At 35.6% G+C, this 142,281-nt stretch overlaps 3 protein-coding genes across 4 annotated transcripts; 1 reads left to right on the forward strand and 2 right to left on the reverse strand.

Annotated features, from left to right (window-relative positions):
* Nucleotides 1–58,088: 58,088 nt before the first annotated feature.
* Nucleotides 58,089–61,209, forward strand: LOC115964184 (eukaryotic translation initiation factor 6-2). Its single transcript, XM_031083539.1, has 8 exons — nt 58,089–58,270; nt 58,634–58,751; nt 58,838–58,934; nt 59,015–59,100; nt 59,222–59,266; nt 60,211–60,341; nt 60,476–60,586; nt 60,681–61,209. The coding sequence occupies exons 2-8, from the start codon at nt 58,742–58,744 to the stop codon at nt 60,936–60,938; spliced, it is 738 nt and encodes a 245-aa protein (XP_030939399.1). The 5' UTR covers nt 58,089–58,270; nt 58,634–58,741; the 3' UTR covers nt 60,939–61,209.
* A 2,656-nt stretch (nt 61,210–63,865) lies between these two features.
* LOC115963642 (T-complex protein 1 subunit gamma) lies at nt 63,866–73,752 on the reverse strand. The gene is made up of 11 exons (XM_031082733.1): nt 73,530–73,752; nt 73,386–73,447; nt 73,073–73,283; nt 72,853–72,921; nt 72,666–72,737; nt 68,686–68,759; nt 67,366–68,028; nt 67,167–67,292; nt 66,893–66,997; nt 66,727–66,801; nt 63,866–64,286 (listed from the first exon to the last, which is right to left on the reverse strand). Exons 1-11 carry the CDS (start codon nt 73,552–73,554, stop codon nt 64,098–64,100), a joined length of 1,671 nt encoding a protein of 556 aa, XP_030938593.1. The 5' UTR covers nt 73,555–73,752; the 3' UTR covers nt 63,866–64,097.
* Nucleotides 73,753–97,913: 24,161 nt separating this feature from the next.
* LOC115963310 lies at nt 97,914–121,274 on the reverse strand. Of its 2 annotated transcripts, none has more exons than XM_031082265.1 (20): nt 120,582–121,274; nt 120,216–120,487; nt 119,892–119,988; nt 119,730–119,807; nt 119,566–119,625; nt 119,354–119,458; nt 118,961–119,071; nt 117,291–117,332; nt 115,902–116,015; nt 115,631–115,818; nt 111,814–112,103; nt 111,608–111,729; nt 111,387–111,429; nt 111,201–111,292; nt 110,828–110,876; nt 107,768–107,838; nt 107,503–107,622; nt 103,584–103,684; nt 100,126–100,171; nt 97,914–98,338 (listed from the first exon to the last, which is right to left on the reverse strand). In XM_031082265.1, exons 1-20 carry the CDS (start codon nt 120,804–120,806, stop codon nt 98,288–98,290), a joined length of 2,277 nt encoding a protein of 758 aa, XP_030938125.1. In that variant the 5' UTR covers nt 120,807–121,274; the 3' UTR covers nt 97,914–98,287. The 2 variants fall into 2 exon arrangements, with proteins under 2 accessions (XP_030938125.1, XP_030938124.1); XM_031082264.1 differs by having other exon boundaries at nt 120,216–120,490; nt 120,582–121,273.
* Between the last annotated feature and the right edge of the window lie 21,007 nt (nt 121,275–142,281).

Genomic DNA, 142,281 nt, shown 5'->3' on the forward strand with positions numbered 1-142,281 from the left:
GCGCCGAACCTTTTTCTTTTCTAGCTTACCGGATTCCGCTACTAGACCATAGCATCCGCCATCCTTGGCATCTTCCAATACTTCCTAAAGCTCCAAAAACACTCAACACTCTAAATGGGTGTGGGTAGTATTTGGATAGAAATCTCCTCTCAATAGGTATGACAATGAGAGAGGGAATGAGAAGAGACTACAAAGATTTCTCTATAAGAATGAGTAGCTCTCTCTAATTGGGTGGGTGTTTTTAAGAAACCTCTCTTAGGGTTTTTCTTTCTGAATAGCCACGCTATTTTGTGGGAATGAGGGGTATTTATACTGGTGTAATAATGGAATGTGAAGAGTCAGTTTTTCCCAAAACAGGGTTGGTTGGCGACTTGACCTCGCGACTTGACTGAGTCGTGAGTTCAAGCCGCGAGCTAGCTGAATGGCCAGTCTGGATTTTGTCCTGTAGTGCTCCAGCTGGCATGACTGTTCAGCTCCCTTGCATGCTCTGCGCGTGTGTAACTTTTGGCGGCTTGCAAGCCGCGAGCTTCCCGCGAAATCTAGCCGCGAGTCCCTGCTTCACTGCACAGTCTTGAGCATTTCTTCACACACTCTCACACACTACCCTTACATGATTCCCACCTAAATACAGGGTTTTTAAGTGCTGTATTACAAGCAAATATTTCACGGAATAAAGCCAACACATGGTTGATTAAATTCAACCTTACAAAATCAGTCCTATTTGAATCACCTTGTAATCCACCAAGAAATGATTTAGTCCACATCCAACATCCAAACACCCTCTAGTGTTCAGTTTTTGTGACTTTACTGTTTTTTTGAGATTGTCAAATCATAATATTCTTGTGATAACAATTGAATAAATTGTCATTTATTGAGTAATTTGTTCTTTGGTATCTTGATTTCTAAATAAATTTTTTTCTATCAAAGTGTGAGCTCACTTAAGTATGTATGAATTTTTTGATTAATGTTGTTGACATGAAATGTTCAGTGGCTTATATTCAAGAGGATTTATCCCTATTGAATGCTAAAAGACTTGTAACTGAATTGACACATCTCCATGTACAAAGTGCTTGGAGGTCTAGGAGGGAAAGTGTTCGAGTTACGGGGTTAGCAGCATGTCGTATTTATTTCTCAAAAAAAAAAAAAAATCACTATTGAATGAAATTTGTCAACATTCATTCCTGATTAATGTTGCGAGTTATTATGTAATTTGCTTTTGGTATCTAAATTGCTCAAAATGATTGCTGTATATACATGTGATACATTAAAATGGTTGAAAACTATAATTTGCATAGTACAACTCTATTACATATGATACATCCGAAAATGATACATTAAAAGCCCCCATCTCAATTTGCACCGAACAACTCTAAAGCTACCTTTTATTTATTTATTTATTTTATTTATCCCCATTCAATCATCTCAGGCCAAAATTGGGAATTAACCATGTTTTCCAAACAATATAATTAGTAGGTACTGTTACAAAACTATATTTTTTACTAACATCTCGAGTTTAAAAGACTCAATTTAGGGCCTCTAAATCGAGTCTCGAATACTCGATTTTCATGGTCTGATCACGTCTAATGTGGCGTTTTTTCACGTGGCGTCCACCTAGAAATCGAGTCTCTAAGACTCGATTTATAAGCCCTTTACAAATCAAGTATAATGTTTTAAGCACACCCTTTACACCTTCTCATCAGAGAAGAAAGAGAGAGAAAAACTCACTAAGCAAAACACATAAGAGAGGTTAAACCAAAAATTTTGAAAAAAAACAAAGTTATAGAGAACTAATCCACCAAGAAAACCCATTCTACTCAACTTTTTCAACCCACGGCTAGCCATGAGCACCAACGGCCACCCACGCCCCACGACCACACACGGCCTATGCCGAGCTGAAGCCACCCACGCTGGTCTAAAGCCATCTACGCCAACTTGAAACCCACCCACCCATGGTACCACGCCGATCTGAAGCCACCTACTTTGATCTCGATCTTTGATTGACTACAACCCATGTTTTTGTTTCTGGGTCTCTCTCTCTCTCTCTCTCTCTCTCTCTCTCTCTCTCTCTCTCTCTCTCTCTCTCTCTCATGAAAAGGTGTAAATGGTGTGCTTAAAACATTATACTTGTTTTGTAAAGGGCTTATAAATTGACTCTTAGAGACTCGATTTCCAGATGGACGCCACGTGGAAAAAATGCCACATCAGACGTGATCAGACCATGAAAACCGAGTCTTTGAGAATTGATTTATAGCCCAAAATTAAGTCTTTAAGACTCGAGATGTTAGTAAAATATTTTCTTTTGAAACCGTGCTTACTAACTATATAGTTAGGAAAATGGGCTTAATTCCCAATTTTGGCCATCATCTCATAGTAATACTTAAGCGTATTGATAAAACAAAAGGGTAAATGTTTTGCACCCAAGCTAATCTATACAATTTTGCACACGCACCCCAAACCAGCAAAGTTCTTTGTGCAAAATTGTGCTAAGAGTGTGTGTAATAAACACCACTCAACTCTAAAGAACATTCATAAAATAGATGGATTTTGCTTTCCATAACTGCATTGTAGAACAAGTAGTTCAAGTCCCCAGGCAACATGTCCCCCCATTGTTGCATCTTGTCATGAGTTGCCAACCTATTATTAAACACCAACTAGCTTATGAATGCATGCTTAGGTCTAATCGTAGGGATGTCAATTTTTATCCATATCAATGAACCCACCCATTACCTAGCTAATTTGGATAAGTCTTAACCCAACCCATTTGAATATTTGGGTTAAATGGATAAAAACCCATTAGGTTATTTAATTATATGAGTCTAAATGGATAAACCTACTAATACCCACTAAAACCCATCTAAAATTTAAATAAACAACATAAAATCTAAATTTCTAGAAAATAACTGAAATACCCCCCAAACTTAAAAAATGACCAAAATACCCCATGAAACCTAAAAATGACCAAAATACTCCCGAAACTTTAAAATTACCAAAATACCCCTGAAATTTAAAAAATGACCAAAATACTTTTGAAAGCTAAAAATGACCAAAATACCCCCCTTAATCTAAAAAATGACTGAAATACCCTTGAAACCTATAAAATAACCAAAATATCCCTAAAACCTTAAAATTACCAAAATACCCCCTAAACCTAAAAAATGACCAAAATACTCCTGAAACATATAAAATGACCAAAATACCCCCTAAATCTAAAAGATGATTAAAATATCTCTGAAACTTATAAAATGACCAAAATACCCCCGAAATCTAAAATTACCAAAATACCCTCATAACCTTAAAAATGACTGAAATACCCCTGAAATCTAAAATTTACCAAAATACTCCCTAAACCTAAAAATGATAGAAATACCTTCCTAATTAAAAAATTACCAAAGTACTCCTGAAACCTAAAAAATTGTCATAAGTACCCCTAAAACCTAAAAAATGACTCAAAATCTAAAAAATGATTGAAACACCTTCAAAACCTAAAAATTACCAAAACACTTTTGAAACCTAGAAATTTACTAAAATAACCTGAAAATGTAAAAATGACTGAAATACCCCTAAAACCTAAAAGATGATAAAAATGCCTTCGTAACCTAAAAAATGATTGAAATACCCTTAGAATCTGAAAAATGACCAAAATAACCCTAAAACCTAAAAAATTACCAAAATTCCCTTGAAACCTATAAAATGACCAAAATACTCCTAAAACCTTTAATTTGTCGAAAATATCCTCGAAAGATCCAAAATACCCTAAACCTCTATTTTGGTAATTTTAGATGTTTCGGGTGTATTTTGGTCACTTTTTTAGGTTTTGGGGGTATTTCGATTATTTTTTAGGTTTTGGAGGTATTTCAGTCATTTTTTAAGGTTTCAAAGGTATTTCGGTCAATTTTTAGACATAGGGGGTATTTTGGTAATTTTAGGTTTCGGGGTATGTCGGTCATTTTTTTTAGGTTTCGGGGGTATTTTGGTCATATTTATAGGTTTTGGGAGTATTTTGGTCATTTTTTTAGGTTTCAGGGGTATTTCAATTATTTTTTAGGTTTCAGAGTATTTTGGTAATTTTTTAGGTTTATGGGGTATTTTGGTCATTTTTTAGATTTTGAGGTATTTCGGTCATTTTTTAGGTTACGGGGTAATTTGATAATTTTATAGGTTTCGAGGGTATTTAGTCATTTTCTAGGTTTCAAAGGTATTTTAGTAATTTTTTAGGTTTCGAGGGTATTTTGGTAATTTTAAGGTTTCGGGGTATTTCAGTCATTTTTTAGGTTTAGGTGTATTTTGGTCATTTTTAGGTTTTGGTGATATTTTGGTAATTTTTTAGGTTTCAAAAATATTTTGGACATGGTTTTGGGAGGGTATTTTTGCTTATTTTAGAGATTTTGGAGGTATTTTGGTCATTTTAGTGGTTTTTGAGCATATTTGATAATTTTAGAAATCTCATTGGTATTTTGGTCATTTTAGAGGTTTTATAGATATTTTGCTCATTTTAGATATTTTGAAAATATTTTGGTCATTTTAGTGGGTTTTGAGCATATTTGGTAATTTTAGAGATATCGGGGGTATTTTGGTCATTTTTTAGGTTTTATGGGTTTTGGGGGGTATTTTGTTCATTTTAGAGATTTTGGAGACATTTTGGTCATTTTAGTGGGTTTTGAGCATATTTGGTAATTTTAGAGATATCGGTCGTATTTTGGTCATTTTAGAGGTTTCATGGGTATTTTGCTCATTTTAGAGATTTTGGGGATAATTTTAGATGTCCAAGGGTATATTGGTAATTTTGGAAGTGTTGGGGGGTATTTGGGTCATTTTAGGTATTTAAGGGTACTTTGGTAATTTTGGAGGCCAAGAGGATATTCAAGTAGTTTTAGAGGTATTTGGGTCATATTGAGTTAAATGGGTGGGTTACTAATTAAATGAGTTGAGTTGGTAATGGATAATTAATTTATATATAAATGGGTTATAAATGGATAATTACACACCCAACCTATTTATGATTCAACCCGCCCATTTGCCACCCCTAGGTATGAGTAATTGAAACCAGGTCAATTTTTACTATAGAGCGAGTTGTCAACTTGGGAATGTCACTCTCAAAGGCCAAGGTCCCATTGTCTAAACCCACTAACCCCAAACTGGAATCCTAATGAGTATACTATAAGATGTAGGCTCTACTATGTATTAATATACTATAAGATCCAGGTTATGATGAAAAGAGAGTAAATACCATACCAATGCTCGTAGTCCTTAAACTAAAAGGAAATCATTGCCTAATTACAAACCAAGTTCCTCCATCCACCAACATGGTCACTATAAGAAAAATGAGGCCCAACACCTGTCTTGCCTTATCCGGCTAATCATGGCCATAGAAGCATGGGGCAATGATCTTTAGACAAGAGAGCTTGGGAGAGTGAAGACTGAAGAGAGGGAGAACAAAAGCATATGGAAAAAATAGAGAGAGAGATAGTCCAAATGGGACTCTGCTTTAGATGTATGTCCCTTATGAGACATCCACCTGTTTATATTTTTGGATAAACTACATATTTGGTCCCTAACCTTTACATCATATATCAATTTGATCTCTAACATTTTAATTGTATCAATTTAATCTCTAACCTTTCGATGTTGTGACAACTTGCTCCCTGTTGTTAAGTGTTAGATGAAAATTGTTGATATATCTAACCTATCAAATAAACTATTATTTTCTTGCCACATAGGCGGACACCTGAATGCCAAGTCATATTATAATCTTTATTTAAAAAAAAAAAAAAAAACTGTGGGACAGATTCAGTAAGTCACGTGCATGAGTGTCTATTTGGGATCAAAATCCCTCAATCTATATTCTCCAGATCAGACCTCAAAGTCTCAAACTGCCAGAACTCCATTAAAGTTCTCTTCATACAACTCATTAGCGTTGACTTCAAGCTCTCTCAGAGTGTACCATCTTCCCTATCCCAAGTGTGAAACTTCGGGTCCCACTCCCACCATACACCATCGTTTCAGTCTCCACACTCAACACCACCACACGCAGTGGTCTAGTTTCCCAATCTTTATTTGGATCTTGGCTGGTGGAGTTGGGTGGGTCACGAATTCTTGGAATTTTTTTGGAGATTAGTGTAGTTGTCATGGTGGTGGGGTCTATGGTGGAAGTAACGGATTTGATGTGTTTGTGGTGGTGGCGGCGATAGGTGATGCATAGAGAGAGCATGAAGAGAGCTAAGTGAATCAATTGAGATTCTTATGACTACCAATTGTTTTAGGCCGAAGATTGAGGTCGATTTTGAGAGTTGTGTGTCCACAAATGCCGTGTTGTATTCTGACATTTTCTTTGTTCTGTTTTGTTTTTGCTTGTGTGTGTTTTTATGTATGTATGAATGAATCTGAAGAGAAGAGAAGCAGAGAATGGTATGTTATGGAAGTGATATTAGCGAACCCATGAAATTAAAGCCTTGTGAGCAAATCCAATGACCCATTTAAGCCGATACAGAGATTTAGGATCTTTTATCCCAAATAGTCACTTCACATAATCACGCTATTGAATCTATTGGGATGCCTTCTAATATATTATCTGGATAATAATGGCCAAAAGTTACTCACTTTCACTTATCTGTTTGTTTTATTTTTTATTTTTGAATAATTTTAAGATTATGCTGACATGTTTAGTCCAACTGGTAGTTGATGTGATAATATATATATATTTTTTAAAATTATTTAGGCCATTAAACATGTTAGACTTTTCCATCCAAAAGATAACAATATAGACAAAATTGATACAGCGTTAAAAGGTTAGGAATCAAATTGATACAATTAAAAGGTTAATAACTAAATTGAAATATAATATAAAGGATAAGGACTGTTGATGGCCATTTCGGAAGCCCAAGTAGAAGGGAGAAGCCTAACAGCACAGACAGAAAGGAGTTGGCAAACGGATGGAAAACCCATTAAGTTCAAGCGGCAGAAATAATGGATCACAGGTCCATGAGACAAACAAATGGGTTTTGAAAAGGTAAATGAGCTTAAAGGAGCCCGAAAGAGAGAAAAAGCAAATCATGGGCAGTATATGATGTGGAAAAGTGAAAATGGGCCGCGGCAGGCCCAAAGTAATGAAAACAGAGAAAGTAAGGGGTTAATGGCAAGCCCATGAACCCCAAGGATGATGAATAACGTAATTGGGCCGGGAAAGCCCAAAAAATTCAGTTAAAGCCCATGGTGATGCAAAGTTAGGAAAAGAGCCGAGGAAGCCCAAGGAAAGCAAACGGACCCGGGACGCCCAAGGTAAAACAAATGGGATACGGGAGCCTACTAATAATGTAATACAAGAACCAATGATCTTGCTGGGCCATTAGGGAAAGAATAAATGGCAGGCCCAAAGAGGTCTAGCTAGATTGAAACAAAACAAACTTCATAGCAGGAATGATAGAGTGATATGGCAGGAGATAGTAGCAAGAAGAAGGGTGGGCTGAGGAAAAAAGCAAAGCCCACCATCAAGCAAGGCCCAACCTTAAATAGTGCAAATCATAAAGGAAAGGGAAATCAGAAAATGGTCAAGAACGGACGACAGACTGTACAGACCAACCACGACAGACGCATAAGCAGCAGGCAGATTTTGGACATACATGAAAGAGAGGCACGCGCAAGGCCCAGACATCACCAGCCTGTACCCAGTCAATACTGGACAAGGTGAGGTCATGGGTTAGAGGTAAAAGGGTATGATTTGGTGGTGGGGAGAGGAGAAAACCTATTTTGTGGTTCCTGCTAGGGCTTTTTTGGGGGAAGTGTCCTACTGGGATAACACACCACCCAAACGGACAAAACTGAGCTGGAACCACTAGGTGCATGCCATGAGGGATAGGGAGAGAGAGGGTACTCACCCCATAGCAGGAAATGGTGCCACGGCAAACAAACAAACAAAATAACCTTCTTTTGTCTGGCAATGGGGAGTGGCTCGTAGTCAGATCAGTGGTGGTCGGTAGGTATACCCAGACCAGACAAAGGTGGTTAAGGGCTAAAATAGTAAAATCCGGTCATGGTAGGCACTATAAAGAGACCCTTGTCGTGTACAGGAAAGGGGACGAAACAACACAACAACAATAGTAAGTACTACGGTATTTTGAAAACTTGAAAACCAAGAAATAGAAAACAAGGATTAAGAAAAAAGGGAATATTAGAAAGGAAGGAGAGAAAAAGATAGAGAGTAAGAACGTCAGGCACACACCAATAGGTTCATTTCCCTCTCTCCCTCTCAAAATCCTGCCCTCTTTTGAAAACGAAAGATGTCCTTGGGTGCCAACCACTCAGGTCCACTTCCCTCAAAGTGATTAATTTCTACGGCAAGATCTCCCTGAGATTATTCATTTTGAGAAGAGGTATTCTTCCTTTCTAGTTTCGGTCTTGCAGATTAGACTCAATCTAATTTATTTACTCTCTCAACAAGTTCACATACCATCCATTTGTTCCCTTCCACTCTTCTTATAAAACGATTGTTGTTAAAACCGTGGTTATCTTTTTTTTTCTTTTCTTTTAAATGAGGTTTATTTGTTCACCTTAATAAAGATCTCAAAGTATTTGATTTTATTATTATTACCGTATCTGTCTGCTGGAACTCACTTGAAACAGTTCTACCTGTTGTAAGCGTGTTCCTGGCAGACAAGGCATAGTTTGTACACAAGCTGGACCAAGTTAAGTTCCAATTGGACCAGTCTCAACTCCCATACTTAGAACACTTAGGTTCCATACCACAGGAGGTAGCCCAGCCCACTTTAATAAAAAAAGCCCATTACAAGGACGAAATATATAGTTTATCCTATATTTTATATAAGTTGGTGTACAATTTATTTATTTTGCACTTTTTTTAAAACTTCACATCCTTTGCTTTTTCAAAGTATGCTTTAGTCCAGTTTAAAAGAGATAATAATAAAAAATCAAATGGTGCCAAACACACATTTGTGGGCATTAAAAAAGGGGTTTTAACATCACCAACCACATATTGTGGGCCTACAACAAAAAACAATAGGGAAAATACTTCTCCAGTTCTCCCTTTTTTCTATTATTTTTATGAATTAGTTTTATTTATTTATTATTTATTTTATTTTATTTTTATATAGAAAAATGTTAACGGATGCCTAAAGAGTAAGGACATTGATTTATAATATATTTTTAAATATTTTATAGGAAAGAAAAAGTAATTAATTTTTTAATAACTTTTTATATTTTCTATAAAAGTAGTGTCAAAACTTTTCTTAAATAATTTATAACAATTTTTCTAAGCGCATCCATTAACATGACTCATTTTTTATTATTCGGAAGTGCATTTTTTTGGAACAGCTATTAATAGGTTATTCATTTCTATAGTTGAATGTGAAAGACATTTTAAAACCAATTCTCTATCTATTATCTAAATTATACTCTCTTCATTAAAAAAAAAACAAAAAATTTCAAATAAATAAATACTTACTTTTCGGAAGCTTAAAAAAAATTGAAAATTTCGATTACTATTATTTATTAAAATTTACGTATTACAATGTTTTAATCTCTAGAGCAAGTAAAGATTAATAATTACACCAAAAAGAATATTTTGTTTAGGGATCCTTCCAATATTTGGCACAATTTTTTTTTTTTTTTTAATAAATAACAACTAATAACATTACCATACAATTAATTACAACCTCCACTCGTGAAACTTTATGCTCCCTCACTATTGCAGGTCTTATAGTCTTCTGGGTTAGTGACTTTACCCTAGGAGTTTTTAATTTTGTACTTCTTCCTCAAAACAACATTTGTAAACACAAAATCTCAAGTTTAAAAATCAAATAATTAAAAATGTTTGACAAATGTAAATTTGTGTATTTATTGAACACTAAATTTCCTTTATTTTGGTTTTAAAATGGATTGAACGATCTTCATAATAAATCTCTAGCTTTGAGCTTATTAGAGATTTGTTGTTCTTCGAGTTCCTCATACATACTTTGAGTTGGAAAGCTTTTAAGTGGACGTTTGTTAGGGTTTTAAAGGCTTGTTTGGTAGAGCTTTGATGATTTGGGTTTTTTTTTTTTTAATTTTTTTTTTTTATGTGTATGGAAGCTTTTTAAACTTGATTCCAATAAAAATTTGAATCTTGGAAGAAGGTTTCGAATGTTCTTTGAGTGTTGTTGAGATAGAATTTCTGCAAGATTTTGACTTTTAGAAAATGAATTTGGGTGTCCTTTATTTATAGTGATTTCTTAGGATGAGTCACACTTTAAATTAATCTCCTTAAGGATAAGTGGTGGATTTTGATTGTCTCAAAATTATAGAGTTCCACTAGGATTTGGTTTTTTGATAATTATCTCTATTTTTATTTATTTTACTAAAGATAATTATCAATTAATTTGATAAGAAAATTTATCTCTATTTTTTTGGACCCCATTGATTCATGGCAAATTTTTTTTCCAATATAATGTCAATTTAGATAATACATGCTACCACTTAATTTATTTTATTTAATTAATTTAATAACATATAAATTTATCTCTACATGCATGTTGTCAAATTTTTGTATACACCATTTTTCTATTGGGTCAAGACCACCATAAATTTTTCCAAGATGCACAGTCCGTAATTTAGGCCCACATGTATGCCGGGTTATATGTAGTACTTTTTTTTTTAGATGGATGTATGTTATGTTTATACCAAAACATAAAAAAATTTAAAGACTCCTGTGCCAGTAATAGTAGACATTGGATCAGTTTCAACAATAATAAAGGATTTGTTTAGCAAAAAAAAAAAACAATAATAAAGGATTTGTTTTCCTAGCTCTGGCTGATTTAGTTCTCAATGGAGTTGAACTCTTCCTCTGACCAGCTCTATAAAAGGACAGCCACACCAGCCGCATAAAATAGAACCATGATCTCGCTGGCGTATAGCATGTGTGTTGATATGAACATAGGCTTTTCCTACGTACGTAGAAAACGAATTGCAAGCAGTGTTTATTCTTCAATCTCTGTCAGTAGTGTGGAGTCACCACTTATATTTTATACAAAAAAATAAGAAAAAATAAATACAAATTACATGTTCAAAATACTTCGAATGTCATTGATTGAATAAAAAAAAATACAATTTTGGTAAATTAACCTTCCAAGGTTTTGGGTTCTAGTTACAATCTATGCAAAAGAATACAAAAATTTGGTCCTAGTTACAATCTACCAAAATTAAAAGACAAAACACTAATCTACCTATCCAAAAATCTTAAGCTCGGGGGCTAGGTTACAGAATGGGAAGGGGTTAGACACCCATTCCGCCCAGAGAGAGTCTGGTCTTCTATATTCTAGTGATCAATATACCCTTTTTTTAAATGATGTTGAATGATATGTCATAATGCACATAACAAACACTTACAAAAATTAACTTAAATAAATTTGCCTTATGGATGTGTCCTCTTTTTTAAAAAAATTTAGATCTGAGTTGGAAATTAAAAAGAAAAAGAAAAAAAAGACTTGGTTTATAAAAAAAATCAGATATGTTTTACAAGGGTAAAAAGCAAGATTTTATCAAGAAAAATCAGATGTGTTTTGTGTAAAGTTAAAAAAAAATCAGATTTGTATTTTGTAAAAATAAAAAAAATGATTTTGCTAAAAAGAATCAGATCTATTTTTGTAAAGTTTAATAAAAAAAAGTAATTTTATCAAGAAAAATCAAATATTTTTTTTATATAAAAAAAATGAGATTTTGAAAAGAGCCAAGTGTGATTTGTGTAAAGTTAAAAAAATCATTTTATTTGTAAAAAAATCAAATCTATTGTTGGAAAAAAAAAAAAAAAGACTTTTGAAAGAGGATTCACATTCATGAGACATATTTATTATGCATGGATCACATATTAAAAAACTTTAACCTAACTTTCAATACCTTCTTTTGAATTTCAAAATCTACAATTTTATAACAAAGAAAACTTTTAAAAAAAAAAAAAAAAAATCAGATATGTATTTAATGAAAATACAGATCATTTTTGTATTTAGAAAAAATCAGATTTGTATTTAATGAAAATATAGACCAGTTTTGGGTTTTGAAAAAAAAAAAAATCTGATTTGTATTTAATGAAAATACAGATCAGTTTTGAATATTCATAAAAGAGTTTTGATAGTCATTGCAAGTTTTGAAGTCAAAAAGAAAGAATTGAAATACACAATAATCTATAGTATCTAAGCATGACAATTATGTATTAAGAACAAGACATCATAAAACATACTAAACGTATTCATGCATCAAACAAAAACTTACTAATTAATGGAAGAAGAAAAGAAAGAAAGAAAAAAAAAAAAACAGAATCCCTCTTGCGTGAGCGTGCTCTTCTAATGAAATAATATTTTAGAAATCAAAAATGTTTTTTCACCTCTTTGAAGTCTAAAATACTTTACTTACAAAAAAGAAGTTCCTAATGCAAAAGCCTCCAGAACATCTTTAACGTAAGGGGAATAGAAAAGTCAGAAAAGAAGAGCCCCTAATTCTGATTTTTTTTCCTCTACTTATAGAGGTTGGGATGCTTAAAAAATAAGCTGAATGAGATCAAATATGAATTGTAATGCACCTTAACCCTAAAAATCCAAAAAAGATAGGCTTTATCTCAATCAGGGAGTCTTCGAGCTGGGCTGAGCATTTGGGCCATTTTGAGTTTTGGTCCAATTTGGACTACTTTGTTGAGGATTTTTTAGACTTGAATTGCACCTAGACGTGTACCTCTAAATTGCGTAGTGAACTGAGGCACAGAGGTATTGATGCCGTGTATGTTGGAGTAGAACTCCTGCATAAACACGATAGGACAACGCATGGTTTTTTCACATAGAGATTCCCATCCCTGAGTCCGAATGATAACAGGTAGCGTAGTGTCGGAGAAATCCGACAGAATGGCCTGGCATTTCGAATGAACATCACAATCCTGGAAGTTCTCAACGAAGTCCGTGAAGAGACGAAGAGGATGACCCGGAACCATGAAGAGGGTTCCAAGCCATAATAGATTTTCTCTATTTGGGTGCCATAGAGAGGTTCTATTCAAGAGAGAGAGAGAGAGAGAGAGAGAGAGAGAGAGAGAGAGAGAGAGAGAGAGAGAGAGAGAGAGAGAGAGGACAGAACAAAAACACACTCTCAGACCATAAAAAGAGAAAAAGAGAAGTATGTATGCATGAACATGTGACATGAAAATTTAAGAGTATTATGGGTAAAACCCAATCCAAACCTAACAACACACACATCAATAATTAGGCAAACATCTAACAAATGCATGAAACATTGTTATAATGCTAATGGAATGCAATGCATGATCATATAGCAACAACATCATAACACCTAGAAAATCAAAAACCCCAAAAATTGAAAAACCCCAAAACCTAGGTCTAAATGCATGAAAAGAAAGAGGATTAGAACACTTACCAAGTGCTTGGAGAAAGATCTAGGCCAAAAATCACTTGGGTGTGAAGATTTGAGTGAGAGTGAAGAGTTTGGGTAGAGAGAGAGATTTCTATCTAGAAAGAGAGTGAAAAAAGAAATCTAAATCGCGCCTTGCCTTTAAATAAAAATCGTAGCTTGATGGATTGAAGTTTCTATTCGAGGATCTGTTGAGCTTTAAATCTCAACAGAAGTGAAACTATTGAGGTGCTATCGAGGATCTGTCAACGGCAAAAAGAAGGTCTCGATGTATTGAGAATCTATCGACCAGACAAAGAACAAAGAAAATTGGCTTGATGGATCGAAGAAGCTATTGAGCTTCTATCGAGATGAAACCTAGAAATCTTATTAGATTGAGAAACTGTTGAAATTCTATCGAGAAGTGACCCAAAAATCTCGATGGATAGAAGATTTGTGAAGATTCTATTGAGAAGGCAGAGAGCATAGGAAAAATTCCTTGATGGATCAAAGATCTGTCGAGGTTTCTATCGAGACTAAAGAAAGAAAGCTTGATAGAAATGGAAACTATTGAGGATTTGTCGAGAAGCTATCGAGCTTGAAGAAAAGAAGTTTTTCAAGGAAAGGAAAAAAAAAAAAAAAAAGGCAACAAGCAAGCAACTCAATCAAAAAAATCACTCAACATATTAAGCTCTCAAAACATCTCTCAGCATAAATGCAAAGCGTTCATATATCCAAAACACACACACACATTAAACAAGTCTAACCAATTTTATATTTTGAAAAACAAGTTAAGACAAATTAGTGAACATTTATCAATACATGTATTTCTTGTGATGGCCGAATCACATTGTACCTGCATATATATCAACAGTAGAAAAAAATTTTGCACGTTGTGTGTGAAACACAGCAAGAGTGCATAAATGTCTCATACTATGAAGATTTGAGACATGAGAAGATCAAATACATTCACACATAATCATAACTATTTGATGGGGACTATCACCTTTGAGGTTTATCCTATAACTCTCACATCTCCTAGAAACACTTTTGCAACTATTTTAGAAGCATTTTGTTTCTTTTTGCTTTTATTTTTTTTTCTTTATATATTTTTCTTTTAAGCATAGCATGCATGGGCATATAAGGGAAAGAAGAAATACCCATTTATGTAAGCTAAAACATCCCAATTTTGCTGTGCCTAAACACACAGATGTTGTTCATGATTGGCGGGTTTTAGTGGTGAGATGGTTATTTATGCCTTTTTATTAGGATTTTCTAGTCCTTTCCGTCAAAAAAAGTGATATGAGCATGAGATATAAGAGATCATCTTAATCGTACTCATCACAAACATGAGCCACAAAGTTCACTTGCTTAGTTTTGCATTGAGATGCTCATTTAAGTTACAAGAGATACAAAGTTAAGAAACTTTGTTTCAAGGGCCATCCAAGGTACACAAGTACCAATATACGCAACACACACTGTTTTTGTATTTTTCTAATTTTTCAATTTTATTTTTATTTTTACGAAAAACAAATAAAGCAAAACTGAAAACAACCAAAACAAAAACATGAAAGAAAACACACAAAGCATAAAACTAGACTGACTCAAAAGCTTAAAAACAAACAAACAGACATGCAAGAACAAAAGAGAGAGGAAGTGACTTCATCACTTAGAGCCTTTTTTCTTCCACACTTTGTAATTAAAGGAAGGACCTTTCTTTTTTGCGAACCTTTGATCCTGAGGTGAGGGGGAAGAATTGAATCTATTAAGGTTCGAAAGGAACATAATGGCCTTAAGAAGATCTCCCAGAGAAGGAAGAGAGGATGGAAACTAGCAATTTGGACAAGTGTGCCCTGAAGCTCCGCAGTGATGACAAAAATGTAGCTTCTTTTGTTGAGACTTTTCATTATTGTCTTTCTTAGTCCTAGGGTTCCTAGTCTCTTTCTTTTCAACCTTAGGGAGTGCTCCTAGAATAGATTTGCCCTTGTCTATGTTCTTACTAGCTATTTCAATTTTAGTGTCAACATTCTAAGAAATATCATTATTAGCAGGTGAGACAAACACAGTTTTACTAGAAGAGGCAATATTAGGAGATATATAGAATTCATACCCCAATCTAGTCTTGTCAGAAGCAAATTTCTTAAAGCTCAGTGTCTTATCTAGCTTTGCACTGGAAGTCCTCTCCAGTTGGGCTCTGACTTGGAATAGCACTGCTTCAAGCTTCTTTGTCCTTTCAACAAGGAATTTGTTCTTGAACCACAAATCTCCAATGGTCTAATTTGCTTCATCAAACTTTGTGGAGAGCTCTTCTCGATCAAGTTTCACATCGCTTAGCTTCTTAGTGGCCAGACTATATAGTTTCTCATGCTTTTCCGAGGCTGTATGGATGTCATCCTGCTCATCCATATTTTCAAATTTTGACTCCACCAAGTCTTCTTTATCATCAATAACTTCCATAATCCCTTCAGGAGGATCGACTGTAGCAGTAAAGGCATTTAGAATTCCCTCATCATTACTGTCATTAGACTCAGTTTCAGTTTTAGTGTCACTCAAGGTTGCAACAAGTGCCTTACTTTTTCTAGTAGCCTTGAGATATGTTGGGTATTCCTGTTTCATATGCCTAAAACCATGATAGCCAAAACACTTAGGACTAGAGGTAACGGTGTATTGACCACCATTTTTAGAGCCTTTCTTCCCATTTGTTTTGACCCTTGGACTGAGACGTATTTCCTTGCCATCAGTCATTATCTAATCCCTTCACATTGGCATTCTTGATGAACTTCTTGAATTGCATAGTGATGTAGGATTTCCTCTTTGAATCCTCATCTTTAGAGGATTCATCCTTCTCATTACTTTTGGCCTTCAATGCTACATTCTTTCCTTTGCTTGCTTTCCCGAGTCTTGTCAACCCTAGTTCATAGGTCTACAAGTTTCCAATCAACTCTGTCAAAGGAATAGAATCAATATCCTTTGATTCTTCAATGGCAGTGATCTTGGCATGGAATCTTTCAGGCAGAGACCTTAGCACCTTTTCTTATGACCATGGGTTCAAGAATAGTTTGCCTAAAATTAAAGGTTGAGTTGACTATGTCCTTGAGTTTGGCATAGAACTCATCGAATGACTCATTCTACTCCCTCTTGATCTCCTTAAAGCTTGTAGTAAGCCTTTGAGGCTTAGAATCTTTAACGGCCTTAGTTCCTTCATAGGTCGTCTGGAGAATAGTTCATGCTTCCTTTGCAGTTTTAGTCGAGGATGTTTTCTTAAACTCCTCATTTGTGACCACACTAAAAATGACATTCAATGCTCTGTTGTTAAAGTTTGCCACTTTGATCTTTACATCATCCTAATTAGCCGGCACTTTCTTTGGCTTAATCCAGCCAATCTCCATAGCTTGCCACACTTTCTCATCTAAAGACTGCAAGAAAGCTCTCATATGTACTTTCCAGTATGCATAGTTAGTGCCATTAAATAAAGGTGGAATAATTAGAGACTATCCTTTATCCATGACAACAAGGGTCAATGGATCTCACAACAATGATTAAAACCTAATTAGAGTGTGCCTGCTCTGATACCACTTGATAGAGCAAAAATGTATTGACCCCTTGCAAATTAATTAATTACCCAAGTTAATTCATTAGGTTCAATTACATGCAATGGCATGGTAGCACAAAAAAATCCCCAACTAAACTAAATGCAGCAGAAATTAAATTTGACATGATGATTTGTTTACGAATAGGGAAAACTACTAAGGCAAAAACCTCATCGGGTGATTTTAAGGTCACCACTCCAAAGAATCCACTAATCAATAATTAAGCGATTACAAATAAAAGGAATCTTACCAACTACCCTTGGCCTATCCCAAATTACCAACTTACAGTTGAATCTTCACTCCAATACTTAATTGGACTTGATCTTGTAGTGGCACTCTTTCTGTTTAATGCACGAATCCCAGTACGTGACTAACCAATGATGCACGAATCTCAGTACATGACTAACTCCAGCAACTTGAAGAAGGTTGTTAGCTACAAAGTTCTTCACCTCATGCACAATGAAGATCAAGAAGCTTCTTTGTTACAAAACCCTTTGGCGTAAAAACGCAGTAGCTTCTCTTAAAGAGAATAAGGCACTAGGTCACTCAATCCATGTGTGATGACCTTTAAATAAGCCTTATATATGTCTAGGGTTGTGAGAAAAGAAACCCAACACATACACATTAGCTTGGGCCAAAAATCAGATCTGGAAATTCTGATTCTGTAAGTCTCGACAGAAACAGCTTGTGTTGAGCTTCTGTTAAGTTTCAACATTAAATCTCGATAGAAAGGATTCTATCAAGACTTCTATTGACCTTTTGTGAAAAACTCTTTCTTCACTTGTTTCTTGGTCAGATCTTCATGGCTTTAACACTTGACTTGAACTCTTGTTTCTTAAAGTACTAAACCAATCTTAGATCTACCCTATTACAAGTAAAGTGCATTTTGTCAAAGGATTAGCCAATTACATAAAATATGTCCTTAACATCCATAATTTCTTTGTTATCTGATTTATTCACTTTATTTCCATGGAAGCAAGCCTATTTTTGACACTAAACAACAACCAATCACAAAATTATCTAATTAATTTTGATTGTCTAACCAATCAAAATTAATTTAAATTAATCATGTGTGATTGGCTCCACCCAAATAAAATGCATGCAGACCGTAAAAACTTGATTATGTAATATCTTTCAATCTGACGGTCCGATTTGGAAATCGAGCATACTGTCGCTATCGTTAGAATCTTAAAATCATTTTTATGATATGTAATGAATGAATTAATGCATGTAATGCAACTCTAAATTTTTGGGTATATGAATGGTCACTCTAGTCATCTTCCAAGATTAAATTATGGGTGCAAAATCGAGTGTCTACAGAATGTTCCTCATTAATAGAGCTTGCAAAGTGAATGTCAATGTAAAATAAAGACACTGATTTTAGTAGCCATGATTTAATAGAGGTTGACTTTTCAAAGATTACCTAGCCCTAGAACCTAAAACCTTGGAACATAGAACTAGTGTTTTGCTGTTTTTAAAAAATGAAAATTGTGGATATTTGACCTACTTGACAACTAATAAACTTAAGGTGAATCTTGAAATCTGAGGTGACTAAGAGGCCTCTCTATCTCAGTCTAAATCTAGGGTGGATTGAGAGGCTTCTCTATCTCAATCCTGAATTGTGGCGACCAAGGGGCTTCTCTACCTTGATCTGAATGAAATGTTACCAAGGGGCTTCTCTACCTTGGAACTTGGGCGATTGAGAGGTTTCTCTATCTCAATCTTGAATTGCGGCGACCTAGGGGCTTCTCTGCCTCAATCTGAATGGAAGGTAACCAAGGGGTTTCCCTACCTTGGAACCTGGGGTGACTGAGAGGCTTCTTTATCTCAATCTTGAATTGCGACGACCAAGGGGCTTCTCTACCTTGGTCTAAATGGAAGGTAACCAAGGGGCTTCTCTACCTTGGAACCGGGGGCGATTGAAAGGCTTCTCTATCTCAATCTTGAGTTGCGGTGACCAAGGGGTTTCTCTACCTCGATCTGAATGGAAGGTAACCAAAGGGCTTCTCTACCTTGGAACCTAGGGCTATTGAGAGGCTTCTCTATCTCAGTCTTGAATTGCGGCGACCAAGGGGCTTCTCTACCTTGGAACCGAGGGCGATTGAAAGGCTTCTCTATCTCAATCTTGAGTTGCGGCGACCAAGGGGCTTCTTTACCTCGATCTGAATGGAAGGTAACCAAAGGGCTTCTCTACCTTGGAACCTAGGGCTATTGAGAGGCTTCTCTACCTCGATCTAAATGGAAGGTAACCAAGGGGCTTCTATACCTCAAAACCTGGGACAATTGAAAGGCATCTCTATCTCAATCTAAAACTGCGGCAACCAAAGGGCTTCTCTACCTCGATATGAATGGAGTTTTGCCTTGTCATTTTGTTCTTGTTGGAATTTTGAACATTGTATGACTTGGTTGGAAATTCTTGCGTGATCATGTTGTACTCTTGGCTTTGGGGCATTTTTCAATTGCTGAGTTATTTGTGAACTGGTAAATCTGTGCTTCAGGTTGGGGATGATCTTGTGGAAGAAATTATGTGGATGATTGGAGGTTTGTAGCTTGTGGCATGCACTCAATCTTCTCAATTTGTTCTCAATGAAATGAACTGGGTAAAAGATGATGCTTCCTTCGTGTTTCTGTTTGAACTTTCATGATAATGAATTTAACACTTGTCTTTGTTGATTTTTCAGAACAATCAAATTGCAATGGCTGATGCCAACAAAAGATCCTTGGAGGCGAGGATAAAAAATCTTGAACTTCAAAACCGGCAACAAGAATCTCAATTTTATGCAAGTTAGGAAGGAGACACTGAGGGTGGCTCCTCTAGCGGTGGGTCTAAGAGATCTTCCCATAGGTGGACCCAAAGTCCGAATGATGCTTGATCTGTATTTTAATTTTCCTGTAAAGACAAGAAAGTACTCCTTAGAAAATTTGTATTAATTTTGGCTAAAGCCTTTTACCTTTGTATTATTTATAATCTTATTGAAACTTTAGATGAGACAAGTTTAGAATTCACCTGAGGAAGTCTTGTAGTAAACAACTTAAACTTATCTATCAATCTTGATGGGATTTGCACTTACTTGAATGAAGCTTGGCCGAATGCCCCTAGTTTAGAAATGGAAGCATGATTTTGGAAATCTTGATTGATTGATTTTTTTTTTGAAAAGATGATGATAATGATCTTCTTCTTTTTTCTTTTTCTTTTATGAAAATGAATGAGGCATGGTTGAATGCCCCTAGTCTGAAAACTTGTGCATGATGACCTTTTATTTTTGAAAAGAATAAAATGGGGTAAGGCATAGCCGAATGCCCCTAGTTTAAGAGATAAATGCATGACTTTGGAAAATCTTGACTTGATTAATTTTCTTTTCCCTCTTTTTTAAAAAAAAAATTTAGTTATGCAGGTGATTTTTATTTTTTGAAAAAAAATGGACAAAGCATGTCTAAATGCCCCAGTTTAACACTCCATGCAAATTTATGAAAACTTTATTACACAATCAATTTTTTTTTAGTGACAAAGAGAGTCAAAAGGGACTCGAGAAGTGCCTGAAAACACAAAATAGGATAATTGGGCCTTGGTTAAGTTAGGTGCCAATCAGCACTCTTGGAGTGCCGACTAGCACTTTAAGGTGCCGACTAGCAAACCCAATTTTAGGGCGATTCCTCACACTTTTCCAATGCGTTTTTTGTGTTTTTGAGTTTTTTGAAAAATAGTTTCTCTATTTGAGACCATGAAACACTTTCCTAGTCAACTACAAACTCTTGAAACCCATTTAAACCTGGTTAAGGATTGAGGTTGATTATTTTAGCATCTAACCTATAAACAAATCTCTGCATCAAAGTCATCAAGAAACAATAATCACATTCAAGAGTTATCTATGGCTAACAATCAAAATTTTCCTCGTTCAACCATTCATACTATCAATAGATGGGTTTGTAGCTTTGATTTTAGTACCAAGACCAATTTTGCAGCCTACAAGCTAGAGGAGATCAAGGCTTTAAGGAATGTTAAGATCAAGTGGGATTTCCTCTGTGTTGCCGTGAAGTATAGGGATACTGAAGACCATGTGCTCCGGTTTAAAACTGCTGAACTTCGTCCCACAATTGAAGAATTTTCAGCTATTCTAGGTTATGACCTTGACAAAAAATTCGTAGCAGTTTCTTGTGATCCCAGACATAAGGAAACTTTATCTGGTGCTCTAGGGCTTCCTAATTCAGTTACCAGTAGCATGATCGAAGGCCACATGGTGAATCTTCATGCAGTTGTTTCAAGGCTGATTAACAAATGTACTCATAAAGTGATTGACAACATACAGAAAAATTTTGGCTTAGCTCTTTACTTTGTGGGAGAATTTTTGCTTTGCTTTGGAAGGCCTGGTTTTATGAATGCTCGAGCCATGGGCATTGTAAGTCAAGTTAAGGATGGTGATAATCTTGCTTCTCTGATCATGGTAGAAACCCTTTTAGGATTGGATTCTGTATTTCTTGGTGGAGAGTCTTAAAACTTTCTTGGGAGTCCCTTGACTTTGCAGATATGGTTGATGGAAAGACTGGGCATGATTGCCATGCCTACTATTGCTGATTATGGTCCTGGCAATTTCCTCAGTAGGATTGTCCTCAAAACCAACTGTCAAACTGAAAGTGACTGGGTGAAATTTCTAAACAACAAGTCCAATGTCTCAATTCGATGGAATTGTTATTGGTGGAAGTGCCCACCTCCTTTGTTGCGGTCTCTAGGATCAGATCACATATTCATAGTTGGATTAAGGAGGGCAATTTTCTATAAGGCGGATAGACTCTTGAGGCAGTTTCAATATGAGCAAGGAATGCCTGGTGGAAAAGGAAGAAAACCTTTCATTCCTGTGGACACAAATCCTACTTCTATAAGGAACATGTTGTTAGGCTTGGAGATGGCTGATTGAGTGGATCAATCTTTTGTTAAGGTTCACTTTCACAGGATGACCGCAGAATACTCTGACTAGTTGGTGAATAAGATTGCAGACAAGCAGGTTGACATGGATGCTATGAGAAAACAATTTCTTAGAGACAACTGAGAAAGACATGAGGCTAACAACTATGAGTTTAAAAGGAGGGACAATGATGACAAAGTACCTAGCACAGATGGAACATGTTTGGCTTTGAATATGTTTATTTTAAAAGTTGATGTGAAACTCTTAGGTTTCAGAATATTTAGGATCTCTAGGTGTAGGGTTCTGGGTTCTGTTTAGGGTTTAGGTTTTTAGGGTTTGATTTTTTTTTTTTTTATGGTTTGATTTAGGGTTTGGGTTTTGAATTCTATGTAATGGCATGGTTTAATGGAATGGTTTGATTTTGAAAGAAATTTTTTTTTTAATGGGTAAATGGTGGGTTTGGGGAAGTTGTGACAGGACCAATATTTGGTTGCCTACGTATCTCCTTGGCAGAAGGATCAAGTCATCACGTAGTTCATTTTTTATTTGCCTTAACTTTTGCCTAGGCTGCCCTTTCAGGTTTTCAACCTAGCAAGCTCTCTCACTCTTTTTTTTTTTACTCTCCTTTTGTGTAGATTGCTTTTCGGGTTTTCAACCTACCCTTTTTTTTCTTTTTCTTTTTTACTAAACCTAGGAAGGGAAATAACATAATTTACAACCACTTCAGATGTGGTGTTTTCTGGCTACCACCTCAAACATGGTATTTCTTCAATTGATCCATATTGGTTGGTTTAGTAAAAGGGTTTGCATCTAAGTCTATCAAACTTACTGCTCCCCTAAAGTATATCTACTTGATAATATAGGGACTTGCCCAATTTTGCTTGAAATTCCCGTTTATTTCTTGAATTGGGGCTCAGATTTCTTTCAGCACCAAATCCCCCAACTTCAAATCTCTAGCTCTTACTTTCTTGTCAAAAGTTTTCCTAAGCCTCCTTTGATAACCTTGAATGTGATACAAGGCCTTGAGTCTCTTCTCATCCATCTTGAATAATTGGTCATATCTACTTTGCAACCAATCTACTTCGGGGATTTCACTCTCCAGTACTGTTCTCAATGAATGAACACACATTTCAATGGGAAGGACTGCTTCCATCCCTTACACTAATGAATAATGAGTGGCTCCAATGGAAGTTCGAATCGATGTCTTAAACCCCTAAAGTGCATAGGGTAATTGTAGGTGCCAATCCTTATAGTTTTTCATGCTCTTCTTTAGAATTCACCCTATATTTTTGTTTGCAGCCTTAACTGTGTCATTGGTCTATGGATGGTAGGGTGAGGATTTGTGGTGTTGAATATTGAACTGTCAAAGTAGCTTCTCTGTTTCTCCTTTGAAATGCAGCCTGTTATCAGAGATAATTTCAAGTGGTACCCCATATCTGCAAATGATATTGGTCTGAATAAATTGAGCAACTTTCTTTGAGTTCAAAACCTTGTAAGAGGCAACTTCTACCCATTTGGGGAAATAATCAATAGCAACAAGTATAAATTCATGGTCATTGGATGCTGTTGGGTGAATCTTCCCAATAATATCTATCCCCCATATAGAGAACAGCCAAGGTGAAGTCATGGTATGTAATGGCATAGGTAGCATGTGCTTCATATCTCCGTGGACTTGGCATTGATGGCGTTTTCGAACATGAACGGCGCAGTCTGCTTCCATAGTAGTCTAGTAATAACCTTGTGTCATTATTTTTTGTGACAGCATATGTGCATTCATATGTGGTCCATAACTTGACTCATGAACCTCTTCAATTATTTGCTGTGCTTCCTTGGCAGTCACACAAAGGAGATGAATTTCGTCATATGATCTGATGTAAAGCCTCTCACCACAAATAATATAATTAGTGGACAACCTTCTGATGGTCAATTGGTCATTCTTGTTTGCAAACTTTGGGTATGTCCAATCCTTGAGGTATTGTAGAATGCCTGAATATCATTCACCTTCTCCATTTTTTTCCTTGTCTTCTTCTATTGACATACAATATGGTTCTTCTTTTTGTTCCACCACTATTGGTTGAGCTTCATCCTCCCTAGGTCCATCCATCATGGATGCCATTATTGATAAAGCATCTGCAATCTGGTTCTGTAATCTTGGCACATATTGGTATTGGATCATATTGAATTTTGAGGCCCATTTTTAAGACATTCATGATAAGGCATTAGCCTTCCTTAATCTTCCATCTATTCTAAATCTAATAAATTATCAAGGCTAAATCACCACATACTTTCAACTACTTCACTCCAAGGCCTAGGGCCGCTTGTAACCCCATAATGCAAGCTTCATATTCAGTGGCATTACTAGTGGCAGGAAAGTTGAGCCTATCAGAGAATGGGATGTGTGTCCCTTTTGGAGAAACTAAGAGAACTCCAATACCACTTCCATTTTGATTAGTTGCTCCATCAAAATACATCTTCCATGATTCTACTTCGATCCCCATAATATCCTCATCTGGAAAATCTCCTTAGATCTCTTCACCTTCTTCCAGTGAACAGTGGGCTAAGTGATCAACAATTGCTCTCCCCTTCACAAATTTCTAAGTCACATATTTAATATCAAATTTTGGCAAAAGCATAACCCATTTAGCCATCTTCCCATCTTGCATAGGTTTCTCCATCAAATATTTTAAAAGGCCCATTCTTGCAATCAACAAGACCTTGAAAGCAAGCATGTAATGTCTGAGTTTGTGGGTTGCCCATACAAGTGCTACACATGTCTTCTCAAGTGGTGAATACTTCTCTTCATAAGCCAACATCTTCTTGCTAATGTAGTAGATCACATTCTCCTTCCTAGACTCCTCTAGGTATTGAGCAAGCAAAGCCCCCATTGTTGTATCCGTAGTTATGAGATACAATAATAATGGCTTTCCAGGTACCGATGGAACCAATATTGGTGACTTTATAGATAATTCTTAATCTTCTCAAAAGCTTCTTGACATTGTTTGTTCCATACTGTGGGAACTTCCTTCTTAAGCAGTCGGAAAGTGGCTCACATGTCACGGTGAATTGGGTTATGAATCTGCTAATGTATTGTATCCTGCCTAGAAACCCTCGGATCTCCTTCTTAGTCTCGGGAGGCTTCATCTCTACAATTGCCTTGATTTTGTCAGGATCAACTTCAATTCCTCTCTAACTTACCATAAACCCCAACAACTTTCTGGATGTTATACCAAATGTGCACTTCTTTGGATTCAACCACAACTTATAGAATTGGATTCTTTCAAAGAATTTCCGTAAAACTGGTATATGACCTTCACGGTCTTTAGACTTCACTATTATGTCATCAACATAAACTTCTACTTCTTTGTGGATTAAATCATGTAACAGAGTAGTGGTTGCATGTCGGTAAGTAGCACCAACATTCTTAAGGCCAAATGGCATAACCTTATAGCAATACATCCCCCATGGAGTAATGAATGAGGTTTTCTCCATATCTTTCGAAGCCATCTTTATCTTATTATATCCTGAAAAACCATCCATAAATGATAACAAGGCATGTTCTGTTATGTTATCAACTAGGATGTCAATGTGAGGCAAGGGAAAATCATCTTTTGGGCTATCCTTATTCAGATCTCGGAAGTCTACACACATTCTCACTTTCCCATCCTTCTTTAGCATCGGAACCACATTAGCTAACCATTCTGGATAACTGACCACCCTTAGGAATCCTGCATTGTACTATTTCTAGACTTCTTCTTTGATCTTGAGAGTCCACTTCAGCTTCATCCTTCTCATCTTCTACTTGACCGATCTGTTGGAATGTAGTGTTGCATTATATTTGTGTCAATCCCAAGCATTTCTTTGTATGACCATGCAAATACCTCTTTGAATTCTATCAGCAGTGCCACTAATGCATCTTTCTTAGAGGAGGTTAAGGTATTGCCCACTTGTATCATCTTAGGCTCATCATCGATTCCCAAGTTAACAGGTTGGGTTTCTTTTTTTATAGGGAAAAGATTTCTCAACATAGACTCTATAGGAATATGATCACAAATAGACTCAACAGGAACAATAATACTAGCAGAAACAGACTTAATAGGGATAGAAACAATGTTTTTGGCAGGGGTGATCAGCTCGACGGTTTGGATCTTCTTGGCAGGAGTGATTGGCTCAATAGTCTTGATTTTCTTCATAGAGTCTTCCATGGGGTGGGCGGCTCCCTCCCATGCCCAATTCTTCAACTCGGTTGTGGCTTCAACAATGGCAGGCGGCCCTCAATGAGCTCCTTCTTCCCCTAGCATCAGTACCATGAGATCTTCATCCATATAATCTGTGCCTTCAGTATCAATCTACATATCTGTGGGCTTGTCAGTCACATAAGCATCTAAATGCTCTATACTGTCCACCCACTCACCAAGCAAATCTTGCTTTCCTTTGTTGTTTGCAAAGACATATTGGGGGAGATATTTTAACTCATTCCCTTCCATCTTCTCATCTCCACCTTTAAGGTTCTCTAGTGTTAAGTTTCTGAAACTGCGAATCATCAACTTTCTGTCTAGAATGGCTAATCTAGCATCTATGTCATCTTCTTCCTCAATGTATGGGTTCAGTGAGCCAAGTTCTGAATTATGAAATGACCCTAACTCAGGAATCTCTCTACCATTCTTGTCATATTGAGGGCCTGACCTTGAACTAACATCAGTAATGCAGCTCCAATCCAAGGGACGCCCATAGGGGTAATCATTGTAGTCTATATTGTCGGCCCCTACCACCTCCTCTACAGCTTCCAGCACATTTTCTAACTTATATTCTTCAATTTCAATGCCATTCTCCATGTCTATAGGTTTAGCTTTAGCATCATCCTCTATATCTTCGTCATAGTAGTCTACATCATCATCAGAGCGATCTTCATAGAAAAGTCCTACATCTTCATCTTCATCTTCTCTATCACTAGGGGGTTCACCCCAATTATTGCCACTGTATTGGCTATCGTAGTCTCCACTATTGTTACTTTCACTGTCACAATTGCTATCATCCTCACCATCTCCATTGTCATTACTGCTGCTATCACTAATATTATCACTCTCATTGTTACTACCTTCATCACTATCACTAGGGGCTTCTCCCCCTTCCTCATCTTCATCACTTATTCTTGCTTCATATAAGCTCTTCAATTCATGTTGGCAAGCCTCCCAATACTCTTCTTCTTCTATATTGCAAATGGCACCTCCTAGAAGTGTAGTCATTGCATCAGGGTCCATGTAATTAGCCAATCAATAGGGACCCAATTTATGTCTTCCTTCTTTGGTTTTGGAAGCCTGTTGTTGCAATCAAATAATAGCTCAAATCCGGGCACCATTGTTCTTGACTCAGGATCAAATCTTGGTTCAGGGAATCCCCAATAGTGTTGACTATCTCCAGCTTTGTCAAACTTTCCGTTCAATGTGGAAGGATAGGGTTTTAGGGGTTCTGGGGGACAAGGAAGCCCTTTGGCTTTAGCCTTGGCAGGGGCCATTCTTCTCACTTCCATCTATAACAAATCATCATCAGTGGACTTATAACTTAGCCCAAAAGGTGGTATGGCAGTGAGAATTATTAGGATTTGAGTAGTTGCCTTTTTCACAGTCTTCCTTAAGTTCATCCTTGGAAGGTCATTCATTTTTCTCATCATTACCACCACATTATTGTTGCTGTAGGGAGCAAAGTCCATGGGGATCTTCTCTACTTCTTCTTCTCTTCATCCAAAATCAAGCTTCTCGATTTCAAAGTCATCTAATGTCAATGGCTCCTTCTCAAAATCAATACCAAAAATGGGTTTTGGTATGGTCAAAGTATCACCATATATGGTAACTATGGTTCCTTCATACGAAAACTGAACCTTTTGGTATAAGGATGAAGGTATGACCATGGTGTCATGGATCCATCGTCGCCTAAGGAGCATATTGAAGCACGAATCTATGTTCAGGACTTGAAATTCCACATTCTTGATCATTGGCCCTATAATGAGCACAAATGTTATGGTTCCTAAGACCTCTCTTTTACTATTGTCATACGCCCTCACATGCTGATCAGTCAACATGAAATCTTCAATACTTAGGCCCAAGCAACTTGCAATCTTTGAAGGATACACATTTAAGGCACTTCCATCATCAATTAGAACCATTGGAATCCTTTTGCCTTTGGCATCTACAGTAATGTGCAATGGGTCATTGTGGTGCTTCCCTTTCTTTGTCAAATCTTTGTTAGAGTAGGAAATTGTGAGTTCCCCATTTATGGACCCAATCATAGCATTCAAATCTTGAGAAGTAGTGGTTGTAGGGACTTGGATTTGATTGAGAATGTCAACTAGATTCTGGTGGTGTTTGTATGAGCCCATGAGTAAACCTTATAAAGATATATTGGCTTGTGTCTTCTGTAGTTGCTTGAGGACCTCGTCCTCTTCAGTGGGTGTTTGTTAGGTAGATTTATTCAAGGCTTCTATCAGGTTGTCTGTCTCCAAATGTGAGGGTTTGAAGTGTCTCCCCCCCTTTATGATGTAGGCAATTTTTGTTCGGTCATTTGGATCGGTATCTTAGGATTTGAAGTGTCTCCCCCATATATGGATGTCAAGTAATTTGATTGCGGTTCAAAGTGTCTCCCCCTGTATGTAGGTATTAGGTTGTTTGATTGGGGTTCACCCCCCATATATAGGTGTTTGGTAACTTGCTTGGGGTTTGAAGTGTCTCCCCCCATTTGTAGATGTTGGGTAATTTAGGGTTTTTGTAACATTTTCACTTCATATATCATACCCTACAGTGTACATCATACCCATCAATGCTTCCCATGTCATCATAAAGCATTCAGGTAAGTCATAAATCAACTCAAACAGGTCCTTTTCAAGGGATTATTAGTGATGCTAGGCCTTGTAAGCAGTGCAATCACCTTATTGTCTATTAAGTCTTGAATTGCATGACGAATGCCAAAACACTTGTCAGTGTCATGGCCAGGGCTTTGGTGGTAGGCACATCTCTTACTCACATCAAATCTTGCAGGCAATGGGTTTGGGATTGGCCTTGGGTCTAAGGGTTTTAGTATCCCCTTTGCTTTTAGTTTTTCAAACACTTGGATCACGGGCATATATAACTCATGAAATTCCCTCCTAGGCCTTGGAGGCGGCCCTTGTGATATTTGCATGGGGGCAATGGGAGCAATAAGTTGGTAAGGATCGTTTTTGTATATATTAGAAACTTCTGCAGTTTTAGCACTAGATCTTAAATTCTTTTTAAACTTTGGTGGGTCCTCATTCTTTATAGTGCCATTATTTATTGCATCCTTAATTTGGCTTCTAGCAGCAATCAATGCTTTAAAATTAGGAAAATACTGAGCAAACAAATACTTATGGTATACAGGTAATAAGTTTTTTACAACCATGGTTAATTGTTCTTCTTCACTTGGCCTATTCATCATCAGTGTAGCTTTAGACCTCCACTTGGTAATAAAGGTAGAGAAAGCTTCTTTTGTCTCTTGCTTTGTGGTCTCCAAATCTCTCCTTATCACATCCACCTCTATGTTGTACACGTATTGATTGTGAAACTCGCGGTAGATGTCCTCCCAACTCCTTGCTCTAGTATCATCTAGGTTGAGGAACCACCTAAAAGCGACCCTACTCAGGGTGTTTTGAAACATTTGAGCAAGTAATTCTTCAGTTGCTCTTAAGGGCTGCATGGCCCTCATATACATCTTCAAATGGGACTTTGTGCAGCCAGTCCCGTCGAACTTGTCCAAGGTTGGCATCTTGAACTTGGGAGGCAATCTCACATCGGGGAAAAGTGAGAGTGATTGGTAGTCCATGAGGTCTTCCATCTTGCGAGCTCTCTTGATCATCTCTTCCACCTTGTTTATCCTTTCGTTGATCTTCTTCTCACCCTCCATGGTTGGGAAATTATGGTCAGTCTTGTTCTCCTCTTGGCCACCCTTCAGGTTCTGAAACTGTTGTACGATAAGGTTCATGTCTTCTCTTAACTGAATTTGGCTTGCTACCATGGTGTTTAGTAGCTCTTGAGTGTTCATGGGTTCTTTAGTGTTCGGATGTTCTCCCTCTTCCGCCATAGTGATGGAGTCTTCAGACTTCTTGTGGCTTGGACTATCTAGTATGTCAAACAAGGGACTGTGATATTGCAGCAGTGAAGTGTCTTCTATGCTCACGGGCTTTAGTATGTGATGGACTTGGAACTGGAACTACTAGCTTGAATGTTGGTCTTGGGTTCTTTTTGGAGTCTTCCCTCCGATCTTGACCAAATTCTCCCCTAAGAAAAGGTTTGGTTGGGTCAATCTACATCAATCAACTAAACAAACACATGCAACAATGCAATGCAATTTTAACATGGACGGGCCTAAGGATAGGTTTTAAGTCATTACATTGTAGGGTGGGTTTGTTGTTTCATTGTTTCCCATAACTAGGACGTTACACCTCCTAACTTGTAATGTAATAAACATTAGGTTGGTCCAAACAGCATGATTTATCCTTTATAGTCAACAAGAAATGATCTAGTAACTTTGGGCTATGAGTTGGTGAGTTCGCCATTGGGTACCCAAATCTAATGAAGACGAATGATCCATAAAAACTAACACCATATGTTGAGATGGGTGCATACATATTTGTTGTTTTGATGGCACACACTATGACAGTTAGGGAAAGCTCTTAACAATCAACATGGCAACACAAACAAAAAAATATCACACAAACATCTCAAAACATAATGCAAACAAACAAACAACAACATCATCCAAAAGACAAGGGTATATAGTTGGTCACTTAAAGTCTAACACGAAGCTTAGACCTCGACATCCCCAGTGGAGTTGCATTGTAAGAGGCCAGGGAAAATTTAGGGCCTCTCAAAAAGAGATTTGGGTGCTTGTAAGGGCACCTCTCTTTTAGGTAGTGGCGTGGAGTCACCACTTATTTTTTATACAAAAAAATGAGAAAAATAATTACAAATTACATCTTCAAAATACTTCAAATGTCATTAATTGATAAAGAAAAATACAATTTTGGTAAATTAACATTACAAGGCTTTGGGTCGTAGTTACAATCTATGCAAAAGAATACAATGTTTTGGTCCTAGTTACAATCTACCAAAATTAAAAGACAAAACACTAATCTACCTATCTAAAAATTTTAAGCTCGGGGGACTAGTTTACGAAATGGGAAGGTGTTAGGCACCTATTCCGCGTAGATAGATCTGGTCTTCTATACTCTAATGACCAATATATCCTTTTTTTGAATGATATGTTATAATGCACATGACAAACACATGACAAAAATTAACTTAAATAAATTTGCCTTATGGATGTGTCCTCTTTTTAAAGAAAATTCAGATATGTCTTGGAAATTTATAAAAATAAAAAAAGACTTGATTTGTAAAAAAAAAATCAAATCTGTATTTGTGTAAAGGGTTAAAAGCAAGATTTTATCAAGAAAAATCAGATATGTTTTGTGTAAAGTTAAAAAAATTTGGTTTGTTAAAAAAAAAAAAAATCAAATTTGTTTTTAGTAAACATTAAAAAAAATGATTTTGCTAAAAAGAATTAGATCTATTTTTGTAAAGTTAAAATAAATAAATAAAAGTAATTTTATCAAGAAAAATTAGATCTTTTTATATATATATATAAAAAAAATGAGATTTTGAAAAGAATCAAGTCTGATTTGTGTAAAGTTTAAAAAAAAAAAAAAAGATTTTATTTGTAAAAAATCAGATTTGTTGTTGGACACAAATAAAAAAATATTTTCGAAAGAAGATCCACATTCATAAGACAAATTTATTACACATGCATCACATATTAAAAAACTTTAACCTAACTTTCAATACCTTCTTTTGAATTTCAAAATCTGCAATTTTATAACAAAGGAAACTTTTCAGAAAAAAAAATTAGATATGTATTTAATGAAAATACAGATCAGTTTTGTATTTAGAAAAAAACTAGATCTGTATTAATGAAAATACAAATCAGTTTTAGGTTTTGAAAAAAAATCAAATATGTATTTAACGAAAATACAGATCAGTTTTGGGTTTTGAAAAAAAATTGAATCTATATTTAATGAAAATACAGATCAGTTTTGAATCTTCATAAAAGAGTTTTGATAGTCATTGCAAATTTTGAAGTCAAAAAGAAAGAATTGAAATAAACAATCATCTACAGTATCTAAGCATGGCAATTATATATTAAGAACAAGACATCATAAAACATACTAAACATATTCATGCATCAAACAAAAACTTACTAATTAATGGAAGAAGAAGAAAAAAAAAAAAAAAGAGAGAATACCTCTTGCATGAACGTGCTCTTCTAATTAAAGAATATTTTAGAAATCAAAGAAGTTTGTTCACCTCTTTGAAGTCTAAAATACTTTACTTACAAAAAACAAGTTCCTAAAGCAAAAGCCTCTAGAACGTCTTTAATGTAAGGGGAATAGAAAAGTCAGAAAAGAAGAGCCCCTAACTCTAATTTTTTTCCTCTATTTATAGAGGTTAGGATGCTTAAAAAATAAGCTGAATGAGATTAGATACGAATTGGAATGCGTCCTTATCTCTAAAAATCTGTAAAAGTTAGGCTTTATCTCAATTGGTGATTTTTTGGGCTGGGCCTAGCATTTGGGCCAGTTGGCACTTGCCATGTGCCGATCGACACTCCAAGAGTGCCAAATGACCCTCTTGGGTGCCAGGCCTGCGTTTGAGTTTGGTCCAATTTGGACTCCTTTTTTGAGGATTATTGAGCCAGGAATTGCACCTAGTTGCGTTTTTTTATTTGTATTCTAAAAATTAATCCATTTTCCTTGATATTTAGGTCTTTAAATTGATAATTATCTTTTAGATAAATATTCCAAAAAGACTTGATTATCTACAATTTCTTTGTTATCTGATTTATTCACTTTATTCCCATGCAAGCAAGCCTATTTTTGACACTAACCAACAACCAATTACAAAATTATCTAATTAATTTTAATTGTCTAACCAATTAGAATTAATTTAAATTAATCATGCGTGATCGGCTCCACCCAAATAAAATGCATGCAAACCATGAAAACTTGATTATGTGATATCTTTCGATCTGACAGTCCGATTTGGAAATTGGACACACCGTCACGGTCGTTAGAATCTCAAGATCATTTTTATAATATGCAATGAATGAATTAATTCATGTAATGCAACTCTAATTTTCGGGTATATGAATGGTTACTCTAGTCATCTTCCAAGATTAAATTATGGGTGCAAAATCAAAGTGTCTACACCTGCGCCTGGACAGAGTCACTATGAAGGCATTGTACTCTTCCTCTTCAACTTCCTCTTCAGCCTTTACTTGAAGTTCTTCAGAGTCTTCCTCTTCCTCTTCATTCTAGTCCCAATGATGAACCTCCTCTAGAATGAAAACTTGGGGAGGAAGGGGGAATATCATAAATGGGAGAGAAGTGAGTACAAGACTTGGTGGTGGTGGGAGAATGTTAATGCTTGGGGAGCCCGAGTCATCCCCAGAGGAACTCGAGTTGTGTTTAGGGGAGTTAGAAGCAACGAAAGAGAAGTTGGACATTTTTGTTGATAGAAGCTTCCTCTAAGAAAAGATACGAAGATACAAAAGGAATGAAGAATAAAGAGAGCGTCTTTGCCTTTTAAACCACTAACTCAAGTGAAGTGAAGAGACATGACATTTATTAGGAGTAATGTCCGTCTGCCAAATTGCGAGAAACAAAGAGACGCCAAAACGGCTAAAAGCACCGTCGTAGGCCACGTGTTCATGTTCAAATGTCACAAGTTATAATTACTTAGGCATTGAGGTTTGAAACGATGTGACTATCAAAGGCCTTAGCCATTAAACGCCATTGACAGTCAGTAGGAATGTACAGTACACCAGCCATAGCACGGGAGAGTGTCGATGTGGCTAGATCTAGACCTTACAGGTGGAGTGGCTGTGAGCAAGGTAGAGGAAACATTAGCCACAAGATATTACCCTTGCCCCATGCCAACGACGTGACCACCTTGGGAAAGGAGCAAGATATGCATCTTACGTGGGTACTCAAGCACTCTCAAAAGGGAGATAATGACCTCCTAAGGTCAGGTACTATGGAAACACCCCTTATTGGCTGAGTGTATGTTGGACCACTTTGGAGACACGTGTATCATCCTCAGCACCTCAAATTCTCTCTCCTTGCTCAAGAATTGTTCCCCATACAGTGGCAAGGTCACCTACCCATGCCACAGTCCTGATATTGGCGTTCTCTCTCTTCCAGTCACCAAGTAGTACCTTAGCTGTAATAAGGTCCAAAATAAGGAAATGATGACTTGACACTTGTCTTTGTACTCAACTGTATTCCTCAGACTATAAGAGGATCATGCTGCTGGACTATTAGGGTAAGAACCTAAATAGATCTTTTGAGAAAATAGTAGAAAGTTGATAAGGAAGTAAGGTAAAAACAAGGTTTCTCTTTTGAGGAATAACACCATTAATGTACAAAAGATACCTTTATTCCCCACATAATACAAAGCTGAACAGAGCAAGAGTGATTCTCTCTTGCTCAAATTGTGGTTTTTCATCTCTTAAGAGGGTTTTCCACATACATCGATTGCCTACAATACATTCTCGTAAACACTTTCTTTTTCTCTAGATATTTGAATGTCAAAGCTTGCATTTTTGTCACTTATGAGCTCTTTCATCAAGATGTACTGTTAGATAACTTATTTACTCTCCCATATAAGTCCAAATCTAACTTGCACCTATAGGGTATTTTCATCATTTTATAGGTTTGAGAGTGTTTTGGTCATTTTTTAGGTTTAGGGGATATTTTGGTCATTTTTAGGTTTCGGGGGTATTTTGGTCATTTTTAAGTTTTGGGGTTATTTGTGGTCATTTTAGAGGTTTTGAGTTTATTTGGGTCATTTTAAAGGTTTAGGGGTATTTTCGTCATTTTCTAGGTTTGAGGGTATATTGGTCATTTTTTAGGTTTCAAGGGTATATTGGTCATTTTTTAGGTTTAGGGGGTATTTTTGTCATTTTATAGTTTTAGGGGGTATTTTGGTCATTTTTTAGATTTCAAGAGTATTTTGGTTATTTTTAGGTTTCGGGGTTATTTTGGTCAATTTTTAGGCTTTGAGGTTATTTTGGTTATTTTTTAGGTTTCGGGGGTATTTCGGTCATTTTTTAAGTTTAGGGGGTATTTTGGTTAATTTTTAGGATTCGAGGGTATTTTGGTCATTTTTTATGTTTCGGAAGTATTTTGGTCATTTTTTAGGTTTCAAGAGTATTTCGGGCATTTTTTTAGGTTTAAGGAGTATTTTGGTAATTTTTATATTTCAAGAGTATTTTGATAAGTTTTTAGGTTTCGAAGATAACTTGTTAGTTTTTAGGTTTCGGGGGTATTTTGGTCATTTTAGGTTTTAGGAGTATTTCGATCAATTTTTAAGTTTTGCGGGTATTTTGGTCAATTTTACATTTCGAGGGTATTTTGGTCATTTTTTAGATTTTAGGGGTATTTTGGTCAATTTTTAGGTTTTGGGGGTATTTCAATCAATTTTTAGGTTTTAGGGGTATTTTGGTTAATTTTTATGTTTCAGTAATTTTTTATGTTTCGGGGGTATGTTGGTCATTTTTAGTGGTTTTTTAGCATATTTGGTATTTTTTAGGCTTAGGGGGTATCTTGGTAAATTTAAAGGATTTTATGAGTACTTTGGTCTTTTTCAAGTTTTAGTGGCATTTTGGTAATTTTGATTATTGGGCAATTGAGTGGGTTGGGATTTATCCATAATAATTGGGTTGAGTTCAGTTTGAGTTAGAAGTAATTAGTTAAATAGGTAATAAATGGGTTTTATATATCCAACCTAATTATGATCACCTCAAACCCAACCATTTGACACCCTACGAGAAGATGACTTAATAATAATAATAACTAGTCGCTAACCCGTGCGATGCACGGGATAGTTGGTTAAATAACAATTACAAATAATCATAGAAAGTGCACAAAATATGTTCTTTGATTATAAATGTAGGGTGTTTCACATAACACATAAAGATCACACCTTGGTTTCTCTATGTCAATGAAAAAATTATTGACAACATTCCAATAGCTCATACACAAATTTGGGCATAATATGAAGTCACGTAATGCTCAATTGCAAATCAATTTATAGTCTACCACCAATATAAATCATATAAAAAAATTTATTGATAACATGAATATTTAAATGTGTAAATAATCTCATGACAGCATTAGCAAGACCATGCATTTGCTGCCAGGGAATAATATGCCACATAAACACATGGGGCACTATGCTACTATCTCTTATAAGAAGCAACTCATAAGCACAATATTGAAAACTTTGAAAAGAAATAGCTGACAAATAGTATAAGAATCTCTGCTTATCTAATCTTTATGGCCCTCAATTTTGATTATGCTGCCTTCTTGGAAACTGTTGAGGAGATCATTTGTAGCAACCTATATTTGTGTCAGATGCATCTAATTTCCTTTAGATACATCTTAAGTACATGCAAATAATAGTAGTAGTTTGAAAGAGTGTCTATTTGAAAGGAATCAAACAAAATGCCTATATATTTCAGTTTCAACTATCTTTATAAACAATTAAAAGCAAATTTCATAAACTCTTTGTATACATCTTAAGTAAGACATACAATCAATTTCAAAAACACCAAATGTTGGGTTGAAAGTAATACACAATTATTTGAAGCAGTGCTATTAGGCTTAGCCAAGCCACTCTCTATGGAAAAAATTTAAAATACAGTAAGGTTCAATATTTGAAGCAATTGCTTGAAATCATTTAAGTACATGCCATCAATGAAGTTGCTTGAAATCATTTTAAGTACATACCATCAATGAAGCTACAACATTAACATTGTTCATAACATTATTTTGTTATTTGTAGCACAAGTTCTTGGTTCGTGATAAGCAATGTGGGCATGTAAGATATACATTGGTGCATGGAAATCTACAAAATCACCTACACAAAAACTAAAAAGGAGAGAGTTAAATCAATGATTGTGTAATAATCATAGTGCAGTTCAGATAGAGATGAATTCTAAATGCAGATTTAGTCTCCTCCTTTTTTGGGTTTATAAAATTTACAAAATCATAGATGCATTGCAAACAAACACCAACTGATTTGATCAATCTATGATCAAATTAGAATGGAGTATATACATTCATATTATGCTATTCTTTTTTATTTATTAAACAAATTAACAACTTTCCTAATACCTGAACAACATGAACTTTAAAAAAGGAAAGAAGTGAGAGACCAACCACAACAAATTAATATCTTTCCTGATATTTAGTTTTTTAAAAGTTGGCAATATCCTGTAAAGGTTTGCATTTTGAATTTCTCAACTCCAAATTCCTTGTTCATGACCTTTATTTTATTATTATTATTATTATTTTTTTGTATATAATACAAAAATCACACTCATTACTTAAAATTAGGACTCAGATTCATTAACTTATAATTAGAAGATTTTTAATGTACCTATCAAAATGAATACTCATGACAGTCTCAATTTTCAATCAATCTTGTATTCCCAAAATAAGGCTACATTGAACAAAGCAGAAATCTAACAAAGAGGCAAATGAATTGCAATCTACACTTCAATTTTCTTCAATTGGACAAAGACATAGGAAATGAAAAGATGGAAAAAAATGACATCAACAAAGACAGATGTAAGCAAGAATCTACCTAAAAAACCCTATCTCTATAACTGAAATTTCGCAACCAACATTAGGAAAGAAAATTGGAATCACATATATTACAGCACTTGCAACTCATGTTGATATAAGAGTCTTAGGATGCTCAGAACATCCTATGACAAAACTTAAAATTGAATGAAAAAGATGGCATAAAGAAATTGAAACAAATCCTCTACCAATGACAAAACCATAACCTAAATAAAGAAAACTTTAAAATCTCACAAAAGTATACCAAACGGGGAAAAATATTCTAACCAAAAAACAATAATTGACCAAACAGATCCCCAGAAATTGGAAAAATAAATTGGGAAATCAAGGTACCTTTAACCCTGATTCAACTATTATTTTTGGCATAAGACCCAATGTCTGGTACAAAAAAACATGGTATACTGAAATTGGAGAAAAAGACGAAAAAAGAAAAGAAAATAAGAAATCAGAAATTAATTAGGAAGATGGAATCTTAACAACAGTGAACAATATAGAAGTATTAAGGCATAAACAATGTAAGAATGGAACCTTTGTTGTTGCAGGGAACCTTCCACTTTGTTTTTCATGTAGATTTTCGTTTTGCGGTCCACTTTCCTATTTGAGGCTCTTAAGTTATACAACTTGGAGACACCCAAACCACCAGTTTTTTTCCCCTTCTTTTTATTGGCAAGTTAAACATGGAACCAAAAGTATTGTTAATTTGTTACCAACACAAAGTTAGCAAAGCCAACATAACCATGATTAAAAAGTTGAAAGGCATATCAGATTTGGCTAATTTAACAAATCAAAGCTCACCAAACTCTATCCATGATTAACCATTAAAGAAGTAACTACTAAGTTCTTTTGATCCATAACAGATTTATGGTTAATTTAACATAATAAAGCACATCAAACTCTCACATGCACACATATGAGTCAAAAACCCAAAACCCAGCTCAGTAATATAATCAGTTGTGTCACTATAAACAATAACATAAAAACCTTCATTTGGGTACCTTTGAATTATTCTAGAAAGACAAATATAACTAAAAATTTCAGAAGTAAAGCAATTAAAAATAAACACGACATTAGATTTGCAAAGGCTCTAATTACCACCTAAGCATTTCAAAAACATTGAGCAAGTCCAATTGATACCTTCAGCAAAATCATTAAGCAAGTCCAATTGCTTCCACATCAACCTTAAAATCCTTTAGCAAAACTACACCAATTAAGCTTTCTCTGCCATTACCCTCACAACACAAAGCAACAAAAAAATTGATACCTATTCCCTTAACTTCCAAATTATGCACTTTGCAATTATTAGGATTTGCAGACAATTTCTAAACTCCATAGATTCAGCCCTTCGCTGGGCATGGCAGCAATGGCAAAGCCAAGGTTAATGAAGGAGGAAATTGGAGAAGAAGCTGGGGTGTTCAACCAAACAAAGAATCTAATAAAACCCCTCAAAAAATCTATTTGGCTCCAAACTTATCAATCTAAAAGAGAAAACACTCCCAAACAAAACCCTAAATCATATTTAACAGGAAAACTTATAAAACAAAATTAGAAAACGTACTGGTAATAGTGTCTTAGAAATCACAGAGTGGGCCTAATTTCTGAGCTTTTCTCTAACAATGCAAAAAATTGCAGACCATAAACTCAAACTCAATAGGCAAACGGAAAAACACAGAAGAATTAACCCCAAAATTTTTAATTTTACATAGAAAATAAAATTGAAGTATGCCTTAACTTGATATACAAATGGGTATGTTCAAAGTTGACGCTTTGGTTGATTTTGGAACTTGATAAACGGAGAGGTTGAGAAAAGGGTGGTGTAGGATCTGAAAATTTAAAGCAACGCAAATCAAGATTAATAACAAAATCAAAAACCAAACCTGACATACCATATCGTCCCCCCAACGGCCAAATGATTCTGGTGAAAACCCATTAAGAGAAATAACTGCAGCCTCTCTCCAACGGAATTGTTTTAGTCTTTGAAACTTGATTTGGGTTTTGGGGAAGGAGAAGGGTAGAGAGATAGAGAAAGGGTATGGGTCTTGCAGTGTTTGTTAGGCTGAGTTTGCGTTTGAAGGAGAAACAGAGACAGAGAGAGAAGGGTATGGCATTTGCGTTTGTATTGAGTATTGTTTAAAAGTTGAAGATTATCGGGTTTGTTTTGGGAAGAAATAGATATTGGGTTAGACACAATTACTGTGTTTAGGATTTTATTTATTTTTATAAATAATGCTGAAGTGAAAAATTGTGAGAGTTTCAAAAGTTTCGGTTTTATATATATATATATATATATAGCCTCTTTAGAAGAATCTGTTGCCCCACAACCCCTATTTCCCATATGATTAGGAGCTGTTCGGTCATGATGACGATAACACCCCAGATCTTCAAGAAGATTAAGCTTATTTGTCTGGCCTGCACAAAGGCCAAATGCTACACCGTTTACTTACTGATGAAATTCCACTATTATTTTTCACTTTTGATGATAATGTTCTAAAAAGATGATTCTCCATGTTTCACGTGACTTTTAGTCACACCAACTTTTACTTTTCACTGTTAACTTTTACTGTTCACAAGTATTGTTTACTCTGATTTTGCCTATTTAAGGGGGGTTGCCCCTTGGAGTTTTTCAACTATGCGTCCCCTTCCCCCTTTATGGTATCAGAGCCACTCTTTTCTGGCTAGTGATAGTGTTGTTGTGTCTTTGTTTCTTGTCCGTGTCTACCCAAACGCTTGATATTCCGTTGTTGTGTTCCCTTCTTACCGTCGTTGACACCACCCTAATCGTAAAGTGAATTCCTAGAACCTAACTGTAAGGCCCATTTGAGCCAATAGAGGGCGTGTAGGGCATGAGAGGTATAAGGTTGGTTAGGGTATGTGTTACGAAATGCAACGATTGTGAGAAAAACATGATAACTAAGTGTTGAACCTAGGATAGTATGGATAGGTTGTGGAGATCCAACTCCTCTATCAACTCCAGGACTAGTTGTCCTCCTGATATTGTAAATGAAGAAGATCACACTATTGATGATAATAAGTTGATCCCTGATTTTCGTAATTGGAATATTCCTAAAGTTGATACTAAAACTGTTTATAAAACAAGTTTTGTTGAAAGTACTTTTCATTTTGCTTACAAAGCCAGAATTGTTGAACAAATTTTCACTATTTCAAAAGTTCATGAAAAATGGTATTTGTTCACTAAAAGGAATATTAATGACTTCCTTGTTGCTAAAAAATTCAGTTATTTGCATATTGGTATTGTTCAAGTTGATATTAAACCACTTGCTTGAAAGGATATTAATGCTTCTGTTCTCATGTGTTTACGAGATACTAGATTTAAGATTTTTAAAGATAGCATTCTTGATATGATTACTGCTTCTATGTATGATAGTCCTGTTTATTTCAATTGTTATCCTGATCTTACTCTTGCTTTGGATGATCCTAATATTGTTAAAGCTTTGACATTGAATATTGCTTCGTCTGGTTATCACATGGAAGAAGGAAGTAAGCCTTTTGCTTTGATTTATCGCATTTATTATAGACTAATGGGTACTCAAATGAATCCTTGTGCTAAGATTCCTAGAGAACCTTCTGGTAAAACCATGTTAATTCAATGTTCAACTCCTGATGCTAAAATTCAAGTTCCAAAAATGATTCAATGGCAAGATGTTAAACTTCCTAATGATTGGTTGTTGGAACAAGAAACCCCTCCTGCTAAACTTGTTTTTGATGAACTTGATCTTACTCATATTCAACAATATCTTGATGGTACTGTTAAAATAAGTTTTCAAAATAATCCACCTTTGCGAATCAATGAAGGAAGGCATTCCTTTGCTGGATCTAAAAATATTTCAAAAAGAGATCAAGAAATCAATGATTTTTTGAAAAAGAATTTGGAAAAATCCTCTGATTTAAAGCTAAAAGGTATTTCAAGTGATAAATCTCAAAGTAGCTCTGTTTACTATTCTACTAAACCTGAAACTTCCTCTCTATTTAGTAGAACTGCTAATGAAGATGAGGAAGACTCTGTTTCTGTTACTCCATCTGACTTTGATTCTCCCCCTATTGAAAATCCTCCTGTTTACCAAAACCAATTAAGAGTTTTGACTATTTTGGATGAATGCTTTGAAGTTGATTTGGTTTTTTTGTATGATGAATTTATGCTTGCAAAAAACAGAACCAAAAGAAAATATTTCCAAAATAATTTTGCTCAATCTAAAAAAGACCATGTTAAAAGAAAATGGTTGGAAAAGATGAATCAATTGAAAAAACATATTTTGTTTTTTGATTTTCTTGAAAACCATTATGTTTCAAAAAATGAGGTTTCAAACCAACATTTAAATGTGATAAAGAAATCAAATTTGTTAAAATTGATAAAACCATTATTAGGTCTAGTCATCCTCCTCTTGACTCAATTTTGATAACTACCAAGAAAGATGAAGTGACAAAAGAGGAAGTGAAAGCCTCTCCTGTCAAAATAGCTAATGATCAAACTCCTATTGTTAGTCTTATTGAACAAAATAATTTTACTAATCAATCTTTGCATATTATTGGTCAACAGCTTGACCGTATTGAAGAAAAAATTGTTGAAAAACCTGTTTCTGAAAAACCTGTTTCTGTTAAAACTAAGAAACCTTTGATTGATTTACCCAGTCAAAGAGAAAAAGTTATGTTTAAAACTTCTCAGTCCAAGACTCTTGAAATTGTTGAAAAAATGCTTTCTGATTTAAAAGTTAAAACTGAGGGTACTTCTACAAGTACTTTAGCTGCTCGAACTATTTCCAAAAAAGAAATTGTTTCTGAAGAAAATACAGATTTTGATACTGTTTCTCCAAAAAGAATCTTTGATGATGATTTCCCAGAAATTAAAAGATTTGTTGGAAACTCCAAACCCATGTCTTTTACTAAAAACTGGTATCCAAAACCTACTCCTCTTGATATGCAGTTTGAAAAGAGATCTTTTCAAACGTAGTTTTCTGTCTCTGTTGATAAGCTTTATGAATGGAATATTGATGGCTTGTCTGAACATGAAATCATTAATAAAATGAGTCACATGTCTATGGTTGGTATTGCTTATCAAAATAACCATGATCTTGATCAACCTGAAATTGTTTATTTGCTTGTTATTGGTTTTTCTGGTATTCTTCATGGATGGTGGGATTCGTATATCACTGAAGAATCCAGAGAGTCTATTAAACATGCTATTAAAAAGAATGATGAAGGTTTGCCTATTTTGATGAAAGTATTGCCATGTTATTCCTGATGGTGTCAATACCATGATCTATACTATTCTCAAACATTTTGTTGGTACTCCATCTAATATTTCATCTCGTGTTTCTGATTATTTGAATAATTTGAGTTGTCCAACTATGTCTGATTACAGATGGTATCAAGATGTTTTTACTTCCAGAATGATGCTCCGAAAAGATTGTCATAAGCCTTATTAGAAAGAAAAGTTTATTGACGGTCTACCTCCTATCTTTGCTCATAAGGTAAAACAAGAATTAATGGGTAAAAATGATTCTATTGATTATGATAATTTAACCTATGGTGATATTTTCAATACTATTAAAAAACTTGGTATCAATATGTGTAATGATGAAAAATTGCTAAAACACCAATTAAAGAATAAAAGAAAAGCTAAATATGAAATGAGAAATTTCTGTGAACAATATAGTTTGCCTCCTGTTGCTCATTCGAGGCAAAAAAGTAAAAAACATGATAAAAGCCATAAAAAATACAGAAATAACTTTGTTAAACCTAATGATTTTTATGCTAAGAAGAAAAATATTTCTAAAAAATATGTTAAACAAAGATCAGGTAAAGGTAAATGTTTTAATTGTAGTAAATCTGGACACTTCGGTAAAGACTGTAAAGAAAAACCTAGTAAGTTAAAAAACAAATTTAACATGCTAAATATTGATGATAAAGAGAACAAGAAGAGTTATTCAGAATCCTTGAATCGAACAACTCGTCTGATTCTTTGGAAGATGATTTTTCTTCTTCATCTGATTCTTACTATCAATTTGTTGATGATTCTTCTGATTCTCCTAATATTAAAATTGGTTGTAGAGATTCTTGTTGCAATGTTATTAAAACTATTAATGCTCTCACTAAGAGTGAAGAAGATGAAAAATTAATAATTCAACTAATAAATCAAATTCAAAACCTTGAACTGCAAAAAGAATATTTGGATAGGTTTAAGAAAAATTTGATAAGAGATGAAACTAGTAAAAAATCAAAATCTACTATAAGCTTTGAAGAAACTTTAGAAAGATTTAATAAAAAGAAATCTAAAGAACTAACTGTTAATGATCTCCAACATGAAATTAATATTGTTAAACAAGAGATAAATGAATTAAAACATGAATTTAAAAGCATGAAAAGTGATAAAAATAATCTCAAACAAGAATTGATAATGTTAAAAATTGATAAAGATCTTAATAAATCCGATAATGAACAAGATAAACAAAATGAGCACAACGATGGAGATGAATCCAGTCAACAGGCTCTTCTTTCTGATAAAGGTATTCTTGTTACTTTCACTGATCCTCAACTTGCTTTTGTTAATAAAATGCTTCCTCCAAAATGGTTTACAAAAGTTAAAATTGTTGTTTCTCTTGATTATCATTTCACTATTATTGCTATGATTGATTCTGGTGCAGACATGAACTGTATCCAAGAAGGATTAATTCCTTCAAAATATTTTGAAAAATCTATTGAAAGATTGGTTTCTACTAATGGTTCTCAAATGAAAATTAAGTATAAATTGAATAATGCTCATGTGTGCCATAATAATGTTTGTTTCAAGATTCCTTCTGTTCTTGTCAAAAATATGACTGATAAAGTGATTCTTGGTCTGCCATTTATTAATGCTTTGTATCCCTTTCTTGTTGAACATGATGGAATTACTACTGATCCATTTGGACAGAAAGTAAAATTCAAATTTGCTTCAAAGTTTGAAATTGATATTGATAATCTGTCTTATAAGAAAGATTCTCTCATGAATGAACTTATTCAAGAACTAGTGATGAGTTCTTACCAATATTTCACTGATGATTTTAAAGGTAATTTTCATAGCACCAAAATGTTAAATACTATCCATTATCCTAACATGATCAATGATTCTTTGCAGGAATCAGACAATGATGCGTGGATAAATACCACTAATAAGTGGGATAATAATAATATTCATATTTATACCACTAGTAAGTGGATTATTATGGAAAAGAAAAATAAGGGAAAAGCTCCTACACAGGACTATTCTCAAGACAAAAGAATCCCAGTGGGACCTTTTGCAATGCATGAATGCATATCTTCTGGGATAAAACCTAGCGGATCAACATCCCTTCAAGGATATGTTCCAGCTGAAATGACATATTCCAGTGGTGATATGATAATTCCTTTACAGGAAGTCTTATCTAGATCCTTACAATTTCATAATGGAGTCTATAGTGAATTACCAGATTCCATAAAATATATTCTTGATAATCTCTATGCTGCTTTTACCAGAAACAATCGTTCCTTGTTTGAAAAAACCCTCCAAGCTCTCGAAATCCACCTTATTAATCTTACTGCTCAGAATGAAGCTTATATAAGCTATGCTAACCTTATTTCAGAAAAAATCCTTACTCTAGAAGATGACCTTATTTCAAACCTTGTTCCAGGAAATATTCTTATTTCAGAAAATGAGACTTTTAGAAGCCATCTTGCTGACCATCCAAATATTCCAATTGATTCTTACATTAGTCAACTCTTTGGCAAAAAGGATATCCATTCAAAGGATAAAATGACTATAATGGGAACTGACTATGCTAGATTGAGTCTTAAGACCCAATCTATGATAAGAAGTGCTTTTGCCAACTTGCCATCAGATATACAATCTCGTATTCTGAGAAGCAAGGCTATGTTTAGGTCTTTCGACCTATGGTTCAAATGTTTTAAGAAGCTTGTCATAGCCACTATTCCTAATCCTGATGAATTGGATGAAGGTGATAATGTCTTTATTCAGCTTGATTGGGAAGAACACTTTGGGAGTACTCTCAGAGTATATGAAAAGAAATACCCATTTCCTGGCCTCTTGATAAATTATGATGATGGTGCAATTGTTGCTAATGATTCAGATGATGATGATGATAGGGACCCTAACTGGTTTTCACAAATGTTTGAATATGGCTTTATCAGATCTATAAAATTAACAAGCCATTATCAAGCCACCCAACTCCCACAAATTATTCAGGATGCTATTAAAGAATTTAACAGTCCTTTTGCTTTCATCAGGTGTTGGAGTACATTGCCAAAATGGGAAAGAGATAACTAGATGAACGTCCAGCCTTCAAAGCATCTCATTCTCATTAATGGTCACACTCACCAAGGACCATGGTTTGAAGGAAATTCTCAATTATCTTTTGATAATCCTTTTGCTCTTGCAGAATGTTGGAGAAATTATTTTAATAACCAGATTATTAATGTTGCTCATAATTTATGGAAAAATTATCATTTCATGGGAAGCACAGATAGGATTTCTGTCTTTGGTCCCAGACCATATTCTGATGCCATTGCTCATTTGCGAATTGCTGATCATTGTAATCCAAGGAGTCTTCTCATCCTGAGGAAAACTCCAACGTTTGAGCAAATTTTATATTGTGGATTCTGTAACCAGAATGCTATTTACCATGAGCATGAATGTGATTCTCCACAAGATCCTTTAGATCCTTTTGATGGTTATCCATCCGATGCTCCCTCTACTGATTAATGAGTATATTCCTGAGGTCACTACTGTTACAAGACTGGTGCTACTTTATTTTTCTGGCTTGCACAAAAGCCAAAATAGTTTATTGTCCTTCACAAATATGTTGCGGAAAATCCGGAACTGATTCATGATACTCCAGATTCTGCGGAAGATTTTGATTCCCCTATTTGTCCAGTCTGCACAACAGCCAAAATTATTACAATATTCAAAATGCGTTTAAAAAGCCACAAGTCATGATGATATATGAAGAGATGAGATGTTATGAGGAGATGCATCTGACAAAGGCTTCAATAAAGCCAACAAAAGATGTCATATTAAAGTCTTTTAAAAAAGAAAAGAGAATATACGTACATGGCTTGCATGATATTCCTTTTGCCATGCTTCTCCTGACAATGTTTGGACCAAGAAAAAGACAAAAAGTTCAGAATTTTTTAACTCAAAAAGTGGAAAAAAACACTATTCACTTTTACTGTTCACAGATTATTATTCACGAATTATTGTTCACAAATTACTGTTCACTAACACTGTTCACTTTAACTGTTCACTCCAAAATTTTGCCTATTTAAGGGGGGTTGTCCCTTAAATTTTGGAGTTTTTCAAGTCAAGTTTAGTTCAGATTTCTCTTCCCTTAGAACTAGCCTTCTTAGAGAGAGAACTCACCTTACTTCCACTACTACTACCTTGTTCACCCTTGTTCACTTCAAGCTTTGTAACTGTTGAGATCTTGTATTCACTACTACTGTAAGTGTTTATCCTACTTTCAATAACAAATATTTTCAGTTTTATGTTCATTACTCTACTTGTTGCTACCGCCACCTTGGACAGATTACCGCCATACCGGACGATTCTAAATTACTTTCATTTACTTTGAATTATTTTTATATATACTTGGCTGGTTCTACCGCCTTATAATTGTTCTTACTTTCAAGTTATTTATTGTTCTTACTTTCAAGTTATTTATTTTCAAGTTACTTACATTATTTTCACTACAATATTACTGTGCTTCCGTCTCTTCCCATCAACTGTGCATCCCCTTCCCCCTTTATGGTATCAGAGCCACTCTTTTCTAGCAGGTGGTAGTGTTGTTGTGTCTTTGTTTCTTGTCCATCTCTACCCAAACGCTTGATATTCCGTTGTTGTGATCCCTTCTTACCGTCGTTGGCGCCACCCTAGTCATAAAGTGAATTCCTAGAACCTAACTGTAAGGCCCGTTTGAGCCAAGAGAGAGCGTGTAGGGCATGAGAGGTATAAGGTCGGTTACGGTATGTGTTACGAAATGCAACGGTTGTGAAAAAAACATGATAACTAAGTGTTGAACCTAGGATAGTATGGATAGGTTGTGGAGATCCAACTCCTCTATAAGCTCCAGGACTAGTTGTCCTCCTGATATTGTAAATGAAGAAGATCACACTATTGATGATAATGAGTTGATCCCTGATTTTCGTAATTGGAATATTCCTAAAATTGATACTAAAACTGTTTATAAAACAAGTTTTGTTGAAAGTACTTTTCATTTTGCTTACAAAGCCAGAACTATTGAACAAATTTTCTCTATTTCTAAAGTTCATGAAAAATGTTGTTTGTTCACTAAAAGGAATATTAATGACTTCCTTGCTGCTAAAAAATTTAGTTATTTGCGTATTGGTATGGTTCAAGTTGCTATTAAACCACTTACCCAAAAGGGTATTAATGCTTATATTCTCATGTGTTTAAGAGATGCTAGATTTAAGATTTTTAAAGATAGCATTCTTGGTATGATTACTGCTTCTATGTATGATGGTCCTATTTATTTCAACTGTTATCCTAATCTTACCCTTGCTTTGGATGATCCTAATATTGTTAAAACTTTGACATTGAATATTACTTCATCTGGTTATCACATGGAAGAAGGTAGTAAGCCTTTTTCTTTGATTTATCGCATTTATTATAGACTAATGGGTACTCAAATGAACCCATGTGCTAAGATTCCTAGAGAACCTTTTGGTAAAACCATGTTAATTCAATGTTCAACTCCTGATGTTAAAATTCAAGTTCCAAAAATGATTCAATGGCAAGATGTTAAACTTCCTAATGATTGGTTGCTGGAACAAGAAACCCCTCTTACTAAACCTATTTTTGATGAACTTGATCTCACCCATATTCAACAATATCTTGATGGTACTGTTAAAATAATTTTTCAAAATAATCCACCTTTGAGGATCAACGAAGGATGACATTCCTTTACTGGATCTGAAAGTATTTCAAAAAGAGATCAAGAGATCAATGATTTTTTGAAAAAGAATTTGGAAAAATCCTCTGATTTTTTGAAAAAGAATCTAGAAAAAACCTCTGATTTAAAGCTAAAAGGAGTTTCCAGTAGTAATTCACAAGTTAGCACTCCTTTCTATTCTACCAAAGCTGAATCTTCCTCTCCTTATTACAATGTTGCTGTTAATGATGAAGAAGACTTTGTTTCTGTTACTCCATCTGACTTTGATTCTCCCCCTATTGAAAATCCTCCTGTTTACCAAAATCAATTACGAGTTTTGACTATTTTGGATGAACACTTTGAAGTTGATTTGGTTTCTTTGTATGATGAATTTATGCTTGCAAAAAACAGAACCAAAAGGAAATATTTCCAAAATAATTTTGCTCAATCTGAAAAAGACTGTGTTAAAAGAAAATGGTTGGAAAAGATGAATCAATTGAAAAAACATATTTTGTTTCTTGATTTTCTTGAAAACCATTATGTTTCAAAAGATGAGGTTTCAAACCAACATTTAAATGTGATAAAGAAATCAAATTTTGTTAAAATTGATAAAACCATTATTAGGTCTAGTCATCCTCCTCTTGACTCAATTTTGATAACTACCAAGAAAGATGAAGTGACAAAAGAGGAAGTGAAGGTCTCTCCTTTCAAAATTGCAGATGATCAAACTCCTATTGATAGTCTTATTGAACAAAACAATTTTACTAATCAATCTTTGCATATTATTGGTCAACAGCTTGACCGTATTGAAGAAAAAATTGTTGAAAAACCTGTTTCTGAAAAATCTGTTTCTGTTAAAACTGAGAAACCTTTGATTGATTTACCCAGTCAAAGAGAAAAAGTTAAAACTGAGGGTACTTCTACAAGTACTTTAGCTGCTCGAACTATTTCCAAAAAAGAGATTGTTTCTGAAGAAAATACAGATTCTGATACTGTTTCTTCTGTTTCTGCAAAAAGAATCTTTGATGATGATTTCCCAGAAATTAAAAGATTTGTTGGAAACTCCAAACCCATGTCTTTTACTAAAAACTGGTATTCAAAACCCACTCCTCCTGATATGTAGTTTGAAGAGAAATCTTTTCAAACACAGTTTTTTGTTTCAGCTGATAAGTTTTATGAATGGAATATTGATGGTTTGTCTGAATAAGAAATCATCAATAAAATGAGTCATATGTCTATGGTTGGTATTGCTTATCAAAATAACCATGATCTTGATCAACCTGAAATTGTTAATCTACTTGTTACTGGTTTTTCTGGTACTCTTCGTGGATGGTGGGATTCGTATATCACTGAAGAATCCAGAGAGTCTATTAAACATGCTATTAAAAAGAATGATGAAGGTTTGCCTATTTTGATGAAAGTATTAGTCGTGGTATTCCTGATGGTGTCAATACTTTGATCTATACTATTCTCAAACATTTTGTTGGTACTCCATCAAATATTTCATCTCGTGTTTCTGATTATTTGAATAATTTGAGTTGTCCAACTATGTCTGATTACAGATAGTATCAAGATGTTTTTACTTCCAGAGTGATGCTCTGGAAAGATTGTCATAAGCCTTATTGGAAGGAAAAGTTTATTGACGGTATGCCTCCTATCTTTGCTCATAAGGTAAAACAAGAATTAATGGGTAAAAATGATTCTATTGATTATGATAATTTAACCTATGATGATATTTTCAATACTATTAAAAAACTTGGTATCAATATGTGTAATGATGAAAAATTGTTAAAACACCAAGTAAAGGATAAAAGAAAAGCTAAATATGAAATGGGAAATTTTTGTGACCAATATGGTTTGCCTCCTATTGCTCCTCCTAGGCAAAAAAGTAAAAAGCATGATAAAAACCATAAAAAATATAAAAAGTACATAAATAAATTTGTTAAACCTAATGACTTTTATGCTAAGAAGAAAAATGTTTCTAAAAAATATGTTAAACAAAGGTCAGGTAAAGGTAGATGTTTTAATTGTGGTAAATCTGGACACTTTAGTAAAGACTGTAAAGAAAAACCTGGTAATTTAAAAAACAAATTTAATATGCTATATATTGATGATTCTTCTGACTCTCCTAATATTAAAATTGGTAGTAGAGGTTCTTGTTGCAATGTTATTAAAACTAATGTTCTCACCGAGAGTAAAGAGGATAAAACTTTGGAAAAATTTAATAAAAAGAAATCTAAAGAACTAACTGTTAATGATTTACAACATGAAATTAATATTGTTAAACAAGAGATAAACGAATTAAAACATGATTTTAAAGATATTAAAAGTGATAACAGTAATCTTAAACAAGGACATGAGCATAAAGATGGAGATTAATCCAGTCAACAAACTCTTCTTTCTGATAAAGGTATTCCTGATGCTTTCACTAATTCTCAACTTGCTCTTGTTAATAAAATAATTCCTCCAAAATGGTTTACAAAAGTTAAAATTGTTGTTTCTCTTGATTATCATTTCACTGTTATTGCTATGATAGATTCAGGTGCGGATATGAACTGTATCCAGGAAGGACTGATTCCTTCAAAATACTTTGAAAAATCTACTAAAAGATTGGTTTCTGCTAATGGTTCTCAGATGAAAATTAAGTATGAATTGAATAATGCTCATGTATGCGATGCTAATGTCTGTTTCAAGATTCCTTCTATTCTTGTTAAAAATATGACTGATAAAGTGATTCTTGGTTTGCCTTTTATAAATGCTTTATATCCTTTTCTTGTTGAACATGATGGAATTACCACTAATCCTTTTGGACAAAAAGTAAAGTTCAAATTTGCTTCAAAGTTTGATATTGATACTAATACTGCTTCAAACATGATTCATGCTAAAATTTAACATCTTAAATTCCTTCAGCAAGAGGTTAGATACAAGAAAATTGCTAAACAAATTTCTGATAAATTGTTGCAATCCAAAATTGATAATTTTCAGAAAATGTTGATTGATGATGTTTGCTCCGATGTTCCTAATGCTTTCTGGCATAGGAAGAAACATATTGTTGATTTGCCATATGTTAAAGATTTTGATGAGAAAAATATTCCCACTAAAGCTCGTCCTATCCAAATGAATGTTGAAACTGTTGAATTTTGCAAAAAAGAAATCCATGATTTGTTGCAGAAAAAATTGATTAGGAATAGCAAGTCCCCCTGGTCTTGTTCAGCTTTTTATGTCCAAAAAAATGCTAAGATTGAAAGAGGAACCCCAAGATTAGTCATTAACTACAAACCCTTGAATAAGGTTTTAGAATGGATTCGGTATCCTATTCCCAATAAGAATGACCTTGTCCATAGGCTAAGTGAAGCTATTGTGTTCTCCAAGTTTGACATGAAATCTGGGTTCTGGCAAATCTAGATTAGTGAGAATGATAGGTACAAAACTGCTTTTACCACTCCTTTTGGACATTATGAGTGGAATGTTATGTCATTTGGCCTTAAAAATGCCCCATACGAGTTTCAAAATATCATGAATGATATTTTGATGATGTTCTTGTTTACTCTAGCTCTATTGATGAGCACTGGAAACATTTGAATTCGTTTCTAGATACTATTAAAAGAAATGGTCTTGTTGTCTCAGCCAAGAAGGTTAAACTATTTCAAACCAAAGTTCATTTTCTTGGCTATGATATCTCTAAAGGACAGATTCGTCCTATAGATAGGGCCATCCAATTTGCTGATAAGTTTCCTGACGTTATCATTGACAAAACACAACTCCAAAGATTTCTTGGATCATTAAACTATGTTGCGGATTTTTACAAAGATATGAGGAAACAATGCAAACCTTTGTTTGATCGGTTAAAAAGTAATCCTCCTCCTTGGTCTGATGTTCATACTTCTATTGTTAGACAAATCAAATCTCATGTTAAGACATTGCCTTGTCTTGGTATTCCTACTATTGGTGCTTTCAAAATTGTTGAAACCGATGCCTCTGACGTTGGTTATGGTGGTATTCTAAAACAAAGAGTTTCTCCTGAGTCACCTGAACAAATTGTTCGTTTCTATTCTGGTATTTGGAATAATGCATAGTTAAATTATAGTACTATTAAAAAGGAAATTTTATCTATAGTACTATGTATTTCAAAATTTCAAAGTGATTTGTTAAACCAAAAGTTTTTGTTACGTATTGATTGCAAAAGTGCTAAATATGTTATTGAAAAAGATGTTGAAAATATTACTTCAAAACATATTTTTGCTAGATGGCAAGCTATTTTAAGCATTTTTGATTTTGATATTAAATATATTAAAGGATCTCAAAATTCTATCTCTGATTTCCTTACCCGTGAATTTCTGTAGTGTCACAATGGCAAGTAGAAGACCGAAAGATAATCATCCTGCTGAAACCTCCAAACAAATTGTTAAAAAAGAACTTGCTTCTCCCCTTGACATTACTAACCGTTTCACCACCTTAGGAATCATCCCTAGGCCCAATTACTCCACTGTTCTTGCTTCATCCTATGACCCTTATGCCATAACCCCTATTAACCAGCCTATTAAAACTGTTTTTCCAAAAAATTCCCCTCAATACATCAAAAAACAATATTTCCAACACTTGTTTTATATTGAACCCAACAGAGTCTCTATTTTTGATCCTCTCAGACTTGCTAAAAGTTATTTCCCTCCGATGTTTCATTAGATTCCAGAGCACAGAGAAAAGAATTTAAATTATTATTCTGATCTTCTGCGTCATGAAAAATATATTATTATTAACATTGTTTCTGATAAAGATGATACTTTCAAAATTATTTATCACAGTGTTTACTTGGTCAATTTTATTTCTGAAGAAAAATGGGGCTCTTCTCTTACTTCTATCAAAACAATGCCAAGTTCCCCCATTCCCTATTCATATTATGATTATATCACTGCTTGGTCAAGATTCATGCTACACCAGAATGAAAACATGTCTCATTCCTGGTTTGTTAACTTTGACAGAAATTTCACTGGTTATTTGCCTTTTTGGTTCAACTGTTGGTGGACCCAATTTGGTCCTATTACTGAAATATTTCCTGCACCATTGCTTGATGCTTTCGAATATTTCAAGAAATGTTACAGATGTGGTGCTTATGGAGCCAAATTTCCTGCTTTGCTTCATTTTGTTAAAAAATATAAAATACCTTGGATATTCAAATGGCAATATGAGAAAGACGGTGATGTTCTCTCTAGGCATTGGTATGTAAAATGGTGGGGCAACTCACACCCAACGTATTATTGCCATTATTTCCAGAGAATCTTCATCTGCTGTTGCTTTGCCCATTGCAAAGGATCATTCCCCTGTTCAAACCCCTGCTCCTGCGATGCTCCCTTTTTTTTTTTCCAGCAAGAATGTTAAGCCTCTAGCAAAAAATAAGAGCTCCCCTATTGACAATTTGAGAAAAAATCCTGATGCTCTTCTAGCTTTACTCAAATGGGCAGAAGAAGTTGTTGCTAATCAAGAAGAATCCAAAGCCTCTTCAGAAGAATCTATTGCCCACAACCCCTATTTCCCATATGATCAGGAGCTGTTCGGTCATGATGAGGATAACACCCCAGATTTTCAAGAAGATTAAGCTTATTTGTCTGGCCTGCACAAAGGCCAAATGCTACACTGTTTACTTACTGATGAAATTCCACTATTATTTTCCACTTTTGATGATAATGTTCTGAAAAGATGATTATCCATGTTTCACGTGACTTTTAGTCACACCAGCTTTTACTTTTCACTGTTAACTTTTACTCTTCACAAGTACTGTTTACTCCGATTTTGCCTATTTAAGGGGGGCTGTCCCTTGGAGTTTTTAAAGTCAAGTTTTAGTTCAGAATTCTCTCTTTAGAACTGCTTCTCTTAGGAAACCTTCTTAGAAAGGGAATTCCTTATTTCTACTACTACTACCTTATTCATCCTTGTTCACTACAAACTTTGTAATCCTACAAACCTTGTAACTAGGACTAGTTCAAGCTTTGTAACTGTTAACCTGTAACTGTTGAGATCTTGTATTCACTACTACTGTAAGTGTTTATCCTACTTTCAATAATAAGTATTTTCAGTTTTATGTTCATTATTCTACTTGTTGCTACCGCCACCTTGGACGGATTACCGCTATACCGGACGGTTCTAAATTGCTTTTATTTACTTTGAACTATTGTTTTCATTTACTTTGAATTATTTTGATATATATTACTTGGCTGGTTCTACCACCTTATTATTGTTCTTATTTTCAAGTTATTTATTTTCAAGTTACGTACATTATTTTCTTTACAATATTACTGTGCTTTTGCCTCTTCCCATCAACTGTGCGTCTTTTGGATTAAAGTGACTCAATTATTTTTATTCCTGAGCTTTATAAACTTTAGTTTTGGGCTGGACCTTAAAATGGGCCCGTAAACTAGGTGTGACTCAATTATTCCCACTTTTAACACAGCACGCAGCCACGCACAAACAATATCTTCTATATTATTATTATTATTTTTGAAAGTATCTTCTATATTATTATTAGAAAGAAAATAAAACAAAAACATTTGCTAAGGTCTGAAAGTGAAAAGCAAGATAGATATTTTAAGCTAATCCGTCTGATTGAAAACCCTAAAACACAAAACAGAGAAAAAAAAGAGAGAGCAGCCACGACATGATACCGATACACAAAAACAGAAAAGGTGGTACGGACTCTTTTCAAACACAAAATTTTCATAAGTGCTCTCTCTCATGCTTTTAGTTCAAGTCAGGGGCGGCCCTAGACATTTTGAGGCCTAAGGCGAAAACTAAAAAAAGTATGTGTATGTGCATGTATGTTTATGAGTGTGTATGTATATGTGTATGTTTATGTGTGTGTATGTGTATATTTATATTTATGTATATGTGCATGTGTGTTTATGTTTATGTTTATGTTTATGTTTATGTATGTGTATGCATGTGTATGTGTGTATGTGTATGTGTATGTGTATGTGTATGTTTATGTGTATGTGCATGTGTGTTTATGAGTGTGTATGTATATGTGTATGTTTATGTGTGTGTATGTGTATATTTATATTTATGTATATGTGCATGTGTGTTTATGTTTATGTTTATGTATGTGTATGCATGTGTATGTGTGTATGTGTATATGTATGTGTATGTTTATGTGTATGTGCATGTGTGTTTATGTTTATGTTCATTTATGTTTATGCAAGTTTATGTATGTGTATATGTTTATGTATGAACACAAACACAAACATTTAAAAACAAACAAATATAAACACATATACATAAACACGTATAAACAAAAACAAACAAACATAAACACACACACATAAACATAAACATACATAGACATAAACACATATACAGACTGAGAAAAATTAAACCCTCATATAGACTGGAAAAAATTGCAATCTAACACCAATCCTCAAACAATTTCATTAGTTACTTTGCTGTGCTAAATCGAGCCTTTATGTATGTTTATGTTTATATTTAAGTTTATGTGTGTGTATGTTTACGTTTACGTGAGTTTATACGTGTTTATGTGGATGTGTGTTTATGTTTATATTTATGTATATGTATATTTATGTGTATGTGTATGTATGTTTATGTGTATTTGTATGTGTATGTGTATATTTATGTATGTGTGTGTATGTGTATGTGTATGTATGTTTATGTGTGTATGTATGTTTATGTGTATTTGTATGTGTATGTGTATATTTATGTATGTGTGTGTATGTGTATGTGTATGTGTATGTTTATGTATGTGTGTGTATGTGTACTTATGTATGTATATGTGTATGTGTGTTTATGTATTTGTATGTGTATGTGTTTATGCGTGCTTATATTTATGTATGTTTATGTGTATGTGTATGTGTAGGTCTTTTTGTGTTTTTCAGATTCAGGTACAATACCCTGATGCAATTGTAATTAATGGCTGAGATTAAAAGTTGAAAAAATAATTTTCAATCTCAACCATTAAATAAAATATATTAAAGGAGAATTAAAAAGTTTTTTAAAAAAAGAGTAAAAAATGTAAAAAAAATACCTACAACAATGCACTTGATCTCAGTCCGTCTTTTTTCTCTCACCATTTTTTTTTTTTTTTACGCAGTGCTTTGTTTTTCTTCCTTTTATTTCTCTTTATACGTTGCCTAGACTAACAGGAGAGGAGCGAGCGAAAACCACGTCAAGAAAGGAAATCGAAGATTGTGCTACCGAACCAAAGACTATGAAAATCTCTTCCTCTTAACTCAGACGATCATCTTAGATGAAATTGTGGCTCACGAGACTTTACCAGATTATGGTGTGTGATTTTTGGTTATTTATTTATTTATTTGAGATTATGAAGCAAATAGTTTTTATATTTTGTTTATCCTTTCTATTTTCTGAAAACACTTTTCTAAAAAATACCCTTTTTTTTTGCTTTACTTTGAGTCTATCATTCGTGCTTGTGGTATGTGTTTTATTAATTTGGATCAAAAATTAGTCCAACAAGATGATTCTTCTTCTAAAATATAATAACAAAACTAATATATGTTTTTTTAACGGTGGGTTCACTTTCAGTGTTTTCATTTTGTGATTTTGGTTATTTTTTGGGTTTTATGCTTTGATTTCGGTGGGTGTGATTTGATTTGTGATTTGGTGGGCTTCTGGTTTTTGTTGTGATTGATTTTGGCTGGGTTTCGGCAATGGTGCGTGGTTGGAGGTGATGAGCTTGAAAAACTCCGGCTATGGAGGTTTAGAAGGATAGCTTGGTGGTCAGTCATGGAGCACGGTGTAACATGGGTTAAGGCAAAGAGAGGATGAGAGGGAAACAGGGGCGACCCTAAACATTTTGGGGCCTAAAATGAGAACTAAAAATGAGGCATTTTTTATACTTATATATTAATTAAATTAATGTTTATTTAATATTTTTATATTATATTTTTCATCATTATTTTCATTTTCTTCTAAATTATTTTGAAGTTCATTATCAAGATTTGTTGTATTGCAAAATTGAATATCATTTTCTTCTAAATTATTTTGGTGAATTTCTTGCTCATTTGTGATATTTTCATCTAAATTTTGTGTTATATTTTATTTATTACCAATAACAAACTTATCCATTGATCCTTTTTTAGACTCAATTAATTTTTCTTCTTTTTTTCTTTTTTGAAGTTTTTCATATCCAAATGCATATTTTCTAGTAGACATTTCTAATTAAACAATATATTTATAAATACTAAAATAAAAAAAATAACTTTCAAGTATAGAGCAAATAAGAAATAAAACCTGATTTATATAAAAAATATTGTTGTAGTTTCACTGAACAATAACAAGTTTTTAGCAATCTCAAAATGCATAAATTTTAAAAAAAAAAAAAATTAAGCACAAACATAACAAAAATTTAAGCAAAACCATAACACTGACACAAGACTTATTAATAAGACCCACAAAAAAAAAACAAAACAAAACAAACCCTATCTATAACCAAAAAAATAAAAACTTGAAGGCCCAAACTTAACGCCCAGTCCAGGGAGGGTCCAGGCAGCCACCGATAAGTGATAAACAAAGTTACAAAACCAGCCAGGGAGGGCCCAAATAAACAAAGTTATCTTAAGTTCTTAACAAATAAAATGGCCCAAATATTTATAATTTTATACCTGATTCCTGAACCTCAGAACCTGATACGGTGAGGTGGGCAGTTGAGACTTGAGAGAGGCGGAGAGCAGAGAATCAGAGAGAGGCTGAGGCGGTCCAGCTGGAGACTGGAGACTAGAGAGAGGCGGAGAGCACAGACTAGAGAGAAAGGTAAAATTTTTAGGGTTATGAGTGGATTTATTTGTTTTGATTTGTGATTGTTTTGTGGTTAATCTCTTAGACCGGATTTGTAGTTTATCTGGTCAATGATTTTGTTTAGAACCAATGTTTAATAGGATTTACCAAAATTTTTGTTTTTTTGGTTAAAAGGATGTGCCAGATTATTTTTGTAATTCATTTGAAACTAAATCCTCTACTACCCGGTTGGTTCTTTTCTAAAATTTTGGGACTTGGGGGCCTTAGGCAATTGCCTAACTCGCCTAAGGGAAGGGCCGGCCCTGGTTCAAGTTCTAGTTTATTTATTTATTTATTTATTTTTTTAATTGATTTTATCTTTGCTTTGCGTTGTTGCAGTAGTAGGTCTTGGAGTTGAAAAGCTACATATTTTGTGAACAACAACAACAACAACAAAAGTTAGTGTTTTTATTTATTATTTTTGGGCTTTCCCTCAAACAATCAATCATGGCCAACAGTAAGTCTTTCTGTTTATTTATATTTATATTTACATTATTATATGATTCATGAGATAGAGAATGAATTTGAATTACATACATACAGGAATTCAATTTGAGAACTCATGTGATGTGGGTGTATTTTCAAAGCTCACCAATGCTTACTGTTTGGTTGCCATTGGCGGTTCTGAAAGCTTCTACAGGTTATTTATCCCTTTTTATTTATTTAATTTAAATAATAATGCATTTAGAATTAGTGCAAATAAAGCTGATCTCTTTGCAGCGCATTTGAGGCTGAGTTAGCCGATGTTATCCCTGTTGTTAAGACCTCCATTGCTGGCACTCGCATTATCGGACGCCTTTGTGCTGGTACTATTGATATTCTTCATGCTTTTATAGAAACATAGATTGCTTTTGCATTTCATAACTTCTTTCAACCAAAATCTGATGTGATATCTCTCCTTGCTTTCGTTTTTATTGTGCTGTGCAGGCAACAAAAATGGGCTTCTATTGCCTCACAACACCACCGACCAGGGTTACTCTTTTATTCCTGGACTCAAATAAAATGCATTTACTATATGTTAATCACTTTACCTTGCATTTCTCTTTCTTTTTATTATGACAATAAATTCTTAATATGCATTAACTGTACATTCATTGGTCTCTAAGAGCATTCACCTTGACAACTTAAGTTGCATCATAGTCATAATAAATTCATCTCAACTAAAATATTTAGTTCTTATGAAATGCCAAGTATTTTTTTTCCTGGACTATTTGTTGTTTTTAATTTATTTCATGGTTTGCTTATTCTTTTACTGCATTTGGATTTGGCTGAAAGATATGTTATAGGAGTCTTTGAATTTGTTCACTGGTGATATTAATCAATGAGGTGATGAAGTGGTATTGGCATGAATTTTGAGTGAAAATATACAATGATGGACCTTAGTGTGGTTTATCTTTGGTTTCTGCTTGAACCATGAACGGGAATGTTTCACATGCTATAAAACACTTGTGGATTCTAAACTGAGTTACATAGAACCTTTTATTCTTTTATATTCATACTTAATGGGAAATTGACTTGCAACTCATTATACATTAGCAATGGTGACACATGTTAATTCTCTAATTTTTACACATTGATGGTCTTCAAGAAGCTCATGCGTATCTTTCAGCACTATTTTTTCATTCTGTAATGAGATCTTGGATTTGGCATGCTTTGCAGCAATTAAAACCTTCACTTTTATACTAAAAAATGTCTCAATCTTACTTGGGGCAGCCAAATGAAATCCATTTTTCTGTTCATCAATGGCAAAGCCTTCTCAAATTTGATTCTCTTCTTGGGATGGTCATGAATGAAGTTTTAATTATTGCAAATCTAAATGGATTTTGCTTATTGAATGCTAATTAATCTTGCATGCTTAATTGTATTCTACTTAAAATTGCCACTGTCTTATTGTTATTGTTTGGTGGCTATTACAGAACTTCAGCACTTGAGAAACAGTCTTCCGGATCAAGTAGTTGTTCAACGCATAGATGAAAGACTTTCTGCTCTGGGGAATTGTATAGCATGCAATGATCATGTTGCTCTTACTCACACTGATCTTGATAAGGTATTGTTGTCTTATCCGCAGAACTAAGATTTCTTTTAAGCTTTCTAGCAGCCCAATCTGAAGAAGTGACTGGTTTCTTTTAGTTGATAAAACCTTTTAGGATACTCATGTTGAACTGTTTTATTCTTGACCAGGAAACTGAGGAGATGATAGCAGATGTTCTTGGAGTCGAAGTTTTTAGGCAGACAATTGCTGGTAATATCCTTGTGGGTAGTTATTGTGCCTTCTCAAACAAAGGTGCTCTGGTAAGAAAATGATTCTCCTTGGAATGGTGTTTATTGAGGCATCTACTGAGGCATGTTTTGCATACTTACTGGGTCTTTGCTGAATACTATGCAGGTTCATCCCCATACATCCGTTGAAGACATGAATGAACTTGCAACACTTCTTCAGGTTCCTGTGTCTGCTGGGACTGTGAACCGTGGTAGTGAGGTGATAGGTGCTGGCTTGACAGTGAATGATTGGACAGCATTTTGTGGTTCAGATACCACAGCAACAGAACTCAATGTTATTGAAACTGCATTCCAATTGAAGCCAGCCCAGCCTAGTGCCATTGTGGATGAGATGAGGAAATCATTGATCGACAGCTATGTCTGAGTCTTGCATCTCACTCAGCCTCCAGCCAAGGATTGATTACAATATAGTTGTATGAAGTTGAAACACTTTTGTTTATTTTGACTTATTTCCTTTTGTCAGTTATTTATTTTTGACTCTGCCAATGTTATGATGTTTCGATCAAGAAGCATTAATTTGGAAGTCTAGCAGTTTTGTTGTTTTTGACATTGGAATTCTGGTAGTGGTTATAACGATATGAATTGAGTCCATTAAGTGTCTGTTTGAGAATAACTTATCTAGTTTTTTGCCGAAAGTGTATTAAAGTATATTTGTACCTTGAAAAATTTTGAAAAAGTGAGAAAAAAGGAGAAAAAGTAAGGTTTTAAAAAATTGTAGGCTCATTGCTAGCCATTAGTGTGAATGTAGGCTTATTATTGTTCGTTCTCCCCTGGGTGGTCAACAAAGAGTGGCTTTAGGGAAACATGCAACTCAGCAGTGAGTGAAGAGCTGTGTCCAGGTCCTGAAATTTCAGTATGGACCCTTCTTTAGTTGTGTTACGTACCACAGTGTGCGCTAGTTGCTCAAGGAAAAGATTGGAAACAGAACAACAAATTTGCTAGGAGTAGATTAGAATTTCCATGACTGATTAAAAGAAAAGCAAAAACAAAGTTTCCACCAAATTATACTATGCATAGTGGAGGGCCAATTAGTTGATATTTTTATATTCACGAAAATATAATTGGTTCAAAAAGTCAAAAAAAAAAAAAAAAAATCTTATGAAATTGTTTTTTTTTTTTTTTAAGTTTTTCTTTTAACTACAGCACTTGTACTCATTTTAAGAAAAACAGAATCATTGACAACATAATTTTTTAAGGAGATTTTCTTGTTTTATAACAAATTTTAGTACTGTTCTTTGCTCGTAGTTTTTCCACCACAAGAACAGTCGAAATAATTATGAACTTTTCCAATAAAAGGGTGCTTGACCAGTATCTAGCCCTCAGTTATAAGCCTTTCCTGCTCCAATATTTTGAAGGGTGTCTCGACTCTTATCTAACCTATGAACCACGTTTAAGGAGCCTAAATATGCAATACTCAATAAGCTTGATGGTTAGTTCAACGAACAAATTAAGGGAAGCCTGCCTAAACATACCGCACTGAAACAATGTTGGAAAGCCTGTCACATATGGAGAATCAGGTCTCAAGCCACAGATACGATGCATGGTAATTTTACAATCCATCTCTCTAGCTTAAATTCCGTAGTAATTGCAAGTTTTAAATCATCATAAAAGATTTAGAGTGCATTTAGCATACTGTTTGGCATACTGAAACTGGAACTACGTTTGGTTTAATTTTGTGGGTCCCTTTTCCCTGTTCTTGGACCCACGGCTGAAATTTGACAAAACGGTGCATTTAGCAACGGTAAGTCTTTGAATCTGCTTTCTCTTCAGCCGATTCTCCATTCTTCTTTCTCATCAATGCCCCCAACTTCTTCCTCAAGCTCTTAAATTTTGCATCTACCACCAATTGCCCCAATTGATGCGAAGCATCTGATGCACAAAAATTCTCTGGAAACCCCCTTTAATCAAACAAAAAGTGATACAAAAACTCTCTCGAAACACAGAACTCACTATCATTTTCTTGGTTACGAGAGAAAATCCACCACAAAGTTGATCCGCCGCTGTGAGGAAGAGATGCCGATGTCAGACCACTATGAGTTGTATTTAAATTTTTTGTCATCCTCTGATGTGTCAATGTGTTTTCCATTTTTATTGGATGTGGCTGAATTTTGCATGAACAAAATTTCAATGAAATTGTGTGGATTTGTTTGTGGGTTTTGTATTTTTTGTCTCTTATCCATGGGTTCCTCTATATTTCATTTTATTTTGTGTGTGTCTTGGAAGAATAGATGGAAAATTTTGAGGAATATGTCATCCTATGATATATGCATTCAAGAACGCATTATTATCGCTACAATAGTTTTTCATAATTTTATTAGAGCACATGAAAACAATGACCTTGGACAAAGGCTTCTTATGGCACATGTAATCTCTTTTTTTGATGAACCTGAGATGAAAGTGATTCGGAACAATATCATAGCATCGATATGTGGGATGCCTCCATCCTAAGACTTCCTTTGTTACTAATGTTATAATTATCATTCATATTATGGTATTTTTTTTGTCAAAATCTAAAAACTTGTGGTTATAATTACCATTAACATTATGGTATTTTTTTTGGGTAACCATAATTGATGGCTTTGATAAAATATGTATCTTAATTATGATACAAAAACTTGATGGTAAATTAAAATCTAAGACAAAAAATAATAAATAAATAAATAGTTGTTGTTGTGGTGGTAGTGGTTAAATATTTGGCTTTCATATTTGGAAGTTGCTTTGCATATTCAAGCATTAAAATAGGGTTTAAATTAAACACAAAATAAAATAAAATAAAAAATTCTATAGTACTTTCAGCCAAAAAAAATCATCCAACTTTTGGATTATTTTGCTACATACTTTCAGCAAAAAATTTTCAATTTTAACAAAATAAGCGAATCTCAAATAGACTCTTAGAACAGTGATTGTTGCACATTAGTCATACAAGTGTGCAACAACTAATATCATGAGATGAAAACACGATTTCCAACTTGAAATCATGTTTTCAACTCACGTTTTCAGTTGTTTGCACACCCATGTGACTATACACACTAATGTGCAAGTATTTGCCAAAGGTTTATAATACCATATACGTATCATTATTTTTGGTAATTCAATATATACTTCAAAAATTCAAGGAATTTCATTAAATATGAAGCAAAGCTCAAACATAGCAAAGCCAAAACTTTGTTAAATAACCTGAGAGAGCCTGGGCCAATTGAGCAGAATTGGAACAGCCTAGGTATCCTTTAAAAGGCCTCTATGCAATGTTCTCAATTGTGCCACTAAATGGTATTACCCCCAATAAACACAAGTGAAGAAGAAATCATCATAATAATTGATTCTGCTAATAAAAGACATCCCATTAAACGTTTTTAACGTAATTACAATTGCTCCCAGAACAGACTAGGTGGTCCCAGGACAGCACAAGACAAAAATCTGAAATTTTCAAACAGTACATAAGTCAAAAGTTCAACAAAACTGTTGGACACCCAGCTTCCTTCAAACACCACAAAAAGTAAAGCCTTTAATTGTTCTGATATCTTCAGTCAGGAAGTATTTGCTCACTGTCAGCATCTGCTTCAGTCTCAACCGTGGGCTTTGATGGAGCTCCTGCTCCAGGGGCCTGCTTCTTCTTAATCCCACTCACAATGTCATCAATCCTAAGGAGCATGCTAGCAGCTTCTATGGCTGTCTTAAAAGTTTGTGCCTTCACGTTGTAGGCATCCCAAATCTGACAATATATGAACAACCAAGCATTCAACAGTTCATTCGGTCATATATTTAATAGTAGAACACAAAGAACTTAGTTTGTTAGTTTATCACAATATGATACAGAAAAATCAAGGTACTAAAACCTAAAGAGTCAATGCTTTCAAAAAGAAGGGGAAGGGAGGGGGGGGAGGGGTGGGGGGGGGGGTGCGGTTTCAAAAAATGCATGTTGATCTTATGATATCATGTTCCATCACTCCATATCATCTCTAAAATTTGCTGAACACGAGATTTTGGAAATTACTGAACCATGTCGGATAATTGTCCTGTGTATGGTTAATAAAAAAAAGGACACACCAAGAATCCTTCCACAATTCATTGATTTTTAATGCTGTGAATGATTTTTATATTTTAATGCTGCATTTGTTTCAGCAAAAAAAAAAAAAAAAAAAAACAGTTTCTATAAAATATTTTTCCACATTTTGTGGTGTTTGATTTGGCACAAAAACTTTAATCAATGAAAAACTAAGGATCTGGTCAACAGAACACTAAGGGCATGCCTGGGAATGTATTTTTAATTTCTGTTTTCAAAAACTTGTTTTTGAAGACGAGCACTTTTTAGTTGGTTTTAATATAAAATATTTGTTTGAGACTTATTACGTAACGTTTGTCATTTTCATAAGCTGATGTTGTTTCTGATGTCTCTTCCATAAAATTTCAAGAATTACAAATTGCTTGCTGCTCATTGTTTCAATAAGCTTGTGACCAAACATGTATTTGTTTAGGCTTTGCTGCTTCACTAGTTCTATCTCAGACAAACCAGGTTAATAATCTAGCTACAGCAAGTGCCATAATTGAAATAATTTGAATTTTAATGCAGAGTTCTAAACTTAAAAATAAAAGAAAAGAAACCTAATATTTGCTTCAATGCTTAGTATGTGGCAAGTTGCTATGCACAGAACATCGGCATTGAGACAGGACCAATAATTACTATGGGTTTCTCATTACAAGATGATCTAGTTGGGTTGATTCCATAATAATAGATAATCCCAGTCTCAGATTAAATGTAACAGTAAAGTTGCTGTTAGGAATTTAGGAAGGTTATTCAGTGGTTAATGTAAAGTTTTTTTGTGGCAAGAACTTTGATGATAATGTCCAGATGCTTCAACTATTGTCAGTGTCATCACTAGGCTGTGAAAACTTCAGAATAGATTGACTAACTTGACGTATTTTAACAGATGCGGTTATCCATTTGTTTCAGAACTGTCTATAGGTAATTTGTCTTTTTTTGAACATCCAAACATCAATAAAATATATTCATTGATTTGGAATGTGGTCTGATAATATTTATGACCAATAAGTTAATGAATGTTTTTGGCAACAAATATTTAAGCTATCTTGATTTAAAGTACACTCTTTGGCATCAATATTTTTCCTACTCCCGAATTCATAGAGAAGTACAAAGTTTAATGGGCAAACTTTAAGTATGATCCATGCAAAATCAACACTACTCCACAAGACACTCAAGCAATGTCAAACATTAAGGGTACATTTGGTACACCAAAAGGAGCTTATGTTGGGAATAGTCATCTTTATTATTGGAAATAAAATTTCTATTCATAAGTTTAGTTGTTACATATAAAAAATTTGTAAAAGATCATGCAAATTGGAAGTTTGTATTTTTTGGAAATATATTAATTTAAAAGTTGTTACATGTATTAAGGAATAACTATTACAGTCATCCTAGAAGGGATAGGTATTCCTCAATTTAAAGAATAACTATTACTAAGGAATAATTATTCCCTACAATAAAGATGAAACCAAATAACTTAATTGTTATTACACATGAATAATCATTGTAATGTTCCAGCATACCAAACATGCCCTAAGTCAGCTGCATGCAATGATGCTTTTGCCTAGAATGCCACAGGCACTAATGAACCAATTCCTGATCTAGAATTAAAGGCCCCAGTTGAACTTAATCCAATAACAGGTGCATTTAATATTTTGAAGAAGCTCCTTGAGCTTTATTTTTAGTAGTTACTGAGTTCAAGCAAATTGTGGTGTGCTTTTGTACTTCATACAAGCAACAGAATATACAATATTATTTTTCCCATAATTTTTCATTATATTTTCTTGATAACTAATTGGAAAATATATTAGACACATACTACATAAATTCATGTTGTGAATGAAAGTTTTGGTTCATATAACTGTTTGGAATTACAATAATGTTAATGATTTTTTGTGTGAGACAATCAATAAAAAAAAAATGTTTTCCAACTCATTTCCATTGCTGCAACCAAACATAGGAAAACAAGCCAATTTTCCAAAATGTTTTCTAGAAAACAAATCATTTTCAATAAAACATTTTCTGCTGAAACAAATGCAGCATTGTTGATAGATAGAAATTACACCAAACAAAGCAAGAATGGAAGTCCACAAGAACATTTTGAACATACCTTGCGCTCTTTCATGTCAGTAATTACACCAGTGTTTCCATCTATGCCAATCCATGCATTTTCACCATTTGCATGCTACAAAAACCAAAAAATAAGAATGATTAGTATTTACATGAAAATTGAATTGTCAACTCATGATATGACCATGCTGTATAAAGGCTCTTACCTTCCCTTGTAGTGCGGTCATGGTTCGAATCACATTCACCCCACAATTTTGTGCTAAAGTACGGGGTATAGCCTCGAAAGCTATGGCAGCAGCTTCATAAGGCCACTATTTTACAACCACAAAAAATAAACAAAAAAGATAAGCACTATGTAATCATGTAAAGCTACAGCACTCTACCTAATTTTTGCGAATAAACTCTCTGTCCAAGAAAGATAAATTTAGATCTCAGATTTACTTGGTAGTGATAAAATAGATGCAGGAGACAAGCATTTACCTTTTCTATGCCTTCAATAGATGAACTCTTCTGCTTCAAAGCAGCTGATACAGTTAACTCTGTAGCACCACCTCCAGGAAGAAGTTTTGGATTTTTTAGTATGTTTCTCGCTACCGACATGGCATCCTGTATAAGAAACATGCTTCAGAAAACAGCACTACTCAAACACAATAATTTGCAGATCACATCATTATAGTACCTGCAAGTTTCTTTCCACTTCGTTCAAGAGATCCTTACTGGCACCTCTTAAAAGTACAGTACAAGCCTTTGGTTCTTTGCAGTCAACAATGAAAGCAAAAAAATCATCCCCAATTTTCTTAACTTCAAATAACCCAGCCCCAGTACCAACATCAGACTCCTGCAGTTCATCTGGTCTGTTCACAATAACAGCTCCACATGCCTTTGCAATTCTATTATTATCTGTCTTTCTTAACCTCCGGATTGCACTAACTCCATGCTTGCACAGATAATGACATGCCAAATCACTAAGGCCCTTCTCTGTGATTACCAGGTCTGGTTTGAACATCACTATCTGGTCGCAGAGGTTCTTAATGTATTCTTCTTCCATTCTCAACAGGACTTCCCAGTCTTCTTCTCTAACCAGCTCTGCATTTGTTTGGTTCTCACCCTTTTTGTACTCAAGGGGACAATCAAGAAGAATGATACGTGGGTTTACAATTTTTCTTCTCATTTTTCCAGGGGCAACCACATCTTTGTTAAACATAACTCCTTTAAGAACCCTTGAATCCTCCAACTGTCCACCAGGGATCTTCTCAAGCTTAATGTACTTTTTAATATCCACTTCACGCAAGCCTTGGCCAAGATCAACACCAACTGTTGTGGTGGCATCTATAGCTAGATCCTAGAAAATTTCCGAAATAAAGCAACACGTAAATTTAACAATTGATATAAAGTTACAGTGCAGTTTCAGCATATTTGTCAAAAAAGGGACATTTATGGTTGGTGAGCAGAGCATGACAATGCGAGTGCAAGCTATCAACAAACAAAAATTAACATCATGTCTTCCTGTTTAAAAAAAAGGATAATGTGATTAACCAACTCTAAACACAGTCTCTTCACCAGGACAACAAAAAATCTTCCTTTTTTATTGGTAATTTACACATGCACTCACGTGTCTTGAACTTACTAACTCACCTTCTACCTTTGCCCTATAAAGAGGGGAGGTGTCATTTCAGCTAGAGCTCATTGGTCAAAAATCTTAAATAGTTTACAAGTTGAAGTTTAGATTAAAAAAAAAAAAGAGTACAAGCATGATGAATTGTCACATGGGCCATCTTTTCTTCTTATTGAAGCATGAGGCATGTCTCAAAATTATTGTCTCAAGGATGAGGCATACCCAACATTTCATGGCAAACTCTTAAAGATTCTAGCATTTTCTGGAGTGCCTTGAGAAGAATCAAACGCCAGCCAGATTCAAGTTGCAAGTTAAACAAAGGAAAAGAGAAAAGAATGGTTATCAAGACATCCACATGCTTAACCTTTAGAAGAAGATACTTACAGCAATGAGATCCCCAAACTGGCTGGTAAATTTTGTGCCTATACAGCTCTTGACCAACCCCAACATTGTTGCACCTGCCACAATTTCATATGTTATGTACACCAGACAGAAGCAAGCTTAACTTATACCTAAGGAAACTACAAAATCCCTTTTCCATCATAAAATAACTGCCAATTAAGATGTTTGTGTATCTGGCTGTACATGAACACAAACAGATGCATGTGTTTGTGTGTGGAAGAGCAAGCACACAAGAGAGAGAGAGAGAGAGAGAGAGTACTGAAACTATTGCAATAACGAACAGTCAATATTTCTAGCTTCAATTAAACAGTACAATAAGAGAACTACTTGATTGACACCGCTTACCATTCTGTTAAATAAAATGAAAGAGTGACAGAGTAGTGAGTACTTAGTGAAGCTTTTATTTTGAAAAAAAAAAAATGAATCTAAGAACAATGGTATTTAAAAACTCTTTTGAAAAGTGCAAACCAAACAGACCCTTAATTTCTATGGATCTCACATATAGATATTCCACCAAATAAAATTCCTATTACACTAGACATGGATACAAATTATACAAGCCCTTCTTCCATTCATCTGTAAGAGCAATAACGCCCAAGTCATTACATACTATCACAACCTCGGTTCACATTATATACCTTACCTCCCCCCCCCCCTTTTTAAATAATTACTTTTATTGTTATGGAAGAGAGACCTCATGTACAGTGTTTGTACATAGAGTGCATCTAATGAATTACATTGTAGAGGACTCACATTCTAAAAGAGACATAGTCCACAATATCTACATGGCAATGCATATCGCTAATTAGGATAGGATCAGCCACATTTATTCATCTGTCATTATATCATATCCAAAATTATACTTTGTTACTTTCTTAATTAACATGTCATTTTTTACTACTTCAGCTAGTGTTATTTTAAGTTTTCTTGTAACTATTTTCGTTCTATTGACTTCAATCAAATCAATATTCCTCGCCAGTGCATTAAATGCTCTTCTTTGCACATGACTAAACTATGTCAAGCAACTCTCCCTCATCTCTTCATCAAGAGATGAGCCACTACTATCTTTAAATGAATTTCTTCATTGTGTATTCTATCTTTCCTTATATTTCTACTTATCCATCTTATCATTTTTATTTCAGCTATGCTCATTTTATTAACATATTGTTTCTTGATAGCCCAATATTCTGTATCATATAACATAGTTGGTTTTATAGTAGTCTTGTACAACTTTCCATTTAACTTAATAGGTATCCTATGATCACACGATACTCCAGATGCAGTTATCTATTTAATCCACTTTTCTCTTATATTGTGGTTCACATCCTCTTTGATCTCTCCATTATTATGAATTATTTATCTAAAATATCAAAAACATTGTTGGGAAAATGGCTTTGGTGTTTTGGAGTAGAAAAGGATGCACATTTGTGAAATTGCTGTGAAGTATGGGACTTCTCAGGATTACTGGTGTACAACCCCTGTAAGCAATTCATATGGTGTTGGCCTCTGGAAGAATATAAGTAATAGTTCGACCATGTTTAATAAATTTGTGAAATTTGAGGTGGGTACAGGGAATAGAATTGTGTTTTTTAGGATGTTTGGTGGGGAGGAGGGAGAGTATTTTAAGGATCAGTTTCCAGAACTTTTTCATATTGCTAGAAACAAAGAGGCTACGGTGGCTGATTATATGAACATTTCTGGCAGTATCATTCATTGGAACCTGACTTTTATTGGAGCCATTCATGATTGGGAATTGGAAGTGTTGGATTTATTTTTTGATACCTTTTACTCCATTCATTTCAGTCCCCATCAGGAGGATAGGATGGTTTGGAGACCTTGCACTGTTAAGGGATTCAAGGTTAGTTCTTTCTACAGAGCTCTGTGCAGAGGATGTGATTCTTCATTTCCTTAAAAGGTTGTATGGAGAGTTAAGGCACCATCTTGAGTCTGATTTTTCATGTCAATAGTGAAAGGAAAGAATTTGACAAAAGATAATTTACGTAGACAGGGTGTTGTTATTCCAGATTGGTGTAGTCTATGTAAGTCGGATTGGGTGTCGATTGATCACTTATTTATACATTGTTGGGTGGTTAGGGAATTATGGAATTTTCTGTGGAATCTTTTGGGGTAAGATGGGTGATGGCTCAAAGGGTGAGGAGCTGTCAGTGTTGTTAAAAGCGCTGAGCGCTGAGCGCACTTAAGCACAGAGGCCTCTAGAAGCCCAGGCGCAAAGCGCAAGCACATGCTTGATCAATGTGAAGCGCATTTTTTTTTTTTTTAAAAAAAATTAATAAATTAAAGAAAAATTATTAATAGTCAATACAACTATCAAGTGATCAATGAATCATATAAATTACAATAAAAAATTTTATATAATTTATATAACATTTATATAATTCTCTTGTGCTTTATAAAATATTTGCAACCATTATATTTGATGGCCTGATTACAAAACATGGTTGAGTCAAAATAGAAGTATAAAACCAGAAAGGCAAAGGCCAAAAAGTACTAGAATGTTAAGTAATGTTATCTTTGCCTAACAAAATCAATGCAAATATGCAATGCAATCCTAATCTACATAATCATCATCATCATCCTAATTAAGCAAGGGACCATCATCATTGTCATCACAAGATTTGTAGCCCACATCATTTTCCTCATCATCTTCATCTCCATCATGAGGAGCATGTTGTGAACTCAAACTTGAACCTGTTGCTTGCCCTAGTGAACCCATTCTTGATCTCAAGTTGAATCTTTCTTCTTCAACTCCAAAAGCTCTAGCAACACTACCCCATGTCAAAATATCATCATCAAACACAAGATCATCTTTAGCAAATTCATCTAGTTCATCTTCTTCTACTCTTCCAGTCAACCACTCATTGCTATCATCTATTAGGTGTATGGTAGCACACCACACTATTAGTTTTTATATGTTAAATTAGTGGCTTATATCAAACATATTTAGATCTAATGGCTAAAAATCAAATCAGGATTATTTTTTTAATTACAAAAAGCTCATAAAAGCGCGCTTTGCGCTTAATAAAAAAGCTCTAAAAAGCACACCTAAGGGCTGTGCGCTCCACACTTTGTGCTTAAGCACGCTTTAAGCGCGCTTTTAACAACACTGGGAGCTGTTGTATTGTTGGACTGGCCTTACAGTCAAGGACTTGCTGCTAGTGTGGAGTGCAATTCCCTCGTGCTTAATGTGAATTATTTGGAGGCAAAGGAACTCGCATGTTTTTGAAGATAAAGAATCATCGATTCTCATTCTCAAGTCACAGTTACTGAGCACTATTCTCTCCTGGCATCAGGCTCATTCCATTTCTCCTGAGTCTGCTTCTAATTTATTGTCCAGATAGATTGTTTTTCTGTATGCTGATTCTTATTTTCTTGTGTCTGTAGTTTTGTGGTAAATTTCTTGTATTTTGCATCTTTTAATTTCATATTTTAATGAATTCTTACAAAAGCTATAATATTTGTGATCTCTTAACCATTAAGTTTTACAAGCCCTCTACCTTTGTTTCCATTGTACTAAACTTAAACCAACTTCATGTACTTTCTTTATACCTGCTTAACCTAAAACCTTTAGATTCTAAAGCATCCATCAAGATTTCCACCTTGGTGTCAGCTTCATGACTAATTTCATCTACTAAAACCGCATCATCTACGGAGGCATGGACCAAAGGACTTCATCTTGAATCGGTCCAGAAAATTAATTTCTTTTGGACTTAAAGCTGATCCTTAATGCATATCTATTTTGAAGTCTCCACTTTTCCAAAACCAGTGACTAACATAACACGTAAAACACATACTGTATTTGGTTGAATTGAAAAAAATACATGTACACACTCTTTTATGGATATTGATATTCTATAAGCAAGACAAGTTCCTTTAATCAAGAAGAGTATGAAAACCTATTCAATATGTGACTCCAGCAATGAATCAAGATTCAAGAAACTTACGATCCTTGACGTCAATGGGCATGGCAATTCTGTCCAACACAGCAATAGCATCCTCCAAAGCTTTGTTGTAGGCTGCAGCAGATGAAATAAAGCATAATCATGAACAAAAACAAGTGACAAACCACAACAATAAAAAAAAAAAAAAACAAAGTATCTTTTATCTCATAAAAGACAAGTAACATTTTACCACGGCAGATAACTGTAGGGTGATAACTTTTGTCAAGGAATGCTTCAGCAACGTGGAGCATTTCACCGGCTTCAACAACAAAAATTAAGGACAAAAGTTATAAAAAAAAAACAAAAGCAAATGACAGTATTATAAAAGAATAAAAACATATATATAATAGCGTTGATGCTCTCTCACACTCTAAATAGTCATTTTTAGGGATTGTGAAAAAGAAAGATACCAAGAACAATGACAGAAGTGGTTCCATCTCCGACTTCTTCATCTTGGGTACGGCTAAGTTCGATCATAGACTTAGCAGCAGGGTGAGCAAGATCTAACTCACGCAATATAGCATTTCCATCATTAGTAACAACAATTCCACCGGTAGCATCAAGGAGCATCTTCAGCATGGATCTTGGACCCAACGTTGTACGAATAATGTCAGCAACAGCCTGCGGTTATGGTTGTGGTACCCATCAAAATTTAATCTTAATTTTAACTTTAAAAGCATAGCAAACAAAGTAATGACAAAACCCCAATTAAGAATTGGTTACCTTAGAAGCCTGGATATTAGCATGTTGGACCTTGCTTCCAGACTCGCGTTTCAGAGAGTCCTCTGTGAACAAACATTCATTTTAGAAAAAGCAAATAATCGATTTGGAATTTTGATGTAGAGAGAGAGAGAGAGAGAGACTTACTGAGAACGAGTACTGGGGCGTGCATTTTGTAGTTGTTCTTCTTCTTCGATGGAGGCTGAGAGTGTTGTAGTTGTAGAGAAGAGAAAAATATGAGAGAAGGAATCAAAACTAAGCAAGAGGCCTTCCCTTATATAACTTAAAACCCTTTCTCTCTTTCTTTAAACAACTGGAAAACCCTCGAACCCTCTCTCCTTCTCTCTGCTCTCTTTTAAACCTTTTTTTTTTTTTTTTCTTTTCTTTTCTTTTGGAAAAATTACAATTTATTTGCCTGAATTTTTTCTTTTCTTTTGAGATGGTTATTTTCCTGAATTGATTTCACACTACTCACTATAGCTTTAATTGAATCCTTAGGATTCCATCGAATATATAACAATAAAATAAACAGTGTGGGACTCACTCAATTATGATAGGATCAAAGTTAATTGGTCCAAAAAGAAAAAAAAAATACAAAATTTTGTTAAGTTGAAAATGTTTTTAATAAATTAATTTTGTAAACTAAATAATATGGGACCAAACCATAAAAAAATAATTTATCAAAAAAAATCCATAAAGAAATAAATTGTAATTTACTAGACTTTTTATCCTCGCAAATGTTTCAAGAAACGCACTAACATCACCCGACCTTACCATTTATTGTTACAAAATGTTGTACTACAAAATCATATAAATATATATATATATATATATATATAATATATATATTATTTATTTCAATCTTTTTTCTATAATTTTATAAATAAATAAAAAAACCAAAAAATGTTTTCTCAAATTATGTTAAGTAATGATGAAATTGTAGTCTTATAAAAATATTAAATGGGTGGATTCAATTCTAGTTCTCCCCTTCTTTCAAATAATGTTAACTGTTTAGCACCATTTAATTGTAATTTTATTCTGTATAAAGTAGTTTAAATGTAACTTAAACTTTGTTCTCTTGCTGGCAAAACCAGACCCATGAATCTTTGTTCTCTTGTTCAACAACAGCAAATGCAATTGGGAAAATGTTATTATTTCCATCTCTAGTTGTGGTAGATAGTATTTGCCCCCCAAATCTCCCTTTCAAGTGGCACCCATCTAATCTAAGGATTGGTTTACAACCTCCCAAAAAATCAACTTTCTCTACATTATATCTTATATACATTCTCTTAAATTTGGGCTATGCATTTTCATTTTCCATTTTAGTTTGCAAAGTAACCTTACTTCCTACATCATTCAACCTTATCATCTCTGCATAATCCCTAAGCTTTTCATATTGCAGCTGTTCATCCCCAGTAATCAAATCAGTAGCTTTCCTTTTTCTCTATACACCTGACTAATACTTACGTCAACTAAAATATTAGACCTCAAATGATGTTAAACACCAACTACTATCTAATTGGGATTCTTGCCAAAATCTTGCACATACTTCTTTACAACATAACATGCAGTCACTTAACTGTGTTGGAAGGTTCTAGGGTAGGTGCACTCTAGATGGAATGTTACTATTTGGAATGTCAACTCCCCAGATATTTGAGATGCATAACACTTTCATCCACATTCATTTATGCAATAAACTGATATATCTTCTTCTCATTTAGTTTAAACTTGATATCTATAAGCTTCATTATAGCATATTCCTCCAAGGCCTCCCTAAAAACCCTAGAGTTTAGAAACTTTATTCCCTTCTTCAACACTGGTTTTCTCATGTCAATTTGGACATTAAACACTGGTTCTTTTGCATGTCATCTTTAATAGGTGGCTCATCATCATAAGACCCTACCAAACTTTGCATATCATCTTTAATAGGTGGTTCAATCCACTCACAATCTTCCATACATTGTCTCCTGCATCAGACCTAATTAGGGCTGCATTGTCATTGTTTGCTGCATTAGGCCTCTGTGGGGCTGCATTCTCTCCTACATTACTCATATGTAAGGTTGCATTGTTCCTAACTCCATCCTATGTAAATGGCCCAACATCCATACTCCCAAACACATCATTATCAAAATCTAGCCCCTCAAACCCTTTCTCCAACCAATCAAAATCTCAATATTCTTGTCCACCGTTTGGCTCAACTACTACATCATTACCTCCACTAGCATCTACATGAACTTTCTCATCTACCTCATCTAAATTAACTACTTCACCCACTACTCTCTCATTAACTTGTACATTATGTCCAAGTAATTTAACTACAAGGGGCTCCTCACCACCCTCCACACACACACACACACATATATTGTTACCCTATCTGTTGGTTATGCAACATGAATCTCACACAAACCACTTCATCATCTCCAGTTATTAGTCCCAACCCTCACTCCAAATTACCTCTAGGAATAAGTTAATGAAATCTACTTGTACTAGCTGCTTGTAACCTAACACACATATCTTGTATTTCAAAGAAACTCAATCTATCAAGTCAATATTGTCAATAGTAGAAACACTGCCACCTAAATATACTAAGTCTAGATCCCACACAAAGGTGCCACCATGATGACTCTCAAAAGTAAAATCCAAATCAGCCATCAGCATATAAATTAATGTAGTAAACTTCACATCTTAACACATTCATTTATTCAAAAGAGTACAATACCAACACAACAAATACATACAAAAGTTTTTGTTTTATTTTTGGGAGACATACACATTGAAAGGGACCATAGATACCACATGTAAACACCTTTTTTTCTCAAATCCAAAACATTCCTATGGTCCACACAAAGCACAACATACACACAGACATATCATAATGCATATAGGTTGAATAATAAAGGTATTGTGTCAAATAATTAGGCTCATTCATAAAATGTGTTATTGTCTTCTATTTGCAATATAGTGAAGTATTTCTGACTTTAACTGAAGTTCTTCATGGGCATCATATTGAAACTAGCAGCTCTACTTTTAGGAATCATGTCATTGCCTAATTAGGACAATATGGCAATGACACAATTCTAAAAAGCACAGTTGCTATTCGCAAGAACACATTTTCTTTTTTGGCTTAGCTGTTGAACAATGAAAGATAAGATTAAAACCTCCAAATTTTTAAAACACCAAGAACATTTTTAAAAATTGGTTAATATGTCAGGAGAATTTAGGCAATGCATGTAAGTATAAACCAATGCACAATTTTAAGATGGGGAAGTTACCTAATTTTTTTTTTTTTTTAATTTAAAACCCTAGGTTTCAAAAATTAAATCTACCTAGAATAAGTCCGAAAGAGCAAATGAAAGGAAAAGAAAATACAAAACTTTGAAGCTCAAAAACTCAATAACTCACCCCAAAGATAGAATCAAGAACACCCTTTTGGATCAAAACCCAGTTGGTTAACAAAACTTTAAAATTTTGTCACTCTGTTCCCTACATGGTCTTCTAGATATTAGCCTCCACCTTCTCCTCTGTTTCCTTGCTCAAAATTATTCAAATGGCTCCAAGCTAAATGAGTGTCTAAGATCTTAGGTGGGTAGCATTTTGGTTTTGTCTTGGTAAACACCGCATTTTATACCCTTTACAACTCGGGCTCCCGTTCCCAATGATGCTGAAATTCGAAGACCCAAGGTTGGTTTAGGGCCCAACTGATGTTAAATTAACTTGAGAAATGTTAAAATGAAGAATATAACTTTTAATGAGCAAATAAATCTATTTTTGGAAAGGTAAACCAAGGAAACCCTCGGCATGCGCACGCAGAAATCGGCCTGCACACGCAAGCCCGATCTTGAGCGCGCATGAAGGGTTCCAGAAACATAAATAAGGTAAGTTTTTTGCATTAATGCTGAGATTTGGAACGAATCCCACATCGTATGGGAGCCGTTCCAAACCCTTATTTTCACAATATAAGTAGCCTTACATGGTATATTTTCAAAATACACAGAAATCCCACGGGAAAACACTAAGATTCACCAGAAATGGTGAATCAAAGAGAGAGTTTTCCACAAAATATCATCAAGTCAATTTACTTTTGATTAGAGCATTTTTTGGCCTTGATCTTCGAGTTTAAGATTACTAATCACTCTTTTTATTGATTGTCAATGGATTTAACTGAGGGACACGATCAAAAATCAAGCTTGAAGAGCTTTTTCTTCGAGGTACAGTTCTAAACTTTTTCCTTTATTTTCTTTAGTTTATTTCTATTTTTGTTTGTTTCTTTGCTTGTTTTATGTTTTAATATGTTTGTATAGTCTAGGTTTGCTTAGTTGTATATTTTAAAGCATGTTAGGATGTTAGATTTAGTGTTTTGAAGTGCTGCTCTGTTTGCTGTGTTTCTAGGGTTTCTGGGCTGAAACCCACGTGAGCATAATCCTACCTATGCACGTAGGCTTGATTATGCGCACGCAGGGTTGTTCATGCATGCGCATGATTCTGCCCAGAAATCCTAACCCTAATTTTGATGATTTTGTTTCTAATTTCACATGTAATACAAGTCTTAGGTCCTTTTTTATATATTCATGCTGTTAAACTTTTGTTTCACATATTTAATTGTTTGTTTCCCTTTCACATGCTAGAATTAGGGTTTATCTTGTATTTCCTTGCTTTAATGTCATGAACATGCATTCACATATTCATGCATAATGCCATAGGTGCTGAGTTGCTGTAACGTAAGTGAGGTAAGTCATGCATTTACAATGTACATGCATTTATTTGTGATATGATCTTGCTTAGGTTTGATGATATGATTGCACTCTTAATGCTTTGGGTGATAATATGATTGGTTTGCCTTGTCTCTACCTTGATTTAATGTTCATATGCTTCTGCCTTAAATGAGATATAATAGTAACATGCTAGGGTTTATGTTATATCATGCTAGATGAATGCTAGGTTGGTTTGACATGTATGCTAGATGTATGTTAGGGTTTATGATGTGAGATTGGAGCATGTTAGGGTTTGTCATTTGATGAGATTCCATGATGATAAGACATGTATTCTAGATAAATGCTAGGCTTTGGTTAATTGTCATGATAGATGTATGATTAGGTCTATTGGGGGATGATTGGTGCGATGTTGATTGTTAGATGAATGCTAGTATGTGTGTGTGTGTGTGTGAGAGAGAGAGAGAGAGAGAGTTAGAATAACAGTATTGAGTATGTCTTTAATAGGGTTAAAATATAAGACACAATAAGAGGAAGCCAACCTTAGGGTTAGGTGGTTTTGGGTGCTAACACCTTCCTAATACCATACCTTAACTCTGGTAATAAGATCAAAAAAGTTCTTCCTCAAGAGGACACTATATATATGGTTCCTAAACCATTGCAAAAACTAAGTGGTGACTCTCTAGCTGTGTCCACGGTGGCAACTCCACTGGGAATAATGAGTTTAATTCCTATGTGTCCTATGTCTTAGCCTTAATAAAGGCTTATTCAATACTTGTTTGCAAACACATTCACTTGGTTCTATTATCCCTTAACCTCGATTGGTGATGAATGGGAAGATGGAAGGCTCTATTTGGGCCTAAGTCTTTCAAAGTTCATCCCACCAACTCACAATCGGTGTCATTACCTATGATGGGCTTTGAGTATGTTAAAAGTTTGCCACCAATCCACAAAGGTCCACTTAGGCCTTCGGTTGGAATCATGGTCCACCTAGTTGTGAGTGACCTAAATAAGGAGCCTACCCACACTTAGAGAGATCCTAGATCCTATCAAAAGAGGGTACCCTTTATATATCTCTTATTTGTTATATATCTTGTGATCACCTAATTCTAAAGGACAAATAAAATATGTAAAATTGGAAGGATGACCCCAAAAATTATGGCATACCTTAAGACAATTGGGATAAAAGAAAAAAAGTTCTCACATGCAAGAGGCTTGTTCCTAAATCTAAGGGTATATCTTAACTTGAAAGGTTCATAAGACCATAGCCTAATTGCTATCATAAGCCTAAATCAAAAAGCCCTTTTGAAAAAGAAGACTTTGGGCCTAAGATAATAAGTATGCTATGGACTTAGCATCCAAAATCCTACAAAGTCAATTTGAATTTCCCTAATCTTGGGCCTTTTTGTTGTATGCCTAGACCCAAAATGATGAGAACTTCGTGGACCTTGAGAGGAAGGCTACAATATATTCTAGCTAAAGGGCTACTTCAAAAAAAATGATGATAATGAAATGAAAGAGAAAAGCCTAAAGGTGATGAATATATTGTAAGCCCATGCTTGAAACAAAGAGTTAAAAATCTCTAAGTACATTCTAATGAAAGCCCATGAGAGTAAAATGAGAGCATCATTGTAAATGGACCAAAGCCCAATGAAACAAGGAGTAAGTTTCATGAGAGGAAAGGGAGTGACTTTGTAATTGGACCTTCATTAAAATGGACTTAAAGATTTTCTAAGAACATCTAAAAATAAAAGGAACTTTTTAATTGGGACATGGACTTAATGGGACTTCTTTTCAGGCACCATTGCACCACCAAGGTCAAGATTAAGTCCCCACTCCAATCCAAGTTCAAGAGAAGAATGGAAGGCGAGACATTCCAAGAAAGCATGAATGCTTCAAGTGAAAAGCCCCTCATGCAAAAGCTACTCGAGAATGTGGAGGCACAAGGTGAAGTCCTTAAGAAGATAATAAGTCGCCTCTCCAAGATGGAAGAATATGAGCTAATGGAAGGAGAAGAATGGGATGAAGGGGACAAGGTTGATTATGAACAAAGCAAGTGAACTTAAGAAGACATCGATCGGATGTGATAGAAGGAAAGATCTGCCTACTTCTACCCGAATTCATGCCGCAACTAAGGAGCACCCCCGAACCACGGACTTTCAAGAAAGCCCACGTCAACGACTTCTCTAAATTGGGGGATGCGGGATCTTGGGAAGATCATGACTGGTCGGAATGGACCTCGTCGGTAGAGGCAACTCAAGTCACCCCTGCTTGCTTCATGCATGAACGTAACATGGATCCTTCTTCAAACAATGATCAATATCTTGTGCTAACTCAAGAAGAAGAAGCAAAGGAAGGAGGTGATAAAGTGATTAGCTATTGGAGTGAAGATGACGGCAACAGGTTTTTCGACGAGGTAGGAAAAATTTTCCCCAATGAGGATGAAGTTCTGCATGACATAACTGAAGCTATACGCATATGGGGACCTCTAATGGATGAAGATTGGTCTGCTGAGTTGAAGACTTTATTCCAAGAAAAAGACAAGAATGGAGGTAACGAGCCCTAAAGAAGAAACAAGATGGAATTCATTGTGCCTACTGTGAGGCAACTCAATAATTGGACTTTGGTTGGGTTTTCTAAAAATGTGGGAAAGAAAGTTTGTAATGCAAGTCCCAATGTGCTTTTCCACATGTTTAATAAGATGAATTCTGATTTGGCTTATTTTGCTGTGTCTCATAATATTGAAATTCTGCACTTAAATGATTCTAATGAATTTGAAAATGAAATTAATAAACAATTGGAAAAGAAAATTGAACCTATAGAACCAACTTTTGAAACTCTTAATTTGGGAAATGATGAGAATCCACACTTAATTAAAATTGACTCAACCCTAAATGAAAAAGAGAGAAGAGATCTCAAAGAGTTGCTCACAGAATTTCAAGAAATGTTTACATGGTCTTATGAAGATATGCCCGGCATTGACCCCGAGATAACCCAACATCACATTGACACTCATGCTCATATGGTACCTATCAAGCAAGAGTTGAGGCATATGAGAACCGAATGGCTTCTAAAGATCAAAGAAGAGGTCACCAAACAATTGAAGGTAGGGTTCATCAAACCTATACACCAAGACAGGTGGATAGCCAATGTTGTGCTCGTACCCAAGAAAAATGGGAAGGTAAGAATGTGCGTGGATTTTAGGGATTTGAACAAAACTTGCCCAAAGGATGATTTCCCTCTTCCTCACATAGATGTTTTAGTGGATAACACAGCTAGTAGTGCCTTGATGTTTTTCATGGATGGTTTCTCAGGGTATAACCAAATCAAAATGGCTCATAGGGATATGACCAAAACTATCTTCACCACAGAATGGGGAATTTATTATTACACCGTGATGCCATTTGGGCTCAAGAATGCGGTGCAACTTACCAAAGAATGGCCACAACCTTGTTACATGATATGATGCACAATGAGGTTGACGTGTATGTTGATGATATGATTATAAAATCCAAGGGGAGAGAGGGTCACATCGTTAACCTGAGGAAGTTCTTCGAGATGATCAAGAAGTATACGTTGAGATTGAACTTGCAGAAATGAAATGCACCTTTGGGGTAACCGCAGGGAAGTTGTTAGGCTTTTTGGTTAGTGATAGAGGGACAAAAGTTGACCCATCAAAGATCAAAGTCATATTAGAAATACCTCCACCTAAGGGCGAAAAAAAGATAAGGGGATTTTTGGGCTGATTACAATACATCAACCGTTTCATTGCCAAACTCACTTCCACTTGTGAGCCCATCTTCAAGCTTCTAATAAAGAATGAACCTCATGAATGGAATGATGAATGTCAGAAAGCTTTTGAGCTTCATTAAGGAACATCTCCTCCATCCACCTATCTTGGTTTCCCCAATGCACGAAACACCATTACTCCTCTACCTCTCTACCATAGAAGATGCGGTTGGAAGTATGCTTGCACAAGAGGATGATGATAAGAATGAAAGAGCCGTATACTATTTGAGCAAAAGGTTCCATGATTATGAGACTAGATACACACCCATCGAAAAATCATGCTTTGCTCTCGTATGGGCTGTACAAAAATTGAGACATATTATCCTACCTTTCCAAATATGGGTAGTAGCCAGGATGGATCCATTGAAGTACTTGTTTGAGAAGCCCACTTTGAGTGGAAGATTGTCGAGATGGTTGATCCTATTAGCAGAATTTGACTTGAAGTATGTGGCAATGAAAACTATTAAAGGGAGTACCGTATCAGATTTTTGCGCCAAGAACCCCACGGAATGAGAGGATGGTAGAGAAGAGTTTTCGGATGAGGATATTTTGGACATTGAGCCAGGGGCATGGAAGATATATTTTGATGGAGCTATGAACCAATATGGAAATGGGATAGGAGTACTCTTAATCACTCCCGAAGGATCTCACATACCCTTGGCAGTTAAGTTGAACTTCGAGGCAACCAATAACATGGTAGAATATGAAGCTTGTATCATCAGAATGGAAGCTCTCCGAGAATTGGTGGTGAAAGAGGTCGAGGTTTTTGGATATTTGACTTTGGTTATAGCTCAAGCACAGAGGTTATGGAAAGTGAAGGAAAAGCACTTAAATCCCTATCAGCAATATTTAGAGGAGTTAACTAAAACCTTTGACAAGATTGAATATACAGTCATCCCTAGAGCTCAAAATCAGTTTGCAAATGTCTTGGTCATAAAGATTGAACAAAGTTATGGACACGACCCTTAAAGATTGAAATACCCGAAGAAGTATGGACACGACCCTTAAAGATTGAACAAAGTTATGGGATGGTACATAAAGAGAAGGCCGAAGCTTCAGTCTTGGTCATAAAGGAGGAAGGGGTTCCTTGGTATTATGACATCATGAAATTCTTGGAGTTGGGGGTATATCTAGATGGTGCCAACAAGAGAGAGCTTCGTTCGATTAGGATGATGGCAATGCAATACATCTTATGTAGAGGTCAGCTCTATAGGAGATCCTATGACGGTATACATCTTCGTTGTTTGAAGAAAGAAGAAGCCGAGAAAGTTATGGAAGAAATTCATCAAAGGATTTGTGACCCTCATATGAATGGGAGAATGTTAGCCAAGAAGATCTTGAGGATAGGTACTATTGGAACACGATGGAGACCGATTGTGTAGACTTAGTGAAGAGTTGCCACGATTGACAAACACACGCAAATTTGAATCATGTGCCACCTAGTGAGCTATACAACATGACCTCTCCATGGCCTTTCTCAGTTTGGGGCATAGATGTGATTGGAAGCATAGCCCCTAAGGCCTCGAATGGACACGAATACATCCTAGTGGCAATTAACTACTTCACCAAGTGGGTGGAAGCAGCTTTCTACTCCGTGTTAAAAGCCAAGCATGTGGCTCAATTCAAAGAAAATAACATCATTTGTCGATATGGGGTACCCCAAGAGATTATCTCCGATAATGGTTCCCACTTCCATTTTGAGGGAGAGGTTACAACAATCATGAAACTGTAAATATTAAGCATCACAAGTCTTCAATATGGACTACAAACCAATGAGGCCGTAGAAGCAGCCAATAAGAACATCAAAAACATCATAGCCAAGATGGTAGTGACATACAAAGATTGGGCCAAGAAACTCCCATTTGCTTTATGGGGTTACATAACCTCTATTTGTGTGTCAACTAGGGCAACCCTTACTAGTTGGTCTATGGTAGTAAAGATGTACTTCCCATTGAGGTGGAGATACAATCTTTGAGAGTACTAGCAGAAACCAAGGTCCTAAAGGAGGATTGAGTGAAACAAAGACATAAGCAATTGGCTTTGATAGATGAGAAGAGAACTAGGGCACAATACCACACACAAGGATACCAAAAGAGGATTGCTAGAGCATTTAACAAAAAGGTGAGACCTAGAAACCTTAAGGAAGGGGACTTGGTCCTAAAAGTGCTTAGAGATGAAACTTTTGATCCAAGAGGAAAGATGAAGCCAAGATGGTCTAGACCTTTTATTATCAAGAAGATCATGTCAGGAGGTGCTACGAGAATCACAGATTTGGATGGGGAAGAGATGCTTCGCCCAATCAACATAGATAGACTTCGACGATACAACATTTGAAAAGAAAATAAAAAAGCTTGCTAGGTTGAAAACTCGAAAGGGCGGCCTAAGCAAAAATTAAGGCAAAAGGGCCCCGCTAGGTTGAACACCTAAAAGGGTGATCTAGGCAAAATAAAGACCATGGGCATGGCGAAAATTCCTCAAAGGACGTCATGAGCAAAAATTACATGGCATGGAAAAAAGAAAAAAAAAAGACGACAATAAACAAAAATAATAAATGGGTGGTTCTTTCATTGCTCAAATTAAAAGATGATTAACTGTTCCTATAGAGGATTTGGAACATTCCAATCCTTTATTAAACTCACAAGGAAAGACATGAGAATCATACGGTGCAGAAAAGTAAAATTTGGGGCATATCAAGGTGGTCAGTCAGTCTTTCTTTCTTTTGATTGGACTTTTGTAAGCTTTCTTAGCTATGTAAACCCACTGTATGACACCCTTTAAGTCTTTTCTTATGTCCTAAAGTTTATTGAAACAATTGGAGCCTTTCATATGGCCATATCTAGGAGAGGTAAAAGAGAAGGAGAGAAGGCGTGAATGAATAGAAAAGACGGAGAGAGAGAAAATAAAAATAAATAAATAAAAGTCCAAAGACGATACAAGGCACTTCGATGGGTTAAAAACCGAAAGGCAATCCATGCAAAAGTTAGAGGAATCCTGCTAGGTCAAAGACCTAGGCAAAAATTAGGGATTAAGAGAAAGGATTCGCTCATTTTGACTTTATGGTATAAGAAAGATGTGAGGGAGACCAAAAGAAGTGAGAGCCTCTTGGGAACTAGAAAAGGTGAAGGAAGGCATGCAGAACCAAGTCCTCCTATTTTGATTATGTCTCCTGTAATTTTTATGGCCTAAAAGATTCAAGGGACAAAGCAAGCATAGAACTTCCAAATGTCAAAGACCAAGGATAGCAAAATTGCATAAAGTTTCCACAAGTTTGTAACTTAAGTACATATCCTAAATAAAAGCATAAATGTAAAAGGTGTTCTTAAAATACAACCTAATGTCTCAAACCAAATCTAAAGTGTAGGCATGTATGCTAAAAGAGAAAAATAATAAAAGAAACAAAAGAAGAAAAAAGAGAGAAAGTATGCTATGCTATGTTGTATCTGTGTCTATGTCTGCCTATCTGCAGGGTCACCGGAAGTGCCTCTTCCTCAATTGATAGCTTGGAGTTGACACTGAACCTCCACCACCATCAGCGCCATCATCATTATCGCCAGCATCCTCACCACCGTACAACTGTCGGGAATACTCAGTCAACTCCAGCTTGAGTTTTCCTGCAAGCCAAATGAGCTCCTCGCGCTCCAGAACGGTGGGCTAAATTTTGGAAAGAAATTTGTTAGGACAAGGGTTGAGAGATGCAAGAAAGGAAAGAGAACAAGAATGAAAGAGAACTTACCGCCCGTGTGCCCTTAGGAAAAGGGTAACTCATGACATTGGTATTGCGACCAACAGGACACTCCCAAGCATAGCCATCAGGGTCGTAAGCATAGACCGACCAAAGCAAATGGGGAGGGTCAATGAGAGCACTAACAGTAGGGCTAGCCTGACACAAGTGTTTCATTTGAATGTTACTAATGTAAAAGAATGCAAATGACGACTGATTAAAGGGAAATAAGAGAAGCAAGAACACATACCTTAGCAATGAAAGAAGGCATAAGGCGAGTCCCACTAAACTTGTCATAGCCTAGCTCATCCGTGACCAGATCAACAAAGGGGATGCCCGGCTTCTACAGTTCATACTCTGCATTCATCATAAAGCGAGGGGCGTGCATGAACACTGAAGGATCCATAGGAACCTAGGGCATGTCCTCACCTGCCAGCTAGTAGCACACCCTCTTCGCCAAATAGATCACCCTCAGTCCACTACCCTCAAGGGGCTGGGAAAGCCGAGAAGTAACGATAGCAACTGCCTCCAAGTTCGGGTCCAATACAAGGTTAGCACCAGCCGAAGGACTCCACATAATCTGTGACAACACGTGGGGTTTGGAAGAAAATCCTAAGAAGCATGCAAATAGTGGAAAGCAATACATTCCTAACTTACATCATCAAGAGAAAGCCTGTCGAGGTGGGCCCAAAGTGAGGTGGCACTCTTCAAGTCCACCGAAGTCCTATAAGTAATGAGACCATACTCTATGGCCCAACGCTGAAATGATATAACAATTTGCAAGATGATAGTTTGCAAGATGACAATTTGCAAGACGTTGTGGTATAGTTTGTAAGATAACAGTTTGCAAGATTTAGATATGGTATAGTTTGCAAGATGATAGTTTGCAAGATTCAGATATGACAGTTTGCAAGATATTATGGTACAATTTGCAAGACACAAGTATGGCAATTTACAAGGTAACAGTTTGCAGGATATGGATATGAATGCAGTACAGCAGAAAGACCTTAACCATCTAGATACATTCCTCAACCGTCCCCTATGGACTATGCATGAAGTCTGCCTCTAGATTATTATAGCAGATTGTCTCAATAGCATACCTCCTCCCAAGCAGCTCCATACCCAGCCAAGTGCCCGACTTGTCCTCCAGACTAATCGGGACCCATCAAACCATAGACCAGTCATGCGGTGGAAGTCGTAGGGAGTGATAGTCATCTCCCTGTCAGCAATGTGGAAGGTGTGGGTAGTGTCCCACCACCTCTCTACTAAGGTCTGCGCTAAGACAACACTGGCAGACCTCTTAGGCATCAAATGAATGACAAGCTCAAAACCCCCAGCACAGATGTGGCCCCGAGTCTCCTCAGTGATGATGTTGTACCATACCAATACCTCGCTAATACTTCCACTACCGAAATATGGGGCTAAAACCTACAAAAAGAGAGTAGGATTAAATTCATGATTAGGTGAAAAAAATGGTAGGAAAGTGATATTGGATTCACAATAGGATGAGCTATGACATGGGATGTACAATTAAATGCAAAAATGCTGAAGGATGATGTTAGAATTGCAAACAGATGAAAAATGCGCAAACTAGGGTTTCTATTCGGTGCCATGCGTGCGCATGAAGGATACTGCGTACATAGAATTCTGCACGCATACGCAAGATGGAACCTGGGTGCGCATAAACTGAAGAACAGATACAAGCGCGCAAGAACAAACCTGCGTATGCATGAATACAGGCTGCACACGCAGGAATGAACACAGAAGGGTGTTCTTCGACATTCTCAAACTTTTCTCAACCAAAACTCATCCTAAACATGTTCCTACCCTTCCTAAAGTGTCTGGTTTTCAGAGAGAAGTTGAGATTGAAGAAGAAGATAAGGGTCAGATTGTGAGGGAATGAGAGAAAGGTAAAAGGCTTTTGTAGAAGGAGTTAGAGAATATGAAGAGATGAAGGAAGATGAAGAGAATGAAAAAGAAAAAGAAACTATTGGTAATCATTGGAGAAAAAAAAAGATGAAGAGGCAGGAACATACCTGATGGCTAAACTGCATGTAGCTTAGGCCTCCCCGCTAAACTACGTGTAGTTTAGCAATATATATATATCTCCCTATGAAGTTGCCAAGAGGCTAGAAGTGCAAAGGAAAATTCAAAAATACATCCAAAAATGATAGAAATGCCCTCAGTAGGCAAAGAAAACAAAGACCCTAAAAAGAATCCCCAGTGGATCATAAGCATAAAAAAATATCCCTAGTGGATTGAAACCCTCAAAAGTATCCCCAGTGGATTGAAAGCATCAAAAAAATCCCTCAGTGGATCAAAAATCATCACGAACACTCCTTAGTGAGTCAAGATCAACAACCAAATCCCAAGTAAATCTAGTATCATAGACAGACTCCCCCTTAGGTCCAAGACACGGAAGTAGCCCCCTTAAGAGTTATAAAATGAAATTTCCCCAACGGCGTTGATAAAGCCCCCTCGATGGTGGAGTTAACATCAATCCCCAGTGAATTTTAAGAAAGAAGAAGATAATTATTCCCCGGTGAAGGAAAGTTCCCTAATGAGCAACACACCATCAAGGAGTCCCCAGTGGGCCGTAAACTATCAAGACCTCGTGGTAGGTCAGAATCATCACCAAAACACTTCTTAATGGAATTATACTCCCTAGTGTGTTCTCCAGCATCCCCAATGGATCTTTCATCCAAGAAATAGTCGAGCAAATCAGAAAATAGAATTCGTGCACATATATAGAGGGAATTGAACATACAAGCACGAAACCCCATACAAATCAGAAAGGAACAACATAAAACTTGTGCACATATCCTACAGGAATTGAACATGCAGGCAGGAATCCCATGCAATCAAAAAGGAACAACATAGAACTCGTGCACATATCTTGAGGGAATTTAACATGCACACACGGTGGAAGAGGTAGAGATAGGGATAGAGACCAAGGTCACCCTGAGGCAAGAGCCTCACCAAAACAAGAAGAGATAAAGATGGAGAAGACAAGTATTACCCAAAGGCGCAAGCCACCCAGAGAAGTTTGAGGCAAGAGCCCCATATGGACACCACAGATATATATCCTTTTAAGCTCGTAAGTGCACCCATGTTTGTTTTTCTTTTTTAGTGACTCTAGGATAGTGAGTCACTCGCCTTTTGCTTGCAATTGACAAAATAGGTTCTGGTATAGTGAACTTGTCATTGCTCATTTCTTGAGCAATAAAGATGGGAATTTGGACATACGAATCTCGCGCAACTCTTTGGAGTTGCACCCCTACCCCATATATGCATAATGTGTGTCATGTGTGTGGGTTGGGCCCTAGATGTATGTCGAAACAAAATATTTTGTCTCTTATTCTTTTGATTCTGTTAGAGAAGCTCACAAATCAAAAGAGGGGCATTTGTAGACACCGCACACCCCTTACAACTCGGGCCCCTGTTCCCCAATGATGTTGAAATTTTAAGACCCAAGGTTGGTTTAGGGCCCAATTAGATATTAAATTGACTTGAGAAATGTTAAAATGAAAAATATAACTTTTAATGAGCAAATAAATCTATTTTTGGAAAAGTAAACCGAGGAAACCCTCGACATGCACACGCAAGCCCGATCCTGCGTGCGCATGAAGGGTTCCAGAAACATAAATAAGACAAGTTTTCTGCATTAATGCTGAGGTTTGGAACAAATCCCACATCTTATGGGAGTCGTTCCAAACCGTTATTTTCACAATATAAGTAGCCTTACATGGTATATTTTCAAAATACACAAAAATTCCACGGAAAAACACTAAGATTCACCAGAAATAGTGAATCAAAGAGGGAGTTTTTTACAAAACATCATCAAGTCAATTTTCTTTTGATTAAAGCCTTTTTCTGGCCTTGATCTTCAAGATTAAGATTACTAATCACTCTTTTTATTGATTGGGAATAGATTTGACTTAGGGGAACGGTAAAAAATCAAGCTTGAAGAGCTTTTTCTTCGAGGTATAGTTCTAAACTTTTTCCTTTATTTTCTCTAGTTTAATTCTGTTTTTGTTTGTTTCTTTGCTTGTTTTATGTTTTTAATATGTTTGAATAGTCTAGGTTTGCGTAGTTGTATATTTTAAAGCATGTTAGGATATTAGATTTAGTGTTTTGAAGTGCTGCTCTATTTGCTGTGTTTCTAGGGTTTTTGGGCTGAAACCCACGTGAGCATAATCCTACCTGCGCACACAGGCTTGATTATGCGCACTCAGGGTTGTTCATGCGTGCGCATGATTCTGCCCAGAAATCCTAACCCTAATTTTGATGATTTTGTTTCTGATTTCACATGTAATGCTTCTATCTTAGGTCCTTTTTTATATATTCATGCTGTTAAACTTTTGTTTCACATGTTTAATTGTTTGTTTCCCTTTCACATGCTAGAATTAGGGTTTATCTTGTATTTCCTTGCTTTAATATCATGAACATGCATTCACATATTCATGCATAATGTCATAGGTGCTGAGTTGCTGCAAAGTAAGTGAGGTACGTCATGCATTTACAATGTACATGCATTTATTTGTGATATGATCTTGCTTAGGTTTGATGATATAATTGTGCTCTTAATGCTTTATGATTGGTTTACCTTGTTTCTACCTTGATTTAATGTTCATATGCTTCTGCCTTAAATGAGATATAATGACATGATGATAGTAACATGCTAGGGTTTATGTTATATCATACTAGATGAATGTGAGGTTGGTTTGACATGTATGCTAGATGTATGTTAGGGTTTATGATGTGAGATTGGAGCATGTTAGGGTTTATGATTTGATGAGATGCCATGATGATAAGACATGTATGCTAGATGGATGCTAGGCTTTGGTTGATTGCCATGATAGATGTATGATTAGGTCTATTGGGGGATGATTGATGCTATGTTGATTGTTAGATGAATGCTAGTGTGTGTGTGAGTTAGAATAACGATATTGAGTGTGCCTTTAATAGGGTTAAGGCATAAGACACGATAAGAGGAAGCCAACCTTAGGGTTGGACAGTTTTGGGTGCCGAACACCTTCCCAAAACCGTACCTTAACTCCAAACTCATATCTCTGGTAGTAAGATAAAAAATGTCATTTCTTGAGAGGACGCTATATATATGGTTCCTAAATGATAATGCCTTAAAACGTATACTTGTTATATTTTTATAGGGTTGAGGCATAAGACACGATAAGAGGAAGCCAACCTTAGGGTTGGACGGTTTTGGATGCCGAACACCTTCCCAAAACCGTACCTTAACTCCAAACTCATATCTCTGGTAGTAAGATAAAAAATGTCATTTCTTGAGAGGACGCTATATATATGGTTCCTAAATGATAATGCCTTAAAACGTATACTTGTTATATTTTTATGTAGCCATTATCTCCTTATTATTATGCTTAATTTGTATAATTAAGCCATGATTTGCATTAGTCTCTATTATTTATCTTTACATAATTTCTTGAATAAGATGTCATTCATTGCATTAGTCTCTCTTGGCCAACCGCTGACCACTCCCCTCAAGCCCTCCCACCTCCTTGCGTCTCCACTTCACTGTAAATGCCAACTAACCTTCTATCTCACAAGTTCACTCTCCACCCTTTTTTGGGGTTGGTTCTCCACCTTGTCTTTGTTTAACTCTATGGCCAAAATATCCTTCCCCTTTGGTTTGGTTTAAGTTGGTTGATTTGATGGTTTGAGTTTGAAAATTGAGGTTTTGAGAATGAAGGTGGGTATGAAGTTTTGTAGATTCGTGGGTTTGAATGCGTTTTGATTTAGAATTTGGGGCAAAAGATGTGTTGGAATGAATTTGTTCTAAGAAATTTTGTATTTTGATAGGAATTTTGGATGAAACATTTGATTTTGTTCCTCAATTTTTTACAAATCAGCACTTTTTGATCTTATTTTCACTTTTCCTTTAGGTTTTAAGGCATTTAGGCTTCAGGAAATTGAACAAATTTTTTATTGGGCCTTGATTCAGGCCTTCAGGGCCTTTAGATTGGGCCTAGTTCAAGGCCCTAAAGAGGCATTGCAGGGCTCATGGGGACCCGTAGGGATGGGTATGGGGGCAAAAAAAAAAAACCCTTCTAGTTAACGGGGTGTGTTCGGGTCATGGGTGGCAGGGCGGGTTTGGAGATAAAGAAACTTGACTTGTTGCCATTCCTACTACTACTACTACTAACAATAATAATAAAACTCTAATTTGTTTTAAGAAAAGGGAAAAAACAAATCAGCAAATACTTTTAAAAAAATTGAGCCTTAAGATAAAAGTGGCAATGTGGCTTGGTGGGTGGGAAATTGAAAATTTTAACTGTGAATAATCGGTAGGATTTGATTAAATTTTAGACACTCAGTGTTCACGTGGGTACAGTGAGCACACAAAATAAGAACTTTGAAAAGTGAAAACAAGAGATTAGACTTTAGAGAGAGAGGGAAAGGAGAAAGGAGGGGGGAGGAGGAGAAAAGCTGAAGAAGAAGACGAAGAGGTGTGAACAATTTTGAATACACAATCACAAATAGCAAGAGATAGAGAAACATAATGACGAAGATGAAGACTAGAGCAAACGAAGAAGATGACTTGAGAAAATACAAAGAAGACTTGAGACATGATTGCTGTTGTTTGGGTTGGGATCTTGCTTGGGTAAGTGTTTAGATAGTGATGTTGTTTGGGTTAGGTTTTGTTGAGGGGCATTTTTTTTCTATTTTTCTAGCCCAAATTCTCTTTGTTGAGGGGCTTTTCAATGCCATAATAGAGTTATGGGTGGAGTTGGGTTTGGTTCCACTACAAGAAGTAGACCATTCTACAAAACTAGCCTGTGAACAAACAACGAAATCAAGAAATTATCAAGATATAAAGCAATAATTATGAGTAATTTGTTAGTTGTTATTTAGTTGTATAACCATTGGGGTTCAACCAAGCCTAGATCCAGTTATTAATCTACTAGGACTTGGGGCTTATTAGTTATTATGGCTGAGATACAGATTCTAAGAATATAGAGAGTTAGGCTTAGTCCCACGATGACTAAGTGAGGTCGTTTTGCTGGACCAATGAAGATATGCAGTAACATAATGTAACATTAGATTATAAAGCAATAGTACTCTAAAAATATCAATTATTTTTAATCACTTAACCATTATAGCTTTTCTATAAAGTTGAGCCATAATACCTAAACCCCAACTCTTATGGTCTTATATATTAGGCTTCAAGCTCCATAAACCTTGTCAAGTTTAGGACTTCAGAACAATATGGCTTCCCCAGACTTCTAAGTTGACAATGGGTATTTCTCCTTTCCTTATACTAAAGGATTAGTATTTCCCATGGTGGTTCTAAGCTAGGATTGTTATTTGAGTGAGTTAAGTTGCTTCTTTTGCTTGTATCTAAATTTGAGATGCTAGGTCACTCTCTTTTGCTACCCATTTTTCTTGGTGCCTTGTCCCCTATATATATTGATAAGTGAGTTTCAAAAATTACATATTTACCCTTGTCTTGTTTTTGCTAACCCTTCTTTTAACAAAATGAAACTCTGTCTCCTAGCTTCTTTCACATTTCTGGCATTAGAGTCCTTGAAAGCACTTCTAGTCTTCCTTAGATATAGAACATTCTCTCATTCGATTGGCTAGGCAAGACTTTTGGGTGTTGTAGGTCTTCCTCCTCTGCAAAACCGTGGGGATAGGGTGGTGTGGTCCTTCTAGTAGCCTAAGGAAATGACATTGACCATCTAAGATTGATTTTTTTTTTCAATAAATGGCATAGATGCTTGTGGGCGCAATGCACAGTAACTTTTAGGGGAGTATGCCTCGGCATACATCTAAGCATACAACATGGCAACAATCATCCCAAGACCTAACATTCATCTATCATGCTCATCAACTGACCCTAGCATTCATCTATCATGGCACCTCATATTATCTCAACCAAGGCAGTAAAACAAATCATGGTAGAAAAGTAGGCATGGCAACAAAAGTATCGATCATCAAATATATATGCCAAACTTTTAGATATGAAAACAAGCATCAAACAAACACATCCGTCACTCAAATGCATGTTCATACCAATGCATGTCTTACCTTGCTTACCTCACTACATCACAGCACCTATGGCATTAATGAATGGACATGTGAATGCATGTTCATGGCATCGAGCGAGAAACATAAGAGAAAACCCTAATCTAGCATGTGCAAACAAACAAATAAATAAAGAAACAGAGGTTCAAAAAAACATACAAGGAGATAAATACAGAGACATATTATGTGAAAGAAGTAAAAAGACTCAGATTAGGGTTTCTGGACACGAGTATGTGTGCGCATACATAGGCCATGTAGAAGCATGCGCACGCAAACACACCAAAACCCTAACCTAGAAACACAGAAAAACGAACAAAACTTGAATCTAACAACCTAACATGCAAAAGATCATAAATCAAAGAAAACCTAGGCTAAACAAACATGTTATAATATAAAGAAACAAAGGAAGCAAGGAAAACAAAAGGAATAAAGCAAGAAAAGTAAAGAAATGAAAAAGAAAATCTTAGAACTCAATACCTCAAACAAGAAGCTTTTTAAGCTTGATTTTGACCGTTCCCATCAATCAATCTATTCACAATCAAATATAAAAGTGATTAGTAATCTTAAACTCAAAAGATCAAGACCAAAAAAGGTCCCAATTAAATAAAATTTACTTGAGGATGTTTTGTGAAAAAATCCTCCTTTGATTCACTATTTCTAATGAATCTTAGGTTTTCCCTTAAGATTTTCTGTGTCTTTTGAAAAGGTGCCATGTATGCCTTTATATAGTGAGAAAATAGGGGTTTGGAACGGCTCCTAGATGATGTGGGATTTGTTCCAAACCTCAACATTAATGCAAAAAACTTTCCTTTCATAGGTTTTTGAAACCCTAGCTACATGCGTAGGTCCGTGCCTGTGTACGCATGCATCAAACCTGCGTATGCAGGTTATGGCCTACGTACACAGATCGAGAGTTTCCTTAACCTTTTATTTTCCAAAAATAGATTTATTTGCTCATAAAATGTTATATTTTCCATTTTAACACCTCTCAAGTCAATTTGTAATATAATTGGGTCCTAAACCAACCTTGAGCCTTAGAATTTCAGCATCATTGGAGAACAGGGGCCCAAGTCATAAGGAGTACAAAATGCGGTGTTTACAATGCTTCATAAGGAAAACACATATGCTAAAGGATTTGGTTGGATAGCCATTTTGGAATTTCCCTTCCTATTGAACCACCATGTCTTATGCCTGAAGAGTGGTCCCTTGTCATACCTCATGGATGATGTCTCTTTTCTCGGATTTTGTGGCTAGGCTTCAGCCTTGCTATATTGCTCTTCTTGTTTCCTATAGGACTAATTTTCTTATTGTATTTCTTGCCTCCCTTTTTTTTGGAAATTTCCATGGTGGGACCCGATTCTTCATGGGCCACCCATGTTATTCCATTTAAACTCCTGTTGGTCCATCTTTTGGGTTTATTGCAACCTTATTTAAGGTCATCTTTTATTTGCACATGTTGGTTGGGCTTGCCTTGCCTTATTCAAGACTTTGCTTGTGCATTAAATTTTTGGGTCTTTTCGGCCAATATTTTAGTTCAGGCTTTGTATAAAAACTATGTAAAAACCTTAAATTTTGGGTGTCAACAAGTTTTAATTTTAAGTTTGTGGAGGGAGCCGAGCTTTGGAAGAAAGAGGGGAGGGGGGGGGGTTAAACTCTAATTTTTCTTGGGCCCAAACTGAATATGGATATATTGTATATACTATATTTTGTTGTTGGTAATTGTTGATACCCCTTTTTGTAAATTTGCATCCAAAAGCCTATGAGGAGAAAAGCCCAAGAAAGCCCTAAGAGATGGGTTAGAGTATGAGCAAAGAGAAAGTAATCGGGCTATATTCCAAAGGCCTAAAGAGAAGAGAATCCATAAATAAGGTCCAAGTGATGACCTAAAAAAGAAGAGTATTTTGAGAATAAAACCCAAAGGTAGTCCCACAAGCCCCTTTCAGGAGTGGAGTAATAAAAGGCCTTCTTGAAAGAGTAATGTTGAGAATAGAAAGTAAAGGCCAAAGTAGGCCCACAGGTCCCTTTTGAGAGATGAGTAATAGGAGGCCATTCTCAAAGAGAAAAATGAGTATTAGAAAAACCCAAAGGTAGAGAAACAAAATGGAGCCCAATAAGTGAGGCCCAGTAGAATATACGAAGAGAAAAGAAAATAAAAGGGTCAGCAGGCCTAACCCAATGAAGTGAATAAATGAAGAAAAAAGAAAGCAAAGGGGTCAGCAGACCCAACCCAATGTATTAAATAAATGAAGAGAAAAGAAAGCAAAATAGGTCAACAAGCCTAACCCAATATATGGCAGAAAGTCCATAATGCCTTTGTATAAGGGGATAAGGATGAATTCTGATTTTGCGGAAAGTAAAGTAAGGTGAAACCGTACAAAACCACAGCAGCAAGAAACACATGAAGAAGAAACAAGACAAAGTCATAGTAGCAGGAAATGCGTGAGGGAGAAACAAGACAAAACCAAAGGCAGCAAAAACGCATGAAGAGGAAACGAGACAAAATCAAAGGCAGCGGGAAGTGCATGAAGAGGAAGAAGCCAAAGAACAAAAAATGGTGCAGCTGAAGCCTTGTCGACCTGCAACCTAGCCAATGCAAGGGAGGCAAGGCCCACGGTTGAAGAGGAACAAAGGGTATTGTTTGGTGAAGGGGGGAAAAAACCTAGTTTTGGTATCTTGGCAGAAAGCATACTTACCAAAATGGGTAGAAAATTGGTGGTTGGAATAGCTTTTTCCTAAAAGATGAAGGAAGTTTTTCGCTAAGCAAGTAGTGGGACTAAACCCACTTCTAGCAGACAGAAGATAGTGAGAGTGAACCCATCTGCACATGGCCAAAATGGTACGTAGTGGGTGTTGGCTAAATGCCTATAGCAGACAAAATGATTGGTGGAAAGCGAGGGCAAAAGGGGAAATCGCCTAGACTTTATCTTGGGTATAAAAGGAATAGTACCCATGAACAAGAAAGGAACGGCAACAAGAATGAGGTAAGAACACAACATCAATCATTAGACAACGGAAAGAAATATCAACAATAGTGTGAAGAACATAGTGCCCAAGAGAATTAGATCAGTGGGTTGAAAGTGAAAGAAGAGAGAGAGGGAAAAAAAGTGAAAGGTAAGAGAGAATAGGGAGTTGAGAAAGTAGAGTATACACGGTAGACCTAACATGCATCACTAGGCAACCTTTTCCCTCCCCCATACAAAACTATACTCTTTGTCATCTCAATAAAGATGACACTTTTACTTTTTGCTACTAACATTCTCGGACTAACGGTTATTCTGCTGTTACTATATACATATAAATATATATATTTCTCTTTGTTTGAAGTGTTTGATCTTGTACACAGACTGGTTCCAAGGGAATCTCGCGGAGAGAGTCAAGCCCAACTTTCCTATCCTCTATAGAAAGCCTTAGCCCAATAGCGCAAAAAGGCACCCACAGTAATGTTAGGGGGGCTTGCGCCACCACCTGATTCTGCCCTTGGATACTTAGGATGTAGGGAGGGGTCATTAGACCAACACGATCGTTGGATAAATAAAGGTTTTATTTTCTTGTAAGTTGTAACCACTCCCCTCAAGATTCACAGGGTATAATTGCCAAACTTATATGTGACATAATTTTGGAAGCTTATACATGACTTATGCCAATTATAACTATTAATCATTAACACTATTACTGACATGTGGTTGATGGAAGATTCATGGTCTCGATATAGAATACATGTTGGTCTTGATTTTAGTCTTGAGACCACATTTTGATCTTGACATTTATTTTATATAATGTCCATTTTAACCAACACTCTGGCTGTTGATCAAGGCATCACAATCTGGTTGTTTCTTGTAGTTATATATACATTAATTGTCATCTCCTAATATAAGGTAGCATATAGCTAGAAAAACATAAGCAAATAAATCAAGATACTACACACCAAGAACCTAATCCTTGGAGTAACTGTAAACAATGTACCAATTACGAGAATTAGTAACTCAGCCTAATATGATGCATCCTTTTTTGTTACAATCTTATCAAATTCGTACTGATCCCCTTTGCTAAATAAGTTGTCAAATCATGTATTTTAATTCTTTTTTTCCTGATCTTAAACATCCAAGCAAAGGAAAAGAACCCTATTTCATTTCATTTTATTTAATTCCCTCTTAATTCTTCATTTCCTTTCCCTTCCCTTACTCAAGCTCCCAAACACAAGGTAAAGAAATCTATAGAAACTAGGAACAACTTTTATTCTATGAAGGGTTTTTTTTTTTTTTTTCCTGGAAAAAAAATCCTCTTTACTCTTCCCTGTAAATTATATCCTGAATTACAATTAGAGCAAAGAGATGCATAAGAATTTGTGTGCATAGATATGCAGCCATCATAGAAGCGCATCCTGCACTTCAGAGAGAGAGAGAGAGAGAGAGAGAGAGGGGATATTACAGCATGGAGGGCAAAAATAAAGCATCGTTGCCTACAATTACAATTACAACTCTAGCTCACATCATAAATACTGAAAATAGCACACAAAGTCACTCTGGAAACTTGAGCAGCAATCCCCAATCCACAAGTGTGTAACTGCCTAACTGGATCGCACATAAGCAGATCCTCTCTTTTGCTATAGAACAAAATGTATCTTACTTGCTAAAGAATATACCCCTCTTCTTTCCTTTCCTTTTCTCAACAGCCTGCAAAACACATTAAAATATGTAAAGGATAATTTAAAGTAATAATTTATAAGTATAATCTCTTATCCAAGGTCAGAAGCATACATATCAACTATTTAACACACCTAAATGATTAACATGTGAAACAATTATGAAATCCTTAGTATATATTTCTCAGCAAATATAGAAAATTTAACCATTCTTTATATCACAACTTTAATGCCTTTTTATAGGTAAGAATAATTTATTAAAGAAAGGCTACTTCATTTACAAAGGACACACAGAAGCCTAATGAATTACAACATGAAAGAATTATATACAAAATGGCAATGGCTTTATAACAATGCAATAGAATTGCTATTTGTAAAGGACCAAGCACGAGACCACTCATAAGGAACAAGTGAAGGTTAGTACTTTCCACATCTTCGAAAGTGCACCAATTGCGTTCCTTCCTTACAGTCCAAATCAAATATAACAGAACAATGTTCCAAATATCCGATGAATAGTTGAATACTTGCCAACCCAATTTCTCCATCCAAATATAAGGTTGACCGTTTCCAGCCCACTAACTCCAAAGAATTCTAAAAACAAAGGTCCACAAATCAAATCTCTCAACATATATCTGGATCTTGGTATATGTCCAGATTGTCCAATATTCAAATCCAGAACAGGCTCAGATTAATCTCAACAAACAAATTTGTCCATATTAAATCATACGATTGTTCTGAACTGCTCTTTTCCATGTTTGAGCAGAGCCTGTTGGGAATCAGACAATAAATTGCAAACTCTTAGGTACATTGGAGGGGGAAAAAGGATGGAGATGAATGTATTATTTATCCTACCCTGATTGCAGTCAGCATTGAAAACCAGATTATGTAATACTTCACATTAGTTATTCATCTACCCACAAAAACAGAAATAAGAACACAGCCCCAAGCACATAGACATTTGCACAAAGATATCAAAAATAAATATTTCAGCAGTTTTTAGGTTTAATGGAAATAAATCTGAGCACAATATAGTGGGAAGATTTTTGAATGGTGCCTACATGGTTTTTGGTGTTTATAAAGCCAATCAGTAAGGCGAGATGGAGTACAAAAAAATCTCTCTCAAGATAAATCTAATGAGTTTAAGAATGTCTGAGAATCTCTTTGTGTGCTATCCTCTCTTTATCTCTTACAGTCTCACCTTCTGTTCTCTTTCTCAACATTTTATTTCTTCTCCTCTCCACCATTAATTTCTCCCCTTTTATCTCTCAATTTGAGACTAGGGCATGGCCTCCCTTCTCTTGCCATCTTTCTATCCTCTCTCTCTTCATAGTTGGCAACAGTTTCAGAGAGAAACATAATGGTACCCGAAGAAACTGACATCCAGCAGCAGCATCTCCTAGTGTAAAAGGAATAAGTCCCTTGTATTTCATGCAAAGGAGATCAAGACACAGTCCCAACTCTAAAGGAAAAGATGTAGGTCACCCTAGAAAGACTACATAAGGGGCCTTAGCAAGTCTATACATTCTTTGATTTAATACCCTGTAAGATCAATATCACAATCTATAAGGTCTGCAAGTTCTACACCTAAGAAATACCTGATTTGGTACGTGCAAATATACATACATCCACATTTGAAAATTAATGCACACAAATATAAATGCCACACGCACAAACAAAGATACATCTACATTCTAAGAAATGGTATATCGAAGTATAAGCAAAGAATAGCAGACAAATTTGCTGTTCTGCATGGACAAAAGTCAAAGTTCCATGTCAGTTATACCCAGGCAAGAACCACTAGAAAATGAAAAATCATACCCTTCGGATGAATAATCTCAAGGTGAGCACAATTGTATCTCTAAAACTGCAGCAGGAAGAGGGGGAAAAAGGATAAAAAGTCAGTCAAGATATTTGTTAAGTAGGAAAAAAAAATCACAATAAACAGATAAGAACAATTCCAAATTATAAAGAGAAGCTTCTGAAACAGAGTAAAACATCAACGAAGGTGAAGCAGGTTGAGAAGCAAGCTACCCCTAATTACTCAAGAACTTAATTTGGAGCTATTCTCAGGAGGCAAGATAAATATTCCCTGCTTACTTTAAATATAATATAATATACCAAGCAACCAACACATGAAAAATGAGAGTTTAAAAAACTGACCAATTTTGATTTTTTTTTTTGGTGAGGGGAGAGGAGGCCATGAGCCCACACTATTGAGAGGAGAGAGAGGGGGGGGGGGGGGGAGGTGCTAATAGATCTTATATATAATAAAAAAAACCACCCAAATTCAACCTCCACCTTAGGGTGGGGGACGCTGGCAATCCCATAAATACCTCTCTATGTTTTTAATGCAAAAAAACATAGATTAGTTTGAATGATTCAGATATATAAAAATACTATGATTAGAGTTAAAAACAGGTGGAGCCCCAACAACCTCGATGGGCATGACCATTATGATGGCTTATCTCAAATAAGATATGTAATAGTAATTACATAAGACGGGTTTAAGTATTTATATGTGATAATAAATAATTAAAATGTTATTATGTATTGCTTTTACAAGGGAAAGATGTGCCATTTGTAGTGGCTTTATCTTAACTATTGGGAAAAAAAATCATTAATACTGGAATTAAGTGGAAAAATTATCAAATTTAATATATGAACACATAGTTAATATTCTTTGGACAAACTTTAGCTACAAAATTGGTTATAGTCTTAGGCTACAACCTTACTCAATATCTTTTTATTGAAGGTGAATTTTGACAAATCCACCATTGGATCACATCTTTTTCTTATATTCTTCATAGCTATGTCATCAATAAATTGCTTAAATTACAAGTTTTTGTAGTTTAAAATCATGCATAAAATATGAACTTATAGATCATAAAATAAATAATATCCAATTGACACCAAATTTGACAAGTGTATTAAGAGCGTAAAGAACATGCAATTCAACGGTTAGATTTCCAAAATATGTAGTAATTTTTATTTTATTGAGTAAAGTTGTAGCCTTAAGGTTCAACTAATTTTGTAGCTAAACTTTGTTCATATCTTTTATTTCCAACTTTCCCATTCCATATTTTATGTCATATTACTTTAGCATCCAAGTTACCTCTAGCCACAAAAACTTACTTATTTTTTTTGTTTGTTTGTTTGGGGTGGAGATAAAGGATTTTTTCAATTGCAATAAAAAATTGTGATTTTGTACTTCACTGCAGAGATTGGATTTTTTATAAAGTTAGAAATTTTGTACAATACCTGGATACCGGCCGGTATGGCCAAAATTATCATACCCAGTAAGGTTAACCTAGGAAGCACGGACACGGGCAAAGGTATGACACGGCGACAAGAATTTAAAAAAAAAAAAATTTATAACTAGACAAGGCTGGACGGCACTCCGAATGAAGTGTTTGTGCTTCCTAGTAGTTAACCCCCTTGAAACGTACTGGATTAAATATCAGAGTATTTCAACTTATTTTAGCAGTTTCAGTCAATTTTGCTCATTTTGGCCTAAATGAGAATTTTGGACTCATACAAGATTTACATTTTTTTTTTTTTTTTTGTAATTTTTGAAATTAAAGAGGATACTTTTGGTATATGCTTGCCTGGCCTTAGTTCTATGGTGTTGCCACCAGTGTTTGTAAAAGCATCTAGCAGACATTAGCTCATAGGCCTCTTAAAGCCTAGGCGTGATTGAAGTGAAGTGCATATTTTTCAAATTAAATATCTAATAACCTTTAAGAAGACATGTCTGTAACATATAATAATAGAAATTAAAAACTCAAAATTTGTATATTTTACCTATTAGGTACGCGCAATTGTATAATGTTTGTAAGTTCAAATTTTACTTATGTTATTTCAATTCTTAAAATTTTATATAGTTAATTAAAAAAAATTATCAATGGACAATGTCGCAGTAATCTAGTTGTAGAAAGTTTAAATATAACATAATTCTCTAGTGCTTTATATAAATACATAACCATGATCAAATAATGTATATGGTTCAATCAACATACATCTGAAAATTAAAGACCAAAAGGCACAAGAATAGTAATTAATCTTGTTTGTATATTTTGACATGTAAATAAAAATTGTTTGTGTAACACAACACCTTAAGAATAATGGTTGTATGGTAAATCATTGGTTCATGTCATTTCTTTCAAGATCAAGCAATTAATTTTGATGATTCATATCTTTTTTAGCGGTAAAATAAAAAAAGTGCACCTCAACCTGCTTTGTGCTTCTTCAAAAAGCACCAAAAATGCATGCCCAAAGCATGCTTCATTAAGTGAGCTTTTTTTTTTTTTGCCCAAGCAAAGTGCTCAAACCTTGGGGCTTCGAGCTTTGAGCTTGAAGCGAACCTAAGCATGCTTTTAACAACACTGGTTGCCACTAGCTTCCACCATGTCCTCAGCCCTCCCTCTCTATCAAGTAGTAATTTTGAATCAACCTGACTAGGTTTCATGAGTGTTTCTGTTATCAATGCAGGTATGCTTGAAAGAAGCTTTGGAGCTTAGGTTGACCTGGTGGGGGAAGCTGTTAAGAGCTTTGAAATGGTTTGGTGGTGGAGCAGTGGTGGTGGAGAATTTTGATTTTGCTAACTGCTTTCTGAAATAATTTTTGGCAGCGCAGAGGAACAAATCACAGTAGGAAAAGGAGCTTTGATTTTGCAAATCTTTGGATCTTTGGGAGGTAACATTTCAGCTGTTTCTGAAAGGATTAACATGCAAGTGGCTGTTGGTGTTGGGGGTCATGTTGACAAAGATGTGCATTGAGCCATCTGTCTGATGGTTTGCGTAGGTTAGTAGATTGATATGAGTGATAAATAATTGGCTACCTATTTGCAATGCTTGGTGGAGATGGTCTCTAGTTTTATTTGTCCCTTGTGTGTATATTTGTATGTGTTCCTAAATTCCCAATGCGTCTTTATTGAGATTATTATTTTATCCCTACTTTTTTCTTTATATTTATGTATTAGCCTAATTATGACAAACACACACACACACACATATATATATATAGAGAGAGAGAGAGAGAGAAAGTATGTAAAACTTAGTTTATAAGAAAAATAATGCGAAGGATGAAAACAGGAGTTAATCATCAACTTCACATAAGGCATCCATCATATCCTTGTATAAGTGCAACAAAAAGGAAAAGTTATATCAATTTTAAATCAGTAAATAATCACTTGGTGCATTTCATGGTTTTATGAAATCTCCATCAAATACAATATGATCAAAGAAAAAGAAACAGTATGAGAAACACTTGTTACGTACCAGCTAACATCAGTTGAGTTGCTATCTGCTCTTAAGAGATGCTCAACACCACCAGACCCAATAATTAAAAATTCTGCAGTAAGTCCATAGGGAATTGTAACCTACAAAAAGGAAAAAGAATGAAATAAGAATGAATAAATACCCACAACTTTATAGAACAACAGCAACAACAAATCTTTAGTCCCAAAACTATGGGGTCAACTATAGCTCCTCAACAAACTAATCAGGGTTGTTCACATGTAATATTCAATTACACCCTAAATTATTCTATAAAAAAAGAGTATACCTGTTATGACCCGGGTGCTGGATAACTTATTTGAATTTAGTTTAGTGATAGAATAAATCTTCCTAGATTAGATTAGTATTGTTATTTATTTTTATTCAAATTAATTCCTATGTTTTAGGATTTTTTGATGAGGTTATCTCATCCTTGGCTATTAATGTACGTTGAATGCATTAATGAGAATTAAGCAGAAAATTAACCAAAAATGTCTATTTCATCTCTCAAGTTCAGGACATTGGTCATCTCAAATTGACTATCTTTTATATTCAATAAATTATCCGGTTTCACAATAACACCACTAACAGCCTGTTTTGAAATCTTAAAAACAAGAATTCAATTCCATTGGAATTTGACTTGATCATTGTGGAATTGATGTAATTCAAATGGGGAACTGATTTTGAACAGTATAAAAGTAAATCAGACCAGAATAGGTTGGATTAGAGAAGAATTCAATTCCTATGTTCCACTAGTGGTCCATGTTTTTCCCTAATTGATACAGATCCTCTCTCTCACATACCCAAAAACACATCTAGTCTTTCTCATTTTTTAGTTCTTTATGTTTTTAACTATTTATTTTGTTATGGTAGCCTCGGAAAAATGCTGAACACAAAGAAAATGGGAGGATTTTATCACACTAATGGTCATGGCTGTCATTTACATCTGTATATAGGGATGTTGGTAAAAAATTAGAATGACTAACTCAATTAAGTCAAGGATTTTCGCCCCATTAGTCTTGTTGGGGGGGTTTATAAAATCATTGCCAAGGTCTTAGCCACCAGACTTCGCACGGTCATGGAAGATATAATTTCTCCTTCTCAAAATGCATTTGTGAGGAACAGGCAGATTCTTGACCCTGTGCTTATTGCTAATGAATGCCTCGATAGTAGAGTTAAAACTGGTTTGCCAGGGATACTTTGCAAATTAGATGTTGAGAAGGCTTTTGATCATGTCAACTGGGGTTTTCTTATGCAGTTACTAGAACGGAGTGGGTTCTCTGCTAAATGGAGGCAGTGGATTTTCTTTTGTATATCTACCGTTCGATTCTCTATATTGATAAATGGCACTCCTTGTGGGTTTTTTGAGAGCTCCAGGGGGTTAAGACAAGGAGACCCATTGTCCCCTTTGTTGTTTGTCTTGGTGATGGAAGCCCTTGGGAGAATGTTGGATAAGGCTGTCCATGATAGTCACATGTCAGGTTTTGCTGTGGGTCGTTTAGAGGGAAGATCTTTGGAGGTGTCCCATTTGCTCTTTGCAGACGACACTTTAATTTTTTGTGATGCTGATTTGGACCAAGTTTTGTTTCTCCGTATGATTCTCATTTGGTTTGAGGCGGTTTCTGGTCTGAAGATAAACTTGGGCAAGTCAGAGCTGGTTCCTATTGGTATGGTGCATAATCTTGACTTATTGTTGAATGTCCTTGGTTGTAAACAAGGTACCCTTCCAATGAAATATTTAGGCCTTCCTTTGGGAGCTAAATGTAAGGATAAATCAATTTGGAACCCAATTCTGGAGAAGATAGAACGGAGATTAGCAGGATGGAAACGTTTGTACTTATCCAAGGGAGGTAGAGTCACTTTAATTAAAAGCACTCTATCTAACTTACCCACTTATTTTCTATCTTTATTTCCTATTCCTGCTTCTGTGGCTAACAGAATTGAGAAACTTCAGAGGGATTTTTTATGGGGTGGCATTGGTGATGAACCAAAATTCCATTTGGTCAAATGGGCTACTGTTTGCACACCCATTGCTTCGGGTGGTTTGGGGATAAGAAAGGTAAGACCTTTTAATGAAGCTCTACTTGGGAAGTGGCTATGGAGATTTGGGATGGAGAGGGCTGCTCTTTGGAGGCAGGTGATAGCTGTGAAATATGGCTGTGAATGGGGAAGTTGGTGTACTAGGCCTTCTAACGGTCCATATGGTGTTGGCTTGTGGAAAAATATTAGTCGGGGATGGTCTACTTTCTCTCGACACATTCTATATGAGATTGGGGATGGGTCTAGGGTGAAATTTTGGCAAGACCATTGGTGTGGTGAAACTTCTCTTGCAGTCAGCTATCCTGAATTGTTTAGATTTTGCCGAGATCAAGAGGTTAGTGTGGCTGAGGTTATGAAGTTTGATAACGGAATCCTGTTTTGGGATGTAAGTTTCTTTCGGGGTGTGCATGCTCGGGAACTAGAGGCACTGGCCAGTTTCATGGATACCATATATGGTGTCTCGGTTAGAGGGCTTGGTGAGGATAAAATGTGCTGGAAGTCTGTTAGAGAGAAGGGATTCACAGTTAGGGATTATTACAATCTCTTAGTGGGCCCTACTGACTATTGTTTTCCTTGGAAAAGCATTTGGAAGCAGAAGGTTCCTTCTCGAGTAGCTTTCTTTGTTTGGACTGTTGCTTTAGGGAAATGCTTAACGATTGACAATTTACGAAGAAGGAAGGTTTGGATATTAGATTGGTGCTATATGTGCAAGTGTAATGGGGAATCAGTTGATCATCTTTTTCTTCATTGCCCGGTTGCAATGGATATGTGGGCTATGGTGTTCGGGTTGTTTGGAGTGAGTTGGGTTATGCCACAATATGTAGTGGGGCTTCTAGCTTGTTGGCAAGGCAGTTTTGGCCGTCATCGAAATGGGTATATATGGCTTATGGTTCCTCATTGCTTATTGTGGTGCCTTTGGAGGGAGAGAAATAGTCGGTGCTTTGAAGATAAGGAGAGATCCATATCAGATTTGAAGCTATTTTTCTTTAGAACATTAATGGATTGGTTGGCTGCTTTGCGGAACCAATCCTTTCCATCCTTTCTTGATTTCTTAGATTCTTGTAATTTTTGTTCTTGATTGTTTGAACCCTTGTACACTCCCTGTGTACTAGGGTGTTCCATTTTTTGAGATCAATAAACTTTTACTTATCAAAAAAAAAATTAAGTTCCTTTCTAGTTCTAAACAGCACAAGTGGATTAAATCGAATGCCAGAGTTGGTTTCAAAGAAGACTTAAAAGGATTCTCTTATAAGATTGAAATTACAATCCTTTACAAATAATTCTCTTTTTTACAAATAGCACATACGTTGGCCAATGAGATCTAACTCAAATGGCACTACCTCCCTTTGTAAGAGTTAGGTAGATGGTGAGGTCATGGGTTTAAGAGCCACAAGGTGCATGAGTAATTTACCAATAAAAAAATAGAACATAAGTTAGGTAAACTAAGAACTGTTGGAAAATAATTCCAATAGTGGAAGAAGCTGGTCAATCATATTAGTTATTGACACTTGATAATGATATGAGATACAAAATAAATGAGATCCCATAACTATGCAGTAGTATCAAGGAAGACCAATATCAAAATGCAGTGAACTTTAGACTGTATTGTATAGAATTAATCGGCCCCAAGTTATTGAACTTGATTGAGTTTACTACGGTATGGGTTGTAAAGTAATCATTATAATTCCTATTTTCTTGAATGTTGTCCATGTTCATATGCACCAATTGACACCAAATATCTTATTAGTATATAATACACTAATTTCCTTCACAAACCAAGGAAAATAGGATATTGACCTAACCAGGCTATGAAAGCCTTGTTTCAAGGTACTGGCCAAGCTCTTAATACCCTCAAAAAGATTAAGCAAGTAAGGAATCATACATCTGTGGAGGGCGAAAACTTTTCAGAGGCTACAACACCACTTGGTCCACTACACTTGATATTGTAACCTTCCCTCTTTATGGACAAGGTAGCTGGTTCCCATATATCAAGATATCCTGTCTGTAAAAAAATTATTTATAAAAATTGGTTTAAGCTTCAGAAAACAACAGTTTAAAACCAAAAAAAAAAAAAAGGATTTAAGAACTCAATATTAACATACTGGAAACAAAGAATGACAAAATGGGGTTTTTCATTGAAGCCATACCGAATAGGATACTCTATATGAAGCATGACCACTATAAAGAGTCTTCTCAATGTGGTTTTGCATCTCAGGATCTGTAAACAAGTTGAAAAAAATGGTATGCCTTTAGCTTTGCAATATATTATACCACAAGAACCAAGCAATTTATTACCCTGAGAGTCTCAATGACAACTATATGTCCAAAAACATTCGAAATATGCTAGCACATAGTAGAATTAAATTCTAGTCAACAAGAGAAATAAAACATCAAACAGACACAGAGGCTATCTCGTCAAATGTGAAGGAATAAGGAAAACAAATCAAAGAATTATAATGTAGGATACCCACAACAAAAGAAGACATCCATCCTTTTTTAACAACCTTTAAAAAAATATATATATATATATATATATATATATAAATAAATAAATAAAAAACACCCTACATCAGTTGTAGTTACTTCCACAAAGGAACGTCACTTGAAGTTAAATTTGAATAACCTTGGTTCAATTTTCCAATTCCGCAGTGAGACAACCAAGGAAGAATTCGCCACCAAAGAAATAATTAACCAAGCAAAGTCCCAAACTAGGAAACAAGATGGACTTGAACTCTAATTTGTCTTTCCATTTAGTATACCTTGGCCACCAGTTTGAGAGGCAGAATCATGATGTGATATAAAACACAAAAGGAGGAAGCAAACCAGATACAATATGGTAATCATGAGGTCTCATGTGAAGCTCTAGAGTTAGGTGCTTGTAAGATATTGAGCCCTTATGATATCTAGCTAGGAAGCACAGACACTTCATTTGGGGTGCTATCCACGTGTCGTACCCATGTCATACTAGTGTCATACCCGCCATGTCATTAAATAATTTTTCAAAAATTGCTCGTCGCCGTATCACATCCGTACCCATACCCATGTCTGCGTCTGTGCTTCCTAGATATCTAGTACACATTACACAGTTTGACCATACTAATGAAACTGGAAAATACTAAAAAGAGTCTATGAGGTATTGAAAAACTAAACTAAAAACTCATATACTGATGATATTACCTCAATGATGGGAAACCTATTCCTGAAAATGGGATGTTTGGTATGCTGAATAGATCCTATAATGGAAAAGTAATAGTTCTTCAATCGTTTGGTTACACTTTCATTATAAGGAATGGCTATTCACCCTCACTGCCTAGCCTATTCCTCATTTTTAAGGAATAGCCATTCCTTTTAAAAATTAGAGGAATAACTATTAAGTGAACTGCCATAATAGCTTCATAATATAAAATCCTTATAAACACCTTATCTCTCTCTCTCTCTCAAGTTCAAAAGGAAAAAAAAAAAAAAAAAAAAAACTCTCACACAGACCCCTACTTAGCTCCATCAACCTTCACGGGTGGCATACCACACTGAATTGAACCATGGAAGCACCATCTTGTGGATATGAATAAAACAAAAGAGCTCTACTGGAGTTTGATGAAAACAGACCCCTACTTCTTAGCTCCATCAACCTTCATGGCTGGCATACCACACTGAATTGAAACATGTCAGCACCATCTTGTGGATACGAATAAAACAAAAGAGCACTACTGGAGATTGATGAACTAGTCAACCAAAGCAGTGACCAACCTGAACTTGAATATTTGAGACTCCATGGTGCCTTTCAGATCTAAAAATTCCACAGTTCACGGTTGGCAATAGTTCCATCTAAAATGGAGTTCGTGTAGTTTGCCTTTAACCCAAGAGATGGGATTTGTGATGGTAATGGTGACTTGGTGTTAAATGAATTTCATATTTTTTGGATTGGAGTTGGGTCTTAATAAGATGGTGGAAATACTTTTGGATTTGGTGATATGAGTATTGGTGGGCTTGTGATAGAGCAACTTTTTCTTAGGTGCTAAAACTTTGTTGATACAACAAACCTTAGTCCCAAATTGAATCCTCAACAGATTAGTTAGGGTCAAACACATGTATACTTATCCTCCATTCTATTCCATCTAATGTCATACTAAAACTTCATTATTATTTTTTTTTTAATTATTTTTTATAATTATCATACTTAAACTTTGTTGATATAGAGGACATATTTCATGTGCACAAAACACTCCTAAAGAATTACACGTGAAAAGAAAAGCCATCGATGAAACCTACAACAGATTTCGCATTGCTTGTGCCTATGTTTTGGGACAACTTGAACAACAATGTCAAGAATCCAAATTTCAGCTCAATAACAAATAGCTCCATACCATTAAATGTTCAGCTATTCGTCTCCCTCCATATAGTCCACATTAAGCAAAGAGGAGTTGCGTTCAATACAAATGAACTCCCATTCTTTCCATACAAACTTAATTATTTATTAATCTTTTCAATTGTTAATATTTAGAAAAACACTAGAATTATCAGATAAAATATTAATGTCCTTTTAAATGAAGGATTTATCAATTTTTAAAAGGGGGAATGAAAATTGAGGCCTACAAAAGTTAATAAAATCTTAATGAATACAAAAATTATAAAGATATTTTAGGAAATTAAATTAAAATATTATCTTGTTCCAACATTTGTCATGTCATATCAAACACATGAATGAGAATAGTTATTGCGCTACAATAGTTTCCATTACCAATGATTCCCAAATGTGCCCAAAATGCATTTTCTAGATCCATTTTTTTCTTCGTAAACAAATACTATGTTTCAAAAATGTTTTAGAGGAGATTCTCCTAAACTTCTTTAATTGATTTAGAAACGGGTCCTGTATATATATACAAACAAGTATCATTAAGCAACCAAACAAGTGACGGGAATACAAAACCTATGTCAACTATTAGGGGAAAAAAATTACAATATAAAACATAGAAAAGCTCAATAACAAAATCAACAAAATTAGACAGACAAGACACTCCAGATGATGCCTCCCCTCCCCCTTCCTTTTCCTGGGAGTACTAGAAAATTTAGGAAACCAGGCAAAAGCACAGGAATTGATAAGCACCCCAATAAAAAGAATCAGGGGAAAGCAGTGCAAAAGTAAAACATAGTTCAAAAAATAAAGGAGAACCATGCAAGACTTGATTCATCAGATTATAATTACTTACCACAAGTGATCCTTTTGTGGTCATTAGCAAAAACCTTAACAAGCTCTCCCTGCATTCACAAAGAAAAAGGTTATGATCGATCTACTAAAATTGTCTATACATCTAGAATTTTTTTTTTATAAGTTAAACAAGCAGTAGAACTTTTGCAACCACCAAATGCCCAGATGTGTAATATACACCAGTTTGGAGAGTATATAAGTATATTCAAGGGAGAGAACATTGGCTGACTTCATATTTTACAGAGAACAACTAAAAATAGTTACTATTATGAATAAGATAGAATACCATAATCAATACCCACTCCGTCCCAACATAAATGTCTTTTTTTTTTGGGTGGGGTGGGGGGAGTAAAAGGGGAAAAGAGAAACAATACCTTGCGCTTCCTGTTGTCCAGAGGCTGCACTTCAATAGCAAGGTATGTTTCAACATCATCAGCTGTGACAAGATAGTTTGGTTGCTTTGCTCCTGTCACCAGAAACAACATAAGACCCACATATCTAGATAAGGATGGTAATACAACACACAAAACCAGTGAGCTCAAGGAAAACAAAAAAGATACCATCAATGTAATTAACAGATCCATCTTCCATGTGCCGTACCCACTGGCAGTAAAAAATAAAAAATAAAAAATAAAAAAATCACAAGATTATAGATTAGTATTTGCATCACATCTAAGTATTCCACAATATTATGTGTTTCATGGTGCATTTAGGAAATTTCTGTAACCAAATCCCATAAAATGAGATGAGAGATTCAAAGAAAAAGATCCTGAAAAGGCACCTCAAAGTTACAACTGGTTGTCCCATTAATAGAATATCCACATGCCTGGAGCTCCTTTCCTGGAACAGCTTCGCCTGAAATTTGAAGGCCCTCTATTGCTGGTAATGGATCATCATCTGCAGCTGCATATAGAAATCTAATCAGTTTCAAATAGCCAACAGCAGTGCTGAGACGTAGCAGCAAAACTGAAAGTAAAATAAAGTTACCCTCAGAAAACGATGAGGAAGGTTCTTCAAGCACGGGTGCTAGATAAGGAGAATACGAGGAGCCAGGATCATCAATTGTGGTTGCGTAAGGTGAGTTTCCTGAACTCCAATTTGCTGAAGATTCTCTTTCATTCTGGTTTCCCTCTGATTCTGGATCATCCATCTCACGGTTGCTGACTGGTTCACGAAATGTGACCTGTTTGCTGGTGATTTCTTCACCATAACGTGCTGCATGTACCTCACTTTGAGTAACAGCAAGCTGCCCATGTATACCACGGGCTGCTGGAATCCTGCAAGACAAGCAAGACACTTGAGCAGGACAACACAGTTATATGATAAAAAAAATACAGATGCAGCACTTGCCATGCAATCATCATGATGCACTGACAATCAGTACATAACCTCACAATAAATCCAAGAAATGCAAGCTTGTTTTACTAGGCGAATATAAATTAGTTGTTAAAGGTAACAAAGGGAAGAGATTACACAACAGTGGAGGGAACAATGAGACATGGACAGCAAGATCCATCATCGAAATCATCCTTAATTGAATTAATTATCCAGAAGTAAATTTGTAAGAACGAACAGCCAAGATAAGCTACTATGTGCTGAGAAAGCCATCTTTAATATGCTAAAAAATGTTCGACCTTCCAGTTTTATCTTGCAATCAAGGAAAATAAATTTTCAAAAAGTAGCAATCATCTAGAAGCTCAAGCAAACCAACACAGGACATTCAGAATATAAAAACAAGAACATTCATCATCTTCTTATGTGAAAACCAGGAAATTCCAAATAATCCATATTTGAGCTCCAAAAATGAGATACTTGAATCTTTAAGCACAGAGAGTCTGTTAAGTGAGATCCAAACCATCTCTACTATGTGATGTACTAACAGTCAAAGATATCACCCAAACTAAAACACATCTTACCAAAAAACAACCACAAAGAAAAAATTCCCAAAATGGTAGCATACATTGAATCGTTGCTAAATAACGAGAAGAATTTTGACAAAAATTGGTACTTAAAATCCCACTTCCACTCCCTACTACCATCAGTTACCTTCCAAAACACTCCCTACTATCATCCGAAACCTTTTAAGCAGTCATCAGAACCATAAAGAAATTAGACAACCTATGAGCAAAAATGTAAAATAAAATTAACAAAACTTAGATACACACACACATCCAGCACCAAGTTGTCAAAGCTGTTTCCAAAATTAGCTCCATTTCCCAGTCACAAACTTACTGCAACCTCAGTTGCCTAACTTATCTTCAAAAATATACAAGGCAGAATGTCACTACTAAAGCTATCCCAGAAACTAACATTTTGTCTGCCTCCAGATATAAACAAACCTTTATTGCAATTTGTTATAAGAAAAAAATTTCATCAAGAAGAAAATAAGGGGTGCAACCCAAGTACATGAAATACATACAAGAGAAACATCCAAAAATAAAACAAACATTTAGTGCATTACAAAGAACTAAAACAGTTGCATTCATTCGAGAACTGAGAGAAGTACAATAGTGGAGGAAGAAGGGGATTGTGAAGATAAACGCTGGATCTAGCAATAAAAGAGGTGGGGAGGGGGGAGACAGAGAAAAAGTCGTGGCAGTGGGGAATCTCTTTTTATCTCTCCCCTTTCTCTTGTTTAGGATAAGTCAAAATACACAAAGCTCTCACCATATATTATATATAATCATTCTCATTACACCTTTAACATGAGCCTTTTTAAAGGGCTTATCTACCAAAAAAATTTCAAAAAATAAAAAATACAAGCCCAATCCGTTTTATGCATAAAATAATAGAATACAATTTTTACAAGAAAATCATTCCACTTCTTTTTGTTCTTGAATCCCAGCCTAGCTAGAAGTTTCACATAGCGCCCATACTCTGACTTTACTACAAATCCACTGATTTTTTTTAATATAAATAAAAATCATTGGACTAAAAATGCAAAATACATCTTGTTTAGATATTCAAGTTTAAGCTACCTATGAATTCTAAGGAAAAGGAGGATATGAAATAACCATAGTGGATACATTGGATGGACATTAAGTGGTTGATATTATCCTCCCGGGACATGAACTTGTTTCAAAGGGAGAATCAGTCCAACTTGATCAACCATTAACAAGTAATCCTAACGTATGTGGATTTGGTCAGGGGGATGCAGAAATAGTCCTTCAAGATCCATTGCGTGTCCAAGGCCTTTTGTTTTTCTTGGCATCTGTTATTTTAGCACAAATATTTTTGGTTCTTAAAAAGAAACAGTTTGAGAAGGTTCAATTGTCCATAATGAATTTCTAGATTGTGGATTTATTAACATAAAGTTAGTAAAAAGAACCAATTCCCGTTGGCAATTATATAATTATGTATGATAAAAAAAAAAATGATACACTGATACACTAGTTGCATCAAAAGAAACTAAAAGATTTAGTTAATAATTGGCACGGGGGAGGTGGAGGGGGAGGGGGGGAGACCACAAAAGGTGCTAAATTAAACAATCTTATTATTATTTTTTTAACAAGTAAAGCACTTCCAAGTGCAAAGGTTGTGTACAATCAATAAAATCCATTATTATTACAACAATCAAGAAAATCCAACAAATTAGAGAAGGAATGAAAACTAAAAGCAGCCATCCAATCATTCAAAGTGCATAACAATACATTCAGATCCATCATACGTTGTTCAAAAACAATCATTTTATTAACTAGACAGTTTAAACAGAATACCGTTCAAGTTCTTTTTTTGACATCTTGTAACATTGACAACTTATTACAAAAACCATACTCAATAAAAGGCTACACAACACCATAAGAATGTTATGATGAATGGCTTCCAGCCTCTAAAAACATTCATGCTTAAAACAATCAAGACAAATATTACCTAATAAAGAACAAAGAACAAAGAACAAAAGGGTTTTTATGGGACAGTGTTTCTTTCACTTATTAAAGAAGAATGGAAGCAATACGTATTTGAGCTTATTAAGTGCCCAACCCACCCAGAGTTAGAGTACTCCTTTTGGGGAGTCCGCTAGGGGCTTACACTTAACCAAGATTATCCACACTCTTTTTTGATAGATCAATAACAATTCATTAGAAGCACAGGTACACCTTATATGCAAATTAAGTTTGTTTTAAGCTGATATCTTATAAAATGCAACAACAATCATACTGTAGAATCCTAGCTATCTTTGGGAGTGGTCTCGGTGTTGGGGTTTTACTGATTGTTCTTCTCTCTCTGAGTTTATGTCTTCCCTTAGTTTAGTTTCCTGATTTCTTGTTTTGCCGTGTTGTTTGTTCTTTTTTTCTTGTTGTTCATCATCATGAACAACTTGTACCTTTCTTTTCTTTTTTCTCTTTATTAATAAATTTCTGATTACCTATCAAAAAAAAGTAGAATCCTAGCTATCTTCTTATTCACAAAATGCAATTGTTATATATTTCAAATAGATTAAGGTTTTTAAACCTCTTTTTAAAATAAATAAAAAATAAGATCATATTAGTTTCAGAATCTTTTATAAGTATTGCATCAAATTTTTAACTTGAGAATAAAGGTAACAACAGAGGGAATGGTAGTGGAGTCAAACTGGCTGCCCTAATAAAAAAGGTGCCAATTAATCAATAAGAATATGTAGATATTTGATTTTGTACAGAATGTTCACAATTTGCTCTTATTAACACACATTTTTTACAACAATTCACGCATGCATCACCATTCAACATAAAAATTCATTGAGAACAGAACCCACCAACAAATGCAGATGGTTGTAATTTGTACATTCAGTTCACAGTAGCAGTCTCCATTTGACCAGGCTCACCTGCTTGCAAGAGGTGAATACCTCCCCAAGTCCTCATGTTCCAGAGTTTGTGCTGCAACACCACCCAAACCACTCTGATGGTGACTCAATGGATCCCAATCTCTGACCGTCTGAGCATCAGAAGTAGAAATTGGTATCTTTCCATGGGAATGTGTTGGTTGAGGGACCAGTTCAAGTTCATTTTTGTTCTGACAGAGAATTTATATAATTAGAAAAAGCAAGAGAGAGAGAGAGATACGTAGAGGAATAACAAGAAGGCATATGAGCATACTGAAGTTATCAACGGTGCACCAATGGTGTGGGCTGGTGATTGTGGAGCAAAATTCGGGTGATTCGCATCTGAACGCCAAGGTGTTAATTGATATTGAGACTCCTTTAGCTTTGACTATGACCAAAAAAAAAGGAACATGGTCAAGATAATCAACTTTGGAAAAAGAAAACAGAGATAGTGCTCTAGTAAAGAAACTATAGTAGTAAGATCAATTATTGTCGCCCAATAAAGGAGAGACTTTGAAACATAGTCTTCAACTTAATCAATCACTAAACACTTTGTGCCTTCAAATGTCCTCAGGTTTCTTCCTATCCATGCACCATATAAGAAGTAAGGGGACAGCATTTGATATCACTTTGGACAGGGTTTACCTCCAAACCAATTTGGAGGAAAATTCGTCCAACCCACTACGAGGTAATTCAAACAAACATCCATGTGTACCTTTAGTCACATATCCTATTTATAAGTCATGTAACTTGTTTAAATAATTTAATGAGTCATGTGATTTAATACACACAAATGGTTTTATGAATAGACACAATGGGTTGGAGGAGATTCCTTCACACCAGTTGGAGGAAAACTTTATCCTATCACTTTATTCTGGTATCTATTGAAAGAACCTTTGGATAGGGTTTACCTCCAAACCAATTTGGAGGAAAATTCATCCAACCCACTACAAGGTAATTCAAACAACCATCTATGTGTACTTTTAGTTACAAACCTACTTTAGAAGTCATGTGACTTATCTAAATAATTTAATGAGTCATGTGATTTAATACACATGGATGGGTTTATGAATAGACACATAATGGGTTGGAGGAGATTCCTTCGCACCAGTTTGGAGGAAAACTTTATCCTATCACTTTATTTTGGTATCTATTGAAGGAACCTTTCCAGCAAGTCAAAAATGCCACAACTAACCTAGGTATCATCCAAAATCCCAAACAAAGAGAAGACCGGTAACCACAATTCCTGCACAATAGCGCAATGACAAAGTCCAGTCTCCTTAATTTGCACACAGCAAGAATCAGCTACAATTTTGTTACATTCTCCAAAATTATCCACCATTAGGGTTATCATCTGAGCTGCTGTCCAACCAACACCCCCCCACCCCCGCAACCCAAAAATAAAAAACAATTTTGCTGGGACTTCAGCTTGCCAAAAGCTTCTCCAATATAAAACTAATATCTAAGCATCCCCCTCAAGGCCCAGAAGTAAGACCTAACCTCAAACTTCCAATTCCTCAGCAAACACCCAAATCCAGGATATCTTAAGCTAACATCACACAGTTTAGGTTTACTGATCAATTAAGGATCAATGCCAGATGCAACAATTCAAAACTCGAAACGGAAGATTAGCCATAAAGAATCTCAAATATAGAGAACATACCTCAGTAAGAAGGAGCTTCTCCTGCAAATGTTTGAACAAGACCTGCAATAAAGCAGAAACCTTTTTTAGAAATTTTAATAATTTCCATCAGGATTTCTTTAGTACAAGCCAAATTTTAAAAATATGAAAAATTATCCTCCATCAGAGCTCCTTTTTTTCTTTTTTTCTTTTTTTTTGGGGGGGGGGGGGGGTGGGGGGAGAGAGAGAGAGAGAGAGAGAGAGAGAAGGGAAGGGAGGAATTATTAAAGACCCCTCTAGAAGCAAGGATAGTTTCAGATATACATAACATCAACAAATGAAAAATACAGTGCTCCATCCCCTTTACCACCATCCACCAAATAAACTAAACAGAAAGCCAAATTTTGAGGGGAGGGGGTGTGCTTTGAAACAGTCTAAGCATCATGCCAGCATTCCCTATATTGAAAATAATATAGGCCAGATAGAATACTAGAACTTACATACAAGAGAAATATTTTTTTTAAAGCGAGCTTAGAGTGTGCCTTGAAGCAAGGCACATCTAATATGGCCCAAGGGCCAACACGTAAATATTTTAGTGGCCCTCTTGAAATGCATGCCTCCTTTGAGAGGAACACACTTTAAAGTGCACTAGCATGCAATATTACATAAATGTATGAGGAATGAAGTTAGTTGACCAGGGCTATAGCTGCACAATTAAAATCAAGGCTGAGCATAGCCATAAATTTGTCACTAGTTATATCTAGATAGAATCTAATGGTTCAGCTTTCTCTCTCTCTCTCTCTCTCTGATAAGCAATGTAAAGTTTCTCATAAAATCCTCAGTCATCCTCCTTAAAATATTAACTTTCGGCAAGTAACGCTCAGCCACCAAGCCAGTATAATCTGAGCTTGAAGCAAGTAATTCAAACTTGCTACCCCTTAAATTGATATTTAAAAAAATAAAAAAATAAAAAAAAAGGCCTTCAAATCTATTGACACAAGCTATAACTGTCCACCTTTTTGCTCCACATGATTTCATTGTTCCCTTCAATGCCAGAACAATGTTGGACTACTTAATTTGAAAAATAAGAAAAAGCCAATCTACAATATCATACAAATTCTCAAGGTTTTATACCATCACCCAAAAGAAATCTCAGCATAGAAGTTAGCACAAGTGGAAGTTACAAGAAAGACAACATTAAGTAAATGAGATGTGGATGCTACCCATAATCTCTCTCAAGCAAGGACAGAGAAGAAATCCAACTAATCTCAGAATTCCCTTTCTTTTCTTTCTTCCCTTCTTAAGGAGGTTGGAGAAAGAGAGAGAGAGAGAGGCTGTATGAGAAATTACCCTGCTAATGACAATGGTTTTCATTATCTCGCTAAAAAGATAGATTATAAATGGAACTCCTTACCTAGAATGCTTTTTTTTTTAGTAGGAGGAGATTTTATGTAAACAGAACTCTCCTAAAGAGTTATACAAAGAAAGATTATAAATGGTACACAATTACAAGAACAAAAAAAATCTTCAATTTGCATATCTGTAGTAAATTAATGGATAATAATAATTCATTTGCCAGCTAAAGGTACGAGTAGTGGAAGCTTATGAATGTTCAGCACTTATACTATGGTCTACTTCAAAGATATTTACAATACGACAGAAGCAATGTCTATATCAGAAATGACAACACATAAAAATTATTTAAACTTGACCTTGACATTGCTAACAATAGACTGGGCATCAGGAACTGGTGGCTGCAGAGAGTACTCTGATAGAAGAGGCAGCAAAGACGAAACAAATGTTGATCTTTCTTGCTGTGCATCCTAACAGATATAAAATAGAAGCATAATACTTAGGTTAAATTATAAAAAAATCAGGAAATATGACTAACAACCTAATCTGCTTTCCTAACACCATTTGTAGCATCAAATTTACATAACTATTTGAGAAAACTGATCTACAGAAGGTTTTTTTTTTGAGGGTGAGGGGGGTGATGGAATCATTAAAATAACGGAAGGTTTTGTTGACAATATAGTTGAATTTACAAACACAAAATCAACATCCACCAGGTATGAGAAAATAAGAAAAGAGAATCGTAAAACTACCTGCAATGCATAACTGAGACGTATATTTTCCTCAATTATGTCTTGTCTGTATGAGAGAGCTTTTGATGCAGCATCCACAAGGTCTTGTTGCTGCTGATCAAAGGCCTAGTATCAAGACAACCAAAAAACTTTACATCAAACCCCAAACTGAAATAAGGGAAAAGGAAGGTAATAAGATTTGTAAAAGATAAAAATAAAAAAATACTGCCTACCAGACGCATATAAGCAATGCGCTTTTCCAGAACATATTTTTCATTGCGTATTTGCGCTTCCTATCATAACATATTTAATATTAGTCACTTCAATTAGCATATAAGCGAAAACAATAAAGATGTGTAGAGGAAGAAAAGAAGAAATATACACTTGCCGTTTTTACCTTAACAGAATAATCCGCAAGATGCTTCCGTAATTGCATAATCTCCTCTTCTTGTTCCCGAATCTTGACAGCAAGATCCTACACAAATACATCTGGTCCATTAAATATTTACCTTAAAAGAAGAAAACCTATTCTTCTCTTCTAGAACTATATGAATTATACCTGCTTCCAGAGACTGCTACTATTATTAACTTCAGTCATTGGCATCAGCCCTTGTCCAGTTAAATTGAACCGTGCATCATGTTCTTCCATTTGATACCTTAGACAAACACACAACATTAATGAGTTGTTTCATCAAACTCTTTCTTGTTTTGATGTTTTACATATATTAATGAGTGAAAACAGAATAATCATCTAAGCCAAGACTTAAATATAATCACATAGTTGCATTGATGAATGAAAGCAGAATCGAAGTTGATCTTTTGGGAGGAAAATTAATGCAAGTAAGCATTTGAGTTAAATTGGGAATGGTAATGTAGATTATACCTGCCCGGAGAGAAAGGCGGTGTAGATTGCAAAGAGAAGAAGGCATTATCTGGTGGAGGCCTGATGGTGGAGGTGTTGCTTTCTGCACGACTCTGCATAGTAGTAGTAGCCTCAGTGTTTGGCTTTAAATCTTGATGGAGAATGATTGGACCTGATGGAGCAATCGACGCATTGCTCATGTTCATGTTCATGTTCCTAAACCTATCGTCGGGAGCTGATTCATGAACCCGCCCATTCCATGTATGTCTTTGAACCATTGATTCATCTACCCTCTGCTGCAATCGTCAAAATCGAAGTTTAGTGTTATCTTTCAGAGTTCAAAGAATTTTTGTTTAACTTAAAAAAACAAAAAACAAAAAAACATACATATCTGTCGAGCTCAAGAATTTTGTTTTGGAGCTCGTTCCGCAAACGAGTGTTCTCTTCAACCTGTTGTTTGATGGTAGCTTCGGCGGCTTCCACGGCTTTTATTACCTGAAACAAGTTGTCGTTGTTGTTGCGATCATTATCATTATCGACGATGTTGGTGGCGGTGACGGCCAAGCCGGAGAATTTATCAGCCAATTTAACGTCATCGTAGCCATTCTCCATGTCCGATTGACTAATCAAACACGAAGAGATGTTGATGTTGATGTTGGTAGGTGTAGGTCTAGGTCTAGGTCTAGGTCTAGGGCTAGGGCTAGGGTTCCAAAGAGATTTGCCTGAATCTATGTTGGGAAGTGAAAATAGTACAAGTAATACTAGTCGGCATACTACTAGTATGTATGTATGAATGAATGAATGAATGAAGATGACCTAAATAGAAGAATATTAGTAGAGAGAGAGAGAGATATGAAAGGAAATGGAGCAAATGAGATAGAGATAGACAAAGATAGATATACCCACCCACCCAAATATCAAATATCAAATATCAGAATCAGAATTAGAATCAGAATCAGAAACAATGATGTTTGTTTTGGGGGAGGGAATGGGATTCAAAGCTGGGAGGAAGAGGAAGAAAGAAGAAGAAGAAGAAGTTGGAAATTCTTAAAACAGCCTATGACTGACTGACTGACTGACTTTCAAAAGAGAAAAAATAAATGGAAGGGAGAAAATAATCGAATTTTAGTATTACTTGTAATTCTTATTCTTCTTTTTTTTATGTTATACTATTATATGTCATATCATATGATGAATTTTTTTTTTTTTTTTTTAAAGCCTATGTATGATGTCTATTGATGAGTATCGACTATTGAGAATTGAGTGCGCGTGGGTTTAGGTTATAACAACAACAATAATACCCTCTCAAAAAAAAAAAAAAAAAAAAAAAAAAAAAAAACAACAACAACAATAATACCTTTTCAATAAAAAAAAACAACAATAATACATTACAGACATACATACGTTTTATAAATAAATAAAAAAATACATTAATATCTCCAAAAATAATAATAATAATAATACATAGTAATTACTACATGCATTCAATCGACAGTAACCAAAAAAAAAACCTGTGTGTACTGTCTTGCACTGTTTTTGTCATGAACTAATGAAACATATAAATTTATTGAGAAACAAATACTTTTTTTTTAAATTTTTGTAATCTATATATCTATATATATATATATATTAATAGCCAAAACATTTAAAAAAATCTAATTATATTTTAATTGGATTCTCAATTTTGCATTATGTGTCCATTTAATTTTTAATTTTGTACCAAGTGAATTACTAAGTGTAAAAATCAAAGAATCCAAATGTAATTAGATTCTAAATTAGATTTTAATTAGAGTTTAATTTTCTGCCACATATCCATCTAAGTTTAAAATTTTTGTAGCAAGTGAATTATTAGGTGCAAAAATAAAATTTAATTTTTAATTTTGTACCAAGTGAATTACTAAGTGTAAAAATTAAAGAGTCCAAATGCAATTAGATTCTAAATTGGATTTTAATTAGAGTTTAATTTTCTGCCACATACCCATCTAAGTTTAAAATTTTTGTAGCAAGTGAATTATTAGGTTCAAAAATCAAAGAATCTAAAACCAATTAAATTCTAAATCATATATATCTATTCTATATTATTAATAATAGAATTCCCTATTTGGGTTTTATCATTTTATGTACTAAAATATTCTCACACAAATTCTTAAACCCTCTAAAATATCCCTATATATCTTTTACTTAAATAATTTTAAATTTAAAAACACAAACTAGTTAAAAGAGTAATTTACTATTTTTTAAAAAGTTCCTAAATTTTAGGTTTTTTCCTCTTTTCCAATCTGAGTTACTACTTTTAATTTTAAATTCAAATTTTCGAACTGTTATCAACTCTCACATATGGAAAGATCCTAAAAATTAGGACGTTATCTCTATCTCACTTAAAAAAAAAAAAAAAAAAAAATCTATCTCACTTTTGAATACTATTCCACCCACGCTTCCTAATAAAGGAGAGCAAATTTATGTTTTTGAGATTGAATACTCTTAGCATTTACTAATAAATGATTATTACAAAATAAATTATGTTTTTGTAATGAGTGCAAATTTGATCAGGACGGGATGTAAAAGACCTTATTTACACCCTCCAATACTATTATCTCATGTCAGCATTTTACTAAAAAATAAATAGGACATGCTACCATGGTTACCAAAATTCCGACTTGGGTCCTACTATTCTACGACTTTACAATGTTACCTGCCCAAAACAATCCAGATCTTTTAAGGATCTTTGGTAGAATTGCTATGATCATTCAGGATCGGTAGAATCGTACAATTCTAACGATCCCAAACAATTCTAATTTCTTGTAATCTTCTTTAACTTGACAGAAGACTTAGTTAGATCTAAATGAAAAATAACATTCTAATACATTCTAAGATTTTTCTCTACCCTTGGCAGTAGAACGCTCTTATCTTCCTCTGGAATGATACTTGGTCCCCTCCTGCAACACTATTATTGGTAGGGCTAGTGGGGTCTCTTTTGGGGGTGGGGAAACAAATACTCTTTTTTCTCTTCTTTTTCTACTCTCTTTTCTCTTTATTGTCATGGATAGCATTCTCAAGGGTTGGAACAGATTTTCTTTATTTGAGAAAGAGGGAGATCGAGTCAGGTTGGAAAAACGTGCACAGCCTTCTGTCACCAATGAAGTCATCTTGGCGGCTAAGTTCCTTAACAGAAGGGCCCTCAACGTTGATGCCATTGGTTGCACATTCAGATCACTATGGAAAACTTGCAAAAGCTTTGATATCCGAGAGGTGGGAGATCATCTATTCCTCTTTTTCTTTGAGACAGCAAATGATGCTGAGAGGGTGCTGCGTAACGAACCATGGAGCTTCGATAAACATCTGGTCTTGTTTCGTCGTCTCAATGGCATGCGAAACGTTCAGAACCTAAACTTTACATCCACAAAATTTTGGGTGCAACTACATGGTCTCCTAGTAGACAGCTTGGACGTTCCCACAGCCATTCAGATTGGGAAGACCATAGGTGTAGTCTTAGATCAAGAACGGGTGTCAGACATGTTTGGTGGTGATTTCATGAGGGTTAGGGTAGAGGTGAATGTCTCCAAACCCCTTTGCCGTGGGCGTATGGTGTTACTTAAGGATGAGGAAGAGGTTTGGGTTCCCTTTAAGTATGAAAAACTGCCTAACTTTTTTTATTGGTGCGGGATGGTCTGTCACGATGATAAGGATTGCGATAGGTGGTTGTCTTGTAAAGGGTCTCTACCTCTCAACTCTCAAGAATTCGGTGCATGGTTGAGAGCAAGCCCATTCAGTGCAGGACGGAAGACTTTTTGCTCTGTACAGGGTGTGGAAGTTTTCGAGCAGCACCACTCTCGCAAGGAGGTAACTCCCGAGGGTCCAAACAGAATATCAACATCGTCGCCGTCGTCGTCTTCCCACACGGTGAACGACGGAGGAAGCACGGAGGGTGGAGGAACCAATTTAGAAAGTCCTAGCTTGGTGGTTCAAGATTCAAACATTAATATCTCCTTGAATCACGCCTAGGAAAGTGCGAGTCAACCAAATCAATTACCTTAAACTTTCCATACTGAACAAAAGTCTTTCGAAATTCAAATTGAGGAAATTGATTTGGCATTAAATAAGTATGATACGTTGGCAGATTCCAGGATGGATACAGATGGCACGAAAGTCTCCCTCCAACTGATCTTGGATCCCTTGAAGGACGAGGCACCAAAAAATACGAAAGAAGCCAATCCCAACTTTTCAGGAAATCCCAATGAGACTCTTGCCACATCAGATTCAATCACCATGCATACGGGAAACCCTACAACGAGGAAGTGGAAGCAACTGGCTAGATTGTCCCACACTGATGACTCATCCATGCAAAGTTCTAGTTCTAGGAAGAGAACAAGTGATGAATGCGGTGTACAACAAACTGGGGGCCCATGCAAGAAAATCTAGGTTTCTCAGGAAGCCTTAGACTCTTCATACTTAATGGCAGAGGCTGCAAGGCAGCCCTGCCAGGATTAATGAGTTGCTTAGTTTGGAACTGTCGTGGGCTTGGGAACCTATGTACAGAAAAAGAGCTTGGTGTTTTAGATCGGGCAAAAGATCCCTCTGTCATGTTTATAGCCGAAACATGGGCAGATGAAGTAAGGCTAAAAGACATAAAAAGAAAACTGGAATTTGATCATTTGTTTGTTGTTCCTCGGATTAATAGAGGAGGGGGACTTGCTTTATTTTGGAGAAATTCAATCGATGTAAATGTGGAAACTTCATCAAAGTACCACATTGACTCTATCATCAACAAAGGAAGGGAAGACGCTTGGAGGTTTACAGGTTTCTATGGGGAACCCGCCACCCATTTGAGACATGAATCATGGACAAAGCTCCGCCAATTAAATTCTAGATTTAATCTTCCTTGGTTATGTGCAGGGGACTTTAATGAGATAGTGCGAAGCGAAGAGAAATGTGGAGGAAGCAACCGTTCACAGCCTCAAATGCAAATGTTCCGTGAAGTCATTGATGAATGTGGTTTCCTTGATCTTGATTTTGTAGGTCCCCAATTTACATGGAGCAAACACTATGCAGTAGGACACTTGGTTTGGGAGAGGCTTGATCGAGGCCTTGCCAACTATGAATGGCTTTGTAGATTTGCGGGGGCAAAAGTTCATCACCTTCACTCAAACTCCTCTGATCATTGCCCTTTATGGATAGTTCCTTCAGATCTGATTGTTGATAGGAAGAATAAGCCCTTTAGGTTCAAAGAGATGTGGCTCCTCGACAAAGGGTGCACAGACACAGTTGAGGCGGTTTGGCTTTCAAATGGGTTTGAGCAATCTGAGGACCGTGTGATAAAAAAAAATAGAAAAATGTGGGTATGAACTTACCAGATGGAGCCGTGAGAAGTTTGGGAGTGTAAGGAAGGAGTTGGAACGAAATAGAAGATTCCTAACTGAAGCCAAAAAAGAAGCTATGACCTCAGGCCTGAATTATTGGATTAGGGACATAAAGAAGGAAATTGACGTACTGCTTGACAGAGAGAATAGGATGTGGTTACAAAGATCCAAAGTTCTTTGGGCGGCACAAGGAGACAAAAACTCACGCTTCTTTCATAACAAAGCCACTAAAAGGTGCCGTAAAAACTTCATTGAGAAGATCAGAAACAGTGATGGGGTTTAAAGCTCGGACAGAGAAGAAGTTAAGGAATTTGTGGTTTAGTACTACCAGGGGCTATTTATCTCAACTGGACCTAGCCAAACCGATACAGTAATGAGGGCAGTACGTAGCTTGATCACGGCAGATTTGAATGAGAAGCTCTCAATGGACTTCAAAGCTTGGGAAGTTCAGATGGCAATTAAACAGATGGCCCCCCTCAAGGCGCCGGGTCCAGATGGGATGCCTCCAATTTTTTTCCAAAACTACTGGCCACTAATTGGCACTAAGGTAACCCAATCAGTTCTCCATTTTCTGAATACAACATCTTTCCCATCTTAATTAAATCACACATACATCTCCTTGATCCCGAAAATTAAAAACCCTGAATTAGTTTCGGATTTTCAACCTATAAGCCTTTGTAATGTTTTTTATAAAAAAATTTCAAAGGTCTTAGCCAATAGGTTGAAACGAGTTTTACCCCATATCATATCTGAGCATCAAAGTGCTTTCACTAAGAGTTGCCTTATTTCTGATAACATTCTAGTTGCTTTTGAAACCCTTCATAGCATGCAGAGTTACAAATCGGGTAGAGAGAGCTTTATGGCTGTGAAACTAGATATGAGTAAAGCCTATGACAGGGTAGAATGGCCCTACTTGGAGGCAGTAATGAGAAGAATGGGGTTTACAAAGAAGTGGATTAATTTAATGATGCTTTGTATGAAAACTGTGACCTATTCTATTTTAGTGAATGGAGAACCCCAGGGACTGATTAGGCCAACCCGTGGGATTAGGCAAGGAGACCCACTATCTCTTTTCCTTTTTCTACTTTGTACGCAAGGCTTACACAGTCTCATCTCCCAAGCAGCAACTGAGGGAGAACTACATGGCTTCTCTCTTTGTAGAAGGGGCCCCAAACTAACCCACCTTCTCTTTGCAGACGACGGTTTTTTGTTTTGCAGGGCTACTCCTCAAGAATGTAGGAAGGTGCTGGAAATTTTGGAGACTTATAGCCTTTGCTCAGGGCAACACATAAACAAAAGCAAAACCTCCATCTTTTTTAGGAAATCCACACCGAAGGCAAGGAGGCAATTTATTAAAGAAGCTTTCGGAGTCCCTGAAATCCGGAATTATGAGAACTACTTGGGTCTACCATCCTTGATTGGCAAAAGAAAGAAGGCAACTTTTGAATATATAAAGGAGAGGGTGTGGAAAAAATTACAGGGTTGGGAGTAGAAAGTACTTTCACAAGCGGGAAGGGAAATCTTGATCAAAGCGGTGGTCCAAGTCATACCAACTTTTTCGATGGCTGCTTTAAACTACCAATTGGTTTGTGTGAGGAACTAGAAGCTCTTGTTCGAAAGTTTTGGTGGGGATAAAGGGGTGAACGGCGAAAGATTCATTGGATAAAATGGGAAACAATGTGCAAACCAAAAAGTGAAGAAGGGATGGGATTCAAAAACTTCGCTATGTTTAATGATGCTTTATTAGCTAAGCAAGCTTGAAGGTTATTACATGATAAAAGCTCCCTGTTCTACCAGGTTTTCAAGGCTAGATTTTTCCCGGATTGCACTATCCTTGAAGCTCCTAATTCTACCAAGGGGTCATATGCTTGGAGAAGCATCTTGCATGGAAAAGAGGTCCTAAAGAAAGGGGCACGATGGCGTGTAGGAAATGGGGAAGATATAAGCGTTTGGGGCGATGCATGGTTACCCTCCAAAGAAGAACCAAGGTTAGTCAACCCGATGGGAATTAATTTCCCAGAAATACGGGTAAGCTCACTTATCAAGCCTTCAACCCAAAGCTAGAATGATGAGTTACTGAGAGGTCTATTTAGTCCTGAGCAGGTGACTCTGATCAAAAGCACCCCACTAGGTCACGAGTTGGCAAAGGATAAGATCATTTGGCCTCATATTCAGTCTGGTATTTATTCGGTGAAGTCAGGCTACTATTTCTTATCAAAGGAGAGGAATGGAAGAAGTGTGGAAGATGGGAATCCAGAGATGTCACAGAAATTCTAGAAATTTATTTGGAGTCTTTCAGTTCCAAACAAAGTCCGGAACTTCATGTGGAGGGCTGTTAAGAATGCTATACCGGTGAAGGAGAATTTGGTTAAACGGAAAGTGATACTGAATGCCATCTGTGACCATTGCAAGCAGCAACAGGAGAGCGTTATACATGCTTTATGGTCGTGCGATTGCATTTCTGGGATTTGGAGTATAGATTAGGTATGGAGTTTTCAATGTGATAGATCATTTCCGGATTTTCAGAAGCTAGTCTGGTTCATCATTGAAGCTGGCCTGGATTTGGAACTATTTTTTATGGTTGTTTGGCTGTTATGGTATCGCCGGAATTAAACCAGAACTGGTGCAACGACCCTGCCCCTCAACCAAGTCCTAACTCAAGCACATCAGATGCTTCAAGATTTTCATCGAGCCCAACCAACAAAAGTGGTTTCCCAATCACCTCCTAATTGTTCACCAGCTACTTGGACACCCCCCTCACCACCTTTCCTGAAAGTCAACTATAATGGTGCCATGTTCAAGGAGACCAAGGAAGCAAGCATTGGAGTGGTCATACGAGATAACGCTGGTCAGGTCATTGCCTCTCTGGTAGAAAAAGTCTCAATGCCTCAGATAGTGGCAGAGGTGGAGGTGCTAGCAGCTAGACGAGCAATCAAGTTTGCAAAAGAGCTGAATCTTCAACCCATTATTCTAGAGGGTGATTCTGAACTTATTACTAGAGCTCTACAGCAAGAGGGTCCATCTTTTGCTTGCTATGGCCAACTCATCGACGAGACTAAATCTCTGGCAAGTCTCTTCCGTAGTTGAAGTGTAACCCATGTATGTAGAAAAGGAAATTCCTTAGCCCACAACCTAGCTAGACATGCAAGACATGTTAGCGGTTTAACAGTATGGATGGAGGAGATTCCTCCACATTTGAATAATGTACTCATAGCCGATTATGGCTGACTTTTCTTTTAATGAAATTATTAGTCTAGATTCTAAAAAAAAAAAAAGGTAGAGAGATATTTAGGCCTTGTTTGGATTTCCCTGAACTAAGTTAACAAATCCCAGTTTTGTTAACTCATAACCTAAAATTGGTGGGGCCCACGAGTAGCATACTTGTTTGGATGAATTTCCAAAACCATTAACTCAGTAATGATATCTCATAATTTTGAGTGATGGGCGAGCAATTTTGGAAACACGATGAGGCTGTTTTCAAGTTAAGAGTTTTGAGTTATTAGTGGCAATTTTGTAAATTTCCAGCAAACACAGGCCCTACAGCAGTGCCTCGTCCCATCACTGCAAGCTTTTGTGAGCAACAGATATTTTTCCTCATTACTTTCTCAACCACCAGACCATACTCTTCTTCATCACTTTCCCTTTTCCCTTCTCCCAAAGCCATAGCACAAGCCTAACCCGATCCAAAAGCATTCTTGTAATCCATTCGAAAATCTTTTGCTCCAATTCCGCCAATCAGCACAAGGCCTAGCTCCAACGAAGCTCCATTCACCGATTCCATTTTTTTCCATGTTCCTCCATTTCTTCACTATGAATGCTTGGTTAATAACAATGTCTCAGTATAGCTACTCATGTATTTTTTTTTTCTTTGTGTTTACTCTCTACATTGTCTGTGAATGCTTGTTTTCTCTTGAATACCCTTGTGTTTACTCTTTATGTTTATGCCTCTTTTTTTTTTTTTTAATATATTTTAGAAGTTTCTCTGTCTTGTTCCTTCGTTAGAACCATGGTATTATGAACAATGTCTTAGTATTTATAACCATGTATTGTGAATGCTTTGCTCCGCTTTTGGCTTGAAAAAAAAAAAACTTAACTACCCTTGTTAGAGTACTCTACCTGAATGCCTCTGTTTATTTTATTTTTTTATTTTTCTTATTCATTTCTTTGCTTAATTTGTGTTGTGGGTTCCCCTACATATTTGCTCTATTGTTTGACTTGATTGGAAAAAAAATTGTTAGCTTTTTAGTGCAAGTTTGCAACACATCAAGAAACACGTACCCCTTCATAATTTTTTCATATTGATTTATTTGAGGAAGATGAAGCAGTGTTACTAATGAAAATAAGATGATACCTAACACACCTTTAAATCTAACTTGGATCACATATACAGATCTCATGAAGTGCCATGATGGGGTTTCATCCTTAGAATTTGATATTTGTGGTTGTTGTTGGTATTATTGTAGCTAACCATAAAGAGTATTTCTTAAACTACCTATATATTCACTGTCAATCAGTTAAATGAAATCGTTCAATAGTATGTTATTGCTTTGGTAAGTGTTGTTAAACCTCCACACCATGGACGACATTGAATACATGGAAATACTTATTGTTTATATGTGATTGTTACATGATTAGAGGTTGTTGTTAGATGGCTGGGGATTTGAGGAGGTGGGATGATGACTGTGTTGATGAATTACGTGACATTGTCTTTGGCCAATTCCTGTTGGGTAATTTTGCGGAAGGTGTTCCCCGTGAGCCATTATGGGATGTGATCACACACTCTCAATGCTAGGGCTGGGAAGGATTTTCACAAGAGGCAGGTTGTGCATCGGTTATGGCACGAGTTTCATTCGGCATACCCACGGTGTTGACAAGGGTTTAAAAGCCGAATGTGACTGCAAATGGGGAAATAGGGATACCTAGGTTGTGATCAGAGTTGGGCTCGTGAATTCCTCCGTGTGGGTTTCCCGATTTGAAGATTAGAACAGAGAACGGAAGCCTTGAACGGACCTTTGGTCTTCTTGGGCTGGGACGGAGGTAGCGGCAATCGGTTCTAATGGAGAAAAAAGGGACAATGCGGAGGAGGATAGGTGAGGGGCAGAAAATGAGAGGCAGAGAGAGGGCTTCTCGAAGATGTGAAGGTCAATGGTTTGGGTGAGGAGAAGTTGAAGATAATAGAGGAGTTGTGGAGAGAATGGTGAGAGAAGCTAATGAGATTTTGTGGGAAGGGTGTGAAGAGGAGAGAGGTATTACACACGAGTAGTCTGTTGCCATTGTAGTGCCTTTGCAGTGCAATCAATGCTATATAGGACCTAGTGAGTGACAGAAATGTGGGTTTTTGAATTTAAGATAGCTGTGAAAATCTTCAGCCAAACGAGCGTGAGAGTGAGTTATGAGTTTTATTGAGTTAAGAGTTGTGAGATATTGGGATATGAGTTTGAGTGAGGAGATTTGAGTTGTGAGTGTTATGAGTGAATGACAAACCAAACAAGGCCTTAAAGTGTCAGTTGGACCAAAATTGAAAAATAACATTCCAATAGTGTCATATTTTGAGATTTTATCAACAAAGCCTAAAATAATAGGATATAAAGAAAATATAATCTAAAGCATAAACTATTAAAATGTGTAGTTGTGAGCTAGAAGTATAGCTAATCCCATGAATATATATATTAAAAAAAAAAAAAAAAACCAATTTCATTGGGAGGGTATACACACGGGGAGGATTTGTTATATACTTTTTTTTCAAATTATTTTGTTTTAATTTTTTTTTTTTGGGATAAATGTCAAATTTTTGGATAACAAAAAGAAAAGAAAAGAAGAAGCTAATAACGTTAACAAATACGTAACAACTTGATTTTACGATATAACAGGAAAAAAAAATTATAATTAACATTAACAAATTGATTTTTATGGTATTTGATTTTAAATAAATTCCTTTTTTTTTTCTTATATCAACTTCTTCACAACTTAAATGGAAACTTCTTCTTATCAACTTTTTTTTTTTTTTTTAAAAGTTTACTGTGGTTGGATAAATATAGGAATGATTATGGATAATAGTTTTATTATACCATGACTCTCATCTTTAGATTCTCAGGTCACTATAAATAATAAGGCCAGGTTTCATTATTTTTTTAATTAATATTTTGAATGTCCAAGTATCTATCATTTTTTAGGGCTATTTCTTTTTTGTTTTTTGTTTTTCTCTCAAATTCAAAAAATAAATTCCCAAATTTTTTTTTATTATTCATTTTTTTTAGGGAGTTTCCTTGAGGTTTCAAAGAACTCGATAAAACAATACTCTTGGTATCGAGCTTTTCTCAAAAAAATTTCTTGAAGTTTATAGTTACACATTTGGTTTTGATAGGGTAAAATTCAGTGCCTCCTCCCTCACTTTCAAAGACAAAAATTTAATTCTTACGTAAGTTTACCTACTTTTATTTTTTAATGTTGAGTAATTTGGGTTGTTCAAATTTCTTAACTATTACATTGAGGTTGAATTCAAGGTTTTTCATTTAAATATGGGCTTTACATATGCAAACTCCCTTTATATTTTTTTAGGAATCTCCTTTTATATTAGTTGCATAGTTATCTACCATATTCTATTCAATTAATTTTGGACTTATATATGATTTTTTTTTTTAATATAAAAACTCAATCTTACACAATGTACATTCATTATATAACTTAAAGTTAAAGGTTAATTCATTTTTAAAAAATAGAGTAAAAGATTACTTTATTTTTATTATCTATTTAATTTTAAATTAAAATAATTTGTTTCATTAATTTACACATGATAGCTGTGCATCGCACGGGTATAATACTAGTATATATATAAAACCGAAACTCTGAAGCTCTCACAATTTTCATGCCACCAGTATTTCCTTTTTCTTTTTATTTTAGGTTTTATATCTTAAATATTTATTATTTCTCTTCAGCATGTAATTATCTTTACAATAGTTTAGTTTAAGTAAAACTCTATTAGATATATGTTTCAAGAGCTTGAAAATTCTATGAGTCCGTTTGGATAGAACTTATTTTGTGAAACTAAAAACTGAAAACTAAAAACACTGTAGCAAAATAAGTGAAAATTACTGTAGCGCGTTTTTGGGCTGAAACTACTGTAGCGTGTTTTTGTTTTTGTTTTGTTTTTTTTTATTTTTTTATTTCACTCCTTCCCCAGTAGCCTTTTTTTTTTTACTCCTTTCCCAGTAGACATCGATCTCTCTCTCTCTTCGATATGCACAAGGTGGAGCTTCCTCTCTCTTTCTCCCATGGAGTTTGGTCTTATGAAGAACTAATGTTTTAGTTTTTCAATTTGGGAACTCGGTGGTGGTGGATGGGTTGATCGGCGGTGGGTTTGATAGGTTGATCGGCAGTGGGTTTGATGGTTTTGATTTGGGAACTCGGTGGTGGTGGATGGGTTGATTGGTGGGGGGTTTGATGGGTTGATCGGAACTCGGTGGTGGTGGATGGGTTGATCGGCGGTGGGTTTGCTGGGTTTGATCGGTTCCGTTTGTTAGGTAGATCTGTTTGATCGGTTGCATTTGTTGGGTTTGATCGCTTGATCGGTTGCTGGGTTTGATTTTTTTTCACATGGGTTTGATTTTTTTTTTTTTTTTTCACATGGGTTTAATTCATATGGTTTTGGTTTCACTGTTTTGATCACTTCTTGGTTGATGGGTTTGCTGGGTTTCAAGAACATGAATAATCATGTTTAGGGTTTGATCGGTGAAGAACACGAAGAACGGTGAAGAACAGTACACACACACGCCCAGCTTTCATTGAAACGGTGCGTTCAAGCTGATTTCATCCTGCATTTCAGCTGGGAAGAGTTGCATGTTTATTTTTACGCACTGTAGCGTGGGTCCCATGAAGTGTAAAACGCAAACGCAGAAACGCTTAGCTAAACACTGGATCCAAACAAATACTATATATATATAAATATATATATAAAACTGAAGCCTTTGAAGCTCCCACAATTTTCCACGTCACCGCTATTTTCTTTTTCTTTTTATTTTAGATTCTTTTTATTTTAGGTTTTATATCTTATATATTTATTATTTCTCTTCAACATGTAATTATCTTTACAATAGTTTAGTTTAAGTAAAACTCTATTAGATATATGTTTCAAGAGCTTGAAAATTTACTTCAACTAAAATTTTATAACAAAAATTTCAACAAATATAACCCTTGCCAAGGTCAGTAAAACCATCTTTATTATTTATTTTGAAGAACCCGAGTCCAAATTTTTGAAAACTCAACACACAGTGAAAACCTTAATGAGGTGTTTGGTACGGGATAATGTTTTAGGATTCTTAGGAATGTTTGAAGATTCCCATGTTTGGTTGCAAATCACGCAAGGGAATCAAATGTCATGGGAATCTGGATTCCCCCTTCAAACCCTTATCAGTAGGAATGTGGATTTCTTTTAAAACAAGTGGGTATCCAGATCCCAAGTTTAAAGGAAATTGTATTTTTTATAAATTGACAATTTTAACCCTTTTTCCTTATCATTTAAGCAATTAAAATAGAATATAAAACAAATCATCAATATCTTTCTCTTGTCTTCTAGACCTAAATGTTGTCAAGTTGTTTTGTTATGGATTAAGCTTTTAAAAAAAAAATTATTAAGAATAAAACATTTGAGAATTTAAATAGTTATTTTTGTATTGTACTTGTCATTTATTTATTTATTTTTTAGAAGCTGGCCCAAAATTGAGGGCGGATTTTATTCATGAATAAATTCAAGATCATGGTTGTAAACATCCAAAATGTCAGGGGGAACTTCCTCCATCCATACTAACAAAGGATTACAAGAAGACCTTCTAGCTAACCGATGAGCTACACAATTGCCCATACGCTTAGTATGATGAAAAGAAATGCTTCTAAAAGAACACGATAAAGCATGGATATCCTTCAAAATGTGACCCAGGTCTGAGGAAAGTAGTGCTTTCTCCTTTATGGCTTTAATGATAACTTCAGAGTCTCCTTCTACCATTACTCTCTCAAATCCTAGCTCTCTGGCAAACAAGAGAGCCCTTCATGCTACCATCACTTCCATTGTCTCTACAGAAGTAGGCAGGGGAATTATTTGTGAAAGGGTAGCCAAAACTAATTCAGCTTGATCCCGAATAATCATGCCGAGACCTACTAAATTATGGGTTAAGAAAATAGCACCATTGAAGTTGACTTTCACCACACCTGGGGGGCTTGGGCTGTTCTTAGAATTTTTGTGTGGATTGGGCAGATATGATGGAACTCTTACACCAAGTTACAAGCCTGCTCTGGGATTTTTTCAAAGCTAGAATTCTCTTCACCGAGTGTCATTTTGTTTCTTCTCATCCAAAGCAGGGAAATGATATTGGCAAACACCTCAATGCAGTTGGGGTCATGTTAGGCTAAATGGACAATCTCAATGAAGGTCGAGAGAGATGAGGTTGCCTCCTTGAGCTTAGCAAATTGAAGGAGCCACACAATATCTAGCTTTGAGCATGACCACAGGGCATGAGTTGTAGTTTCTAGTTCTAGATTGCAATTGGGACATGTATCATCTTATGGTAGCTTTCGGTGAACCAAGTTCACCCTCGTGGGGAGGGAATCATTGCTTGCATGCCAGAGAAGGGTGTGAATGCGATTTGGAACATGGAGATTCCAGATTTTTTTTCAAACTTCTTTTATCACTGTTGGGTCTGAACCACCTGGTGCATTTATTTCTTCATTCTCCATTATCAGTTTGTACCCGAATTTAACAAAGTAGACTCCATTACGGTTCTTTGGCCAGTAAATCCAATCTGGTGTATCCACTAGACTCAAGGGGATTGCTTTAATCACATTCGCCTCAAAAGGAAGGAACATAACATCTATGATTTTTGTTCTCTAGCAATGTTGCTCATGATCAATTAAGTCAGCCACCTTCATTTCCAGATCATGATTTGGGGGGGGGGGGGATAATACTCTACCCGAGCCCACACTAGGAAGCCATTGGTCCCTGAAAATTTTTATAGACCGCCCATCACCTACCCTCCACTTCATACCCCTAAGGAGGATGTCTTAACCTTTTAGAATGCTCTTCCAGGTAAAAGACCCCATGTTATTTTTTGCTTCAAAAATTGATCCATTTGGAAAAATTTTGGCTTTGAAGAACCAAAAAAACAGAGAGTCTTGATTAGTGGCTAACCTCCATACTTGCTTCGCCAATAATGCATCATTGAACTTTTGTAACTCTCTAAATCCCATACCTCCTTCTTGCTTAGACCGACACAGTGTGTTCCACTTCACCTAATGCACTTTCCTCTGGTTACCACTTTGACCCCACCAGAATTTATAGATCATTACCTCTATTTCATGGCAAAGAGATGAAGGTAATTTGAAGCAGCTCATGGCAAAAGTTGGAAGCGCTTGGATTACTGCTTTGATGAGGACTTCTCCGCCTGCTTGGGAAAAGAGCTTTTCCTTCCATCCCTTCAATTTGGACCAAACCCTCTCTTTGAAGAAAGCAAAATTTGCCTCTTTTCCCCTCCCCACAAAAGAGGGAAGACCCAGGTACTTCTTGTATTACTTTATCTCCGGTACTCCTAGCAAATTAATGATGCTTTCCTAAGTATTTGGAGAGGTTGCTTTGCTGAAAAATAGGGTTGTTTTGTCCTTATTGAGTTTTTGGCCTGACGCTGCTTCATATTCCAAAAGAATGTCCTGGGTGTGGTTGCATTCTTGAATTGAAGCCCTGCAAAAGAGAAGACTATCATCTGCAAAAAACAAATGAGTTAGTCTAAGGCCATTTCTACATATGGAAATGCCTCTGATATGTCCTTCCTAAGCTGCTTTATCAATCAAGGCATGTAACCCTTCAGAACAAAGAAGGAATAAATAAGGTGAAAGCGGATCCCCTTGTCTGATACCCCTTAAAGGAAATATTTTTTCAGTTGGCTCCCCATTGATTAAAAGGGAATAGGAGACCATTCTAATGCCATCATCATCAAATCAACCCATTTTTCATGGAAGCCCAATCTTAGCAGCAGCAGCAGCTTTAGAAAAGACCACTCTACCCTATCATATGCTTTGCTCATGTCTAGTTTAAGGGCATAAACCTTGCTTTTCCTCTTTGGTGCTTCATATAATGGACAGTTTCGAAGGCCATCAAAATATTATCTGTTATGAGTCTCCCTACTTGGAAAGCACTTTGGTTCTCTGAAATTATATCAGGAAGTAGCCCTTGGAGTCTATTTGCTAGCACCTTAGACACCAATTTGTAAATAACATTACATAAGCTAATTGGTCTAAACTCATAAATTTTTTCTAGACTCTTAACCTTAGGAATGAGGGTTATAAAAGTATGATTGATCTCAGCAGGCATAGAGCAATTATTAAGACAATTTAAAATAGCAAAGGAAACAGCATCACCAATAACAGACTAGTAGGTTTGGAAGAAAGTAGGAGGCATACCATCCGGTCTAGGGGTCAAGAGCGGTTCCATGGTTTTGAAAGCTGCTTCCACCTCATCTCTTGTGAAGCTACGGAGTAGTTCTTTGTTCATATCCATTGAAACCATTGGCTGTATCGACTCATAAATTGGGTGGCTCTCATTAGGACAACTAGTGATGAAGAGTTCTTGATAAAAGGATGTTGCTATCTCTTGAAGTTGATGCTCTAATGTGCACCAAATATTCTGATTATTCTGCAGCCCATGAATCCGATTTCTCTTCTATCTTTTTGAAGCTCTACTATGAAAATATTGGGTGTTGCTGTCACCCGATTGCAAGTATAGTGCTTGGGCTCTCTGAATCCACATCATGCTCTCCTTGTTGAGTAACTCATTAATTTCCAGTTTCAACATTCGGACCTGCTCATATGAAGACCCCTTTACTGCTGCCTCCTTGGCTAGAACCAACTTTTTTGTTGCCTCTGCTAGTTGACTTTTTATGCTCCCAAAAGATGTCCAACTCCACTCCACTAGTTTCTCCACACAATGTTTAATTTTTGAAGAAGCCAAAATCATGTTGCTATCATATGATGGGTAACCTCATGCATCAACTATCGTGACCCTACAACCATCTTCTTTCATCCACATGCTCTCAAAGTGAAATGTTTTATTTTTGCATTGCTCAATTCCTTCGGGTTTGATGATTATGGGGTTGTGGTTTGATGCATTGGAGTGCAAATGCTGAACTCATGTAGCTGGGAAAAGTTCCAACCATGTAGAAGTAGCAAAGGCATGGTCCAACCTTTCTAGGATCATTGTATCACCCTTTTTACCTCTCCATGTGTATTTCCTCCCCAAGTATCCAAGATCAACAAAGCCAAGCTCATCCACCACATCTTTGAATGCTTCCAACTCCACTTCCCTCCTCGGCAAGCCACCAAGTTTCTCATGTCCTCTAAGGATCTCGTTAAAGTCCCTTGCGCAAACCCAAGGGAGTTTATACTTGTTGTTAAGTTCATGTAGTAGCTGCCAAGTTTCCACCTTCCTCCTTGCTTCCGGAAATCCATAAATACTTATGAACCTCCAAGAATCTTCTTGTCCATCATTAACAATAGCATCAATAAAATTAAGAGAAGAACCTACCACTTTGATGCTTACCAAATTTTTCCAAAGAAGAGCCAAACCACTAGCTCTAGTTATCCTATCCACCACCCACTTCTCATCAAAATTCAGTTCGTCACACAATTTTTCTAGCCTTGCTTCATCTGCCCATGTTCCAACTAGGAACAGGTCAGAGGGATCTTGTGCTCACACCAAGTTTGCAAGTTTTCGAATCATACGGTGGTTCCCAAGCCCTCGCACATTCCAACATAGACAACTCATTGTTCTCAGCGGGGCTGGGTACCAGCCTCCGTCGCTGAGATAAGGTTTTCTTTCTGTGAAGAAGCATAAAGGATTTTGTGTTTTGAGGGGGTTGAGTCACTGTGAGGAAGATGAGCAATTCTTTTACCCAGTGCAGCATTGAGAGCCACAGTTTCATCATTAATCCTCACTTGTCTTTTAATTCTAGTCCATTTTAGAGAGGCTTTTGGCATTGGTTTTTTCTGAGTTGGGCTTATGTTGGTTATGTTGGTAAGTGGGCCTTTTGGGTTAGGTAGTGGTATAGGGTTTATTGGTCCAGTATTAAGAAGGCCCGAGGGGTTTAAAGTCCCAGAATCTCCAGCGTCTCCTCAAAGTTTTTCCCCACCCCGATTTTCTCCTCCAAATCCGTTGCATTTAAGGAAACATTTCCTTCTTCATTAAGGTCAACCTGATTCAAATTTGAATGAGCCATATTTGTCTGTCTAAAATTCGGATCCATCAGGTCAGATTGATTCGAAAAAATACCTTCCTTTTCGGGCTTAATCACCTCAAGAGAGGGTTTTTTAGATCGGACCACCACCACGGGCGGCTTACTGCCCTGTACCGGATTTGATGGTGGATTTGGTTTCTTCTTCATTGCATAGTAACCCGACACCGTGACCACCTTACTCTTTGAAGGCGCAAAGGGTGCAGCTTTGATACAAGGACCATACTGCTGGTTTTCTGCTGATAAATTTCCTTCGCTTTCAATCCATATATCATAGTTCTGATCATCATGTGTTAGACACCCACACCAATAACAGAGGTTTGGAAGTCGTTCATACTTGAAAGGAATCCACAAGTCCTTCCTGTCGTCCAGTGTGATCACTTTTCCCCTGCACAAAGGTTTAGAGATATTCAAAATAACCCTAACTTGTACGAATCGATCTCCTTTTGTGACTAAATCATCCACTCCACAGTTCTCTGTTCCAATGGCTTCACATAATTGTTCTGCCACCCTTCGATTCCTAAATCTAAGTGGAAGGTCATGCACTTGAACCTAAAAGGTAGGCTAATTGAAATTTATTTCTCTCACATCCGTGATACCATCGTACCTTTGCAACACTACTAGGTGTTTATCAAAACTCCATGGTTCCGCTGCTAGGACTTTCATCATTTCAGTCTTGTCCTTGAAAGTAAAGAGTACTATATGTTCCCCCTCCTTCCTGGCTTTGAATCCCTTTGTTGCTCTCCATAGGGGGGAAAAGGTTTTTGCAATTGCATCTAAACTAAAAGCATTTCGAGTAAAAAATTTAGCAGCCAACACACACTCGGTTTCAGCTTGCTCTTCCATCAATCTAATGTTAGAACCTTCACAATCTGAAAGAGTAAGTTTGCTCCACGACTTTGTCAGGTCCTCCATCTGTAACGAAGTTGAAAAAACAAAAAACCAAGAAAGAAACAAGGTATAGATATAACAAGGAAGGAATAAGAATGGAAGGAAAAAAAGGGAGAGAAGGTTTTGTTTCCCAGTGACCCAAGAAAAAAACCCCACAAGCCTCTAAGTGAACTTATCACTGAGAGGTACGAAAAACTCCTTCAGAGAAAGGACTATTGTTCTACACCCTAGGAGAAGATGAAGCCCCACCTTTCACTAGCGAGAGAGAAAGATTTTTTTAATGAATTTTAAACTACAATTTTAATGAATTTGTCATAATTAATAGTTTATATTTTGTTTTTCATTATTTATTTAGAGGAAGATTTTTTTTTTAAGGACTTGATAGTTCACATTCAAATCTAAGGATAGAATGGGAAAATTAAATAATTCATTTAAAATTCCTAGGAATAAACAAAACATTATCATCTCACATAAGAATTTAAGAGCCTAAAATGTCCACAAATGCTTAAAGACCTTAACCCACATATAGGGAAAAACTTCCAAAGTACATTCTAAAGACATCCACTAAGGAATTGACAATAGGAGTATTCAAATCATTCTCTTACTAGAAATCTGGCAAAGTCTCCGAGATATAGATGTCCAGGAGAGTGCGACCTATCACATTCCTCTAAAGCCAAACAAGCTACTGGACTAGAGCCCTCAAAGGTGACCGCCTACTAATCTGTCTTCTGCGTACACTCTCATTCCACTCTCTCTTATTACCCCAGAAACGTACCCACATGCTCATTGGTCAAACTGTACGCCCTTGGAACGCTTAAAACGCTAATTACCGCCTACTCACCAATGAACCTTCTCGTATTCAAGATCCTCTAAACTACCCATTATATGACAAGCAACAATCACACATCTCTACTTTCACCAGAAGATAAGTAGGTATTGTAGTAACGTTATTAATGTAACTCGGCAAGTTAGAACTTTTAGTCTCCATTGTAATGGAATGAGATTAAACACTGCTGCTTAATTGAAGGGTATAAAAATGTTACCCCAACAAATAATTGAAGATAATGGGGCGTTACTTAAGATCCATGTAGAACCTGATTAAAGAATTGACGAAAAGTAGATAAATAAGTTAAAAAAAAAAAAACCAAATTAACGCTTCTTTTCCTCTTCTCTATGAATTTGACTTTTTTTTTTTTTTTTTTTCACCGTTGAAATTTTTGTGCAATGTGAATTCCAAGACTGACGAAAGAGCCATCTTCTAAATAAAGAGGGGCCATTGCATTAAATTGTCTTTTGTGTGTTTGGCATAACTGCCCAAGTATGAATTATATATATACTAGTCGCAAACCCGTGCAATGCACGGGCTAGTTGTGAAAATATATATTTATAGATAATTGATGGTTAATAAGTATGAATAAATAAAAAAACGAAATTGGACTATTTGTAAAAAAAATAGCTTACCTAATTTAGTTAGAATTTTTATTTAGTTTTGGATCCCTTTATTAAATTCTAAATAGTTCTAATTAACATAGTTGAAGACCATATGTAACTCTTTTTCTTTTTTTTGATACCATAGAAAACAGTTACAGGACACAAGTTATATAACATAAGATTTGGAGAGATCCAACAGTAATTGGGTCGAATAATGAACTGCTAGAGAATTGAAACTACTTCTAACACATTACACATGATAGTTTTTGGTACAAAAATGGTGTGAAAAGTTAAACCTTATTAAGTTAGAAAATGCAAGTCTGTTGTCATAGGTTGTTCTTGCAATCTTGGTTAACTTCTTCCATTACAAACCTGTTCAATCCTTTTGCAACCACTGCCAAACAAAATTAGTGTAAATCCAAGGTCTCTAGCTTTTATTGCAACCTCCACGATTGCATCCTGAAATGCTGTTGGGTAAGATGTTGACAGACTGCTAGGCTCCCCCACTAATATTAGATCTCTCTTCAAGTCCTTTGCTTCATATGCATAGCCACTCTGTTTCAATTTCCTTTTCCTTCAACAAACTACTTTGATAATGAGTTGCCAATCCCTATTGGAGACATCTTTATGAGTTGGTATGCTGTGATCTTGATATTAGGATTGTCCATTTCTAAAGGCCTCCTGGTACCTGCATAAAAGAGATTTGGCAGTGAGTGAGAACAACATTTATCAGATTTGGGGTCTTCCCATCATGAACCACTTGATTTCTATGGTTCCATAAGGACCATAGAATGGAAAAAAGAGATTGAAGATATAGGTCATTTTCCTGATTGACTATATGTAACTATAAAAAGTAAAATTTTAACATATACATTAAAATAACAATGTAGAAAAATAGCATTTCAAATGGTTATCTATAGGAAATCCCAAGGGATGCAAATTAAATCACAATTAGCAACTTGCCCCATCATCACTAAGGGATGCAAATCTTGAGGAGATTGTTCTTTGTTAAAACTTTAAAAACAGCTTACATTGATAATATGGGACAAAAATAATTCAATAACCTACAACAGAACATTAATTATTCAATAACTGAAAATATACTTGCATTTTGTTTATAGTAAAAAATAATAATAATAA

This window comes from Quercus lobata, chromosome 10 (assembly GCF_001633185.2).
Source record: "Quercus lobata isolate SW786 chromosome 10, ValleyOak3.0 Primary Assembly, whole genome shotgun sequence".
Classification (NCBI taxonomy): domain Eukaryota; kingdom Viridiplantae; phylum Streptophyta; class Magnoliopsida; order Fagales; family Fagaceae; genus Quercus; species Quercus lobata.

Coding starts and splice junctions, on each gene's coding strand:
- LOC115964184 (XM_031083539.1), top strand. Junction 58,935..59,014: donor GGTTCTGAAAGCTTCTACAG/GTTATTTATCCC, acceptor ATCTCTTTGCAG/CGCATTTGAGGCTGAGTTAG. Junction 60,342..60,475: donor CTCACACTGATCTTGATAAG/GTATTGTTGTCT, acceptor ATTCTTGACCAG/GAAACTGAGGAGATGATAGC.
- LOC115963642 (XM_031082733.1), bottom strand. CDS start 73,554: ATGCACGCCCCAGTACTCGTTCTCA. Junction 72,922..73,072: donor CACTTCTGTCATTGTTCTTG/GTATCTTTCTTT, acceptor TTGTTGTTGAAG/CCGGTGAAATGCTCCACGTT. Junction 64,287..66,726: donor CTGACATGAAAGAGCGCAAG/GTATGTTCAAAA, acceptor ATATATTGTCAG/ATTTGGGATGCCTACAACGT.
- LOC115963310 (XM_031082264.1), bottom strand. CDS start 120,806: ATGGAGAATGGCTACGATGACGTTAAATTGGCTGATAAATTCTCCGGC. Junction 107,839..110,827: donor CCACAAAAGGATCACTTGTG/GTAAGTAATTAT, acceptor ACTTGTTTACAG/ATCCTGAGATGCAAAACCAC. Junction 98,339..100,125: donor TGAGATTATTCATCCGAAGG/GTATGATTTTTC, acceptor TGTGTTTTGCAG/GCTGTTGAGAAAAGGAAAGG.